The sequence below is a fragment of the Falco biarmicus genome, chromosome 6, assembly GCF_023638135.1.
Source record: "Falco biarmicus isolate bFalBia1 chromosome 6, bFalBia1.pri, whole genome shotgun sequence".
Taxonomy (NCBI): Eukaryota; Metazoa; Chordata; class Aves; order Falconiformes; family Falconidae; genus Falco; species Falco biarmicus.
The window spans coordinates 80,323,975-80,456,140 of record NC_079293.1 but is presented as its reverse complement, the minus strand read 5'-3'; the positions used below and the strand labels follow the sequence as shown (position 1 = coordinate 80,456,140).

Here is a 132,166-nt window from a genome sequence, read left to right as displayed (position 1 = left end):
CCTCCTGCGCTGGGCACCGGTGAGGCCGCCCCTGGACCCCTGTGTTCAGCTTTGGGCCCCCCACTGCAGGGGGACGTGGAGGGGCTGGAGCGTGTCCAGAGCCGGGCAGGGGGCTGGGGCAGGGGCTGGGGCACCAGCCTTGTGAGGGGCGGCTGAGGGACCTGGGGGGGTTGGCCTGAGAGGAGGGGGCTCAGGGGGGGCCTGATCGCTCTCCGCAGCCACCTGACAGGGGCCGTAGGCAGCGGGGGTCGGTCTCTTCTCCCGGATAACGAGCGACAGGACGAGAGGAAACGGCCTCACGTTGCGCCGGGGGAGGTTTAGGTTGGGTATCGGGAAAATTTCTTCACGGGAAGGGTGGTGAAGCGTTGGGACAGGCTGCCCAGGGAGGTGGTGCCGTCGCCATCCCTGGAGGTGTTTAGAGCCCACGTGGATGCGGTGCTGAGGGCTGTGGGTTAGTGCTGGGCTTGGCAGGGCTGGGGTAGCGGCCGGACCTGATGAGCTCAAAGGGCTTTTCCAAACAGAATGATTCTGTGATTCTATGACTTTCCACAGTCTGGGCCCACAGAAAGTGACTGTCATGTCACCTTCCCCTCACCCTCCTCCCTTCCCTCTCAGGCCCTCTACCCACTCTCTGCCTCCTTACAGCCTCTTTCTTCCCTGGCATATCAGGACCATGGTGCTTTCCTTCTACATGAGGTGAACAGGAGCACGTCAATGGCCCAGAGTAGCCACACCAAGGGACATGCTATTCCCCTTAGTGCTCAGTATGGAGAGAGCCCCACAGCACCCGGCTATAAGGTGTACCAGGTGAAGGAGGCCAGAGAGGATGCTAACTGACAGCAAGACAGGGCCTGGAAACTGGAGACGCTAACTGTATACCAAAAAGGTCTGATAGTGAAGCCACCTGATACTTGGAAAAGAAATCTGAGAAGCAGCTGATGTAGCTGCTTCCACAGGGGAGGCAGCAGCCACAGAGCCAGAGAATAGAGGTCCCTGGCCTGCAGGCAGAGAGAGAGGGGCTGTGGATTACTAATCTGACCTGGTTTGGGACTGTTACTTCCTGAACGCAGGTTATTTGCATCCTGTATTTTGTCAGGCCTGGTAAAAATTCCTGTGCTAGAGATGTAGTGTGAGTGTTCATAGGAGACATCACAGGATTGAGCACAAGGGAGATGGATGCACACTGTAAATACATATCCCTCCAACCAGGGCACATGATGACACTTCAGTTCTTATGGTGATAAATACAAAAATCTTGCCCCACTGGACTATTCGTGCTTCTCTTTCCTACACTGCATCCTGATAATGTTCCTCTAACATGTTTAAAAAAGGCATGGGTGTCGCAAATCCCAAAACCAAAAGGTTTGCAAATCATCAGTCTTGTCGCTCTGCTGCTAGACAGCTGTTGCCTGTTTTAGTAGCTGGATTCCCAAGGAAACAGCTCACATGAGCACAAAGGCGGAGCGCTTGCAGCTTTTGTGTGTGGGTGTGCGTGTGTGTCAGTCCTTCCTCCCCACCCTTAATAATTTTTTAATCTGTTGGTCAATTGGTCGATTCAATTTGACAGAGGGAAAGAGCCTCCAGGAGTGATTATAAACATCCTGACTAGGGAAAAAAATTTGGGTGGAACTTGCACCTTACTAGAAACCAGATAAGCCCAGCTGTGAGATGGGAATGCTTCAGAGGCCAATGTTAGTAGAGCCCGGCCTTTGGTAGTTCTAGCACAGCAGGGACACTAGCCCTGGCTCAAGCCTTTGTGTTTAACAAATAAACAAATACAGCTAATAGCAAACTTGAATACCAGATGAATCTGTGGACAGATTTAGGAGGACAATAAATCACCTAAGTCAGATAGTGGAGGAGTTAAGCTTTGACAAGGAGCTTTAAACAGTCTCTAGACAGCCAAGCAGGAGTTGCTAAAACCTGGTATTTCCAAATATCTAGAACATATGACTCTGTTGTGCAGTGTTCAAAATTTTTCAGAAGCATAACAAATCCTCTCTCCAATTTCCTAATCTAAGAAAACAGATATTAATCACGTTTGAAAAACAGTACAGAGGATCCTGGCAGAACTTCCTCAGGCCTGATCTGCATACTGAGTTGTGCAACAGCTTGATTGTTGCCCTACCAGCTGCGCAGGAGCTTTCTGCTTTCTATGTAGCAAGATCAGGACGTGAAATTATTTGTGTCAGTGTTATCATTGCACACATTTAAGCATAGCCTTTTGTTTAGAAGAGGTACAAAACTGCTTTTCTACATATACTTTTTTTTTTTTAATACTGTGCTATTTCCCTGTTTTCAGCAGCAATTTGGACAAAAAGTAGAGTAGATTTGATTATGTCAGTGTCACAGGATGGTGGAAAGAGCACTAGCATTTGAATGTTTCCCAGCAGTGGAGACTTCTCGGCCAATTGTGGGGAGTGGAGGCTTGGTCTTCCACTGATTTCTGTTTTACTCAGGGACACTTTGCACATGCCCAGAGATATTCAGCAACTTGCTTGACATCCCTAAGATGTTGTCGTGAACAAAAACTGGGGTGTTTTTTTTTTTCTGAGGCAGTCCATTTAAATGTGGCAGTGATAAACTTCTTTGGCAACAGGTTATTTGCAGTATCTTTCTTCTAGCGGATAATTATACCTTTCCCCCTCCCAGTTATGTTTTCTTTATTCCTGAAGAGAATGGCAGCTGCACAAGTGTGAAGGAGGAATAACAACATTTTGAGGAAGAAAATAGTAAGAGAAAGGAGGTGCCAGGATTTAGGGTAGGGCAAAAACCCCAAACAAACTAACAAACCAACAAGGTTTCCTCAGAGACTTAAGGTCACGCTGAGATGTTGCATATGAGTTGCATACAACTGTGCTCCAGATCCTAAGACAAGGCCAGTAACTCAGCTTTCATATGGAAAAAAAATGTTTTTTAAGTTGTGAGGGCAGAGCATGAGTAGGTGGACAAGATATCATCTGTGCCTTTATGAGTGGGCAAGCCAACTGAAAACAACCACCATCGGGGGTAGGAACTTCTTAATTCATTTTATCCCTGAAGTCTGCCGCTTTGGGCAATGACCTACTTTAGTAACACTCCTACACAATATTCTTCAGTGAGGCTTTTGCTCTGCTGCAGTGTTGTCAGCAGAGACTACCTTGAAATGATGCTCAAGGGAGTGGAGAATGAATCTTTCCTTCTCTGGAAAAGCCCAAGTTTAATATCGACTCGGTTGAACACCGTAAAGGGCAGACATAGGAGTGGTGGTGGGTCCAACTCAAGGACCACACTAGTGGAGCTGCTGTAACACCGACAGCTTCAAGTAATGAAGTTGTACAGAGGTAGGGCCCAAGTGATTTTGCAGACACATGAAATTACCATATCTTTATGCCCTCAATCATTTCTGTGTAGCTCTTTGGAAGCTCTTCAAGGAGCCTGGGTTTACTGGCAGAGCTCACAGTGTACTCTTCCTGGACCTGTATGGCTTGTAGAGCTTTAGAGACAAATGCTGTCTTTGCGATGCCCTCCTATGTTTAAATAACCAGCCTGAAAATGTCTCCTAAAGTCTCTATAAAGCAGTAGCATTATGGATAGTTAGAGCTGCAATTATCTCTGTGTAACCTTTTGGTTTTCCTTTTATCTCATGATATGACGTAGTCTTTAGAGCAAGGTTGTGAGGTTGCCTTGGGGATGGAGGGCTTAACCATAGGGTTATCTGTCATACTGAAATGTTCACGTTAGCCAATGTAACTGTGAATGCTTTTAACAAACAATTGAGTGAAGTGACAAAAAGCTTACGAAACAGTCACAGGGGAATTGCATAAACTGGGGTCAGATGTTCAATTTGAGACTGTTACATGACCAAGGAGTTTTGCAGCTGGTTGACAAAAGGAAGTGGGAGGTCAGCTGGTCTCGAGTTGTTGTAACAACAACCTGTTATGTTTCTCAGACAACGGAGATGCCCTTAGTCTTGGCAGGATGGATCAGGAGGATGATTTCCTCTTTTCCTGGAATAATGTTTGAAAGCTGCAAATGTTTTTCAGCCAGTAGCATTTGGGATTTCTCTTGGAAGAGGCAGCAAAGACACCAACTGCTAGTACACCATGGTGCAGCCTTTGAGTGGATCTGCAGGAAGACTTTAGGAATGCCCTGTTGATTTAGCTGACTTGTAAATGAGCAAGTGGAAAAGAGAGGGACAGAGAGAACCTAAAGGTTTGCTACAACATCCAGCTGTGTGTGTGTGTGTGTGGAAAGAGACCCAACTGTGCATTGCCTTTATTCCTAACGTTTAGTTTGTATCTTGCAAGGGAAAACTGGCAAGTGACCGGCTATGAATAATGAACCCATGGGGAAAGTTTGTTTCTAAACATGAACAGTTAGTGCCTGGTTTATGTCTGGGTGGGTGTGCTGGCTATTTCATAAAGATTTCATTCTACTGAGGCAACCACATGAAAGAATTACTTTGGAGGAATTCAAGGTGAGAATATCTTTATTCTGCATCTACATCAACACCAACACCCTTGATTCAGTAGAAGCGAAGTGCAGAGACTAACTTCTCTGCCTTGTCTCTTCCATGCCCCTCTCCATGCCTGAGTCCTTTGCAAATTCTAACTGAAGTGATACGGTATTTCTAGCTGCTTCAGTTTGGTCCACTCGATGAAATGCTGTGATTTTCTGCAATAGTGGCAGGACAAAGAAAATGTATGGGCTGAAGTTGCTAGCTGCAGTTTAGGAAGAGATGCTGGTGGAGTAAGAACAGCAAACAAATCAAAACAAAAACATTCCCTTCAGCTATGGGAGTAACAAAAGTGAGGGAGCCTGAAGGTGCAATTCTCATCAGAAATAGTAAAGCCGATGGTGTAATAGCAGAACTTGCTTTTTGCTTTTTTTTTTTTTTTTTTTTTGTACGCACACCTAAGTCTCTTCTCTGAACCCTACCAACCTTGAAGAGTCTCAGATGCTCTTCAGTACCTGTGACCCTCAGTACCGCCTGGGTAAGCAGTGCCAAATACATATTCTCCTTCACCCTCTTGGTCCTCTTTAGTGCTGCGGTTTGGTGACAATGGCTCTTAGCAAAAGGGTTAATCTGGTTCATCAGCAGTTAACCCTCTATAAGAAAGAGTCTGAGAATACTGTTGGTGTCTACATCTGAGAGAGGCAAAATATTACATTATATATGGAAAACCCTCATTCATGCCAATGTAAAACAGGAATAATGCTGTTTAAATTGGGTGCTATTGAGATGACTATCAAGTCTTGAGAATTCCCAATGTACAGAATATTTTATGCTGCGGTATAGGTAGGGCCAAAAAAACACAGCAAGGCTTAGGCAGTTAGAGAAATGCTTTCCTAACAATTCCCACCAAAAAGTTCTGTTAAAAAGCAGTTAAGGTTGCTCCAGGGCAAAACACACCCACACAAGAAATGACAGGTTAGGGGAACCTTCTTCGTGTAAGCTATGGTGCACACCTCATATTAACCACTCCCAGTGACAGACTCCAAACCCCAACAAGAAGCTTCCCTTGTTCTGCAGGGTAAAGAACCAAACTAAACACCCATCCCTCCTACACGCTTCAGTGCAAACCCCTCTGGCTTCTGCAAGGCTAACATTAGGGGCTGGTGCATGCCTAGAGGCTACGGTGATTATGGGGAAAAAACGAGGATTAACAAGTGCCCCCCTGAGCACGCACTCTGCTGGTACTGCTGGTCTCAGGGACCTTCTTTGACTTTGTCAGACTGTTTTTCTCTGTGGTTGACCACTCTGCTTAGTAGACCCCCTCCACAATGCAGGGCTGAAGAGCCATATGTTGTTTTTTATTAGATTGGAGAATGAGCTATTTGATATATTTACACCAGAGTAAAGCTGGTTCCCTTGCTGCAAAAATAGCTACGCCTGCACGAGGTATCTGTATGGGACTTCTAGAGGATTTATTCCCAGCTGGGCCAGGAGAGATTTTACGTGAAATGGGTTTTGTCGCCCAGCATTATGGGGATCCTGTGCAGAATGATGACTGCACTAAGCTGTAGTTACAAATAAAGCTAATTTGTAACACAATTTTATGATCAGCATAGCATATGATTTTATGACCAGAATAGCACAGGATTTTTGTGATCAGTCAGTGTAGTACAGGTTACCTTATCATTCCTAATCACCTGGACCCTCTGCAGATTGGTCTTAATATTTGCCTTGCAGTATCAATATAAAAATCATCATATAGACTCAAAACATGTAAAAGAATGCAAGTCATTCACTCAGTTCTTGGCAGAAGCAGATGACGGTGAAGGCATCCCTGACCATTTGGGGATCATGAGTTTTGCTGTTCAGCAGCAGTTGTGGTCCAAGCCCTACTCAGGACTTGTAACTGCTTGATTTTATAGACAGTGCTCTGTGTGCTGCTACACTTCCCTGTTCTGTGATGGGGTCATCACAGCCTGTTTGGCCAGGTGTCTGGAACCTTAAAAGCTGGTAAGGCAGGGAGTAGTTGGGAACCTTGTCAGGAACTTTGAGGCTGGCTGATAGGGAGGGGGAGAGGAAATCTGCCTGGTGTGCAGGACCTTCCAGGCCTGATGAGGAAGGTAAAAGGGACTGATACATGACTGGCTTGGTCACAGAGAATGGCCATTTGCCTTATAAAATTACATTACTTATGCCAACCATATTACAAGGGGTCAGGAGCAGGGGGTGCCGCTTACAGATCTGCACTGAAGAAGCCGTTGCTGAAGTTGAAGTGTATTGGTGGTCTTCCATCTACCTTCCCACATAGCTTTATACCTCCCACACCTAACTGCTACTTTTATCCAAGTTTCTTCTGCTCCACGGAATCACAGTGATCAGTACTGACCAGGTTTCACCTTGTGGCTTAAATGCTAATACAGAGTTAGTCCTGCCTTTTTGTACCCAGGGGCTCTACGAACAACGTTTTGCCATGCCACTAACACACTTTAACTGCTTCATCTGTGCCACAGGGGGCTCATGAGCCTTCTCATACTCTTCAAAAGGATAAAGATGTTTGGTCCAGTCACAGAAACCAGAATGTTTATCCTGGGCCTCAGGGGAAGGGTTTGAGGCAGCTCTGCATAGCAGCTGCACAAAGCATTAAAGACAAGTAGATGGAGTACAGTAGTGCTGCGGACCTTTGTCCATTGAAAATGTGCTGGAGAAGATTTTGTCAGGAGGTATTAGTTTAAGAATGTAATTTTATGTCATGGGTAATGACCTTGAAGATGCTGGGGGTGATAAGACTGAAAACCTCCTCGCTGAATCTACCGTACACATGCCAATGCTGTGACCTGGCCATAGTCTGTTACTTGACCAGGTGTCTCCAAAATTCTGGCCCTGCTCTCCCTGACTGCTGTGCTGTGTGATCAGCTTCAGTCTGGAAAACTGAAATCATCATCAGGGAAGAGTGACTGTTGTCATCTACCTGGACTTGTGCAAAGCTTTTGACACTGTCCCACACAGCATCCTTGTCTCTAAACTGGAGAGACATGGATTTGACGGGTGGACCACTTTGGTGGTTAAGGAACTGGCTGTATGGTCACACTCATTCTAGTCAGTGGCTCAATGTCCAAGTGGAGACTGGTGATAAGTGGCATTTCTCAGGGGTCTGTACTGGGACCAGTACTGTTCAACATTGTTGCTGGTGACATGGACAGCAGGATCGACTGCACCACTCAGCAAGTTTGCTGATGACACCAAGCTGTGTGGTGTGGTTGACACGCTGAAGGGAAGGAGTCCCATCCAGAGGGACCTTGACAGGTTTGAGAGGTGGGCCCAAGCAAGCATCGCAAAGTTCAACAAGGCCAAGTGCAAGGTCCTGGGCCAGAGCAACCCCCAGTATCAATACAGGCTGGGCAGAGAGCAGATTGAGAGCAGCCCTGAGGAGAAGGATTAGAGAATGCTGGTGGACAAAAAAATCAAGGTGTGCTTGCAGCCCAGAAAGCCAACCAAATCCTGGGCTGCATCAAAAGAAGCGTGGCCAACAGGTCAAGGGAGGTGATTCTCCCCCTCTGCTCTACGCCACCCCACCTGGAGCACTGCATCCAGCTCTGGGGACCCCAACATAAGAGGAGGGCCACGAAGATGATCAGAGGGCTGGAATGCCTCTCCTATGAAGACAGCCTGAGAGACTTGGGGTTGTTCAGCCTGGAGAAGAGAAGGCTCTGGGGAGACCTTATAGCAGCCTGTCGGTACCTAACAGGGCCCTGCAGGTTGGAGGGGGACTTTTTACAAGGGCCTGTAGCAATAGGGCAAGGGGGAACGGCTTTCAACTGAAAGAGGGTAGGATTTACAGCAGATATTAGGAAGAAACTCTTCACTGTGAGGGTGGTGAGGCACTGGAACAGGTTGCCCAGAGAAGCTGTGGATGCCCCATCCCTGGAAGTGCTCAAGGCCAGGCTGGATGGGGCTTTGAGCAACCTGCTCTAGTGGAAGGTGTCCCTGCCCATGTCAGGGGGGTTGGAAATGGGTGATCTTTAAGGTCCCTTCCAACCCAAAGCGTTCTATGATTCTGTGATAATACAACTGTGCTCATTACAGACTGAACATTTTGTAGTTCTGTCACAGTGCAAAGGCCCCAGAAAGCAAACTAATAAAGGTTTGATGTGCATTTATAACCTCATCTTTAAAAAGTCAGCATGACGTTTTTATTTTCCTGTCCTCCAGGAAAATCTGTATCAACAAATCCCAGAAAATCAATATTTGTTTAGAAAACTGTAACAACTAAAACATTAATCTTAATGCCTTTTTAATGCTAAATGCCTTTATCAATGGTCTCTAATTTCACCACAGGCTATGTAAGAGTAATACACAACATAGAGTAAGCTCGGAGCAGGGGTCTTTTGCAAATACCTATACATGACCACGCACTGGTCTAAGAATATGATATCAAAATGGGTGGAATCTTTGTTTCTATGACAAGACTATGTCCCTTATGGAAGTCACCAGCATCAATGCTAAGCTTCCCTGTAAGCTCTTTTGAGCCACCATTATTAAAAATACATTACACATACACCTGTACAAGTTGAAGTCTTAGAAGAACATGTCTATTCCTCAGAAATCAAAGCGCTTTCAATGTGGATGCCTGCGGGGGACAGTGATCATAAAGCAGCCAGAGAGCAAAAGGAATGCTGAGGGTTCAGAGCCTGCGTGATTACCCACAGCTGTACAAACAGCACAGTGGAGAAAACAGATTGACCTTGGCCATGTTTTGAGAGTGCCAGATAACCAGGTCCTTCAACAAGCCCTGTTTCAACATGGAGAGGAAAGAAGAGACAGATCCTGAGGAACGTGAGGAAACAGAATAATGACTAAAGCAACTACATCGCCAGTCAGCAATTTGAACATCTTCAAGGGACTGATGTGGGGCAGAACTGGTTGGTGATGACAGACATCTGCCTTATATTCCTGGCAGAATGAGAAGTGGATTAGACTGGATATGTAACAATAATATCTCAAGTACAAGTAGACAGCACCTTTCAAAATATGAATTATTGTGCCTTAACCATCCCATAAGTAGCCATAGCAGTGAAATTTTAGTGTGTTTGCAGGGAATTTGAAATGGAATTTAAAAGGCAGAAGGCACCTTTTGGTGTATTTCTAAATCCATAGCTATCTTTTTCCAGTTTATTAGTGCCTTTGTCCTCCTGTATAGAGAGCACTGGGGGGCCCCATACCAGCAAGTAATTGCAATGCTCATGTCACTGACCTCCCCTTCACCCTTGCAAATAGGTATTTTCTTTGCTGTTTCCTCACATGACTGGGGAACACACCCTCCAACACCAGGATCACTTGCAAAATTGCAAACACTATCACTAGGCTGGCCATCAGCATCCCCTCTAACTCTTATCTTGGGCTGTGCCCCACTAGGGTTGTTAAGTTAGATGCTTGACCTCGGGGCAGGGGGGAATCTCTCCAACCCCCATACCCTCCCTGTGGTGAATGAAACACAGTGGATCAGTTAACTGGTAGAGCGCTCACTGGATGTTACGCCCATGAACTACGGAGGCTTGATGCAGGATGAAAGCTAGGAATTAACTTCCTCCAGAATCTCCTGTAACTCAGAGCAGGCTGCGGAGGTGATCCTTAGAACAGTTGTGGGAAACAAGCTTGAGGACTGAAGGAAACCTTATCTTTGCTGTCCCGGAAAACTGAGCGTTACACAATACTTGTTTTTCTCACCTTGTGAATTCTGCATTTGCAATGTGCAAAATCCTCAGGTGTACATGTGTTCACTGCCATCCAGCATCTTGGTAACTGGAGAATAAAGATGAGATGTTTGGAGAGCTTCTGAAGAACATTACTGTGAAGAACATTACTGTAGTTCCAAACAGACAAGAGTTCCCTAAACAAGGCGGGGTGGGGGTGGGGGTGGGGTGAAGATGACAGAGGGGAGATGGAAAGGGAACAGAAGGTGAAGGTCAGTATTCTGTCAGTCACTGATGGAGGACTCCTCTCCTAGCACAGGGACTATGAAAGTGCTTCCCTGGTAAGGCTTCACCTACAGCTGCTGCCAGCTTGGCAGGGAAAGCATCTCTCTGATGAAAACAAATTCCTGTGCTCCCCTGACACAGAGTTGCTCCTGCAGCACTGCAGCTCTCAGAGAACCTGAGTGACTCCAAGGAGAAACACTGCATTTACCCTGGCTGTTTTGCTCTCCCCTTTCAAACACTAATTTTATATTCTTCAGTCGACCAAGCAACTCTGCAAATTTTACAACCTGTTCTCCCCAGAGCCTGAAGGCATAAAGCACTCACACAGTGCACAACCTGAGAGCTAAAGTATAAAATACAGGAAAACACATAAAACCTCTACAAAAGGATCGGAATAAGGTCAGTGAATCTGCCTACACCTTCAGGAGCAAGCACTCACCTGACTGATAAATCAAGATATAAAAACAGACCATGTTATAAGCTGATGAAAGCACAAGTAGGCATAGCATATTATTTAGATCTGTCACACAGAAATCCCATACCTGATTTATGAGAAAGTGTAAGGAACATGTCCTCACCAGATACCTGCCAACTGCATATTGAGACCTTTAGAACAAATTTAGAAGAATGAATAATTACAAATTGCATGTAATAAGTAGCTGGGAAACAGGGTAAGATGCAAGATGGGTCTTTCAAAACCAGATCATGTCAAACTAAGCAATTATCTTTCCTAGATGTGATAACTCAATCTTTTTGGCAGAGGAAGCATGGTAGGTCTTACTTGTTGGATTTCAGTAAAGCATTTGATACAGTGCCACTACTTATGTGATTAAAAGGCAAACTGGAGAAGATGGAGATTAGTAGGCAAATTGTACATGGGTGAGGAACTGCCTGAAGGGAAGAAGATAAGTAACCTTGGAAAGGTGCTATGCTGGAATGAGAGGGTTCCACAAGGTTCCACAAAGACCGGTCTTAGGGCTTTCAATATTTTTACTGAGAGTTTAGATATTAAAAAAACAGGAGTGTTGTGAAACGTGACTGATGTGTGATGAAATCTGTCAACATCAGAAAGCTGGATGGTGTTGCTGGTACTCAAGAAGTTATGGATATCACAGGCGGAGATCACTGAGAGATGAGGTTACATAAATAGAGTCAAACGCTGTAGTAAAAATTGGACGGAAAAGAGGTGGAAATTATGCTAATGGCATTGTAAAAAAGGCACCAAGAAACTTCATCTGGAATACTGTATACAATTCCAGTTAGCTCTGTGTTCAGAAAGCCCTCAAACTGAAATAGGTGCTGTGAAGAGATGTCCAGGAAAATTATGGGGAACAGACAGCCTGTCCTGTAAGACATGGGAAGAATTTCAGCAAAGCAAAGAATGAGAGACCTTATAATTTCTCTCCATAAACACCGTGGGAGGACAGGAAGGTAAAAGAGAAACTATTCCACTTGAAGGACAATGTGACCCAAAAATATTTGAGTGCAAAGTGGGCATCAACAGACTGAGTCCTGAAATTAGAGGAAAGTTCCTTGTTACTAGAGGCATGACCAAATAGGCTTTCCACAGCGGAAGACAGCAGCAAATGTTGCTGGTTTTCAGCGTGAGGTGTACTTAGTTTCCAAAGAGCCTGTACCACACGGCTGCCTGCCGTGACCCAGGCCAGGCTCAGAGCTCCAAGGAAACAGCTTCCACCTCTGTCCCCACTCCCGTCCTCGGAGCAGCTGCCAGTGGTGTCCCAGGAAGGTGTTCCTGGAGTCTGGTCTTACAACAGCCGGTCTCTCACCGGTTGCACAGACTGGGAGACAAATCTTTAAACGTCTGTCTCCCAGCCCTCAAGGAAGGTCGCTCCCTTTTCTCACAGTGCTGTGCAAAACATCTATTTCTCCAGCTGCCCCGGGCATTGCTTAATACTTGCCGGTTTTCCAAAGGCATTCTTCATTTTGATCTTAGGCAGTAGCTAAATGGCTCATTTCTCCAGCCCAGGTGCTTCCTCCACCAAGGCAACGGGGAAAAAAGCAGGCTCCGTGGCAGGCAGGTTGCTGAGTCCCTCTGTGGCATTTCTGCTGCTGCCACTTCACTGCTGTCTGCCCCTGCCCTGGGGCTGCAGCATGCCATGCTCTTGGCTGTGGCAGCACAGGTGGCTGTGGTGACCTACCAGAGCAAGTGCCAGGTCTGGCCAAAACACACCACCAGTGCAGTTGCCAGGAAGGTGCATACAGGCTTATGGAGAGGAGACGGAAGAGGAGGCATGCAGCTACTGTTTATTATCTATGATATGGCTACATTACCGTAGTGGGCCAGCCACCTTGCTCACTGGGTGAAAGAAACCTGGACTTTGAAAAGTTTAATATGACCTTTCCCAGACCCATCTGCTTTAAAAACAGTATGTTGACCATGGTGGATGGCCAAGTGCTAAAGCACATCAGAGAAGTGCTCTTTGGTATTTGTGAACTCCAAAGCCTGGTTCTTGGAAGAAGGGGCAGAGGAGACTGTGGATCAGGCAGTAGGACCGTGAGCTGTCAATTGCATCGACACATCTGGAGCACCTCGGACATTGATCATGTCCTGGGGACCAGTTTTCTACATGTGTTCATAGCAACGCACACTTTCCTCTCCACTCCTTTGCCATGCAGCTGCACACACACACACCCCCAAGCTCAAGGCTAACCGCCAGGAAAATGCCCTCTGTCACCCTGGCACTGCTGGCCATGCCAGGTTTACTGAACCACCCGCCTTTTTTCTTCAGCATGGTACTGGCTTTGCAATAACTGGAACTTTTCCAAATCCTCCTTGAAGCCGCCTCCTCTTTGCTCACCCACCTCCTTGCTGGCAGCAGCTTTCTGTGGCAGAGGAGTGGGTACCTGCATGGTGTCCCCCTGCCCCACCGGGAAGCGGCATCTGCTCGGAAAGTAAAAGCTGACTTTTCCTTTGCGCATGCTGGCATCAAGGAGGTGCACTGAACTTGTCCATCTGTGCAGCTCACGTGGATGCAAGGTCTGCTGGCACCGAGGAGTCCCATGGGTTTTGATAAGGGGATCTGGCCGGTTTTCATGGAAAGTGTTAGCAGGGAACACGCTGTGAGCAAGCTCATGTGAGGCAGGGGATATGGGACAGGGCTGTATTTTAATCTCCGTTAGCACAGTACAATCCTGGCCAGAGCCCAGGGCTCCTCAAAACCGTCCAATACCTATTCTAATGGTGACAGCATTTCAGAGGTAAACCTGTTCCTAGGCAGAGGGCACGCACAATTGTCCCAATAAATAGTTCAGGAGTCTATCTTTAAAGCAGAGCTCCAGTGCATAGGGAGAAAAGTTGCTATTTCACCCACTCCTTTATATGTTGGCCCTGCTGTCCCCGTCTGGCTGACCTTTCGCTAGTGTAAAACCTCCGAGGGCTATTTTCATCCTAGTGTAAATCAGTGTAGCTTCAGGGTTGGCATCACAGGAGGTTCTTATCTCATGGGGACTGTCCCAGCACAACCTCCCTCCTGAGCACACCTCTGGGCTGGAGAAAACAGGATCTGCTGTACACACTGCTGCTGGCTGTGGCTCTGCCCCCACCAGAGGAATCCTGAGCCAATCCTTTTGAAATTCCCCCTTCCCTTCCTTAAGAGTGACCCCAAACAACTACCAGTATCTTCCCTTCGGGCAGTGTTTCTGCCACCCTGCAGCTGGACTCCTCCAAGGTGAGGGGAGCTTGTCTGCTGTGGTGGAGAGAGGGAAGTGCCTGCAGAAAGCAATTCATCCCTCCTAAAATCTGAACTGCATCTCTCTCTGAGGAGGTGCCCAGGACGACTGTGTTGCTGACACCAATGCTTCATTTAGACACCTAAAATGAGGTGGGGATAAATTCACAGCCTTCTGCTTCTCAGGCATGATGTTTCACAAGCAGAAATGTCCTAATTCTCCTGCGTGTTGCTCTCAGCCACTACAAGTTAGGTAGGATGTTAGATAACGTGTGTCCTCCCACGTTCTGGCAGAGCTCTTTTCCCCAAGTGGCATAAATGATAACTTTCATCTTGCTACACTAGATAATCAACATTGCTTCGTGTAAAGGATGCATAATTTTATATCTGGCTGTTATCAATAAACAGTTCCTATCTATGGCAACAATTGCCTGCAACATTTTGTCATGTAATGGTTGTTGAAATGGCTATCTTTTGTAATCAATAGCCTGAGAGTCTTTCTCAGGAAGATTTGCATTGCATGATCAACAGGAACAGTAGTCCAAGCCAACTTGATGAAAGGGACAGCTAATCCCAAAGACCCAAGCAACTGGAATGTGCCCTGCTCTGGGGGGGGCGTCACTCAGCTAAGTGCACACAGCTGGGTATGGCTTGTGTAGCTGAAGCTCGTAGGTAGCTAGAGGTTTGGGGGTTGGTTGGTGGCAGGAGGGTTGTTGTTTCTTTTAAAGTAAGAAAAACATCCACAGTTGTTCCACAGGAAAAGAACAAGTAATCTACCCACATGGAATATATGCAGTTGTCCTTGTTTCCTCCGTGCTTACTTTCACCTTGTGCTAATATAATTTGGGTGACAAGATTTTTCCAAACGCTGAATTAGGATAAACAGCAGTTGGGTGCTACAGATGAAGGGCAATAACTGGCAGGCTTTTAACAAATGAGTAATACATGCATTGGGCAGATAGTGAGATGCACAAACCTTGCAGTATTTTACAAAAGCGGGCAAAGGCGGTTAACTCATCCGCACAGGCCGAGTCCTTTAGCATAGGGTGTCCGTGCCTCACTGCCCACTCTCCCCTTCCTCAGGATGCTGAGATGGGACAGCTGAGCTGCATGTGAAGCAGCTCCTAAAACACCCAAGTTTTCAACCTGACCTGTTAAAACAAACTCCCCTTCACCCAAGCAGGGGAGTGAAAAGAAACCCAAGGCATGATTCTCCATGGGAGTAAAACACTCCAGATGACACAGCCTCTGATACCGGAGCAGGGTCGTTTGCACATATGGTGGCAGTTTGTACAGATGCATGGGCCTAGGCAGTGCCCAGTGCAGTGAGGGACAGATTCCGAGTCATGTTCAATGCAAAGTCGGGTCCAAGCTGACCATGTGTGAAACACCTGCCAGAAGCCAGCCTGTGAAGCAGGCTCTCCTTGTCATTCATCCTGCGGAGCTGCACACCCCCTGGCAACAGAGCAACATCTCTAAAAGGCGTCCCAAACCTAAGAGGGAGCAGCGATGATGGTCAAAGCTAGAGCCCTCTAGCTCTGTCCGTCCCTCAACCATAAAAAAACATGAAACTGCATAGGTAGGCAATGCTGCCTATGCTGTCTGAGCACCATTCGGCTGCATGCAAAGCATCTGATTGACAAGTGCAAAGGCCTGGATTAAATGAGTTTTAGTATGTTACCATCCTCTTAGGTGAGGTCCAGTCACTGCTGCTGCAATATGAAGTAAAATGGGTTGGCGTAGATCATGTGAAGGTACCAACACATGCCAAGCCCGTGAGTAGCGCTTGGTAGAGCTGATCCAGGGACGACTGCACTCCAGGGCACCTGGCTGGGTCTGTCTGGCCAAAGCCGTTTCTCTGGGCTCCTCAGCTGAGCTGGCAAAGCTGACTTTTGCCACTCCAAGGATGAAAGGCCAGGACTGGGGCTGGCTCACACCACTCAAGGGAAGATGGAAATTGCTGAGCTGGAACAGGGAGCTGGCAGAACACCTAGGAGAGCTGGGAATGCTGTCTTCCTACCATGGCAGGAGGGAGTAATGGCAGAGGGGGGAGCAGGGACAGTAGTTTTGTACCATCCCATTCCAGCTTCCCAAGTTCTGCTGTAGCTAAAATACGTAGCAAAGCTCCCACCCTTCCAGCTGCTTACTTTGCCAATGGTGAGAGCCAAATGTGACTCACGTTAGCGTTCCCTGGGTCTTGCTGCCTCAGTGCCCTGAACCAGCTCCATCTCTCCTGATGAAAGAAGGATGGTGCTTTTATTTCTCTGTCAGGCTCAGCAAAGTCACAAGACAGCAGAGCAGATAGCAAGAGAGCTCAGATAAGCCTCATGAAGTGGGGAGTGCCCAGGCTGAGCGTGGGGCCAGGTGCCCGGGATGTCCCCAAGCTGTCCATTCGCAGGTAACCTAGCATGCCCCTCACAAGGCTACCAGAGCTCTGGTGGAAACCAGAGCATGGGGCTGGGATATGGCGTAGCTGAGCGGGATTAACACTGCCGTGCCCTACGTGCTGTAAGTTTGCACCGCTGACGTGCTGAGGAGGGAGCGAGCTCCTCCTGCCCGGTGTGCCTCAGCCCTGGGCTGTGCACTGCCTGGCCCGCACCTTGGCCACGCTTGGATTCACATGTGCCACGCAATGCCTTCATGCAGATATATTTATCAAGCTAAAAAAAGGTGCTGGTTAACTGTTGTGTTGACTGTGAGGCCCAGCTGTGCTATCTAGGAGGGAAAAAGAGGCCACCTGGAGCTGCAAAAATCTCACAAGTCTGCAAAATAAGGAAGGCAGCGTGCTGGTGGGATGTTGGATACTTACTGGAGTGGCGGAATTCCTGCAGCAATACAGAAATTACTCATTTTCACTCCATGGTCCCTCCCCCAACCACAAAAAAATATTTTTTTTTTACTTTTTACATATTTCCTGGAATAGGTGATTTTACTAGGAGTGCACTTTGTGCTCTTGTTATGAAAGGGAATCCAGTCCAGTGGGACAAAGTCATTCTTGGAATAACTTTCAATGAAATCAAGAGTCACAACTGGACTCCCTTTGGCGCAACAAGTCCTCAGGATATTGGTGGCTGCTGCAGCCATGTTTTTGTAGGCAGTCTGGATCTACTAGTTTTCCTAGTACAATAATTGCAGTAAGAACTGTGATGTTTTGTAACCAAACTAGTTTATACTGGCAAAAGCCCTACTTTGGATGATAGAGAGGTGACTTATACCACTAAAATTCCCCCAGTTTTTATTTGGGAATTGCTGTTCTATTATAAAATGTCTTTATGCTGTCTGCACAATAGGTGGGGAAGATTACTTCTGCATTGTTATAACAGTACCATTTTCTAGCATAGACAAGCTAAAATGTCTAAATTTTTGTATTTTGTAAAATACTAACATTAGAATATGGTTTGGGGAATAAAGAAACTACTGTCTTTAAACAAAATAAAGTAGGTTGATGCCCTAGATTAGCCTGCAAGGCAAACTCTGTATGACAGTAAGAGAATATAATTCACAAAAAGATTTAGAACATTTTCTTTCATTATTTTTGTCACGCTTGGGCTCCTTATTTCCTAAGCTCTCTGTATAACCATCTGCATGAACCCAGAGCCTCTATATGTCTATTTAAATTTCTAAGATCCAAGTTAAACTTGTTAGCAGTATGCAGAGAAATTGAGCAGTGTTCTGTGTGGGATGCCACTCAGTGTCATACCTATTTGTAAATGCAGCAGCATTGCGGTATCACTGCCTGGCCAGCCCGAGGGGCACTGGGACACTAGCAGCCTTGCCATGGCCAGTTTGGCTGTGGACGGGTCTAAGGAGCTTTTGGGAAGCAGAGGTTCATTGGGAGCAGCTCCTGAAAGTGAAAGGCAGCGTGACAGGGAGCACAAAGGTGCAGGGATAAAATCTAAGTATGAGGCAGTATGGGGCATCTTCTTGAAGGTGGGATTTCACCTTGTATTTTGTCGCAGAGAGGACCGAGATGGGCTTGGAAGGCTTTGAAAGCAAAGACAAGCAGCTGTGTTTGATGGTTTAAAATTAGAGGAAACTCAATCTGTGCTTGTTGAGAGCAGCTTTACAGTATTTCCTTACGTATAGCATGTACCTTAGAAAAACTGCAGATCAGTGCTGTACTGTTCCTTAAATAAGCCCCCAGATAACTTGCACAACATCTCAGCAGAGGCAGGAGAGCTGGTGAAGGAAAAAGGGTCTGTGTAGGATCCTAGCAGGTGACCTACCAGGGAAGAAGGGGCTCTGGGCTATCTGAATGTGCAGATTGCTTCCGAGTGGCCCACTACAGATCTTACAAACGAAAATCGGGTCCTTTGGCCTAAAGCCTCCCCTTGACAACCTGTTTCTTGAGGCAACTTGGAGCTCACAGCAATTAGGCTGTGGGCAGGGGAATTTGCTCTGGGGGTGGCAGAGCTATTCTGGCACCCTGCAGCCACCTTTCCCCAGGGCTCCTCACTCTTGCACACGCTTGGGAGTGGTGCATATCCTCGATGCACCCGCGCTGAGGCCTTGGGACACCAGGAAAGGTGGTGTTAGAAACAAACAGCTGCTGGTGGTGATTCAGTGACCTTTTAGCTCATTCGTGGTGGGCCCTGAGGGGTGTGCGGTGCTCAGGGCTGCCGCAGCACCAGGACGCCTTTGGCTCCCGCTCCTTCCTGCAGCAACCTGGGGCACAGCAAAATCGTTCCACCCGCGGTGTGTGTGCAAATAACTCCATCTGCACGTACAGATTAATGCCATCAGCCAACATATAAATGGGCATCTATAAATTGGGTTGAGTACTTCTGCTGAGTGAGATAAGGTCAGTGGAAGGGGGTGACAAAATGGCAAGCAAAGAGAACAACTTTTGCAGCAGCCCTGTGAATAAATAAATGCAGGGCAAACGTGTATAGGTCTCACAACCAGAGAAAGGATGTTGCAGCAACCAAGGTATAAGAGAAGGAGAGTCTGGCACAGTTTTGGCTGTGAGGCTAGCTAAAAAAAGACCATGTCTTGTAGATATTATCCAAAAATAGCCTGCAAATCTGAAAATAGCAAGGCTGTATCAAGGTTTAAAAAGAGACCAGAACTGAAGCTTGCGAAGATTGAGAAAGTTGTATGAGATACAGAAAATTACCATGAACTTCACAGCTTATAAAAGACAGAGAAATGGAAATTAAATTATACTAACTCACACTACCATGTCTCAGTCTCCAGTCACCTGAGCCAAAACAAGCAGACAGTTTTATTTACTGGTTTTTAAATTTTTCCTGGGATGTACAACCTGAAGGTGCTGCGTGCCAGACCTCCCATGCTTCTCGTGTACAGACCATGTTTCTTGCTTGCACAAGCCTCGCTCTTCTGCCAGCACCTCAAACATGTGCTTTGGTGGCCACCTCAGAAATTGCCTGGAGGACTGAAAAGGGCAGAAGCAAGAAACTAGCTGTGTCTGGAGCAGAAGGCTGTGTGAATCCCACTGCTTGCTGCAGGTCAGATACCTTCCTCAGGTTTGCAGGGTTTTGCAAAGTATTTTGTGTGCTACTTACTCCTGCTGGTGCGTTAGGATGCCCACCAAATTGAGACTGGTGTCCTGAACAGGCAGGTGCCAATCTGCCCAGAGAGCAGCAGCTCTGGCTATGAACAGGGACGGGCATCTCAAACGGGCAGCTACCTAGCAAGTCTTGGCACCACCAGGGATGTAGCCAGCTAACTGGGGAACTTTGGGACTTTATTTTTAGTCTCAGGACCCTTAGTCAAGCATGTATCCCGCTCAGGTACCCTAATCTTTCATCTGATTTAACTCTCCAACCCTGCCCAGGGGTATTAAGGGTTTAATTCAGCATTTGCAACAGAACCCAGATAGATTAAAAGCTTAAGGTAAAAGGGCAAGGTAAGTAGAGGGGCTGCAGCAGAGGCTGATTCTTGTCCCATCTGGGGGACAGCACAGAGCCCTGTCATTCATGCTGTGTGCTGCTGCAAGCACCAGACGCACCAGCTCAGCATGCTTTGGCTAGCCCCTGCGTGAGGACGCAGTGCTTAGTCCTGGGAGAGGCAAGGGCAGCCGCGGGAGGAGCAGGCAGGCTTGCTGGGGCAGCTGCAGCACCTTCTGGAGTGGCACGGGGAGAGGAAGGGAAGGAACAGCCCTTCTGAAAGCCCTGCTTGGGCAGCCAGAGCCTGTGTGCAGCTGCATGGCCACAACCAGGCTGGAGACCCAAGCCTTCTTCCAGCTGTAGTGGAAGGGTTAATGCCCCAGTCTACCCCACCCCGGCTCCTCACCATTCTCCTGTTAACCAGCACTGCTTTCCCAGGTTTGTCAGCAAAACTGCTCCTATGTGCTTCCTCCAGCTCTCGGGAGCTGAAGCGAGCCGTGCTAGCTCAAGCAGTTGAAACGCAAGGTCTGCTTACATCTAGTTCATTGCTAGTAAATGGGTCAAGGAAAGCAGGCGCGGGGTGCGTGTGCCTGAGTGCAGGGAGAGCAGTATCTCTTCAGCCGACAGAGCTGGACTTCCAAGATGGGCTTATACACCTCTGTGGCGACTTCCCCATGCACCCAGAAGCTAAGGCAGCTGACGTTTGCTTTCCATGGCTCGTTGTGTTCGGTGTGAGCTATACCAAGACGGCGAGTCTGGTCAGAGAAGCTCCAATTGTGCCCAACCTTTTCTCATCCCCACACGCTCCTTAGCCTCTTCCCTGCCCTGGCAATTCTCTACAGCAAGCACGTAGGTCCAGCCAGGGGGCAAGCAAAGCCACAGGACCCTGTGCACATGGCTGGGGGCACAGTCCCTCCCTGCTGAAACAAGGTGTGAAAGCAGGGGGGTGTGGATGGTCCCAGTGATGCATGGCATGCATGCCCATGCCTCAGCAGGGCTCTAAGAGAGTGGTGCCACTGAGCTGCCTTCTTACACCAGTGATTTTCATGCATCTAGTCGCTTGCAGCTAGGGAGAAATTGTTTCAGTGCTGCTTTAAACCTTCGGGTCTTGGCTTCTGGGCCCTGGCAATGAAAAGGAGAGGGACATGCTCTCCTCATACATGTAATACGTGTCCTGTGGTATAGATGGGTTTGGGGTTGAGCTTATATAAGGGCGCAGAATTTGCAAGTTCTCACCTCTTCCTTCTCAAGCACTCTCAAACCAATATGCCACAGACTCAAAATAAACCACTTCCTTGCAGGCGGCCGTACTACCAAGTTTTATGTAATTCAGAACTGCAAAATCACTTTCTCTGGGTACCTTAGTGAGCATCCATGTGAGATACTCTGCCGAGGGATCCGAGGAGACCTGGCGTTCGCTTCTCTGGATAAGTGAGAATCTTACTCTCTCTAAATAAGATGATTATCAACGGGGTGTTTGTGCCCATTCTTGTTTTTGGGGACTCTCCTTTCCCGTTGCTGCCATGACTCATAAAACTCGTTAAACCAGAGTATGCCTAGCAGGAGAACATTTAATTACATAGCAGTTGCAGGGTAGTGATGGAATTTATGTTTGACAGGCTGACGGCAAGATGGCTTTATCTACAAAGCTGTTTAGGTGTCAGTATAGCCAATTCCATCCATAAGGCTGGGCAAGCCATACCAGGCATCAAACCAGCAAGGAAGGTAAAATACGTGCCAGGAGCAGGTTCGGGACACTGGTGGTTTGCATAAACAGCCTGAAAACGTGCCTGTCATCACCATGTCTGGGTCAACGTGTGGAAACATTATCTGGTAAACCAACAGCCTCGCACAGCACAGTGACCTAGATAGGAAATATGATGCAGCGAGGGAGAAAGTGAGACTGAGCACTGTTGTAACACATGCGTCAAGTTATTTGCTGTTGCTTTTATCGGGCTATAAGAGTTTAATAGTCAATAAACCACTTGGAAACAGGTTCTGGCCTCTCCCTTCCTTCTCAGACACTCTCACACCAGACAGCATGCAGCCAGGCCAATTTACAAACAATGTATTTCAGTACTTAGCAAAATATTAAGAAAACATTCTGCAAACCACTGTACACATCTCAGCGACGTGTGCATCACTTCAAGAGTACAGCCTTAAGGCTCCTGTGAAGCTGCTGAGAGGGATTACACCAACATTGGAGTGGCTACTCTTCACATGTTTGTGTAAACAGGTTTGTTTACATGAAGAGAACTCTTTCCACTCTGGCCTTTGAGATTGCAGTAGACCATTCGGTTGAAGCAGGCCTAGGATAGGTTAGGATGATTTTACTCAGTGTAATAAAAAAGCAAAGGGAAGTGTTTGGGAGCTAATGCATGCTACTGTTTGAAATCCCTTCCCATTTGTACATGTTTTCTCACAGTGTACTTAAAAGCCATACATATGACCAAGTAATTTGTCATCAGTTTCAGGTTTGGGTTTTTTTCCTTGTAATTTACCTTACAATTAGCACATTGTATCATACATTCTAGCCCATTGAAGATCATATTGTTCTGATTTTAAAACTCTACTATAAAAATTTTGCGTGCTGAAAGAAGTACTGTTCTGGCATGGAAAGCACATCTCCCTCAACTTTAAAGAAATTGTTATCTACGTGCCACTTTCAGGAAGGCAGAGGGATGATAATCTTGTAGGGCAATGGCTCAGTGTTCCTATATTATCATTTCCATATTATTTTTTGTAACAACAAAATAAAGGTCTTTCTTAACTCTGAAACTCATCTGGCAGGAAAAAAAACATTTAAAGATTACATATCAAAGGTCTTTGAGATCAAATAATAACTTATCTATAGCCCAGTGTGTTCAATATGCAGTCTGTGAACAGGAAAAAGGTTTGCTTTCATTTTTCATTCTCCTGTAAACAGACTGTTCTCCCAAATTAGCCTTGTTGGCTCCAAATTACTGTGCTTAGTCAAAATTCAGCCTCTTTTTTGTATTTACAGATTTTTTCCCCAGAATAATCAAACAGCTAATTAAGTATTCCTCTTTCAAATGTATAATAACTGAGATTTTGATATTAACCATGAGGCTGAGCTATCAGAAGTCAGAGTGCGTAAAATTTTCCTTTTTCAATCCCATTTTTTAAGTTATCTCTTTTGAAAATAATACATGAAGCTTGACCCCTGACAAAATTTTTGCCCCACATGTAAACTGTAGATAAATCTTGGAAAATACACTGTAGCCAAAATTTGGAAGACAACACTTTTTAACTTGCTGTCACAATCAAGGAACCTACGTTCATGAAAATGGAGAGTGCTAGGACAGACTTTTCTAGCTTCTGTAGTAGTCAGCTGGTTTTCTTCTATATTTACATGTTTTTTAGAACCAAAGTTCCAAGTGTTTTGCTCTTGAGACTTACTCGAGAGTTATATTTGTGATTACTCTGTAGCGTTATTATCTCACTCACGACAGTCCATCAGAACAATTTAAAAATTTCTATGTGGTAAACTACAGTAATTTTTAACACATTTATTGCAATTTTCACTGATACCAGTGAAACCATTTCTCCATTCACCCGGGGGAGTGACATATCTCTTCAGGAGTGTCTCTTGACTGATCGGGGAAATATCAGGTATCTTTGTCATTTGCAGCTCACGGTCGCTGTGGCTGCATTTTCCACTCTGCCAGCAGTACTTTCTGTGTAGGATTTAATGGACACACATTTTTGCGAAGAGCCTGCCATCTCAACTATTCTCCTCGCAACCTGTCCACAGACCTTATCTCACGTTCAAGCAGATCCCAGTCCCCTTCCCGGTCCCCTTCCTGGTCCCACCATGTACCTCTCCTTCCACTGCCTCCATCAGAGCTCAGCACTCCCTTGCAGAACAGCATTGCAAAACCTCCTCGGGGATGCAGACCTCCTCTATTTATAGAGGGCTGAGGCTGGATGCAAGTTTCCAGAGAGCTTTCTGGAAGGGCTCTCATCTAGCTGCTCTGAAGGCTTACAAAAAGAAATGAGCTTGCTACCTTGGCTTCATAGCTTTGACCTGCATATAGCATTCAGTAAACCACTGCAGTAAAACATATAGTGCACCAGGCAAGCATTTGATGTTACACGTTGGCATTTATGAACCTTTGAAGAAGTTTTCTTCCTGACATGCCCCATCCATATCTGGATTACAAATGCAAAAGCAGAGGTTTAAGGCAGATTCTCCAACATGAATCCACGTTCCCAGTTGATTTTTATCCTAGATTTGCAATTCAGTGCTATCTTAAGATAACAGAGAGGGAGAAATCTTCTTAGCTTCATGCTGTATTTTTTTCTTAAAAGATTCGGTCTCTTGAGGCTGATATTTTTAAATCAAAAATAAGGCTCCGCTAACAAATGCACTGCTGAGTGTTGCTCCGCAAAGATATGATTCAGCATTTCTTTTACTCGTCACAAATGAAATGCAGAATATTTCTTAAAATAGGGGAGAAATGGTCACCCTAGCTAAAATAAGGTAGGAGCCAGGCTGGGCACACGTAGTGGGCATATCCACAAACACACAAGCCTTTGTGTGTATATGAGCTAGCCGTGTTTGGCCTCTCACATTATAAATTGCTGTTTATTTTTTTAAAAAAAAAAAAAAAGGAGGGGGGCCAGCAAGCCCTTAACTACTTTTGCTACAGCACATGGCTTTTATTGGAGGATATGTTTGCACAAGTGAGGAGCGTTGCCTCCCACCCAAATTTCAACAACGCGTAAATAGGTGTCTATCTATTCTCTGCCTATACCTTCCAGTTCAAGCTCTATCTATATCACACAGTGAGGAAACTGTAATCTGAGGAACTCTTCTAGGAATTTTTTTAATGAAAACTCCCGAACATGGTCCTAGCATTAGACACAGTCTGAGGTTAACCCCCCCAAAATCAACCAACCAACAAAAAAGCCTCAACCAACAGCAACAAAAAAGAGAGAATAATGCCAGGGAGAAAATGTAAGCCCAACGAAACAGTAAGGAAAAAAGTGAAATCCACCTCCTGACAAGATAAGCATTATCATCTTCCATTGCACTGTGGGTGGATGAAGAATGTGTAAATTGCTTGCTGACCTGTTTTTCGCTTCTGCATAAAAATGAAAGGCCATTTCTCCTAGTACCAATAAATGCCAACTTATCTCTAGGTCACTAATTAGCTAGCTGGGTGAGAAAGGAACAGGTTCAGGGGTAGCAATTCTAGCAGTGACAAACTGATGCAGCATGATAGTGAGACTCAACCCAGCCCTAATTACAGCTCGGTAGCACATACTATCACTCTGAGAACACACCAAAGATTTTAATAATTCATATTCAGCTGTGTGCCTGCATGAACTCCTTGTAAGTTTAATTTTCCAGGACCTAATATTTAGGTACTGCTTTGTAAAAGCTCTCCAGTGTACAATTCCAGCCTTCTGTTTTACTGGATTCATTAACAGCATTGTGCCATCTGAACGTCCACGGAAAGAGACAAAATGAATAGTGTCAATTAAGATCATGCAGGGAGACGACAAAATTTTTCTCATACTAATACAGGAATTTAAATTACTATATATCCACTACTAGCATTCCTGGTTTAGTAAATATCTGCCCTTGGTATAAGTTGCTTGGGAAGTGCTTTAAAACATGCTGAAATATCTCACTCTGGTATTAGACTGAAAGTATTTGCACAGAGGGTTGTGCTTGTTGGCATAGGAAACAGGAAGACACAGGACACAATCATGAGTGTGCACCAATATCACAGTCTTTAATACCGCATTTGTTCAGTTCTAAAATCTCAGGAACTATTTTAATGAACAGACAGAACCCTTCAACTACTAAAACCTGAAAAATAAAAACGCCAACAAAAACCCCAACACAAAAACCAGCTTACAAAATGTCAGTCCCTGGCATGCTGTTCACAGAATCAATAGCCTGAAACGCCTCTCCCTGAATCCTCAGATACCAGCATCAGCTGATGCTAGCCCTTACCGTCTTGGTATAGAATATCCTGCACTTTGGATTTGCTGATTCTCTCAACAGTTTCAAAAGGAAAGGTGTCTCTCTCCATTCGGGAGAACGTAGAAATGGGTCAAGTTATATAATATGGAGTAAAAAAGGGTAAAGTTACATGACATGACTGAGTTAGTTTACCGTTCTGACTTGGGTGGTCCTGCTTTTCGCTCCCTGACTCCTGGCTCTGCTGGTCCACACCCTCTCTTGCACCACATCAAACCACTGGGTAAGCAGATCCAACTTGTTAATCCAACAGAAAACTATTCTCTTGAACTGACTCACCAAAGGGCTTGACAAGCGTGGTGCTGAGAAGCATGCTGCTGGAGGAAGCAGAACCACCTCTTTTGGTGGGCAGCAAGTCAACACCATGACTTAAATGGACTGCAGCCAAAGAAAGCTCTGCAGAAGGGCACAAGAGAAGCACTGAAGGCAAACAGAAGGGCATGGCGTAAAAGCCTGGGTCTTTGGGAAGGACGGAAATGCACAAAAAGACATCACAAAGCCATTGGGATGCGGGAGACGCTGAGTAGGACAATGGCAGGAGAGCAGCAGGACATTGCATCCCAATACGCATCGGAGCGGTGTGTGGGGACAGGCACCATCCTAGCAGAAGGGGGAACGAGCAGTGCAGGAGAACATGGTGCTGAGTTGTACTGAGTCCATCCAGATTGCAACGGCTCTTCAGGGCTCAGGCTCACAATGCTTGTGTGCGTGTCTGTAGGCAGCCCTGGCAAAGGTGTGCTCTTCAGGACAGATGTGATATCTTGATAGTTTAACAAAACATGAGCTATAATATTGTATCCCCATTGTTCAAGAAAAGGGGGAGGACACTATTGTTCTACTTGGAAAGCAAACAAAAATGAAGCCTGCCCCCATTCTTCTCCAGAAATTGCCTCATTAAAAAAAAAAATAAAAAAATCAAACCCCTAAATCTTATTGAGGAATAACACCTAGTCACTCTTATCAGCTCAAAACCTCCCTCACTATTACCTTTTCCTTCCTCTCTTAAATTACTGAGACAGGTTTCTCCTTTCGTAGCAGCAAATGTTTTAAGCTCACTGTTTTCTTAGAATCTCTCCTACTGGTTCAACTGCCTGAATAAGAAAAAGAACTTAAGAGATACCAGGAATTGTGCTAGCCAGCTGGAGAAAGGGAAAAGAAACTGCATCTTTACCCAAAGATAAGATGTCCAAATGTCCAGTCTTTTAACAAATACATCTTTATGGCTTCAGGAACAGTTCCCGAGTTCCACTCTTGATCTCTGGGTAATAGTTTCTAGGGAATCAGGGAAAAAAAAAAAAAAAAGCTGACACTGTAATTCATTAAATAGCAGGATATATTGTAATGCATGGGCTGAGGTGCTCTCAAGCTTCTCAAACCAAGGGGCACAGAGTGACCTGTCCTTCTTGCCCATACCCCAGGGCATCCCTGTTTTTTCCAAATACAAGGCCAGGCACTGGCAGAAAAGAGAACTACGTGCCTGGCAGCTGGAAGACGAGGAAAGAGAAAATACGATGTGCAGTAGATCAGGTACACACAAAATAATCACGGCAGGCCACATCATCGTAACACTGCTCGGCATTGTTTCCACCTTGATGGTCTTTCAGCATGTCATGATGCTGAATCATGATGACACAGGGGCAGGAAGCACATACCAGATGCAAAGTGAAAAGGTCATGTTATGATTGTGGCCCTACGAAGCACTGGAGACACTTTCTTTATGTTGGGGTCCCTGTCTTTACATTGGAGTCTCCTTGTTCTCATGCTGGAAGACTCATCTGCACCAAAATAAAGAAAAGCTTCTGGAGCAGTTCAGATATATTTGACCTACATACAGATAAAACAAGAATCTTGGGGGGGGGGGGGGGGTGTCCCCTCCAAAACTGCTTATCGCTGTATCAGTGAGTGGATTTCACATAGCGTTTAAAAAATGTACTTTAAAAGTAACTTTCTGTTCATAACTGCACTTTAGGCACCCCGAGGGCCTGCTGGCTTGCTTAAGTTACAGGCTAAAAATGTACATAATTGTCAATCTTTAGCAAGACGGGGAATTCTTTTCTAACCAAAGCCTGAAATACTCCCTCTGGAGAAACCTCACAAACAATGTGGAAAAAGCTTTTGAACTTTCCATGGTACAAAGTTTGAAATGAGGACAAAACTGGAGTGAGTATTGCGCATTTTCTAAGCTCCACTGCATTTAGCTTTACAGATACAGACATCTAGTAGCAGCATTTTCAGTTTAAAAAAAAAAAAAAAAAAGACACACTCTTGTACTTCACTAGCATAATTAATTTTTCTTTAAATATGACTACAATTATTAAACTAGTCAAATATTAAAACACACATAAATCTCTCTAGATCTACACTAACCATATTTTTGGTGTAATAAAAATAGGCAATATTCCCACAGAAGCAAACGCATATAATTTCAGACAGATTCAGGGACTGCAAAAACAATTTTAGTTGAAGAGCCTGGAGGTATCCCACAATATTAAACACAAGTTTTTACAAAGTAATTGAGAATACTTCTCCTTATAATTTAGCCCAACCCTTATAATCCCAGATTATAATGAAAGGCTTTTCCTTTAAACATTACACCATTATGATATTCAGTGATAAACAACTACATTATTCTGTTACTTGAATTTCAGCAAAACCTTTTAGGGAAACTACAATGTCATCAACAGGCACTAAACGGGATGGGAGCTGGTCCAGGGTAACTGCTGATTATTTTCAGGGCTCTGAGCCTGATTTTCTGAGCCATTGTCCCAAAAGCTGTGTGCCACTTCATACTGTGACAGGAGCATACCAAGCTCTTGGCACATCAGAGTGCCCATGCCTGGACCTTGAAAGTGCTCCTCCGTAACGGCTGGGACTAGCACAGCTAGTCAATAACCCTACACCTTCCTGATCACCTCTAGTGAGCGATCCTTTCCTCACTTTGCAGAAACAGGGAGCAGGGGAGGTATTTGGGAGTTGAATAAACCACACTAACCCTTTGAGTACCTCAGGAAAAGAGCACGTATTCAATAGAGGAGCACTTGCATAGCCTTGTGGATATAGAGTTTGTACAGTTTGTCCCGATTAGAAAGGAAGTGAGTTTAACAGAGGATCCAACTCAGACAAACAGTTCTCTAGTTTTATTTGGAAAAGCTGCAAACCTGTTACAGTTCACTTGCTAGTATGAAAAGCAAGCCTGAAAAATGCTGCTGTAGAGATCAGTGAATAATGGTTTAAGTGGAATAAGAGCAGTCAGGCTGAAGAACATGGTGGAGTGGTCGGAGGAAAAAGAGCAAATGCTACAAGCCCCCAAGTTCTAAATTTTAATCATGACACTGTCATGGACACGTATCTGCCTGATTGATGCCTTACACTACCACCACCGTAAGGAGCATGTGTAGCTTCCAAGTGGCCTTCTGGCAGCAGCGAAAAACTTAGCCTGGAGTCCCAGGGACTTTTTCCTGTTCACAGCAAAACTATCTGAAGATGAGATTACTTTTTATTTAAACTTCATTTTTAAGCTGATTTTGTTCTGTGAATGAAACTTCTCTACTCTTGTTATGCTGCATTCCCCCCTCTCCCTGGGCTTCAAAGATTCTTTTTTGGTTGCTCATACAACCTTACCACTGTAGTACTCAAGATACATAAAGCATATTATAAATGCTGCTATTATTACTACTTAATGAAAACATAAAAGTTATTCATTGGCCAACTCCCTCCCCCCCCCTTTTTTTTTTTCACTTCTAATAAACGTATCAAATCCTTATCTCAGTGGTGACAAAAAACTATGACCTTGCATTAAGTTTACCCTCATCGTGACTGGTATCACTTTAAAGACTTTTCATCTGCATTCTCTGCAAAGCAGTATATGTCATCATTACCTAGTCACCAGCCAAGTTCTTGTCCGATGTTCACTGACACAGACAAGAAATTAGCCATCTTGGGTACGCCACATTAGGGAGCAAATGAAGAGTAACCAGCAGAAAAATAAGAGGAGGAAGTCCCATCCCCCCTCAGTTTTAGCAACCACCGTGTTGGTCCTTTTGCTTTGTATACCCTACGTTGCTTTTTATCGTGCTTTGTCCTTGTGCTGTCTTTTAAGGAACAAGCCTTTTGGAAATGAATAGAGTCTTTATATACTTGGAAAACATTTCTAGCATGTTGTAGACACCATTGTAATATAAATACTCATTGTCTTCCAGAGTTTCCTTACCACCACCACCACTCTTTTCTGCAGCTTTGTCACTGGACAACAGCCATCATTAAATTGTTTTGTGCTGCTGTGAAGCGCTGTAATCATAAAATATGGCAAATGCTCCATACATCCGAAGATAAATTTTGTTGAACTCTGTATTTCTGTTGACCATGCAGGGGAACAGTATGTCAACACAACCTGAAGTAGCTCAGCACATTAGCAAATGTAAAAACTAAGACCAAGACCTGTAATTGCATCCCAAAAGACATGTGGTAAGGAGAGGGAAAGAACAAATGACTTTTGAAGACAAATTAGCCCATGAATTGATAATTATCATGAGGTTTTAGCCAGGCACTGTATTTGTACCTTGGTCCTTTTCTTATTTGTTTCATAACTGGACTACTGAGTTTCAAACCTGTGACTTTCATCTCTGCTGTTTGCTGAAGGAGTATGCAACAAATGCAAAAGGTCTTAACTCTTCAGTTTCTTTCTAGCACAATATCATTGTTTGCATTTCCAAAGTTTTTGGAAATAACAGCCTCGACTCTCTTCTCATTTAGCCTGGTTTAACAATGCTGCGAGTCCAACAAATTCAGTTGCATTAATTTCAGTTTAAAGCAAGCTAGAGGAATACCTAGCCTAGTGTTGCTGACATACCTCATATACCTGTAGGTAAAGTAGTAAAACTGTCATTAAACGTAGATTAAAAATCTGTACACTTTATGCTCTGGATTTAAAACCTGTTTTTAACCCACTTCCTTCTGCCTCTACCACTGTATTTTCCTCCCTGTAAGAGCAATGAACAAAGAAATTACTAACCTGCAACCCCATCTGTTTTTAGTTCCCAGCTTTTCCAGTTCATTTGGTTCATTTCTATTTTTTTTTAAATTCACCATGGAGCTTGCTGATCACATTCACCTTGAAATCTCATCCTTTGGGCTTTCATGAGCTTGTCCTCTCGCTACTCCTTTTGCCCTTCTAAAAATTCATCCTGTTTCTCCTCATCTTCTGTAGATGCACCACAGGCGTTTGTATCCTTGGCACACTTTGTTTCTCCTTTTAACACCCTTCACATAGTACACACAGTGCCTAACATTCCTCCAAGTCCTACTGCTATGTCGGTTAATTTTAAATCCAGTTCTATGTGGAGACATGGCAAGAACTAAACCATTTCAATTGTGTATATAAAGCCATCTCACTATAATACAAGTATATCACAGTCTTAAGCCTCCCCAACAGCCTGCGAGGAGCAAAAGCACTACTATTGCCCTCCCACAGTGGCAAAGAGAAAATAGTTTATGCAAAATCACGTGAAAGCCTGCGGCAGCCTATGGGTTACCAACCAAGAGGATTCACTTCACCTTCCTACCTCCAGATCTGTATATTGGCTCATGTATTTGACACTTCTTGGATTCTTGGACACTTCAGAATGGATTTGCTTAACTTACGGGCAGCGCACAGCAACTGCAGGCGCTACCTCTCACCTGCCCTGCTCTCGGAGCAAACACATGCTGGCAGTTCACCGAATGGCTCTGGGAGCGGGTGTGCAGGAGACCCCCGGCCTGGGAGGAGGCCTTGCTCCAGCGTACCACGAGGCTCTGAGGCTCCAGCCTCCATGTTGGGCTGTATCGCAGGAACCTGCAGAATACACTCCACTGTCCTAGCGTCTCCCACAAGCAAGCGAAGCCACGGTTAAGCCGGACCGACTGGAGCTTACACATCACCTCGGAGGAGTCCAGGTCCTCATGCGGCTTCTGACAGCCGACGTGACTGTGTGTGGACCTTTGTCCCTGCACCGGTGCTGCTCTGCCATACCCGCTTCCTTTTTCCTGTCAGGGGCTGCGTGCCATGTTCATCACAGCACTGGCCCCGGCTCCAGGCCTCGTTTGCCGGCCACATCACTTGCTCCTTCTTCCTGCTTTTTGCCCTTCTAACCCGCTGGACTCCGGCCTTTTTTACCGGCGACTTCGGTGGCACACAAGCCACAGGTTATTTAAGAGGGAGCCAGCGCACACCCCGCCCCGCCAGCCACCCGGCTGGGGTATTCAGGGGCCTACGAGAGCGACGACACCCGGCCCTCCACTGCGGCACGGCGCTGCCGCCACCCTCCCCGTCACTCATGGCCACAGCGCCCGGCTTCTATGCCGGGCCGGGCCCCTCGGTGCCGCCGCCGCCGCCCCCCCCGCGGCGGCCGCTCGCCGCTGGCGACAGCGCAAGGCCGCCCGCGGAGCAGCGGCCCACCGTCCGCCCGGGGTGTCGCGGGCAGCGCCGCCAGCACCGTCTGTGCGTGCCCGCCGCCCCTGGCAGCGCGGCTCCGCGCTCCCCGGCGGGCCCCTCCCGCCCGCCCTCCCGCCGCCGCGGGGGCGCCCCGGCCGAGGCCCATCGCTACTCCCAGCGCCGGGGCCCGGCCCTGCGGGCGCGGCGGGGCCGTTCGGCTCCTCGGCCCGGCCTGCCCCGGTCCGGCCCCGCCCGCCTGCCGGCGCGGCCCCGCCCGCCTGACGCGCCGGCGGCGCTGGCGGGCTGGAAGTGGCGTACGTGCAGAGCGAGCCGCGAGAGTGGCGCCTCCTCCTCGCCCCGACACAGCGGCGGAGGCGCGGCGGGGAGAGGCGGCGGCCGCGCCGGCCCGCGCACTGGGCAGAGGCCGGCGGGGAGCGGAAGGCAGCGCCCCCCCCTCCCCGCTCCGCGCCAGCCGGCTGCCCCCGCCGCCGCTCTGCCCCTCGGCCGCGCCGCCGCCGGCGGGGCGGCGATGAGGTGGTGCTAGCGGCGTTAGCGGCGCAGGGAGGGAGGCGCGGGCCCCCGCGGCAGCTCCGCGCCCGGCTGCCACGAAGGAGGCCGCGGGCCGGCGGAGGCGGAGGGCGGCGGGGGCCGCGGAGGAGCCGGGCGGCCATGATGCAGTGAGCGCTCCCTCCCCGCGCGGCCGGGCGGGGGCCCGCGTTAGCGCCGCTCCCGCCCGCCTCCTTACATAACCCTTCGGCGGCGGAGCGGGGCTGCGGCGGCACCACCGGCGCCATGGCGAATGACAGCGGCGGCGGGGCCGGCCAGGGCGGCGGCGAGAGCAGCGGCGGCGGGAGCGGCAGCAGCGGCTGCAGCAGCGAGCGGGACCGGCAGTACTGCGAGCTGTGCGGGAAGATGGAGAACCTGCTGCGGTGCGGGCGCTGCCGCAGCTCCTTCTACTGCAGCAAGGAGCACCAGCGCCAGGACTGGAAGAAGCACAAGCTCATCTGCCGCGGCGGCGGCGCGACGGCGGCGGCGGCGACGGTCGCGGCAGGGGGCGCTGCCGAGCCCCGCGGCGGGCACCCCACGCCGACCCGCGCCCACAGCGCCGGGGCCGCGGCCGGAGGGGGCAGCCGGGCGGCGGGGTGGGCTGCGGCGGGGAAGGGCGCAGCGCCGCCGTCCCCGGAGGCCTCCGCCAAGGCCGCCCCTCTGACCAACAACTACATCGCCGCCGCGGCCGCCGGTGCTGAGGCGGAGGCTCCGGCCGCGGCCCAGTCCCCGTCGCCGTCCGGGGAGGCGGTGCTGCTGTACCGGGACAAGTCGAACCTGTCCCCTGGCGGCGTGCAGGCGGGGCCCGGCGGGGCCGCGCTGCGCCCCAACGGGCAGACCAAGTCGCTGGTGCCGCAGCGGCTGGCGCTGGAGTACATCGTGCCCTGCATGAACAAGCACGGCATCTGCGTGGTGGACGACTTCCTCGGCAAGGAGCTGGGCGGGCTGGTGGCTCAGGAGGTGCGGGCCCTCCACCACACCGGCCGCTTCACCGACGGGCAGCTCGTCAGCCAGAAGAGCGACTCGTCCAAGGACATCCGCGGCGACAAGATCACCTGGGTGGAGGGCAAGGAGCCGGGCTGCCAGACCATCCGGCTCCTCATGAACAGCATGGACGATCTCATCCGACACTGCAACGGCAAGCTGGGCAACTACAAAATCAACGGCAGGACGAAAGTGAGTGCGAGAGCCGGGACCCCCGGTGCCCGCCGCTGCCGCCGGGGGGTGGGGGGGAGCGGGGCGGCGGGGCCGTGTGCGCTGCCTGCGGGTGTGCGTGCGGGTGCGCACGTCCCTGCGTGTGCCTGGGCGTGTGGCCCGGGGCCGGCCGCGCTCAGCATCCGGGGGTCGCTCCCCACCTCGGCGGTGTGACAGGGTTTGTTTGCTGGGGAGGGGGAGCCACCTCATTTATATCCCGGCGTTTCGTTAAAACACTTGACCTGGAAGCTCATGCGCTAGGCGGTGAATACTGGAACGCACGTTCCGCCAAAAAAAAAAAAATAAAAAATGAAAGCGGTATACTTGTTGTCCCCAGAAAGCGGGGGGTACCGTGTGCTGGGCACCGGCTGCAAGGCGGCCTCGGGGCAGCGGCAGCCCGCACGAGTGGGTCCGGGGTTGCTGGGTGACGGCTCCGGGGACGCCTGCCGGGTGCGGGGCTTGAGTGGGAGCGGCGTGGGCAGTGCCGCGGCGGGCAGCGCTGCTGCGGGGAGGCACCGGGGGGTTTACTACCGTCCTGTCTCTTTTCTGCAAAAATCACACTCTTTGAGTCCAGAGAACCGAGGCAAAATTCCCTGGTGTCTTTGCCTAGTTTGAAGTTCTCTTCCAGTTCTTTAAATAATATCCTCCCCCTTGATAAAGGACTAGTAATGAATATTCATCAGTATTCTTCCAGTTAAAAAAGAAAAAGGGGGGGGGTAACACCCTTCACAGTTTGCTACCTCTATTAAAACATAAGGAAGCCAGTGAGCTGGTAGCATCCATCGCGCCGGGACGGTTGCACGGTCACAGACGGGCTGTTGTTGCTGCAGCTGCAGCTCTCAGCTGGTGGGAAGCTGCGGGAGGGAGGAGGGGAGAAACTGGAGGGCAAAAAACAGCCTTGGATTTGTTTGGGGCACGGGAAACTCCCGTGATAAGGAAAAGTGGGTGGGAATCAGTTTTTTGCAAATGTGATCTTTACATACCTGTAGTTGAACCAGTACTGCACTAAAGTCTTTGTAACGGGGATGTGGTCTAGGTTCCCCCTAGATCCCTGTTAGCTTGGACTTTCTAAGCCAATTTATGTTTCAGACAGTCCTAAATCTCTTCAAGGCTCCAAGTGCTTCGAACTTACACTCTAAATGTATCAGTGGCTTTGCTGGGCTTCAGTTTTATGCAGCGAAGAGGAATACAGCTTCTGGTTTTATGTGCAGCGGTATGCTTCTGTAAATAATACTTACCAGGGCTTTAGAAAGGACTTTTGGAATTGTAATCCCAAATCACGCATCTTACTACTCTTATCTTACATTTCTAAGTAGTTACCGATACATTTGCTAACTGTGAAAGAGAGAGAAAAATCTTATCTCTCTTCATGTTTTGCTCTTTTGTGGAGCAACAGCAAAGCAATGGTTTGTTTAGCCCCACTCGTTTTTCAGCCACTGCTGAAATTTCTCAGTATTTAGGGCATCAGGGCAGGTGCAGGGATCAGGTCAGTAAAAGTGCAGTGCTTTACTCCTTGGTGGTACAGAAATGCATTACTTTCTGTCTTCTCACCTTCCCTTGCTTTTATCTCCCCACAAAAGTCCGTGCTTGTAGAGATACAGGGAAGCTCAGTTCCCTGAAGTTTCCGCAGGAGCAGAATGGAGCTGACAGTCACTCTCACAGATTCACCCCTGAGTTGAATAAACAGAAGCAGTTGGTGAGAAGAGATGAACAAGTCAGTGGAAGAGTTTGATCTGTTGAAACATGGGATTTATCAGTGTTTGGGCATGCTTATTTGTAAAGTCAGCAGCGATAGGAGTGATGTGACTTTCACCTTTTCTCTTTTGCACCTATAGAGAACTGCACCTTTGCCATTAATGCCACAGTAAGTTGAATCGAAGGGCTGGGAGGGGAGGTGTTGGGGAGAGAGAGCAGTCCGGCAGTGGAAACTTAAGTACATCCCTTCAGGGCTCCTGGCTGTTTAGGGGGGGGGGAAAGGAAGATGTAAAATAAACACACAGACACCTCTTCGTTGTCTGAAGGGATTTTTTTTCGGTACATCTTGCCCTTGCTTTTTCTGACTTCTGATTTTCTGATTTTGATTGTGTTGCTGCCGGAGTCCCGGCATACTTTCATTCTTGGCAGTATAGAGGGGTGTGCAGTGCAGACATTGTAATAGCTATAACAGGCTGTCCTGGAGCTTTTCTGTTAGTGCACTTTCAGGGTGACCACTGCTTAGTTATTTTAGTCAAATACAGTGTACTTTCAAATCTTCATGGGTATGTTGGGTTTGCTTTCACAGCAAAGACTTTTGAAAATGAACGATCTACATGTAATATTTATTCTTATTTGTTTCATTTCAAGTAATAGGACCAAAATGGGCAAAATGGTAGCACATGTGACCGACTGAGCTCTTACTGAATAACTTTAATACTCCTGACTATGCATGTTTATGTTGCAATACTGTGGTTTGTGTAGTTGATGTGCGGAGAACACAGTGTACCATTTTACTGAAGGTGCTAAATAAACCAATTTGCAGCGTCACTGGTGAGACTTTAATTCCCCAGCATCTGAACCTGCAAAAGAATTCCAGGCCTTGGGAATCCCCCTGCCCTTTCTAAAAAGCTACCGGTACTAGCTGCACGAGGTGATGGGTTGGTACGGTATTAAATGATTGCAGTCTGGTACAGCACTTCTGCAACAGGGGACATGCTAGAATTGGGCTGTGCTCATAGATGTCAGGGATGTAGCTGTGCTGAGGAGAGCTGAGGTGGTGAAGTTTTAAGAGTTTGTTTCCTCAAAATCAGATGTGCAGTGTTGTAGATTTGAAAAGAAGGTGGTTTTGTATTAACAGTTCTAAAGGTGTGGTGTTTTGTTTGTTTTAAGCCTAACTTCAAATTATTTTTTTTTTATTAGACTTTTTAAATGAAACCCAAGCAAAAAATCCAAACCACTTGCAGCCAGTCATTTAAAATACTGTTGTTGGGTTCACTGCAGCGTCTTGTTAGAAAACTGACTTTATTTTTGAATGTTGTGCAAGGGCTGGCATTATGTCACAGGAGTCACAGGAGCTTTTCTTGAATCTTTAACCTTTACCAGATCTACTTCAAGCTCTGTAAACAAGCATATCCTATTAGAGGGGATGAATCATAAATAAATCCGCTTCACAGTGTGCTGAAATTCCCACCCTCCATTACTGGATCTTAAAAATAACTGAATACACGTATAGAGTCTTAGCATTTTATTCTGTGTGATTTAACTAGCAGCTGGGTACTTCTACAGAAATAAATGAATTATTGATCAAAGGTTTTAATGATGCTGTTGATCAAGGCTAATTGTTTTTGGTGTTGGGGAAAAAAAGCCATAGATAAAATGGAAGAGATGATACGTAGATTATCACTTCAAATTTAGTTAAGGCTGAACTTGTATACCTGTTGGTGGTGTTGGCATTGAACTTGCCATCACTACGAAGTGTCTAGAAGCAGTGCATGAAAACAGGAAAAGAAATGGGTCTTGAGATGTAAACCCTGCATCTCTTAGCCTGTAAAACTATGGACCACGGAAAAAGCTACATTGTTTTAATGGAATCTGGTTTAAACTGATTTACATTCTCCGGTGTCTTAAGGTAGAGGAAATGAAATAAGGTAAAATGTTGTGTGAGAAACCTGAGGTTTTACATTTGAAAGTCTCTGTTAGGGGTTTTCTCTAGACTAACCAGGCTACCTAGAACTCATCTGCTTAAACTGATGTGGTTCTGCTTAGGTCTGACCATTAGCAGATTACTCTCCAGCCTGAAAGGTATCTGTATAGCAGTAGGTATAAACTAGCCGACCTCTTCTGAGGTGTGTGGTCAGTACACCAGCAGGTGTAAGAGAATGGCTAACTATTTGCTCATCTCAGAAGTCCTGATTTACTGCATTCCTTGTTTTTGTTCTTTTAGTCTCTTTCTTTCCAGACCCTGCTTCCTTCTTTTCTCTGGGTGATGGTGGCACATACTTGCATACATGAGCTGCAGTGTCTTTTCTCCTTCCTTTTATTTTCTAGATATGTCTTCTTCCATCTCTTCTCAAAAATGTTAACGCTCCCCACCCCCCTTTTCTCTTATCAGTTACCATACTTGTACATGCATGTGTTTCTGTTCCCTGGCTGTCCTGTTTTAGATAGCCAGTGGAGGTATAAACCTGCTCATCAAAGCCAGGGAATTAAATCATCCTGAATCTCACCTAGGTGAGGTTTTTTCTTATCTCCTTCATGGAGGCTGAGAAGGGGTTAAGGGAGGGGGCAGTTTTATGATTTTTTTGCTAGGTTTCTCTTTCCCCAGTTCTGGACTCCGCTGATCATCTAAATCTGATTCATATAAATCTGAAGTTTGCTTCCTTTACTGGTATTGCAAAAACATTGGGACATCCCTGTTGTGGACTGGGTTCCTAATAATCACTGTATAAACAGACATCTGATCTGTCAGCTATTCCTTCTGCTTCCATCACACCCAGCTCCACCCAGCTTCTAAGCCTACCCTGTGCCTTTTATTGGTAGGAAACTGAATAGACAGTTTGACAGTCATTGTTAAATCCCTTTTTTTGCTTCATTCCCACTTCTTGTGATAGCTAGAAAAGACCTACAGTTCAAATTGATGCATTTTAATGCTCTCCTGTCTCTTCCAGTAGGCCACTGGCGCCCACTGCTTCTCAGCCACCAGTGGATTAAAAATATGATTGATTAGCTGCACATTGTGCAAGCCTGTTTTACTGCTTTTCTTGGAATTGTTGAATTGCATAATTGCGCATCTCTTACTTTCTCCCAGCCTCCCATCTCAAAATAAACTGGCCTGGTTGTGAGTACTTTAACCGCTGCTTATAATTCCCTGGATGCTCATCAGTTTTCAATATGATGCTGCGCACTAGAGCATCCTCGAGTTCTCTGAAGACCTAGAGGTCTCCGGATTCAAACTAGTCCAGGTGTACCCTATTATATTAGCTTCTTTCAAAGTTAGTAAAGCTGCTTTAGAGAATAATCTTCGAAGAGTGAGTGGATACCCTGCTGTTAGCTTTTCTATAAGCTGGAAAGAAAAGGCTCTCTGCTCTGGCCATTTATTTATGTTGCGGTTTTCCTGCAAACACATCAGATAAATCTTTCCAAGGGAAGAGAAATGGCACCAAGAAGCAGTAATCAGCTGATACAGCTGAAGCTGTTGGCAGCTGTGTAGCACTGAGAAGGGAATATGGGAGGAGGATAGGTTAAAGTCTTGAGTTTTGCAGATGCTGTTTAAAAATAGCATACAGGAGACCCGAGCAAGTTTTCTGAATGTTCTTTCCACTGTATCTTACTCTGCAAAATATAACCATGAGCGTGTGTGGCCATAAGAAGACAGATGAAAATAAGAGAGAGAGAATAAGGACTCAGCAACCAAGCAGGTAGTGTGGGAAGTGATGATGGTGACAAAATGCTGTTAGGACAGTGAGCACAGGGGCGAGTGAGGGACTCTGCTGCCGCTGGTGTGAGTCTCCCACTGATCAGAGGACTCCAGAGGTGTAGCTGGTGATCTGAGCTGAGGAATGTTTGTGAAGTGGGGTAAAATGTCTGTAAAGCATGTCAAATTGCTTGTGACATGCCCAGTTACAGAGAACCTTCTGTATCATTCTGGGGATTTGTTTCGCTATCATGCCTTGAATTTCTTTCTTGGTAGAAAAACTTACCGATCTGATCGGTTCCTAATGGATGATGGTATAGGGTTGAAGTTGTCACTGAGTCATGGGAAAGTGTGGCTCAGTCTCCCAATAAGGATTTGAGTTGCTTGACCTTGATACAGAATATGACCAATGCTCATCCTTGTCAGTTATTTTCCTTACAGTGATGTTTCTGTTGATGACGGTGTTTTCTTCTAGACGAGCGTGCTGGTCATTGAAGGATTCTATGGTGGTTCATGGATACTCAGCAGCCCACAGTTCTTACATCCCTGTTGGGGGTAGAGCCCTGATGTGTAATGAGCACAGTTTCATTTGTTACCACAGAGTGGTTTGGGTTGGAAGGGACCTTAAAGGTCACCTCATTCCATCCACCCTGCCATGGGGCAGGGGCACCTTCCACTAGACCAGGTTGCTCAGAGCCCCGTCCAGCCTGGCCTTGAGCACTTCCAGGGATGGGGAATCCGCAACTTCTCTGGCAAGCTGTTCCAGTTCCTTATATACAGGCATTTTCGGTCCCAAATGGAACAGAAGATCAAAAGACTGTCTGTTGTCTCCAGTGCAAATGATCTTTTGATCGAGAAGCACAACATCCAGAAAAGATACTCGTTTATGGCCAGTGAAAATGAAAATGTGAACGTTGCTGAGATTCTGGCAGATTCCCCTACTGGTTTCTGAGGGGCGTCTGTGTGGTAACTCTTAACTTTGAAGTGTGGTATGAATATAGCGTGTGTGAGGGTGCAGAGCACCACTTGTGACTGCTAGAAATTTCTCCGTAGCCCTGTATCTTCTGTATCTGTGTCTTGTAGTGCTCCGGCGCTGCTGGAGAAGTAGTCGCTCTTCTTTGCCAGTGGTTGTATTTACATGGCCATCTTGTGAACTGGTTTGGGGAACTGATCCATCTGAAAAATAAACTGGCAAAAGAAGTGCTCCTGGTTCAGTGTTCGGATGTTTGTGCTGGCACAAGGGACTGGCAGATGGTGAGACTTTCTTTCAGCAGCAATGCAAATTTATGCCAACTTAAAGTGTTTGCCAAACTACAGCCTTAGTTTAACACTTAGGGACTGATTATCCCAAAATTTTGCTCATGAAAATTTGAACACCGTTTAAGAAATCTTTACTAGCTATGGTGTTGGGTTTTTTTTTTTTTTTCCTTAACCTTTCTTTTCTTTGTTCTTCCGTGTTCAGCGTGAGACCAGTTCTTGCCATCAGAAATGGCATTCTTCTGTCCTTCAGGGTTCTTCCCCGTGACAGTTTTATACAGAAGCTTTGCTGGTCTGCCTACCATGTGATCCCATGTAGCATGCACAGGGAAAACCACATTTTCTCTGAATGAAAACTGGTTATTTCTTGGTTCCTTCCCCCCCCAACTTGATTTCTTATGCATGTTGGCTGTCCCTATCCATTATTCTAGAGATTTATCGGCACCAAGGACATTCTTGCTTTCTCTTTTCAAGGCAGAGCTGGTCTGGCATCCTCTGCAGTGAGTGCTGTGGTGCAGCTTGCTGTTTGTTGCTGGCTGCTGCTGGTAAGGAAGGTCCCTGTTCTGCCACATCCCCTTGTGCCGCATCCAGCGCTCATTCTGCTTCAGGGGCTCCATCTGAAATGGGCAATTTCAGTACTATTTCACTTTTCCTGTCCTGTTTCCTCTCTGTTCCCTGGTGCATTAGGATAGCTCTATGGAATTCTGGTTTGATTCGTTGCTTGGTTTTTCCCAGCTGTTTTTTACTATGCAACTGCAGTTCTTGAGTTGTTGCTGTTCTGGAGATTAGGAACCTGTAGCCTTGAGGTTTGCGCACATCAGTGATTTCAGTGCACTGTGGGTAATTAATTTGTTTTTTTCCTGTCAGGTGTATCAATGATTTTCTGATTGTGTTGCTGCCTTCATGTGCTATGCACTCTCCTGTGCAGAATGGGCTCAATTCAGTACCACCCAAAAATCAAGCAGGCAGCTTCTCATCATAGCTGTACAGCTTGAGAGGAAGAGCTGCCTTCCCTTGCCAGTGGCCTCTTGGACTGAAATTCCTTGGAAGTGATGTCCTGCCAAGTCATAGGACTGTCTGAACAGCAGTTCTCAAATCTCTGGGCTAGTTATATCAGTAACCTTGACTGGGTGTTTGAGAGGTGTTTTCCCTTTTTCTAGATGATGTTTAATTTTTTAATAGGTTAATGCTGCAAATAACTGGTAGCATATTATTCTCTTTTGTGATACTTACCAGCTTTCATGATGTTTGTAATTCAGTTTTGGTGCTTAGACCATCCTGGATAGTACCTGGCACCTTTTGGCTTGAACAGGCTGGGTTGCTACTGGAATTTTCCAAAATGCTGTCTTTCTAGTTGTTACCATGTTGTCTTGTACTGGGTGCTGTTAGGTATGTATGCACACAGTATACTTGTAGCTAGTAAGCTACATTTAGCTTAGTAGCTGAAATGAAGGCTTTCTGCTGCAGCAGAAAGGAAGCTTATTTTATAAAAAGGAAACGGATACTGTCTAGAGCAAAAATTTTTTGCCCATCCAGAAACTAAATTGGTTTTCTTTAGGCTCCTTGGAGAGCTCTTGTACAAAGGCAACACAGTTTTTCGCTTCAGAATTCAGTTTGGGACTGTTGTGAGTGGATTGGTTAATTAATGCTTCAGTGGGATGCTTGTGGGGCTCCCTGTCTCTTGTGCTGCTATATTTTGTTACTTCACAGTAGGGGAGTGACTGCGGACAATCCAAGGACTGTGCAAGTGTTTTTTGGAAATAAACTGATTCAGAATATTATCAATTATCAATAATATATCAAGATCTTCATTGGCATGTTTTTTACACTACACTAAGGATATAATATTTTGAAAGCAATATTTTCAGTGAACAGAACAGTAAAGTTATTTGACTTTGCAGCTACTACTGAATGGAGTAGTTATTATTTCTGATACCCTTTTTGTCTTTCAGATCTGTGACTTGCTACTTAGATCCTTCAAAAGGAGAACTAATGCTGGCTTTGTGGCCTTTTGAAAAAGTCATTTGGTGCTCATTAAATCCTTGTAAACTCCTTCCAGTTTTTGAAGGTTGTTGGTTAACGATAGCTGATCAAGCATATTTTCAGGGCAGGCTTGTGCCAGAATTAGCTGGTAAGTGGCAGTCATAAACTTCAAGTCAAAAGTGAATTCACTCCCTGTTCCAGGGCAGTGTCTGTCAAAAATAGAGCAATGCTTTTATGCACGTAACAGCTGCTTACACTTGAAGACTTTCTTGTTCTTTGGTATTTAACTTAAAACTACTTGAGAGTTTTGTTGTTGGTTTGTGGTTTGTTTTTTTTTTTAATGTTCTAAATAGAACAGGTGGAAATGTGCGTGCCTGCATATGTCTATGGACATTGTGTGCGAAGGTAGGGCAGGTACGTGTATATTATGAGCTTAGTGCTCTAACGAAGAGATGAAGACTGTACTTGAAGGGTAATTAACGGGGCCTAATGAAAAAGACTATTTTATACCCAAGGATTAATTTTACATGTTAATTTAGGGTCAGACCAGCTCAGAGCACGTAGTTTGACCATGAAGGTGCTCTGGACTGTAGGAATGCTGTACAGCTCTGAGGAGGTGCTGCTGTGTGGCCCCAGCGTGCTGCTGTGAGAGCAGAGCCGGAGACTGCCTTGCCTTGTTTCTGCAAAAACACGCATTATATTGAAAATGATACAAAGGTGAACGCAGTGAGGGATTTCAGGAAGCAGTTCTCTCTTTTGGTCCCAACAGGGTGGAGGAATTGTTGCGTTGGTTGTCAGATGAATGTAAGAAGTTTTAAAATGCCATAAACTGGCTGAAGAGTTGAGGGGTTTATATGCATTTGCTTCGTTTGGGGTTGGGTTTTTTCTCTCTTTATATCAAAATATTTTAAACGTGGTTACAGGAGGAGGTTGGATTGTCAATTCACATCACTTTGTTCTATTGATAGCTTTACATTCTTGGTGAAGTGGCCGGGGCTGTAGGTTTCTCTGCTGGGTGTACTCTTGCAGTGGCTTGCTGGCCTTCTGGTGTGCCAGGGTCTGTTACCTTCCTGTTTGCGTAGTTCAGAGGGCTGCAGCTATACAGTTGGAACAGTCCTGAAGTTCCTAGTCAAATTGAAACAAAAAGTTACAATAACAGCCTAACCTGACTGTTGGTTAATAAGATACCTTTCTCATTGCTGCTCTCTTGTCCTGTTCAAGCATTTGTTAAAGCAGTTCACCCTCGCCATGGATGCCAAGCGCCCTCAACAGCTTCGGCTGTATTCTGGTAGCATGTGGTCTGCGCTGGGCTGGAGGCATCAGCCCCTTGCAGTTCCAGCGACTGCTGCATTGTTGCTCAGGCAGCTGGCACACAGCCTCGCTGCTGTGAGAAGGGAAACTGTGGGCGGTTGATAAGGGCATCTTAAACTGACTCAGTTTCAGCTGGCATATTATGTGATGCCCAGTGAAATAACGTTGGCTAATTGTACCTCTGTTTGGCGTAACCTTATTTGTGTCTCCTGTAGCCCGTATGTGACAGAGCATCAGACAATCAGTAGAATTCTTTGTAACAGTGGATTTGCTTTTTCAGGTCGTACAGGGAGAGGCTGAGAGAGCTGGGGCTGTTATGTTGGAGAAGAGAAGGTGTGGGGGGACTGTACCAGTGCTTACAGATACTTGATAGGGGGAGTAAAGACGAGGGAGCCAGCCTCTTCTCAGTGGTGCCCAGTGATGAGACAGTGGCTACACTGAAATGCAAGAAATTCCGTTTAAACATAAGAAGTGCTTTTTTCATTTTGGGGGTGATCAAACGGAGGAGCAGGTTGCCAGAGTGGTTTTGGAGTCTCCATCCTTGGAGATACTTGAAACTCAGCTGCAGGTCCCCCAACCTGCTGTGGCTGGCCCAGCTGGAGCAGGGGGCTGGACCAGATGATCTCCAGAGGTGCCTGCCCACCTCAGCCCTCCTGTGGAGAAAGACATACTGCAGTTTGGAGTGGCGGAGGTAAAGAACAAGCCAGTTTTTGCAGTCTGTTAAAGTAGTAGGTTTTTTTTTCTAGCAAAGGCACAGTCAGTAGTCTGAGTCCTCCTAATTGTTTCTCTGGGTGAAGTGACCAGAAGTCTGTCCTCCTACTAGCGGTCATTTGCTTCTTAAAGGAACATTGTGGTCAGATATGTAATGCATGTAAGTAATGTACAGTTTGAAACATTCCTGGCTTGGATCCATTTTGGTCATCCACATGATCACTTGCACTACCGTCTGTGCTGCTGCCTCTTCACTGTTGTCTCCCGTGTTGCCTGTTCTACAGTTTGTATGTGCGTATGTCCGTTACGCAGTACTGTCCTAGGGTAGCTGCTGATCTAAAGCATGTGTACGCTTCAGAAGACTGATTTAAGCCAGATTTTAATCCAAAACAATTATTTATCTGTGGGGGGGCTCATACTTCCTCTCCAAAATTATTTTAAGGTTATATATGATTTTGGGATGTCTTCTATAGTGAGAGGGCATAGTACATCAGGGATAGCTATCCTTTCTTTGCTAGATGGACAGAAAAGTGAAATACGCTGTTTCAAAGCTACAAACTACCAAAAAGTGCTTTACTTTAATATTTCCCATATTTTTACTTTATGTAGCAATTTTTTAACAAACATCTGGACAAGATTATTTTCAGTATGTTGTAGATATATTTTACTTTTAAAAAAATGCCACCCACTCTAACATTAAAAACAGTTCCAGAGAAGTGTGAGGAGGGAACCTTTGAACAGGTAATAGTCAGGTTCATATCTTTTGCCAGGCTGTGGTATAAATCAAAAGCCTGCAGCTCTTCAGTTACAATCCCTACTCCCCATTTAACTTCTAGCTGTTTTTCTTTCATCTACATTCTCCACATGTACTTGGTGCTGCTGCTCGCTTTCCTCTTGCCTGTACTCCCTTGGAGTCCTCGGGTTCCAGGGGTGCAGAGGACTAGGCTTGCCTCAGTTGCTGCTCTCTGCCGTGTATTCGGCAGTTGCAGGCACCCTGTTGATGGGCTATCCTCTGCATGACTGCTTTTGAGAGATAAAGAGCCGCATGCCTCCTGGAAGATGCCAGGTTGACCATCCATGCCCTATATCTAGTTGCAAATTGAAGCCAGATGGAGTTGTGCTCATCTGAAGTGGCCTTCTGTATGAACTAGATGCTAGACCATCCCTGAATTGTAGGCTACAGCTATGTATTTTTGAGGTGTATCCAGTCTTACAGGGAAAAAAAAAAAAAGTAATTAAAACTTCTGCCTTCTCATGTTTGGTAGGTGAGAGTTCTTCCTTATCGGATGTCTCCATTTCATACAAGTATTTGTCATCTGTGTTTATACCATTAAGTATTTATTGTAACTAATCGATAATTGGTGTCTGTATGAAGCTTCAAAATGTACATAAACTGATGTTCCTATATACCATCCACCTTCCGGCAGTTCAGGAACTCTCTGAGCTAGCAGTTGTATCTGGACCACTGCATTCATTTATGTAATCCTGTTTTAGAAGCCATTTGTACTTTTGGCCTCTGCAACATCCTGTAACAGCGAATCCTGCAGTTTGATTAGATGGAAGAGGAACTTTCCTTTGTTTAAGACCTACTGCCTGGTGATTTCAGTGTCTCCTAGACTCTGTATTGTGAAAACTCATTTCCCAGTAGTTTTACTTTCCATGGTTTTAAAAGTCTGGCATTTGCTTCCATACATTTTTCAGCTGGCACTCTTTCCTTCCTGAACTGAAGAATTACAGTCTTTTTAGTATTTCTGCAGATCAGTGCTGTTCCACACCCCTGGTCATTCCTGCTGCCCTTCTCTGCAGCTTTTCTGTTTCTGCTAACCCTTCTGTTTCTGCTAACCCCACTTTAAGCTAAGGCAGCCAGAAGCACAGTATTTAATGTATATCATGAATTTGTATGCTGGCATAGTGATGTACTCTGTTACCTTTCCCTGCCTAGTGATTTATGACACTTCAGTTGCCTCTGCTGCAGTGCTGAGAACAACCTGTATTTACTACAGCTTTTTCTGAAGTGATGCTGTCCAGTTTAGAAGCCATCACTGTGTATAAGGACATTTTTTTTTTTTTTTTTTTTTTGAGCAAGGTATTCCTTTGCACTTACTCTTTCCTGAATTTCACCTGCCGTTTTGTTATACAGGCACTTGGTATCATTTTACCTTTCTGTGCACCTTTCTGCAGTCAGGGCCAGGATGGATTACGCAACATATTTCAGTATTGCATGTAAACACTGTCACTCTGCTGCTCGCCCCCTTTTCCCAGGTCACGTATGAAAAGTACAGGTCCTGTGGGGATCCTGCTGGTAACTCCTAATTTTTCATTGAAAGGAGTTGAGTTGTCCGTAGTGAAATTCTTATTGCAGTTTACTATTTTATTGCTTTTTGCTTTGCCTGTTCCAGTACTCTGGAATGCCTTGGAAGTAAGATTCATGCTTAAAATGCTTTATACGTCAAACTTTCTAACTTTTGCATTAAAATTAATGTCTTGACTAAATTTTTATTAAACCTCCATTATAGATTGGAGAAAATGACATGTAGTTGCTCCCCAAGGCCTCCTAACACCTGGCACAGACTCAGGAACAACACAGGAGTTCCTAGACTGGAGTCCTGACTTTGTCATTTTCCTTAGTGGAAATAGAAAACGGGAGTGGTCTCTCTCATGAGCCAAAGGCTATGCCAAAATTATATTGTAAGCTATATAGGTAATAAGATAAACATACATTATTTTTACCTATTTAGTCCTATAACTTTATAAAGAGCCTTGTAAACATGGAAAGTAATACTCCTGTGCAGCACAGGAAATGTAGGTGAAGACACCATCGACTAGCTTCGAGTTTAGGCTTTGCATGTAGCAACAGGAATGTTGCAGAGGTGTGTTTGACTTTCACTTTTTACTGTGCCTTTTGCTCTTTCTACGCTCACACCCTGCTACTTCGAAGGTACATACCTATTAAAAGACAAAGCTAGTAACAAATGATCCTTCCTCACCACTGAGGCTTCAGCTTCTGCAGTTCAACTAGTAATAGCCCCATAGTATCCGTAGAGAAAAATCGCCTTTGAATGAGGGAAAATTCCAAATTTCTCCCCTACCCCCCCTGTTTGGGTACGTCTTTCTAGAGGGAGCAATAGAATTTTTCAGGGGCTCTGTGGGGAACAGAATTTCCCAGTGGTGTGAAGGTGGAATCCCTTTGTTTTCTCCCTTTGAGAAATCTCTTACACTTTATTTTATTATCTGCCCTTCATTTGCCAGGAAGGGTTATGTTGGCTTGGGAACCCCTAATTAAGGGTTTACAGAAGAAATAAATTTTGTTTTCTGGAGTAACTTTCAGTTGTCTTGCTGGTAGTTGCATAGGATTGCTTATGTTGACCCTGGGAATAAAATATATTACAGTCTTTTTACTACTGGCGCTTCAGGGTTTCTGTGTGTGCCAAGCTGGGGGACCAGTTGATACGCTTGAGAGCAGAGCTGCTATCGGATACAGACAACCCAGAGGTAGTTAGCTTTTTGCAAGGCCACTCTATGTGAACATTTTTTCTGGGAGACATATTATGCGAGCAACCTTCTGCACGCAGCGGGTGGATGTGAGCACACGCTACCGTGCTGTGTGTGAAGCGGTGGCATTTTTCTTGTTTTCGGTTGCGATTCTGTGCGCTGAGAGCAACCTCCAGTGTCAGAGGGGTTTTGTAGTGCGGTTGGTTAAGGGACTGGAGGCCACAGAAAAGCAATTGCAGCTGAGGCCTGATGAGGTATCTCGGTCATTAGTGCTTGCAGCTTGATTTCATGGGGTTAGTAGCAGGGCAGTCTTAATTAAAACCTGCGCTGTGGAACCTGCTCCCTTCGTTACCACAGTGTATGGTTGGCAGGCGCCTCTGCCATCCACGGGTGCTTACCCACTCCTCTTCTTCCTCCCTGTTCTTCTCTGCAGCCTTTCTCCAGCATCAGAATTGGTTTTCCTCTTCTTTGGTTGCACATCTCGGATCAAGTGAAGACAACATACAGACTTAAGACATAAAGAGTTCTGGGACCTGTAGTATCTTTAGGGTCATCTACTACATGTAATAGAAGTTAGTAAATCAGCTGGCTGCCCACGGAAAGTTTCCTGAAATGCAGTTTCCTCTTCAGAAACTATTACCCACTGTTAGTGTACAATACTAGATCCATGTTTTCAAAGCTCTGTTGTTTACTTTCAGTAATGATGTAGAAATTTCATTTTAAAATACGGTCTGTGGCTGAACAATACGCTTCTGCCAACCCTGAAATCTGCAGTGATTGCCTGCTGACTTGAAGGGGGAGTTGATTTCTTGTACAGGATTCTGGAATCTAGCATTTTGCAGAATTGCTTGTTGTTCCATTTGTTCCTTCGTTCTCATGGTGCTCAGCATTATTTTCCCCCTTCCACTAATGCAGACTTATGTCAGTGCTGCTGTTCCTTCTGGTGTCTGCTTCTCTTCCTTCATCTTCCTTTCATTTTGCTCTCCATCATCTGTCCGTCTGTACTTTCCACTGCTGTTACGCTTTGCAGATCTCGTGTGCAGGTTGCATAAACATGTCTTACGGAACAGTCCTCATGGTCTAACCTGACACCTCTGATCTAGGTGACTATTGCTAATCCCTGCAATCTCTCCCCAGTGAGTACAGTGGATTGTAAAACCCTAACTGTCCTTCAGTTCTCCGGAAAAGTTCCTGCTGATTGGACTTTTAGGGACATACAGGAAAACCTTTCTGCAGAAACATGAGAGAATGAGGTATACGTGTCCTGTCTTGAAATCCGTCATTTCTGCGTGGGGTGTGCTTCCTCTTTTTACTAAATGCAACGCGTTTAAGAGTATGTAAGTACTGGCAGCATGCTAACTGAGCCGGTGTTAGGATTTCTGACTTTTCTGTGTGAGCAGCTGGGGAGAGATTTCCTGGTTCTGTGCTCTTCTGAATACTTGGAAAGGGGAAAAATCTCAGTGATAAGTTGATTCAGAAAGGCTTTCTTTCTGTCATGTTTTGTACTGTCACGGCATTTCTGCTTACACCATCACTTTGTGTGGAGTTTGGCTTCTACTACCTTTTGATTTTTAGACTGGGGGATGCGGAATTTGAGGTTAGCATCCTGCTTCTAACACTGATACTTGTCAAGTTACAGTCAGTCAACAATGTTGATTGACAAGGACCTTGACATACAGCATGAACAGGTTTAATTATTCACAGAAAAGGGCCAATCTGTAGAGAAACCTACTTGCCTTTTAGGAAGGGTGAATGATTTGATGGAATATATAAAATACTATCTTTGTTATTGAAATGGTGGCAAGGCGGTAGGTAACTTTTTTGCCTGGATGGGTTGTTTTCGTAGCAGTTTCCTAATGCCAAGTATAAATAGACTTGGAACAAACCAGGTGAGTTCCTTTTAATCAATTGGTAGTTGGTAATGCGGCACATCTTATTTTTCCCAAGGCATGAGGGTGGTGGTGGGTATTTCCAATCATGCTGGTCTCTTGGGGCGTAAGTGGCTGTGACTGATGAAGAGTGTGGGAAAAAGCCTGTAGGAGCAGCACCGGGGAGCTCTCTGTTCTCTGCAAGTGGTCCTAACCTAACGATGATCTTGTTGCTGTCAGGCTGTGGAGCCAGATGAATTGGTGTTTGAGGAGGAGATGGGGCTTTTGTATCAGCTAGGAGAGGGTGGGCAGTTTCCTCAGGTGTTTCTCACTGCCTGGAGTCGGCGTTGGGTACATTCAGATCTTTCTTGTGCTCATGTGGCCACATACTCTTGGAGTAAATAGACGGCATTCCTGAGCCACCCTCCTCCAGGAGTGTCACCAAGCTGGCACAGCCGCCTCATTGCAGCAGAATGCCTCCCCTCCCTAACCTGAAATGCTGGGACATACGTGGAAGGGGTGGGTTTTCCAGTCACTTTTCTGACTTGCGTGCTGGTGTCAGCAGTCTGTTCCCAGTGTTTATGGTCAGCCTTTAGCTCTGCATGGCCACAGCTGTTCCTCAAGGCTTTCCCCCGGCACTGGTGGTAGCCTGACACAGCTGGAACACCAGTAGATTTGTATAATGCCTACTTACATTTGAACTGGATACACTGGGTGATCTGGTTAAAACCAAAAAACCCTAAGTGTTATTTATACTAGCTGGGAGAGAGGCCCTATTACAGTGTGATGGTGGGATTGTAAGGAAGTTTTATGTGTGAAAACCCATAAAAACCAGTATGGGCAGAGTCAGCATTTCTTGGATTTAAATGGTAGGTGAGTTGAAAGCATGTTACAGGCTGTTCCTTGCTATTTAGCTTTAAACCTTAGTCAGACTTTGGTGCAGTGTTAATATAAATTAAAGCAGCACTTTGTCTATTAGCATTTCAGTGCATAGTTACTTGGGTTTTTAATTTATAAATAATTCCAAAGAATTGTCTGGACTCTTAATAGTAGGAGTGAATGCTATAGCGTACGTTGTCAAGTTTGGAAAGCTGTGGGCAGGCTGAATTGTGTATGTCCCTTTGCAAATACCATTAGAAACTACTTTAAAAATAATTTTCCTCAACATACTGTTTATGGCAGTAGATCTGTAAACAGTAAACTGGTTAAAATCTAGAGGTGCTAGCTGAGACCTTGACTTTGACTTCAGTAAATGTTCATGTAGATGGCAGTAAGCTTAAGATACTTAGAGTACACAAGTACCTGGCTAACCGTAGTGCTAAACAGGCAGTCCTATTACTGTGTCGTTGCACAACATTCAGATTTATATAAAGATATCTTTCCTGCAAGTTAAATGTCACTTTATGGTTATTTTGCTCCTTAATGCAGAAACAACATTACAGTGTTAAATAAGTAATGAAATAACTTTATATATATATATATACACATAATCTAGTATTTAGCAAAACCGTCATATACAGTTTCTTGTCTTCTATAGGGAAGAAGTTCGAGGCTTCTCAGTATCTGTAGTTTTGCAGGAGAATGGTAGTGGTGATGAGTGATATTCTTTAAATGGCAAATCTTTTAGCCATTCACTTTCACAGGTATTACAGTAAGGTTTTGTTTAAAAACAAAAAACAACTACCCCTTGCCCATCTTTAATCCTTAGGGTTTCTTCCTCCCCAGTCTCTTGTGGTATTAAGAGGTATAAAAAGTCTCCAGCTTTGAAGTTTGAGCTAATGTGCATGCTTTATTTTTTAAGGTAATGTAAGTTCAGTTTATCCAGTAGATCTCACGCAGCTAAACAAATTCAGTGATCGTGTGTAATGATCTTAAAATAGGTAACCACGCTTTTTCATGTGTCATCCGTCAGTGTGCCTGATGTCATGTGGCTGGCTCTGGAAATCTGGTGTGCACAAACTGCTGTCAGAATATATTTTAAGTGATGTAGCTGAATGAGCTTTAGCTTCTTACTATTTTAGCAAGCCACTGTAAGTTGGTTTTAGTGTTGTATTATTCTTAGTTTTTAAAGATGTTGCTTCTCTCTGGCCTTTCTGAATGGTTGGTTAGTGATGAAACTAGTAAGTTGACTAGTCTAATGTGAGAGCAGAATGTTCTGCCTCATCTTGCGGGGGAAATAGTTTCAAGGTACTTACTTTCTAAATGGTATTATTAATTTCAAAGCATTTATGACATTAAATTAAAAATAGACTCTTAAAATTTGTGTTGATTGACTTACTTTTTGTAAGTCAAATTTTTGTACAGCGCCAAACCAGTGAGTCACCGGTCTGCTTGTCTTGGAGGGAATGGGGAGTTATCCATGGAGGCCAGCCAGTTCTGCAAACACATTTTATATTATTCAACAGTTGTTTGAATCTGAAGTGTACTGGCCAACTTATTTAATCATAATGTAGACAGATTTAGGCTGACACGAATCAAAATATGCTTTAAAACTTTGTCAGCTACCAAGTCAAGTGTTGTGTTTGTTCCTAGGCTTTTGAGAGAGAACTTTCTGCCCTTGGTGGCAGAGCTTTTCATCTAGCTACTGTCTTTGGGAAGCCTCTATTAGGTATATCAGGGGGATTTTGTTTGTTTGTTTGTTCTAGGTTGTTGCCTTTTTTTTAAGTTTGTAGTAGACTTTGAGATCAAAACTATCAGAATGTGTCATGTTGAACCTTTGGGGAGCTATTAGTGCTTTGAAGCACTAGCATGGCTTGGATGTGCTGTTTGTTTGTTTGTTTGGTTTTCTTTCTAATACCCTGTTTAAGCCAGTGCACAATTTTCTGCAGACTTTTTAGGTTTGAGCCCAGTTTTATTTTCCTAATAAGCAGTTAGATTAAGTTAGTGGAAGCTAGGCATTCGTAGGATTAAATGACTGCAAGGGTACCTGCGCTAGTTTCACTGATTCAGTTTTAAACCAGCACCTTTTGGTTAAACTGGCACAATTTTGAGAATAGGCATGCCCTACCTAGCTTGGCTAGCAGCCTGGAAAATGCCACTGTGTTAAATATTAAAGAAGATACAGTCTTTATTTTTTCCCCTTGAAGCTTGTAAGCTGACTTGGCAGTCTCTTCTCTTTGCCTTTGGAGATTTGAGACTTCCCAAGTGAGGTCCAGGAGAGCAGAGAGAACCTTGTTAATGTTTAAATGTCGTTATCTCAGTTTAGTAGTGGTGGGGGCTGCAGGACTTCAGCTGGGAGTTAGGAAGTGTATTTTAGGTCTTCCTGTTATGTCTGCCTGCAACTGGTTTCAGTTGCTCGGTGGCTCACCTTTTGAGATGCATTTCTGTGATGCCCTAAGCTGCTTTCCTCAGGGCTCGGTCAAAGCCTCCATGTAGGGTTCTGTCCCCAGCCCACGGCGAGAATCTCCACCATCCCCCCCCATGTTAATGCCTCTTGCTTGATCGTTTCGAGGGAGCTTCTCTATCTTATGTTCTCTATCCTATCTAAGGTTGCTGTTTATTAGATGTACTCATCAAAGTGTGAGCACATCGCAGGTTCACAGTCATTTCCTGAATATCAGGCTTGGGCAACTGCGGTTCTGGGTTTTTTCCTCTGCCATTTAAAAGAATTGATGAAATATCCAAACTTACATGCACGTTTCTTCAGCGATCCAAGAGCTCATGAACATTTCTTAGAGCCTGTGTGCATGCATGAACGAAAGGAATGATACGGTGAAATCAGCTTCTTGTGATCTTGCTGTCGAGTGCAATTAGAATTGAATGGTGAAGGGGGAGTACCAAACTTGGTGTAGCTCCAGTGAAAAATGCCAGCGCTTGTTTGCTGGTGGCACCCTGGTTACGTTCAGGCTCTTTGGATCCAAACTCCAGTGCTGGGCTGGACATGGCCACTGAACCAGCGTGAAAGAAAGTTTCCGCCTTCTGATTTGTGTCAGTTTGTTAGAATGTGTGAAGTGAAGGTTGTAAGCAGGTAAATGTCATGTAAAACTGAAAACAAGAGTCAAGCAGTGTATTAATTTGAAGAGAAGTTGGAAGAGCCTGCCACTGAACTGCTAGGTTGGCAAAGGTTTCTCTGAACTTCAGTCTGAGAAGTCAGCACCTGGTGGGCAAGTTAGAAATAAGCAATGTAGTAAAAGTATTAATCTGTTGTGTCGAACTTCTGATGGCATGGTATGGTGCTTGATTTTCTGTGCTTATGGAATGCGGTTCTATCGAAGCAGGTAGAAATCTTGTACTGGCCATGTCATTGAAAGCCCTGGGAAGGGGTGAGGGAGGTCACATTACCGTTAGTTTCTGAACTCCCTGGAAGCCCACGAAGATGTAACCCATGTACGGAGCCGCGTGCTGATGCTATTTATAGCATAAGCAGCTATGTCAACTCTCAGTTTTTCCCCTTTGCTTTCCTATCTTGAGTGCATTTTTCATCTCTGTCCTCAGTTTGGTTTGCCTTCCCTCTGGCAGCTCAAGAGCTGGCGGCTTTGCCAAGCCTGCTTCCCTGTTAGAGGAGCTGCTGCTGCTCCGCTCTGCCAGCAGCCACAGGAGAGGGGTGACGCACGCTCGTCTTCCCTGCCCTCTGTTGTGTATTCCTAGAAGAGCAGCTTACCCTGCGCTTGCCAGAAGATGACCCACATAGCTGGTATTTGAAGTAGATGAGGTTTTGGGGGTTGTTTGTTTTTTTCTTTTAATCTGCAGCTAAGTGTTTTACTATATCTGCAGAGAAAAACGCAGCAGAAAATGATAGCTCCTAACTCCTTGGCTAATAGGCAAATTGAATGGCTGTAGTGGTCATATAGTAGTAGGGGAGAGGGGCTAGAGAGAAATGATTCAAAGCTGCTTCAATGTGTCAGTCTCGTCTTTAGGTTAGCTTCTAACTAAAATTTGCAGATTCCTGTTCTCTCCTGGGGACATCTCAACTACTGCGTTGTTTAATTTTTAAGCCCATTAAGTAGTAGTTTGCTTTCCTCTTGCAGGTTCTCCAGTTCACGATGATTGCAAGGCATGGATTTTTTTTATCAGGGAATCTTTTTAGGAGGTGATGTTTCTCTCCAGCTTCGCTAGTTTCAGCGTCGACTCATGTGAAAGCTTGGTTCTCTGGCCTTGCTTACTAGATCATGGGGGTATCAGCATAAAGTTTTACTGAGATGGAAGTTAGTATGGAAATACTGGGATTAGCCCAGTCCCAAAGAGTTTGTTTTGCCCCTTCCAGCTTCCTCTGTTTTGGGTAAGGCTGACAGGAGTTTCCCCCTGTTGGTATTTTCTTTCTGTTGTAAGTTTCTGCAAATTCTTCACAAGCAGAGACAGAAGAGTTAGGAATCCAGGACAAGCCGTACCACATTTGCATGTTTAAGTCAGTAATCTTGATGCTGCTCACACAAAGTAGTATCAATACAAGTCTTTTTTTCTTCCCATTTGATTGTTACTTTGTGTACACCTGGTGAAAAATCTTAGGCTGATGTGCTTAAACTGAAATGTGTTTCCTCAGGACTGTCCTTTGTTAGGGATGAACAAATTCTTGAGCTATATATACATCACAGATGGACCAAACAGCGATGGGTCACATTTTTTTCCCCTCTTCTTTTCTTTGGGGTGTGGCTTTTTCCCTTCTTTGAATAATCTGTCAGATGACCCACGCCAAGGATTTTCAATGAAGTCTTTGTGAGAGCATCTGATAAATTTTGGTAGGAAGTCATTGGTCTTGCATTTAGACATTTTGTTTTGCTCACAGAGATTTGCAGTTCCTTCAGCAAACAGCAAAAGTGACATCTCCTTGACTGATGCAGCTTTCTTTGAGCTAAACAATAAAGTTCTTTTATATTAATAAATTAATATGACAACACATGTCCTCTTTCAGTTTTATGTTTGTGGTTTGGGGCTTCCCCCCCACTTAACGAATTGGACATTTTCATGTAACTTTTATTTTCCCCTCTTTCCTAAGAGTTTGCTATTATTCCTTCCTTTTTTTTTTTCTTTTTTTTTTCTTTTTTAAGGAGCAGTACCTAAACTTGCAGGTGTCCAGCTGTGAGAGGGATGGAGAGGATGGAAGGAGAAGCTTCAGTCTGTTTACCTGCAAGTCTTCTTCCTTCTTTATGTATGGGCGAGGCTGTCATACTTCTCTGAAAGGAGGTCGAGGCTACTCCCAAATGAAATCACGTTTTCGGCTGCACTGATGTGCTGGTGCCTCCCAGGGCTGAGCGTCTTAGCTGATGCCTCTTTACATAGTGAACAAAACCATATGGACTGTGGGTTATTCCCTCTGATATCACCTGCGTGCATTTAATTGTTAAGTTAGAAAGTTAATTAATTAGCTGACATGCTAAGGGTGCCGATGCTTAGCGAAAGATCTGTGGTTGCAGTTAGTTCTTCCGTTAACAACTTAAAGTTGCTCGTTTGGGCTGATGGCCTAAAGTAAATTTTCCAGAGTTAAACATTTGCAGGTAGAACATCTGTATGTGGATGAGTGATCAGCAGCTTCCTAAGCCTGTGAGTACATGGGTTTGATAGATGCAGGTGGGCGGATTGCGGAGTGGGGAGGGCGCTTTCATGCTTTCTCGGTTACTCATAAATTCCAGAGGGTATCTCAGGACAGCGCTCATGTGCTAGGCATGAGTGCTCAGGCTAAAAGAGAGTGCTCTGGAGTTGGAGGAGGTTAATAGTAAAAGTGTTTGCGAAGGAATCCAGTGGGTGAACAAATCCAGTGTGTGACTTAAATACATTCTTTGCAGAAATTAAGATTACTGAACGCTTAAAAATTGTAATGCCTAAGAAGCACAAAAGGGGAGACCTCCTTGTCTGTCAAGAAAATACAAGTAATTTTGTTTTTGTAATAATAACTATGTAATGCCTTGAGTTGAATTCATCAATTACTTTTATGGGAAGACTGATGCGACAGGTAGCTCTTTGGTTTTTGAGAGCCAACAACTTTATTGTTCGTAATCTAAAATGTTAAGGAATCTTGGATGTTCTGGTCTCAAATGCCTGGCTCTCTTGACTGCTGTGAACAGTGTTTTAAAAAAACCAAACAACCTGCAACCCTAGAATTTTCTCTCTGCTTGGCACACTCCTATTTGCTTGCTTATTTACACTGTAAAACTTTAAAACAAGAAAAGTATGGGCTTTCATTATTTACCTGGGTCACTTTTTTTCCCTTTCTGAATGGGTGGGTGGTCTTACAGTATCTGACAGTTGGACACAAAGTCACTTCATATTGTTTCACAAAGCCATGTATTTCACATGGCCCATAAATTGTTTTGTGACTTTCCTTATCGTAGTTCCGCTGGGGAGGGAGAATTGGCACACTAACTGGCAAAAGCAACATACATTATGCTACACGAGCTGATCTGCAAATTTGTTTGCTTTCCAATTTGCCGCTAAAGGCTGAGTCATTCATACTGTTATAACAAATACGTATTAGGTAAGTTACCGCAGCAAAACTGTTTTTCGTCTCTTGCCGTTGATAGCAGACTGTGAAGTCAAAAACAAGGGCTTTTTTTAAACTTTGACAGTATTTTAGACTCAAGTGATTGTATGAAATGCTTTTGACCTTGAATATCACTGCTCTTTATATGAAGTTGATGGCAGCTGGTGTTTCCCCAGGCTTTCCAAAAAGTGTGACTGGTCCTCTTTTTCTTCAGCAGTGTTGATGCTAAAGATTGCTTTCTTGATTTCCCTTCAGCAAAGAGAACAGGCACCCATTTCAGTACCTTATAAAGGAAACTATAGCAATAGGTTGCAGATTTATGCTTCTCTAATCACAATACTATCTTTTTGACGAACAGACGGCAACCAAGCATGCCCTTGAAAAAAAACCTGTGTTGGCCAGAGAGACCTGGGAACTGTCCTAAACTTTTAACACTAAGTGTTTTAGCTGAGTGAAAGATACTTAGGTCATTTATATGCCCGAAGACTTTTTCATATCTGAGACTACCTCCTTGTGATGTCAGCGAGAAGTGACATGGCTCTAGTTACCAGGTCTCAATGTTTTCTTCATTCTGAATGAGCTTTAGCAGCTGTTTCACACAGATGCTGAGCGACAATTAATGTCAGGGTTTAATTTACATGATACTTCTCAGCAAAACCCCCTAAATTAAAACTTCCCTGTTATTAGGAATGCTGTTGCAGGGCTGGACCTGGATCTCCTTTCAGCACTGTTTATGCTCCATGAGAGCTTGGATGGGGTGTACGTGGGACTTTTTTCAAGAGGGCTGGCTTTCAGTGGAAACCAAATATCTTCCTCTTCAGCCCAGCTTCGCTTTTGTTTTGTTCCTTTTTTCTCCCTAAGAAAGGAAATTACAGAACCCTTATTACATTATTTGGTCTCTAACTCACTGTTTTGATTTTTGTGGGTTTTTCTTCCTGCAGCAAAACTCGTAAGTAATGACTCTGCCAAATATTAGGTCACATTACTTGATACATGTAGTATGTTTACATAATGTGAGACCTATAAGGATGACTACGCTATGATTACAGTACAGGCACTGAGAAGCTGAAGTGCCTAATCTCAAAAATATAAGTATAGTTGAATTTTGTAGCTTTGAGTACTTTCCATACAGTGTAGTTGTTTCCATCTCATGTGAATGAAGTTTGGCTTAACTTTTAGGGGTTTTTTTAATGACCTTTTGGTCGTTAATGCAACTTCTGGCAAATACTGTGTTCTGATTTCTGCCTAGAACGAGCTACCAAAGAATTGTGGCTTCCTTTAGTAGACTATATATGGAAATAAAGATTTTTGAAACAAAAGATAGCTGTCTGTGAACTTGAGTCTGGAAAACAAGTATTCTTACCATAAGGAGAAGCGCGTGCTACTTAATTATGCACAAGACGTTTTTCTTCTCATGTGTTTCATTCAAGGGAGGGAAATCTGAATGATTAGTCACAACATGGGAGCAGCCCCACCTTCCATACTTTAATTAACAGTGTTCCTGTCGGTGTGTCTTATGCTTTTGTTGTAGACATCTGGGATCTAAACCACTTTTTCTGGGATCAAAACCACTTTTTAACTATAAAGGAAACACAGATAAAATTATTTTCCCCTTATTTCTATCTTAATTTTTCTGTTGCTTATATATGAATTACTTAGCAATTAATACAGATAAACCATAGACTTCTTCCCACACACAGAGATAAAATTAATTATCGTGTTTGATTCTTTGACTCTAGGCTATGGTGGCTTGTTATCCAGGCAATGGAACAGGATATGTGCGCCATGTTGATAACCCAAATGGAGACGGAAGATGTGTTACGTGTATATATTATCTTAATAAAGACTGGGATGCCAAGGTATGCAATAATTTCTTCCTATATAACTTTTTTTTTTAAAACCTGTACTTCCTAGTGCACCTTTGCTACAGGTCTTTGTGTCCTTATTTCTGTGCCTTAGTTGCATTCTTACATTACGTTAACTGTGAGGTTGAAGGAAAGTTGCATGTTTTTTGTGTACGTTTCTTACAAGTATCTGCTATTGTCCAAAGCTTCATAAATACCTAATTAGTCAACTTTGCGTACATTATTTGTATGGTGAACACCCATATACATACACAAAGAGTAAATAAAGATTATCTGAAAGATAGCTGCTTTTAGTTTATTTCTCCTTTTATTCATGTTGAATCTTGAGTTTACTGTTTGTGCACCTAGATTACTTAAGTTGCTTCTAAAGAGAAAGATGCTGTAGCTTGGGAGCAGTTTCAAATAAGCCAAGTGTTACAGTTACTGCTGTATCAGTATAGTTCAAGGCAGCACAAGTCTCTGTATCGTTGTAGATACAGGGTGTAAAATAGTTAAGGATTTATAACACAGTTCAAGTGGTCTAAGAATTTACTACCAGTGACGTGAAATTCTCCATAGATGTAGTGACTATGATAAAGTAACTTTTAAATAAGAATTTTTCTAACGGTTCAGTGGCATTAGCTAGATTTAAAGAATGGACCTAGCTAACTGGCTGTATTGAAAGCATGAGAGAGTAATGCAAAGATAGCTTTGTTTATTTCTTGATTGCTGTGCAGCTAGCTATGGAGAAGTTTATTCTCATTGTATATGAAAAAGAAAAGATAAAACTACTGATACTTCTGTTGTAGTTGGGAAGTTGCGTGTGAATTGAGTGCACCAGATACAGATAACGCAAGTTGTAGCTTGAGGGCTTTTTTCCTTGGGTTTTTTTTTAATTTCTTTTCTTTTCTTGAGTGCTGTCTGTTTCTTCTGAGAGCTGGATGAGGCAAGGAAACTGATAACATACTCAAAATTGGTAGATTGGAAAGCTGAGTCAGAAATTGATGCAGTTCAAGCTCTCTGTTTCTGACTTGCTTTTTGAAATGTCAAATTTGATCCTTCAATTAGGAAATAAATTACTAGCCTTATTTGCCATGATAGCATCTTTGTATATAAGTGCGCTAGATGGGCAGAACATCTTAAAAGGTACCTTTGGGGCATTTTTGGATTATTTATGGTTTCTCTCCTGGAAAAAAAAGAATACATACCAGAGTGTCAAAGTCAAGCAAATTGCATTTTTGCAATAGCTGAAAAATTTACTAGCTGAATATTTGATTTATGAACAAAGGTATTGCATTTCCTGCAAAATCTATTTTAAATTACAAATTAATATGTTACCAGGTGTATTGGTTAGCAAAGAAAGAAGCTCAGACTTTCTTTAGGAAAACAAGTTGATTTGAATTACCGCTTCTCGTTCGCTGATTTAGATCACAATTAAAAAACCCAGTCATTTATATCAACTTACCTTGTTAGTACTTGCACAGTTACGACTTTCCCATGAAGGCCTACAGTGGCTATCTATAGTTAAATCTAACTACATCAATGCCATCACTAGGAAGAAGGTTATATGACTTAAAAATAATTAACCCCACCTACTTGTGCTGTTCTCTAGGCATGCATATTCAAAGCCTGGAAGAGATCTACATTGACCAACAGTAATAAAAATTCAAACTTTAGTTTGAAGCTTCCTAGTCTTTCCTAATCTTCATTACAGAAACATGATAAACCTGTGCTGCTGTTAAATAAAACAATCTCGTTAATGGGGAAGGGTGAAACTTGGATGTGAAATACAATGTTTTATTATGCTAGCGTATTTTTAGCCACCTGGGTAACATCAGTCGGTCTTGTCTGTTTTTTCAAGTAGGTAATGCAGCTAAAAAACCAACCGATCTAAACCCACAGCTGTTTACTTAAATGTGAATGGAGGTTTAATATTTGGAAGCAGTCAGAAATTACTTATTGAAAAATGTGTGAAACACTTTGTTAAATGTATCAACAGAAAAGCCGTAGATTCATAATTTCTGTAGTATCTGATAAAGGCTTTTGTTTTGGTTCCAAGTGTCTGAAATATTTTCAAATGCTATATTTGCCGAGACATTGTTTTCAAGCACTGGTTTTAAATACTTAATTTGTAGGTAAGTGGAGGCATCCTTCGGATATTTCCAGAAGGTAAAGCCCAATTCGCTGATATTGAACCCAAATTCGATAGACTGCTATTCTTCTGGTCTGATCGCCGCAACCCTCATGAAGTACAGCCAGCATTTGCTACAAGGTAGGACTAATGGACTCCATATATTGCATGATGCTTTTTTTTATCAAGACATGAGCAAATCTTAATGAGAAATAAGTGAAACTGTGGATTATGACCTGATCCCAGGTCTTTCCATATACACTTTGAGTTGCATTGTGACAAGACTGGTTTTTTCTGCTGATTCATTAGGCTTTCGCTGTGCTTCTGAGTCGGTACTAATGTCTGATCCCTTATTTAGGAGAAGACATCCTCTTGGGTAGGCAGGAGGGGGGACTGGAAACGCCAGAAGTTTCTGATAGTGTACTTGGCAGAACTGGGTAGCAGCACAGAGAGCCATAAGCAGACCCCACCTTAGCCAAGGGGCGCTGTCTTCATTACTTCTCTGTAATGACTTTACACTCTCCTCCTTTCCCTTTGTCCTGACACCTCCCTGTGTTACTGGAAGATTGACTAGGTACTGCAGCCTTTACCTCCCCTCTTGTTGGGAGGGAGGTGTTAGAAAATAGTGGTATTCAAACTTGCGGTAAACCACAATTTAGTTTGGGAATTGGGAGAGGTCTGTGGGGCAGAAACCACCAATGATGGACCAATCTTTTCTTTCTCTCGGGTGGTAGAGGAGTTGCCCCCAGTCTGAGTCACAGGGGGAATTTGGTGTCTCCTTTGTCCCTCAGTGTAGGGCAGTGGATGATGCTAAAGGTACTCGCATTCATTGCCCCCACATCTTGAGTGGCGTTTCCACACAGAGTTAATAGGTAAATGGTTGAGTTGTTGATCCAGATTTCCTGTTGCCCATGTCGCAACAGGTTTGGATGGCAGGAGCACTGAACATTGACTGGAGCTGTGAGATAACACAAGTACTTTTGCAAGAAGTAACTTGAAACTGCCATTGGCGCATCCTCTTGGAGCCTTTCGAGAGGCTGTACCGCTCTCCCCTCCCCCTTTATGCTCCAAGCAGGGTCAGGGAGCGAAATGCCATTTACTGAAGTTCCTTAAAGTCTTCTCTTAGTATCTGGCATTTCATATGTAAATCCTCTACGGGCAGTGGAAAACCAGAGGAGCTGTGTAAGAAGGGGTGGTTAACTTTCCCTTATGGCGAACGTCCAAATGAAGAGGTTCTTGCAGCGTGACTCAGTTGTAGGCTTAAGTAAAGTAAAAGATGAGGTCACAGGGCAAGGTGATGCAGACAGCGTTACAGGTTCTTGGCAAGAACCCTAGTAGCAGCTCATTGGGGAAAAAGAAGGGTAAACTTACAGCATCAATGTCACTCTCTCAGTGACTGTTCAGACAATACCTACTAATGAAAGAAAAAAAAAAGACGTGCTTGCTTTGTGCTTCATGAAATCTTTCTTCTGTCAGACTGCAGAAGTACCACCTCGTTTAGGTTGTGTTTTATGTCAAGTGCCTCACTGTCTTGTTTTCTTCGTAGTTCAGGAGTTCTTTTTCCATCCGTTTCCCTAGGTACGCAATAACAGTGTGGTATTTTGATGCAGATGAAAGAGCACGAGCTAAAGTAAAATATCTAACAGGTAATCTCTTGTTAGTATCTTCTGTGTTCTTTTTTTTCTGAAAAAATAGCTAAGCCATCCAGCCTCGTTTCCTTGGCCCACCCTGTGCACAAAAAGCGGGAGAAAAGCGGAGTCAGGTTTTATAGGGAAGGTGACCCACTGATTTTGATGCTAGACAGTGACTTGGGAAATCCAGGTCAGTGCCTTGTCCTGCTGACGCTTCCTCTGAGACCTGAGGCTGCTCAGTATTTTTATATGGGGGATGCAGCTTCTCCCTAGTCTTGTCTCCCTAATAGGTGTCGGAGGGTAAACGCACCAGAGACTGGGGCACTGCAGAACCGAGAGCCCTGGAAATAGTTTTGATTAAATATAGTGATTCAGCAAGTGAATACAACTTAACTTGATCAGAGTCTCTATATTGGAAAAACAGAAGTCTAAAATTAAAATCTGGCATCGGAGAATGGAGTTACTTCCTCCATTTCCAATTCCACATATCTAGCATCTGTTTTCCTTTACTGGCTTCTCCCTCAAGAGGAAGTTGATCTAATTTTCCTGTTCAAATTAGCATTATGAGGAGAAATAGCCTAGGACTTCTGTCATGCTTGTAATTGCCATCACGATTTTGTGTTTGTTACAGCAGTTTAAAAATAAACCAAAATCGGGTATACCACTAAGCACACACATCCACAGGGCCAGTTTATCCACAGTTTTGTCCAGAGCTCTGAAACCGATGATGCTGAAGACGTGTGCCGGTCATTTACGAATGAGGTTTCCATTCATTTGCTGTTCATCGTCTGAAGCTCATAACTCGCCCCAGAGCTATCCCGTGGCTGCCAGAGCTGCAGTCCAGTTCAGCCCCCCTTGGTGCAGCCGGGGACTTGATGCATTTCGGGAGCAGTAAGAGCAGCGGCTCTGGCCGGGCTCGCAGAGAAACAGTCAGTCCGTCAGTCCGCCCGGGCTGTCCCGCTGCTGGCTTCGCCGGCAGTGGGAATGCGGGATAACGCCCGCCTGGTCCCGCAGGAAGCCTGTGTCTGTCTGTAAGCCGGGATTCGTGTCCCACGCGTGGGACTGCGCAGCCCCTGCAGCCAGCCTGGCCGGACCAGAGCTGTTCCGCTGGGCTCTGCGCAGCTGCTGCCCTCAGAGTGCAGGGAAGTGAGTGGGTGGGCTTGTGTGCTGCTCCCCCCCAGCCCCCCTCCCTCTCCAGGGTCCCCCTAAACTGCAGGTACTTAAGGAAGGAAAGAAGGCTGAGTTGGAGGGGTTGTTTAAATTTCAGTATCAGTTTGCCCTGTTACTTATTTTCATTATTGTACTGTTGTGATTTCATTTTCATTTGCACTTAAAATTGCGTTATTCCTTGCTCTGTATCTGCAGCAAGAACTGTGCAAGATGCTCTTTATTTTCTACTGACAATAAAATGTAAGATTTTAGAATAAAGTGTCATAAAATAGGAAACTATTAATTTTTTGCTCAGTGTCAGTCTAACTAAAGCCATGCAGAGTATGTGTGAATTTGTCTTGAATATGAGGTACCACATCTGTTAATATTTTGATGGTCAAACTTTTATTCGAGGGTTCCTGAGGTTATGTAGGTAAATTTTTAGAAAAAAGGATAGAAGAGGTTGGTTGGTGGCTTTGTTTACTTTTTAGCAGTGAGTCAAATGGAATGTTGCATTTTAAAACTCCCTCAGAGTTTCTTTACAGAGGTAAATACCCAGAAATTCTGGATATTCCGATACAGCATAATGGGCAATATTCTCAGATTCTCAGTTGATCATTCTTAAAGCTTACCTTTATAAAGGCTGAGATGATGAGCTTCAGAACTGCACGCGTGATGTGAAGCATGCGGTCATCTACTTGGGCAGCCAAATACATGCCTGTTTTTGCAGATGATCAGTAACCACAGCTCGTTAATCTTACTCAGCACAGGATACAGAGCATGCATACAAAAATATCTATACTGCTAGATCATACGTACTAGACAATCTCTGAAGTACTCTCTTAGAACTAATCTGAAAAGCAGCATAGCAATTCTGTGGATTGTACTTTGATAAATACTGAAAAATAATTCTGACTTCCTTTTCGTATTTCTGCAGGTGAAAAAGGTGTGAGGGTTGAACTTAATAAACCTTCTGACTCAGTTGGGAAAGACGTTTTATAAGCCTTTATAAGCAACTCCCCTTGCTGTTCTCCCTGATAAATCTTGATGCTATCTATTAACTTTTGAATGTGAATAACAAGATAAAGGAAAATCAACAACAAACCAACATTTTAATAAAGAAGCAAACAGTGTTTCAATGTTGCATCAAATAGAAGGTTCTTTGACTGCTGAAGCATTGTACTATGTGATTGTGACTCCAGGCCTGTGACTGCTTATGTGAAGAAGATAAGCAATCAGTAAGAAACAGCATATGCATCTGGACATAAATAAGTGCCCTACATAGAATTTGCCCATCCTTATATTTTGCCAGACCTGTCATCCAGCTGAATCCAGTTCATCTCTCCCTTTTTTTATATGGTAAAAGTTTGAATTTTGGGTAATTTTTGTATGACCAGGTACAGTTTATCAAAATTGAGTCTTAAAAAAAAAAAAAAAAAAAAAAGAAAAACTGAAAAAAAAAGAAAAAAGAAAAAAATTTACAGTATTCTCCAAAATAACATGGATCTATTTTTGTAAAACTGTTCATACTGTTCTCCTCTGCCATGAAAGACCTAATTTAAAGTAAGGGTTGCCAGTAACTGATAATCACTTTAATTTCTTTACACCTTAAGTCAGAAAAGGAGCACTTTAATTACCAGCTAAAGACCTGATTGTTTTATATCATATCTCACACTAATCTTAACTTTTAAAGATTGCTGCTGTATTGTTTTTTTGACTATGTCCTCTTGAACCTTATTAACAGAAGCAAATCAGTATCTCGCTATTAGTAACATTCATTTGTGGTTTTGTATGTTGAGTCCACAGAGGGGAAGTTTCTGTCTCTTCTTTGGTTTTTTTCTTTGTTTGGTTTTTTGTTTTAGGGGTTTTTTGTCTGTTTGTTTTTTTGGTTTGTTTTTTTTAAGTGACTGGCACTAAGTGAACTTGACACTATCGGTTGCTATCATTGGCTTTGGGGACCTGGTAAATACCATCAAGTTACAAGAATATACAAGGGCTTTCCTAGGCTATTAGAGGTACCCAGAACCTCCTTACGTACTTGACAGAAATTTTTGAGCATTCTCCCTTTTCTAAAGAATACTTGCCACCCCCCTTTCCTTTGTGTGTAAGTTAATAGAATATCTAAAATTAACTTTTTTTTTATTATTTTCAAATGTTGATGTCCCATGCAGTCTGTAAGTTGACGCCTTGATCTGTTATATAGTATCAAGGAGATGGTCAGCACACTGAAGCTGAAGTGCATCACTGTAGGCTCCTTGTGCAACACATCTTTAGGTTTTCACTGTGCTGAAGGATTTCCCCAAAGAGGCACTGCCCTTTGATCAGTACTGAGGTATATATTTAGTAAGAAATCATTTACTTTCTTTTACATTGTTTTCATTTTATCACGGAGAGGGGACATCACAGAATAAAAGTGAGATGTGCAGAAACTTTGATATTCTTATTTTTAAGAAATTGATGTTTCGGACAGTGATTTTTTTCTTCTTTTTTTTTTTTTTTTTCCCCCTGAGCTTTAAAAGCTTAAGAAAACAAAAGCAAACTATGTTCATATTTACAGGAGTTTGAGTGTTGATCAGCTTCCCTGCTGCAGTTTTCTATCTGTCCCTTACTTCCTTACTTAGCCAAAACAATGTGAGTGTACAGAAATATTTCTGTATGTATTACAACTTGTGACAATTTTAACATCTGTATAGTTTGTATTCAATTAGAGACCTTTTCTATGGAAAGCTCAGTAATTTTTTATTAAAAAGATTACTATTGTTCATGTAAAACATGAAAAAGCTAATTGTTTAGTAACAAACTGACAGAAGAGGGAAAAATTCAGTATTGGTATATCATTTAGGAGAACCAACAGAATTCCCAGTTTTGTTTTGATTTTGCTTTTCCTTTTTTTTTTTTACTAAGTTCTTGCCCTTTACAGTTCTCTTCCTCTTTCCTCTTTTCTTCCCAGAAAAACAGACAGGATACCTTTACTGTAAGTGCCTCTGCCAACCTGGCCAAGGAGTGCAAATCTTCATTACTGTCTGGTCTGCAGTGCATTTAGGCTACCAGTGAAACAAGCAAAAAAGCCACCTCTTCTACTTCATCTTCTTTAGTACTGCTTTAACGGAGGTTTGGTTGGTTTTGTTCTAGAAATGTAAGCATAAGCCTTTAAACTCATCTTAGCCCCTGTGTAATTCAAACTTTTGCAGTTCCATGGCGTATCAAATTCTAATCACACTGTAGGTTTGTGCTTGCCAGACAGGTTTAAAAAGTGCTTATTTTTTCACTCCATGTAAGTCATTACAATAGGGTCAACAAATCAGGTCAGCCATTTCTTCCATGTCCTTTAGGAACCATTCATTTCACATCAGTTGAATATTCAGTCTTGAGCATCACCAAGCAGGTCCTTGTTTTAAAACTATTTTTTAAACTGTCTTATGATCTGTATGTGTCTAGTCCTGGTTAAAGATAAAGCTTCATAATGCTATTTTTATTCATGATGTTAGCTGGCTGTGAAATATGAGACCTTTATCTATAGCAGGCAAAGAAATTCAGGATTCGTTTACAGGTTGCCTATAAAGTTGTGTAATTTGAAAAGCAGTGTTCATTATGAAAGAGCTCTCAAGTTGCTTGTAAAGCTAATCTAATTAAAAAAGATGATGTATAAAGGTTCTTGAAAACGATGTGGTTGTTTGTAATCTTTGTAACTTTTAAAACTGCTCTGTAGCCAACTAATTTATAAATGCCCCCTGATAAAAGGGGCATGTGGTTTGTGTGGGTGGGGTGGATTTTTTTGGATTTGGGTTTTTTTTTTATCAGAGCTATTTCTGCTCTGAGTAGGATCTGGTTTGGGTTTGGTTTTGGGCTTTTTTGTGTCTTTTTTTTTTTTTTAAATTGAGACTCCCTACAGTTGCCTGGGTGTGATCATTTTCCTGATTACTTTCTCCCTCAAAAACATCACCAAGTTTAGGCTGGCTGAAGAGTGATGATGGACATAGAGGCAGCTCTGGTTTTTTCACCACTGTGACAGGTATGTGAGGTGGAAAATGAAAGTCTTTTTCAAACAGAATTTGTAAAGTCTAACAGTAGCTCTTCAGTTTTACATGGGTCCCAATGAATTATGAGCCCTTTGAAGATGGCAGAAAAATGGTAGAGTCTACAGATGCCAACCCATACAAGGTGCCACACAATTTCCATAATCTTTTTGATGAGCTTGGTAATGGCTGTATGGTTATCAAGGGAACATCTGGCTGGCTGTGCTCCTGTCATTGCTATAACTCTTGTGAAGCTCCTGCTGCGTTGCTTGCTGTCTTGTGCTGGTTCAGGAGGAATTACCTGGATCTCCGGATTAGTCTGCCAGCCTTAGTGCACCTTTCATGGAGCTTGGGTACTTGTCGTGCTCAGTTCTGCTCTGAGGTGATGGTTCTTGCCACTGTGTGAGGCTGAAACCTAAGTGCAGCAGCACTGAGCTGATCCCAAAGTGCTTTGAGGCTTTTTCCCTGCTTCTTACGTGTTCTCTTGAAATAGCCTCTTCCCTGTCTTTGTTTTACATGGAACAAGGAAGCAGCCTTTCTAGCACTTGTAACCCTCCTGTGTAGACCTGATTTTTTTTTTTTTTTTTTTTTAATTATCACATTGTTGAGCGCGATATGCAGGGGGATTGTTTTGCATAGTAAAGGCAAATACTGCACCAGGGAAAGATGAAGTCTGTCTTGGGTGTTTCTCGAAAGAAAGAGGCTTGCAAATCTGAGGGGAAGCTGGCTGACAGCCTCTGTCTTAAATAAAACATCTGGTTGTGCTGACCATTTGAAGGTCAGGAGTGGAAAGATCACGTTGCTAAGTCATCCTGCTAAGTATAATCAGACTGGAAAGTACCATTTCTGTGCTTGCTGAATGCTTTAAAGAGGAAGGGAGGAAAAAAAAAAATGTGCTGTGACAATAGCAAGCTTAGAGTCTCGAAACCCTGGAAGCCTAGCGTGTGTACCCTGCCTGCAGGCATGCAGATACACAGCTGCACATGCTTGCAAATACCTAGTGGGAATTTATGAGTACCGAGCAGCAAAGACTTTGAAGAAGTTCATGGGACTTAACTGGATTTGGATGTCATCAGCTTTTTTTTTTTTTTTTTTTTTAATTGATGTGGTGGTGGTGTATGGAGCTGCAGAAACTTGGGTCTCCCATCATCAGCTTTCATACAAAATACCCAGCTTTTCTGTGAATGTAAAGTAAAGCTTGAATGTAAAGCAATTACTGCAAATGCATTGAAGTCTGTTTGTGCTGTTACACTGCTGCAGGAGCTGTGTTCACTTTGGAACGTCTGCTAAATCCAAGTTGCCTGACCCTGTCTGGTGGGTGTGGACAGCAGCTGACAGAAGCAGGTTCAAGGTCCTCTGTCCTGCCAGACAAAACCAGTTCCAGCGAATTTGCTCTCTTGACTTTTGCTACCACTTAGTGCCATCAATCTTTTCCCCAAATCTTCGAAGTTGAGTGAATATACAGCACATTTATCCCTTTCCGAAATGGGGAGGGGAAAGCCCACAGCTTCCAAACGGATGAGCCAGGGCCTGAGTTGGCCCTAAAACTGAAAGGGCAGGGCAGATGAGATGCAAGACACCGACCCAGTGGGGATAGACTCAAGTCCTTAGCAGGACAGGGAGGAGTTGAACAGAAGCGGTGAAGTAGGATGGGAAGAGGCTGATGGCCAAGAGACCAAGATAAAACACGTATGGGGTGTGTATAAGACACACAGGATGTGCCAAGTAAAAATCCACTGTAGGTGTCTGCTTTGGGGAGGAACACAAAGTGTGAGGAGGAAGAATACACAATGTGTTTGCCTCAGGAAAGACAGTTGATGCATCCTGCCCATCCTTTCTCTTCATGGATGCGTGTTGCAAAATAGCCTATTTTTACCTCCTGAAGATGAGACGTTCCTAACTTTTTGCTTCAACGAGGAGCTGGTTTCCTTGTCTGTCTTCCAGCTGTAATTTGTTGGACTTTGGGGATTTTTTTCCCCCCTTCTTAATAAATATGCAGCTTGGGATTAAACTTATCTTGGCAATGGTTTATGGGTTCTTCTGGGGAATTTACTGTAACTACCTTACATATAACATGGTGATAAATGCTGGAAAAGGTGACTGGCTCTTTTAGCCTATAAACCCAGTACCAGCACCTTCACATGGCTAAAAGTTTGCAGGGCATGCCTGGCATCAGGGTGGGGAGGGATGTAAAGCACACGGATGGACCAACAACCTGTCAGTGTCACACACAGCTGACAGGCTATTTCAGGGCAGTGTCTAAACCAGAAACCCATTATTTCTTTCAAATGCTGTTGGAGATGGGAAGTAAAATTTCATCTCTATAAATATTTGCCGTGTGGATCCAGTGCTCCTTGTGGGCCTGTCAGTGTGGTTTGCTAGGGTGGAACCGGTTCCTGACCTGGGCTCATTTGAAGGACTGGTGTGGTTCAATTTTATTTTTGCTTTTAAATAAAAGAAGAAACTGGAATAACTAAAACGCAGAGATTTGACTCCTACTCCCAATCAGGAAGCTTAGTATCTAAATACTGTATTGGGTTGTGAGCTAGTATTTCACTGCCTGAAGAAAGCAAGGGTCAAACAAAAAGTCAAGCAAAGAAACGAGCAGAACTATCTTAAGGCAGGTATCCTGCTTACATTATTGTATGTAAGCAAGATTTATAAAGCTATTAATAAAGATTGCATTATAGCAGAAGACATGGTTGCAGCTCTGTCCTGGTTTCATCTGGGATAGAGTTAATTTTCTTTTTAGTAGCTGGTGCAGTGTTGTTAGAACAAGGAAACTAGAATTTTGGAGCTTGATTAATTGCTGTTGCAATCTTGGAAAGTTTTTCTATACAGTGATGATGGGAATGAACGTGTCAAAAAACCCCACCAAACCACTAGCTAGCAACAAACTAGCTACCACCACCCCTAAACCTGAAAAGGAGAGTCTTGGCTGTTGGTGAGTGCAGCATTCAGTTACTGGAACTGAAAGATATTTCAGAAGAACTCTTTTTTTATTTGAGCACTTGGCAGCCTCTTTGGACATCAATGAGAAAATATTTCTCTAAGGAAAATGTGACTGTGAACACTAATGTTTGGCAATCAGGACCATGGGTAATAACAGAATCTGTTTTCTGAGATTAGAGTCCAGTTGATGATGTTCCTGAAGCAAAGAGCAAGGTTTGAGCTGTCACACTGGGCATGTTTATTTTCCCTTCGCTTCCCCTTCCCCAGCCACGACATAACAGTAAGTGATATGGTGCGGGGCATGTGTTCTGCAGTCATATTTTAATGAACAAGCAAAAGCTGTGTTAACTCTGTGGTCCTAAATTTTTGTTATATGTTAAACTTTTCAATGGGATGTAGGTAGCAACTTCTGAACTACTTTGCTTACTTTTATTTTTCCCCACCTGCACTATGACAAGTTTAGGTGTTTTTTTTTTAAAAAAAAACACCTTTAAAATAGCACAAATAGGAAACGCGTATAGTTAACAGTTGCTGCAACTTTATAACCATGCAGTGTTATGCAATGACATAACCAGGGAGAGCATGTATTTATTTTACGGTAAAAATTAGGCTTCTGAAGCCAGGAAAACAGTAGGATGCAGGGGGTGCTGTGTGGTCCTTGTTGTGGGAGAGGCAGGGATGCGGGAGCACTGCAGGCACAGGGATGCGGAAGCGCTGCCAGCCTGCTTCCAGGGCCAGCGGGGAGCAAGGGCGAGTGGCTGGGTCCCCCTGGTGCCATCACCAGGATAAGACGTCTGTCCGGGCAGAAAAACGTCGTTGGTGTCCCGGAGATGACAAAGAGACAAATCGCTCTATTTTAGGTGGAGGATGTTGTGCTGCACAAAGAAGTTATTTGAACTCGTAGCTATCAAAGGATGTGTGTTTTGGTTGGTTGGGAGGCTTTTTTTGCTGTTGAGTACGATGGTGTAAGCTCTTGTTTAGATGCTCGGGAGGCAGGTTTATGTATGATTAAACACCTACCAGTGCAGGGATGGAGCAGGTGAGGTGAGAGGTGGTTGGGTACACCTCCAGGGCTTGCCATGGGTTTTCAAATTTTCTCTTTTCCTTGTGCGAGAATGCACTGAGAGAGACAGCTCTGCTACTGCCCTGCCTGACACTTCCCCTGCCATTCCTGTTCCTCTCCTGCCCCTTGCTAACCCCACGCGTTCGTGCCCTGCCAGGCTGCCTTGGCTCCCCCAGTGCTGTCAGCCCGCTTTGGTGCTATACCCTGGTGTGAGCATTGGATTAAATTATAAAATACTTGGCTCAAGAAAATGTTTGGAATTCTTGCTCCGAGGCAAAGGCTGGCAGCAGCCGCCCGGTGCCTGCCTTTCCAGGTGGGATGCTGCTACCTGAGCCCTTGGCTGAGAGTTGCAAGAAATGCCTGGAGGGGAGCAGCCAAGCAAGCCATGGCCAGCGTGGTGGCCTCTGGCTGCTGCCGCCTGCCCTGAGCTGGTGCTGCTTGGCAGAAGCTCAGTGTGACAAGCTGCTGACTGTCTCGGGGAAGCAAACTGATCTTGAATTGCTGAGGGTGCTCCTCCTCTTTTGGCAGGGGTGACGGGATTATACATGACACAGCTGAACCGTGGCAGCTCATGGGACGTGCCCTTCAGCTGGCCCAGAGTCAGTGTAACTAACCACGCTGGCACCACCCAGGAGCAGCTTCACGCCAGGCTTGGGTAGTTTTTCTGTTGAAGAAAGAAAAGGGAAAGATGCAAGGAGACTGGAAACCAGTGCAGGATTCACAAACACGACACCTCCTTGTCAGTCTCCTGAAAATGGTATCACTTTGACACAAATCCACAGCCACAGGTGAAAATACGCTCGGGGCTGGGCCGGACCCGTCATTTAATAACTCGTAGCTGGGTGAGGATGCTTGTCCAACAGCAGAGGCCTCCAACCCCTCTCCCTGAAGAAGTTAAGGCAGTGTTGCCCTCAGGACCTGCTGCAGGGTGGGCACGGGCTGGCTGTGACCCAATGCGTGGCTCTGGTGCTGAGGGTGCAGAGCGGTGCTGTGCTGCGGGGGTGCCCCGCTGCAGGAGGGACGTGGGAAAGGGAACAGCCCTGGGGCCTGTAAAGGGATTAAGAGGAAGGCTGCATCAAGGCAACTTGTCAGTGTTTTCCTCCAAACTGAGGTCTCATTCCTTCAGGGGACGCTTGTGTCCATAGTGCCTTGCAAACAGCTCCACAGGTGTGGCACCACTTGAGATGGGTGTCTGCTTTGGCAAAACTGCCAGATTTCAACAGCAGAAAATAAGGATATAGGATATGACGACAAAGATAACTTCATGTTGCTTCCTGTGCCTCCAGCAAGGCTGCTGCTTTGAGTTGGCTTAACAAATTTCGAGACCCGAGCACCAGCCCAGACGTTAGCAGGAACACCTCTTAGGTCGTGTCCCCTTAACTCTGCCAGATCCCCTGGGAAACGTTGCCAGCTAGCTTGAGTAGTCTCTTAGGGTTTTGCAGTGCCTGAAATACCTCCCCTTTCCTGTCATCAGATGCTTTTCCTGCCTTCTAGGTTTCTTGTAGGTACATTCAGAGTTAATTACGTCTGAGCTTTAATTCATGCCATCTGCAGGGCTGATAATCCCGCCCCCCCCTGCCCCCACTGTGGCTTGGCAAGGAAGCAGCAGTTAAAACCTGCCTTTCCAGGGCAGGCTGGAGGAGGTGGTGACCCAGCTACCTGCTCCTCCGGCCATCGTGGCAGGACATCCTCCTGCCTGTCTTCTCCCTTTGTACTGTAGCATGGCCCTAGCTCCTGCCCGAAGTCCCCCAGTCTCTGATGCATGGGATGGGGAACACACCCCTCAAGGACACGGTCTGGGTGGTGGCAGTGATGAGAGCTGCCCTTGCCAAACCTTCCAGGGTGAGGAAGAAATGCACAGCTGGAAATAAGTTGATGGTAAGAGGTGGTGCGAGCACTCCTGGGCTGGGCCAGCGCAAGGGGAGGCAGATGGATCTTAACTGCCCTCTGCTGTAATTTCACTCTGTCCTGATGTGTTCGTGGGGTTGTTAGGCAGAAACCCATGGTGGTGGGAAGGGGTTCCCGGAGGTGGTCTGGTCCAGCTTCCCTGCCCTTGAGCAAGGTCACCCAGAGATGGCTGCCCAGGACCTTTGGGGTTTGAGTGTCTTCAAGGATGGAGGCTCCACAACATCTCCAGGCAACCTGTTCCTGTGTTCGACCACCCTCACTGTAATGAAGTTATTTCTTAGAGGTATTGCTAAATACAAATCAAAGGAATAACTCGATTCTTAGCAACATATCCTGCAGAAGACAGCAGATTTAAGACTGAAGTCCCTTACTCGCAGCTTTCCATACCCCACCTGGTGCAGGTGCCATCTTCTCTGAAGTCCCTGGGGTGTTTATCCTCAGGATGACTCTTCCCTTTGGATGCGTTTGTTTGCCATCTGCCAGAACAGCCCTGATTTTGTATCGTATCCTTCTACCACTGCGTTATCTGGAGCAGCCTGTACCAAATTGCGTGGTTCTGTCACATCAGGAAGTTCGCCTTGCTGTTGGTTGAAAAACAGCCAGTGTAAGATGTGCTGTGCTCTATGGATAGCACAGCCCCTGGGTCTTGGGAGTAATGCCTGTAAAATAGAAAGTGTGTGCTGGGTTACACGTTAAACAGGCCAAAACCACTGGACTTGGTATGCAGTGCTCAAAACGAAGGGGCATTTGAATTGGTAAAAAAACCAAACTGCTCTGGTTGAATTATTTCTTGCTTCTGAGAAGTGCTGCCCTTGAACAAAGCGGCCAGTGCTTCCTCAGGGCAGCCTGCGTCTCACCGTGCACTGGCTGTGGGCAAGTGCTGCAGGGGCTGCACCAGCGTCTGCAGGTGGGCACCTCCCCCCCAGAAAGCATGTGCCTGGCTTTTTTTGCTTCATGCCTTTCTCAAAACGCAACACACGCTCTCCTGGTCAATCAAAACCCACTTACAAATGGGTGGCAGCACACCCACCGAGCGGAGCCTCCTGGGAAGAAAGCAGGTAATTACTGGGATGCCTCTGGGGAGAGACCAGGGTGGTCAGTGGGAAGGCAAAGGCAGGGGAGCAAAGCCGTGGGGAGGAAGCAGAGTAAGAGCAGAGAGGCTCCATGGCTGTTCCTCCCGTCAGTAAGTTGCCAAATGAAGCTACTAGAATTACAAACCCCAACTAAACCATATTCCTACAGCTCAGACACGGGGACTTCACTGAGCTCTAGCCCACAGCTCACCCCAGACCTTCTGTGCAACCAGTGACAGCTCCCTGAAGGGAAAGCACTTGCAGCCAACACAGAAATTATGGTCCAAAGGTTGATGTCATTTAAAGAAAAAGATAAAGTATTTGCCACTTCTAAATTAAGCAATAGGGGAGCCAAATATTTGGCTTGTTGGTTTTTGCTCCTCCAAACATTGTTATGCGGTTTATGAGACGTCAGGTCTAAGATTTATTAAGCCAAAAGAGCAGATGCAGCGATGCAAACGATAGGGGATGGATGGGCCTGAGACAGGGCGAGCTATTCAGGCCAAGGTGCTGCACCTTCTTAATCCAGTCTTAAAGCAGCCTGGCCTGGCAGCAGCTAAAAGGGAACGGAGGGATTAAGGCCATGGCCATCTCCCTTTTAGCTGTCACACCGAGAGCAGCTATCCATCCCTCGGCCTGTCACACCGCTCCCGCTCCCCAGCTTAGCCGAGGCGCAGGAGTGAAGTTTTGCAGTTTACAGCCCACTCTGACTTCCTACAGCTCTGTCCTGCCTCTCTTGCAGAGCTGGGCTGATGCCAAGCAGTGACAGAAAAACAATTTTTCACACAATGGATGCAAGCGGTGCGGTAGGTGTAGATGACAAAACGATACCTTTTGGGTTATTCACTGAGCCTTGGTCTAGAAAAAGGAACTACTGCCGCCTCTTCTAAGTCCCTCTTGCCGCAAAGCTGAAAGAAACACAGAAAACCCCGTTAGTTCCTTGTAAACTGACTTTGCATCCCAGCTAGTGGCAGCCCTGCCCCCGCACCCCTCCACTCCCCCTCCTTTACCCTGCCTGTGGTCCATCAGTGTTCCCGCTGATCCACCTTCAGCCCGGAGCGCGGCCCTGGGGGGGATACCAGCCGACTAATTCTGGACTTTCTGTTCCTTCCCTGCACAGGTTGGGAAGAGGAAGAAATAAGTATTCCTTAAGTGCAAGCATTGCCACCTAATGGCCTGTGGGAGAATCCCAAAGCTCCACCCCGCCTGGTGCCTTGGTATTTTTTTTCCATATACACAAGTACAGGAAAACGCACAGAGTGTATTTTCACGCATACCGAAACACAAACCTCTTTCACGGCCTCTGTACCCATAAACCACATTTGAAGGGTAATTTAACGTAGAGTCTTTATGGTCATATGCGAACAGTTGTTTCTTTAAACTCAAGACTCCAACAGCGGCAATAATCCAGATGCAAGTAAGAACTTGGGTATTTTAGTTTGGAGTGTGAAATTCACGGATGCTGGTGAGCAGGTAAGGCGCAGGCGCTGGAGAGTGGCTGTCTCACTGCTGTCACGGCTGGGTCTGGCAGCAACAATCACATGCTCGTAGGGGAAGAGAGGTCAGATGTAACCACAGAAGGTGGGAACTTTTAGTGGCCTTTCCATTCAAGGTGGCGAAATGCGACAGCTGATGCACAGACACCGCGTTCGAGGCCAAGCGGATCGAGCAGTGCTGAAGCAAACAGCTGTAGGGGCAGTTTCCTGGCATTCTCCAGCCAGAGCAGTCTGCACCATCCCATCATCGCCACGAATTGCTCCAGCTGCTTCAGAAGAGATGTCCGTCTCACCTTTTCTCAGAAACTCACCCTTCCTTCTTTCTCGCTGTTACCCTTCAGTACAGTGGAACTTGCTTTACTTTAAGGATGTATAGGGATGCTGTGTGCACGGAAAATACCACAGAACCGAGGGACTCTAGAAGAACACGAGGAAGAAGTAAACCCTTACAAGCCATTTACTCCATAGCACATCCTACTGCTGCAGCAAGAGAAGCTTCAACAGCTACTTTGCATTTCAGGAATTATTCACGAGTTACCCAGTTACAACTAAGCCCTCTCTAGCTTTTGATTTCATGAAATATTATTACCTCGTATGCTTTATTACTAACACCGATCCAGTGGCAGATAGAACAGCCTGTTCCAAATGAACATGTAGTTGTTCTCTTGCGAAACGTTCCTAGAAAGGCGGCTCAGGTAACTAATTCCTACAGTCCGAGCAGCAGCACCTGCCCTGCCTCAGTAATGTACTTCCACGGAGACATAAATAGCCTGCTCTCAGCTTAGGCACAGGCATTAGGGTTGGACTTGCTGTAAGAATACATTTCCCACACGACCTAGATATCCCAAGTGAAAACAAACAGTGGTTGGACTACTGGAGATGGTAAAGGAATGCACATTATCACTTTTAAAACATGTTATAAAGCACACTGCTACTACGTATCTTCTTGCAAGACAAACTCATTTTTCTTAGCCCAAAGGAAAACTCTACTTTCCACTCTTTCATCAGAACTCATCAAGTATTACAAAACCTTCTTAGATAAATATTTTCAAGTTGGTTTTTTTTTTACTTTATGGAAATGTTTATCTTCAAGATTCCTTGCCTGATAACAGTTTCAAGGCAATCAAAGAGCAGCCTTTTATTATAATGATGAAACAGCCAAGTAACCCTCACTTCTATAGGTTAAACTACCTAAATATCACCCGAATCATTCTGAGCAATTCCAGTAGGTCACCACAGAATGGGATTGGTTTTGCCCTCAGTTTGCACAACAATCTGGTCACAAACAGCACGCGCACATTTGACCTTGCCCATATCCCATTTGTCTCAGAAATGAGGTATATTATCCTGTTTCTTACGTTCTCGATCAGGCAACTTATTTCACAGATCAGTGAATCACGTCTGTTTGTGTTGTCACAGACAGTACCTAAACTCACTCAGGACAAAGTCAACTGATAGAGAAGACAAAATTTCTCACCTGTCACCCAAATGTACTGGTCCATTTTAAAAATATACTGGTAGTCATTGTTGTAACTGTGGGAAGGACACTATTCAAGAACAAAAACTTACAGAAACAGCATTCACAGTAACATACCTCAAAAAACAAGGCCATGACCTGTTAATAATAGCCTGCAATAGGTAACAACCGCAAAGCCTGTCCACCCTGCTCTTTGTCACATTTATCTCTGTATAAAATAGATCTTGGCACCATACTACTTCATTGTAAAAACACGCATGGGCAGAGGTGATGTTTTTCCACAGCTGGTCCAGAACTGCTCAATTGTTTTGGAAACAGATCTATTTTAGGCCATTTGTATATTTGAGACAGGACTTGCCTATAGCTTAAGTTCCCCGACCTGCCTGCCCCGACAGGCTGTACTATTCACTGAATTCTACAGGTCAATTCCCCCATTTGTTTTCTATTTGTTGTTCAAATGAACACTATTGATGTAAAAGAAGACATTAGGAAAAAAAAAAATAATTCATTTAACAATACCCACAATCCTCCCTTCTCCATTACTCTTATTGGTTACAGTGGGAAAGACAAGTGAGGAAACTGATGAGAACAATAGTAAAGGAAATAGCTCTCAAAAAATTGCTTCACAATGTGAGACCATTCATGATGTGAATCCAGTCCTCATCTTAAAAACATATGACAGTACAAATACCTCCGAGTCACACCGTCCTTGTAAATGTCATGTTTCACTGGGAACATTGCCAGATACTGCCATTTTTAGAAGGAAGTATGGAAAATTAACTTGTCAAATTAAGTTTTAGAATCAGTACTTGTAAAGTCTTCCACAGAAATGCAACAAAAGTGAAACTACTAAAAATATGATGGAGAAGGCAGAGGTTGACGCAGTCAACCAACACCTGTTTTTACAGGGAAATCTAAGAAGGAACATTGTTAATAAAGGAAGGATCTATTAAACCAGACTTATTAGATATACAGGTGAGCCCACTGGTGAGTAACACAAGACAGTGACAACTGCCATGTGAAAATTTAAACTTATAACTGCTTAATGAAAATTTAAAATTAAGTACCAATTTATTCAGAATATACAAGAACAAACATTAATTATCTGCAGCATCAGTGTTCACAAAACACCTTAACTCTTTTTAAACACTGGTGTATCATTTGCCAAATTTGCACAGCAGTTTATTTCCCAATTTTAAAAGGAAGCAGCAATTAACGGATTATACAGAGGCAAATACATGTGCATCCCAGGCTAATACAGCCATTTTCAGTTGTAGCAACAATATTGGAATTTATATTTTCTGGTAACAAAAATACTTATGATTAGTTTTACAAGTACGGAAACAAGCTGTTAACTGTTTAACCAGTTAATACTTTCAGTGCAACTAGAGAATTGTTAACATTTCAGAAGGTTTATACAGAATAACGTTTCACAGCATAATGGTTTTTAGCACTCAACTGAGCAGCTTGCTGGATACTAACCACCGAGCTGGCTGGCTTCCAGAAGAAGCCAAATAAAGGCTGTCAGCTAACGTCAATTTAAACTTCCAGTGCTTTACAGGTTAAAACAGCATCAAGTGAAAAAATCACAAAGGCTTTTATGACATGGCCAAGAACAGTCTTTACCAGTATTGCTACCAATACTCCTCACAACTTTTACTTACTAGTGTCAGGATATGGGGGTCAGTTACTCGTAGGCACATAATACCTATACGCTAGAAAACGAGAGAACTTTCAACAGTTTGTGCAAGCCATCAAAAAAAGCGGGTGGAGAACCCAGCTGGGACCCTGGACCAAAAAGACACACAAAACGGAAGTTCATCAGCTTCCAGTTGACCACTCCAACTTTTAACAGTGTACCTGATTTCTAAATCCTTTTTGAAAAAAACTCCTCAAAATGATTTATTTTTTTTAATTGAGCCCTTAAGTGTACAGCCTTCTCATCTGCCAAGCATCTTACGCTTCATTTCCTAGCACTTCATCACCCTTCCGGATTTTCTCTCTTCCTGCAACAATCTACCCATTAATCCTAAACGGATGCTTTGCTATGTTTTTGATGACTGTCCATCTCCCATTTTTGACAAAAACTCGTATTGGAGATTCTCACTCACCCATCTTTTCAAAAAGGTCACAGGTGAGAAGAACCACCCGAGTGTAATTGTGGCTTATGCAAAATATTTACTATTCTAAAAATACATGCCACTTAATTACACTGCAGTAAACAGAAGAATTCTTATCTATTATAGGTGGTTAACTTTAAGAATTGTCAAAGACACTTAAAAAAAACCCCACAACACAAAGGGGTCCTGAAAACAAAGACAAATTAGCAGGATTAAAAATGTCTTAGTTTTAAGAACTGCCTCAAAACTACACAGTTCAGCAAGTATCCACCTTCTTATTACCCAGATAATGCAGCAACAATGTTGGCACAACCATCCACCAACTAAAACTTGAGTATTTGATTCTTTGGAACACAAGTAGCAGCTAGCTTCCCAGTCAGCACAACTTGATGTTCAGCGTGCTGACAGTATTTTAAATTCCAGTTTGCAAACCTTAAGCAAAGCAGTTTTCAAGCCATGTTTTCAGCCCTGGTTCATCTTTTTGAGACAGCTTTCTGAAAGTTTTTATGCAAGACAAGAATCAAGGTGTTCATTTATTTCAGACTCGAAAACCTCAGTCTGGCAAACAGGACAACTGACTTTTTCATTCTGCCTTACAGCAGTGCTGGAACTTGCAGAGGACACTGTAGATGCAGCTTTGGTTTTCACAGGAGCATTTACACTTAAGGTGACATCAGTACTCCCTTTTTTAATGAAATAGTTTTCAAAGGCAGTTTTGTCTTCCATTTTTGGCCATTGCTGTAGTGCATTAGTACATTCTGAGCGTTTTTTCTCAGGTACAACCTGAGCTGTTGCTGTCTGCTCAAGACAAATTTGTTTCGATGGCCTGTTAGAAAAAGGCATAACCCTCTTGCCATTTGCAGAACGTTGGTTTGATTTTTCTTCCACAACATGAGCAATTTTAACAGGCGATCCACTAACATTCTTGTAAGCTTTTGCATTAGCGACAGAGGGTTTGGGAAACTCATGCTTTGAGGCTAAGTTGATTTTCTCACAGGCGTCATCAGTGTAAAGTGGAAAGAAGATGCCATTACGGGGTGATTTTTCAAATTTTATCTCGTTTTTAGGGATTGGTATCGTCCTTACTGCTGAACGATGCTGTGAACTAACATTGCTGCTGAAATCTATGCTTTTTTCTGAGAGTTCACCGTCTCCCCCAAGCCGATAACCCTTTCCACTAAAAGGCATCAGATCTTGTGTATCACGCATTGGGGTCTTGCCTGCAAAATGAGAGAAGAAAATAAGAAAAGTTAGTAAGTTTTTCATATATAAATCAAGGGCTTAGTATTTACGTACTTCACCTGAAAAATCTGCTGCTTGGAAGTAGTGCAGCAAACTAAACTTTTTGCAAACAATTGAGAAGAAGCCTAGAAATGCACAAATACAAATGGGCCCTGTTCTTTGCCTACATCACAGTAATGGCTAAGCAAAGCTTAGTGGTTGATCTGTATTTGTTCAAGGAAGTGTTTGGAAAAGAAAAAAAGAATTATTTTACATACCTTTGTTAGTTGACTTGGACTTCGGAAGTTTTGCTGCCCCAGTTTGCTCCTTGGATTTCTTTGAGAAGTTCTCTGGCTCCTTTACTTTTGTGAACGTACCTCCACACGTCTCTTGATGCTTAACCCACCAAAAGTCTCGTGCCGAGGGTGCTCTATTTGTTGAACGTTTCACATATCCAAAGTACGGTTTTCTGTTTTGACAGGGGCCATTGCATCGCCACCAGTGCTGGCGGTACAAATCCACCTCATCGTGAAAAGTATGGTAAATCTAGGTTTAAAAAAAAAAAACAAACAAGCAGTAATTCAGAAAGTTTCTAATTTTATGTGAATAGCTCTACGATTTATTTTTTTTTTAAATGTATTACCATTTAATTCCTTCCATTACTGCTGTGATTTTTACAATACCAGTTAAAAGAGCTGAATCTGGGTATAACTTGATCAACGTTTAGCTACCATTAAAATAAAGCCTTAAAAAAAGACAGGATGTGTAGGAATATGGCTTATCTTGTTTGAACTGTAATAAAATCACTTTCAAAATCTCTCTACACTTTCACCCCAAATGACATACTGTTTAGAATGCATTGTAAATACCGGTATTGTAATCTCCCGCCAGTTATTATCTCAGTTGATGGTATCAGACACATCATATCGTCAACCCATTAGCCTCTACTCACATAAATCTTAACTAAAAGAGACTGCTCCCAAATATTATTCTGAACACGGAGCTATTCTGTCCTTAAGATGTTTCAAATTCAAACAAAAGTTTAAAGGAAAGTAGTTACAGAGAATATACTTGAAAACTGTATGACTTAACAATTCACCACATCTTCCTCAACCTGTTTGCACCACCATCCCCAACAAAATTAACCATGGCACTGGCATACACTTGGATGCAAATTTGTATTGGTACCAACTGTGGAGTGTCCAACAGGAGTAAGTTTATTACTCACACCACGCCAGGCATACTAAAAAAAAGATCAGGAAGAAATCTTTATTAAATTAGGTTAAGTGGATTATGCTTACTGTGACATTGGCTCCAGTCAAGCGATTAATGCGACGCATGTGTTTGCAGAACTCTGGTCCGTGAGATTCACGATCTTTGTCATTATTAGTAACAAAAAGCAGGGCATGGATCATTTCATGCAACAGCGTCTGAAACGATGCAAATCATTACCTATTTACTGAAAAGCATTACATACAGTTTCAAGATTAAGCTGGGAGTATTTCACTCCTCTGCATTTATCTGGGTACTGATCTTATCTTCAGGCATTCGTATGTTCAGTCTGGGTCATAAAAACATAATACTTATTCTACCTGTCAAATCAAATTACCTCTATTCCCATACCAGCAAACCATGCTGGAGAATATTACAATGACAATCCAAAAAGGAGAAATAATCCTCAAACTTAGAGTCAGACCTTTGAAGAGACCATCCCCTCTGCCACTGGGGGGGGGGGGGGGGGGGGGAAGACACTTGTGGGAAAGTTGAAACTGTACAACATTTTGTTCATTAAGAAAATCCAAATGTTAAGCCAACTCAAAGCAGCAGCCCCAACAGAGGCACAAAGTTATGTTTATTGTCATATCCTATATTCTTATTTTCTGTTGTTGGCCTTTTGACCTAGAAGATGAAACTACAGCCATTTTCTGATTTCAGCAAATGTTTGGCTTAATATTAAGAGGATAATTTAGGAATAAAAAAGTTGGGTTTTTTCTTTATAAAGTCAGTAAAATAAACAAATTACTTTAGACTCCTACTCAGAGTTGCCCATTTGGAAACATAAACCAAATATTACCATGATACTGCAACACAAGCAACACAAATGTAATAATAAAGCTACTGCTATTTTACAAGCTGTTTTACAAGCTATTTTACAAGAATCCCACTATGAAATGTAAAATGTTTGTACAAAGTGGTAGGGTAGATGCAATACATTTTATGTGGAGATTCACGAACAGTCTTCAAATACCTCAACGAGATCCTTCCTCGGCCTTAACTTTAGGAGTGGCTCACTTAGACGAATGGAACACATTCCACCTTTTCCTTCATATCTACACACTCCAGCACAACTGAAAGAGACACAGGAAAAAACAAGTATGAAAAGCTACTTCCGTAGTACATGAAGAAAGTTGAAAATTGAAGTTAAACCACCATCCCTTTCCAACACACGCTCGGTAACTCACATGAAAGAACACTTTGAGCAGTTACTTGAAAAACTCAACAGGATTAGCAAAAGTGAAACTATGATTTATTCAATTTCTTGCAATCACTTAATTCAAAGATAGCAATCCTGGGGGAAAAAAATGAAAAAAAATAAATCACAGTGGACTGTTCCAAGATGATTTGTTTAGGAGGCAGAGGACTGTTTTCATTAGAACTCCTGATGGAGCACACAATACGTAAAACAGAGGCTGGAGATTCACAACAGCTAACACCAACTTAACCACTGGTTGCTGCAATTTCACTCCTCACCCTACCCCCAACTTCTGGCTCTTACTAAACCTTCACATATCATCACTTCTGCATGCTAATCCAGCAGAAAGCAGTTGTGTTGTTTTGGGTTTTTTTGGTTACCGAATTAGTCCTCTACCAGTTCAGTATCCAAATATTTTCAAGTGCCTCAGGAACACTGCAACCATTGGAGGACAAGAGGGGGGCAGGACTCCAGCAGGCAGCAATTGCATCAGCTGTGTGCGGCAGCACTGCAGCCTGTGCTTCAAAGCTGTTTTTTTTCTTTCATCTCAGATTTCCTGTATAGTCCCCTTCCTGGTTTATTCTAAGTCTTGTTAATATAACATTGTAATTTCATACCTGCCTCTCTGCCATGCTGCAAAACTATCATAAAGACCAAGAACAAGAAAAACGACAGCACTATGAGTGTGTTCTTTTAAGGTTCGACAGACACAGTTCAAGACCAAGTTACTTATTCCAAGCCAACATCTCTCCAGTTTTGCCTGCATCATGCAAAAAGCCATTTACGGCTGCCAAGGGCGACAAACGAAGGGCAACACAGTGACAGTGATCAACCCACGACCTGGGGTATGAACTATGTCAGAAAAGCAGGACATCCAGATATCTGGAAGAGAAGCTGTGCCACTGCTATCCCGCGCTACGAAGCCAGAGCTGGGAGCAGCCCCGAGGGACAAATGACAGACTTTCCTCCCCCTCCCCGAAACCCGCTGGACGATGGACCCAGTTGCTGCTTATGGGACGGCTCACAGCCTGTCCCGTAGCTCTGGCCCAGCACCGGGGGCCGCTCAGCGCCAGGCGGCTCCTGAAACCCGCCGCCCCCCCCGCTCCCGGCGCCTCCCGGCTCCAGCTGGGCCGGGCCGCCCCCGCTCCCCTGCCGCCCCCCGCCCCGGCCGGGTCACGCCCGCAGGGAGGCCGCCCCCCGGCCCGCTCCCCCGCGCAGGGCTGCCCTGCGAGCCCACCCGGCGCCGCTCCCCGCCCCGGTAGCGTACAGGGTCATGCGCGGGCTCCACGACACCTCGACGGCCGCCAGGCGCCCCCAGAAGAGCGTCTCGTTGAACTGCAGGAAGAGGCCGTGCACGTCGGGGCTGGGGTCCAGCAGCTCCCAGGCCTCGTCCACCACCGACAGCGGGCGGAGGAGCGAAGGGTCCGGCGAGGCCTCGGGGCACGCAGAAGCCGCCGCCTCCTTATCCTCCGCTTCCCACAGCGCCTGAAGCTGGAGCGCCAGCACGAAGTCCTCCTCCTCCGCCGCCGCCATCCCGCGCAGCGCCGCTGCGGGCCCGCCCCGGCGGCCAGGCCCTAAACCCGCCCGAACGGCCGGCGGGGCCCACGGCGCATGCGCGCTGCCCCTCCCAGCCCGGCGCACGCGCGCGGCGCGGCCATGCGTGACCCCGCCCCGCCGGCGCCGGCAGCCTCCGCCTGCGCATGCGCGGCCGGCGGGCGATGCTGGCGCAGGCGGCGTACGGGCCGCTGTGCGCAGGCGCGGCCGCGGTGTCCGCGGCGGCGGCGGCGGCGGTGGGGCGGGCGCCCGGCGGCGGGGCGGGCGGGGGCGCGGGGATGGCGCTGTCGCTGGGCGAAGGCGGCGGGAGCCGGCTGCGGCGGCAGCTGGAGTCGGGGGGCTTCGCGGCGGGGGAGTACGTGAAGCAGCTGTCGCAGCAGTCGGACGGCGACCGGGACCTGCAGGAGCACCGGCAGCGCATCCAGGCGCTGAGCGAGGAGACGGCCCAGAGCCTGAAGCGCAACGTCTACCAGAACTACCGGCAGTTCATCGAGACGGCGCGGGAGATCAGCTACCTGGAGAGCGAGATGTACCAGCTCAGCCACATCCTCACCGAGCAGAAGGGCATCATGGAGGCCGTCACCCAGGCCCTGCTCCTGCAGGCCGACCGCGACGACCCCGCGCTGGGCGCCCGCCGCGCCGCCTCCACCGACCCCTTCCTGCCGCTGTCGGCCAAGGAGGCAGCGGCCAGCGAGGAGGGCCGGCAGCGCACCCTCACCACCCTCCTGGAGAAGGTGGAGGGCTGCCGCGACCTCCTGCCCGAGAGCCCCGGCAAGTACCTGGTCTACAACGGCGACCTGGTGGAGTATGACGCCGACCACATGGCGCAGATCCAGCGGGTGCACGCCTTCCTCATGAACGACTGCCTGCTGGTGGCCACCGCCCTGCCCAACCGCCGTGGCGCCTACCGCTACGACGCACTGTACCCCCTCGACGGGCTGGCCGTGGTCAACGTCAAGGACAACCCACCCATGAAGGACATGTTCAAGCTGCTCATGTTCCCCGAGAGCCGCATCTTCCAGGCCGAGAACGCCAAGATCAAGAAGGAGTGGCTGGAGGTGCTGGAGGAGACCAAGCGCAACCGGGCCCTCAGCGAGAAGCGACGCCTGGAGCAGGAGGCTCTGCCCCGGCCTGCCCCGACACCCCCCGAGTCCACCAACCCCTTTGAGGAGGAGGAGGAGGAGGAGGAGGAGGAAGAGGAGCACTCTGAGGAGGAGGAGGTGGTCGACCTCTCTCTGGAGTGGATCCAGGAGCTGCCTGAGGACCTGGACGTCTGCATTGCTCAGCGGGACTTCGAGGGGGCGGTGGACCTCTTGGATAAACTCAACGAGTACCTGGGGGACAAGCCCGTGAGCCAGCCCGTGAAGGAGCTGCGGGCCAAGGTGGATGAGCGGGTCCGGCAGCTTACAGACGTGCTGGTGTTTGAGCTGTCTCCAGACCGCTCGCTGCGGGGAGGGCCACGGGCCACCCGCAGGGCCGTGTCCCAGCTCATTCGCTTGGGCCAGTCCACCAAGGCGTGTGAGCTCTTCTTGAAGAACCGGGCGGCCGCGGTGCAGACAGCCATCCGACAGCTGCGCATCGAGGGCGCCACGCTGCTCTACATCCACAAGCTCTGCCATGTCTTCTTCACCAGCCTTCTAGAGACAGCAAGAGAGTTTGAGACGGACTTCGCTGGCAACAATGGCTGCTACTCGGCCTTTGTTGTCTGGGCCCGCTCCTCCATGAGGATGTTTGTAGATGCCTTCAGTAAGCAAGTATTTGATAGTAAAGAGAGCTTGTCAACTGCGGCAGAGTGCGTCAAGGTAAGAGGGTCTGAAGAGAGGGTGGTGTGACATGATAACCAAAGTAAAGGCTGCAAAGCTTATAAAATCCTCTTTTCTAACCCTAGTTCAGTTGTTGTGGGTCTCCAGAGAGGTTTCCTTAGCTGAAAGGTTAATACTCATTTGGGATTGGTTTGGGTGTTTTCATTTTAACAGAGGAAAACATTGAGATGAAAATACACAGCAAGAAAAACCCTGCCCTTAGATTTACGTAAGCTCCATCTGAATGATGAATATTTGAAGACTTTCTGTTTGTTTTCCAAGCCTGTCCTGGACTACATTTCCATAATTTTTTTCAAGACTAACTTTCTCAGGTTATGGTTTCTTTCAGCTGCTAATAAGGGAGGTGGGGGGTGCGGGTGGAAACAAGTGGGTGGGTGCATGGGTGGGGTTGTAATGTCATTGTCCAGCGTATTTTTGACAGGCAGGGTTTATCTTTCAGTTATGGATTTCTCATTAATAAGGAATTTCTTCAAGCAGGAGAAATAACTGACTAAGACTTCCCCGTTTTGTGAGAATGACAAATTTGTTAAGTGTTTAAGATGTAAAGGGGGCCTGCACACTAGTAACACCTTTCACTTTTTGTTAATTCCCAAGGTAGCTAAAGAGCACTGCAAGCAGCTTAGCGAGATCGGGCTGGATCTCACCTTCATCATTCATGCCCTTCTGGTGAAAGATATCAAAGGTGCTTTACAGAGCTACAAGGATATCATCATTGAGGCCACCAAGCACCGCAATTCTGAGGAGATGTGGAGAAGGATGAACCTAATGACTCCGGAGGCGCTGGGAAAACTCAGGGAGGAGATGAGGAGCTGTGGGGTAGGCAATTTTGATCAATACACGGGTGATGACTGCTGGGTCAACCTTAGCTATACTGTGGTAGCTTTCACTAAGCAGACTATGGCCTTCTTGGAGGAGGCGTTAAAGCTTTACTTTCCGGAGTTGCATATGGTTCTTTTGGAGAGTCTTGTGGAAATCATCCTAGTGGCTGTCCAGCATGTTGATTACAGTTTACGGTGTGAACAGGACCCTGAGAAAAAAGCATTCATTAGGCAGAATGCATCCTTCCTGTATGAAACTGTCCTTCCTGTTGTGGAAAAAAGATTTGAGGAAGGAGTTGGAAAGCCAGCCAAGCAGCTACAGGATCTGAGAAATGCTTCAAGACTGATGCGTGTAAATCCAGAAAGTACCACCTCTGTGGTGTGAAGTGACCTAACTGTTCTGATGAACAGAGTGTGAAAGCACTTAATGAAAATGTTGTACATTGAATATATGAACTAAGGGGAGTGGGGTGGGGGGGTGCTGAGTCGCTGAAAAATGCAGAAGTCTTAACTGCTGCATTCCAGAAGCTGGAGATTTACAACCAAAGCCTGCAAGGATGCAATGCTTTTCTTGGTGGATTGGGGGTAGGGGAGTGAGAATTAAGGTCGAGGTCACACTTCCTTAGGCAGAATATCCTGTAAGAATGGCTTGTGTAGTGTTTGTGACTTGGGAAATACTATAATATACAATTTTTGGCCAAATGTTTGCGGAAGTCTTAAATATACGTACACCGTATGGCAGGAAATGATCACTTCTCGTGACATCACTGTAGGGATTCTTTTTTAAGGCAGCGTTCTGGTAGGAGGGAAGTGCTGAAACCCTCCCAGGGTGTGGTATTCGGTGAGGCACATCCACCATCGAGATGTGACTCAGCACTGCAGATAAACAACATGGATTTGCACAGTCTGATTTGTTTGGTAGCAATGCAGACTCTTCAGTTTCTCCAGCGTTCAAATTCTCTTCATTCACTTCAGAGGCAGATCTAAAATAAAAAAAGATTTTTGTACAGAGTTTTTATGTTTGGGTGAAGGGGCTGCTTCTGTTTAATAACCTGTCAGCTTAAATTACAGCTCTCTGGAAACAAACCTTCTGCTGTCAGAAACATTTGTTCCCTTCAGAGAAGAAGTGAGAATAACTTTCTTCCCTTCCCTTTTATGCTCACCTTCCTGGTTTTCCTTGTTTTCTCCTGGACTTCATTAGGGTCAAATTCATTTGATGAAGTGTGCACCCTTGCTTGAGGTGCTGTCATAAATGCATTATGGGCCATTACCTACTGGTAAGAACCATAGTGAAGAGGCATAAATGGTCTTGCAATGGGCAGGGCAGGGAGAGGGTCTGAAGGTACTTTCAGTTTGGAAGAAACAGAATGTAAGTTTTGCTGTACAGAAGCAGCTCAGGATGAAGAGACTGGGTGTGTGGCTTTTTGTAAATGATGTGATCTTCAAAACACATGCTCTGTCTCTCCTGCAAATATTAGTATCATTCCCTGTAATACAGCAATAACCAAGAAGAACTATATTTTTTGCAGAAAACACAAGGGCTGTGTTTGATTGGGAACTCTGATGTAGATGAGGGAAGGTTACACAAATGCCTGTACGTTTGGATTGAATGATGATGGCTATCTCGTTCAGTGTGTGGCTTTGAAAATAAAGTAAGCTAAGTCCTGTATAAAGGCTAGCTGAAAGAAGGCTGTCAGCATCATCTTCTAACCTGTGTAAACTTCTTCCCCTTTGGTGCAGACTTCATTAGTTGTGAGAAAATCATGTTACAGCTAAGTAATCTTGTATTAGGCTCTCAATAAGTGTTCTTAACTGGAATAATTGAGTGTCTTAGTCCTCTCGCACTTTCAAATGAAAGCTTTTGCATTTTGTATCGTGGTAATGAATGCCTTGTGACTGCCTGAACAAACAAAAGATACCGCTAGTAAAACATCCTGCGTAACTGCTGCTTACACTGGAGCTTCTTCATGTCTGCTTACTTTCACAGTGCTAGTTCAGTGCAGTTTTCACCGTAGTGGCCAGTTTTTATTGTCTTGCTCTTTGGATGCCTTTTGAACTGACAGATTTTGGAAAGCATCCTGCTGTCTCTGCTCACTTGCTTTCCAGCGTTTGGACCCTGTGCTAGCAAATCACAGGAAAAAAACATACAAAATGGTTTTAAAGGGTAACTCATTACTCTTAACTAAAACTGATTGAAAACCACTGAAATAGCTATAGTTCTATTTAAAGGCACAGGGACAGTGAGAATTAGAACTTGTGTGAACATGTTATGTCCATAGAGAGCCACACAGGCTTTTTTTCACTAGTTAACTATTTTTAATACCAGAACCTAGTGAAGTATATCGAAGTAATATATTCTCTGTCATCCGTTGAAAGTGGGCGAAGGTAGCAACCTGGCCTTACTTAATCTGAGAAATACTTTCAAGTGGATTACAAGTGAGAGCTCTCCATAATGACGGGTATTTTGGAGGAGAGGAAGAAGGGAGGGCATTTTTCCTCTGAAGACAGATATATTTTATTGTTTTCTTTACAGCAGAAGAAAGCAGTGTATTAAATATGGATGAGCCTTATGTAATTTATTTATTTTTTTTTGCCTGTGCAAGAGAACGGTAAGCTATGGAACTGCAGCTCAATGCTCTTGATTGTTGTGATGCTTGAGGATTTTGTGTAAGCTGAATTGTAGTTTTGTGATTCCCAGCTCTGGGATAAGATTGAATAGGAAAAGAGCCCTCGTCACGCTTCTGCTGCAGGCTGGTGTAGCGCATTTTATACTAATCAGAGGATGAAATACAGAATGTCATTCTGCCATGTGCTCTGTTACACCTCTGTCACCGCTCCTTTCATCGATCTATTTACAGCATGCAGGGCCTACTGATTTTGTCTCTGCCATCATCGATGGAGCAGGGGACTTTTGTGGATGTTGGTTTTAAAGGATCAGGGAATGTGGCCTTTCATTTGGGTGATCTAATACCGTGTTTGTGTGCCTGTCACAATTCAGACACAGGTGTGGATTTATATAAACTGCTGTAGGTAGCATTGGTATTTTGTAACTTGTGAATCTATTCAAGTCATAATAAAAGACAGTAACTTAAGGGAAATGGTGTGCAATTAAATTGATCATGCTTTGTGTGTTAATTCAGTTAACAGGAAAACTCAACATATGCTGAGAGTCATCGTTCAATAAATTTCAGATTTGCAGATGGTAATTTGGAATGGCACTTTTCTTTTCCTGGGCTGTATACTTGTGGGGATAGTGTTCAAGTTGGAATTTGCAGTAACTACTGATAGTACAATAGCAGTTTTCTTGTGAGGAAAGACTAGTGGGTTGGTTTTTTTCGTTTTCTTCTGAGACAATTGCATATAAAATCTGGTTTTCTTTAGCTGCTGTGACAAAATTGTAATGTGTAAAATGAAGGTGGGTTGTTTTTTTTTTTCTAATTCAGATGAATTTATGTATTAGAATTTAATGCAATAACTTCTCTGAACAGTGAGGATCATGTATTAAAACTTTTGGACATACAACACTAGTGATGTATTTCTGTTTTTATTACATCATCATCAGGAAGAGGACGTTGGTTCAAAGTTCAAGTCCACTAATAAAGCTTCAGGTCAGTCGTTTGTGGGGGAAAGGTAAGAGGCAGCCAGGTGATGTCACTTCTGTTACATTCTTACAAAGTCGGTATGTGGCTGAATAAGTTGAAGCTGGAAGCAAATGTTTCTCAACATTGTATCTGAGTCAAATGGAGCAGAGGCCGTACTCTAAGGGGACTTGGGGTAGGTAGGTGAGGCTGTATCAACACCGGGGCAGTGTAGCTATAGGGTTTGTTACATTGCGGAGATTATTTTGTCACTGGCTTCCATTCACACTTCCCTTGGATGCTGAGTGTGCAGTAGAGCCCATCTCATCACTAGGTGGAGTTTTGTCCGATGAAACTTAAGTATGCCATGGGCAGGCACACGCGTTAAAGCTGTGCTGCCTTGCAGTGTGGCTCAGGATGTTTTTGTAGCGTGCTGGGGAACGAAGATGCTGCACCAAATAATTCAGATGTTAGGGTCAACTCTTTTTCTTCCTTGGTAGTGCTTATTTTCTATGTTTTCTAATTTTAGTATAGTTAATTTCTTAATTCTTCATGTTTTCCTTTCCTGCTGTGTTTCTGTACCCTCTGCAGGATGCCTGCAGAGGATCTCAGCTTTCTACTTTTTCTAAAGGTACGTACCAACATGTGATTTCTGTTCTGCCTGAGAGACATGCTGCTAGACTGCAAGCCCCTGCAGGGATGTGAAAAGTCGCTTGTCCCAGCTTCAAGTGTCTTGTGTAAAGTGTGCAGCTTAATGACTTCTTAAAGTCAAGCTTGTGTGACCTCTCGTCATTTTACTTCAATATTGGCCTGAAATTCCAATGAGAGCTCATGGTCGTAACGCAGCTTTGCACACCAGTACAGTAATGCAGAAGGTCCCCACCACCAATCCTCATAACTTAATTGCTCTTTACATTCCCTTTGCTGCACAGATGATAGTATGGTGGTGGTGATGATGATGATTATTATTATGGTTACTTTCACTTAAAAATATTCATCGTTCTGCAAACTCTCCGTTTGTTTTCTCTGAAGAAAATCACACCCAGAAGGGGGCTTGTCTATCGAGGAGCTTTGTGAGCATAGCCTGTAGACACATCTTTTTCCCCAGAGGTTCAAGAGCTGTGATATGCATTCACATCTCTACAACCTCTGAAAGGTGGTAGAGGGAGAAACACTGGGAACTGTGGTGAAAATAGATTTACACCCTTTATAATTACAAGGGATGCTGACTAGAGTAATAGATCAGAATTTGAGTCATCTCGGACACAGAGTAATTGCCTCTGGAGTATTTAGGAAACTTTGCTAATACAACTTCAGTGGCTTCAATGTGCCCTGTGATACAGGTCTTAACTTCAGGGTTACAGGTTGAACTAGATTCTGTTCTACAGATGTGCTCTGTTTGCTGCAGCAGAGAGAAATTACTAGGAAGAGGCCTGGTCTGTGCAGGCTCCTGAGCAGTATTCCGCTTCCCAATGGTTTATGTGACTGGTCAGGACAGCTTTCAGGCAATTTTAGATCACCTTTCTGTGACCCCGTAGTATTTACCCTCTCTCCCTCCCCATACAGTAGCTGGATCACAGGTGCACTCTGTTCCATGGCCTGAGCAACCCATGTCTCGCCCAAACAGAAGATAATATGGGAGGATGGAGAGAACCTTGCTCCCCAAATGACGAAGAGAGCTGTGGTGGCACATGGTTACCAGCGGAGGTCCCACAAGAGCTTTGCTTTGGTGAGCATCACCTCAGCGCAGGGAAAACAGGCATCCCCTAGCGTGTGCAAGCAGATACGATTGCGTTCAATTGGTTCTCATAGAGCAGTACAAGAGCGAAAAGCATGTATGAAACTCTTCATGTTATGGCAGGAGCTGGACTCTCGGGCATTGGCTTAGATTACCCAAAACATAATTTGGCCTTGCGGCTGTTGGGAACCTTGTTCAGATGTGCAAGTGATTATTGAATGTATTGCACTAGGGAGGTAGACCAGGGAGACGAGCAGGTAGCGTTAACTTCACTGCTGCTTGGGAAGTCCTTGGAGATGCTTGGATTAATGATCGTTTCAAGTGAATTTAAAAAAATCAGTCATGCAGCTCTTCGGCTAGTTGCACCAACATACTCAGTTCTTTCTTTGTCCTCCCAGAAAGCTGATCCAGACAAAATCAAAATTATCATGAAAGTGAGAGAGAGTTAGCCAAATCCTTTGTGATACAAGGCATTCTGAACACCTGCAGACTTGGGCAAAATTGGGATCCGGGCTTCAGACACTCCCCAGCCTGACTGTGGGCTGAGGGAAGACTTTGCCTCAAACACTTCCAGATTTCAAGTTCTCTGGGCTTTGAGTCATTCCTACTGTTTCTAAAATCACAATTCATAGACAACTGTCTGTGTGCCAGTCAGATTTGTTAACTAACCTGTTTTGGGTTTTTTTAATCGCAGCTTTACAGCACTGCTGCAGCCTGGGGACTCCTGTTGTTATGGCCGTTTTCAGTTCTCCAGACGCAGTTTTCACAATAGGAAGGGGCCCAGCTCCCTGCCCCAGCTCCTGCAGGATGGGATTGTCAGAAAAGTACTTGGAGCTCTGCAGAGAATCCTTCCTTCCTCGGGATCCAGGGAATTTTTCTCTCAAAATGCAGGTCTCTGATAAGCAGCTTCTGGTTTGCTTTTTCCCCCCTCCCCGTGACTAACAATTGGCAGGATTGATTTTTTTCCCACTCCACAATGTAACTGCTCCAGCAGAGGTGCCAGATCGGCTTTGTGGAGGAAGGAGGCCAAACTGCATGTTAAATTACAGTCTGTGCATCTGTCTTAACGTAATTCAGGCCATATACCTCCCTGCTGCCATCGCTAATGACAATGTATGTGGGGAGGAGAGGGGCTGAGAGGCTTGCAAGGAAAGGTCTCTAATCTTTGTCTCTCCGACTTCCACCCAGCAAGGTGCTTAAGCACACAGTGAAGGGCATAATGTTGCCCTGAATTTGAGAGGCCCACTTCTATACTCAGAGCTAATTAGATGTTAAAGTGGTTTTGATGTGTGGAGCATCAGTAAACTTCTGAATTTCGAAAAACCAACTGGCAAAGAAGCAATAGGGGGGTGATGCTAAAGCAACAGCAGCACATGAGCTAACAAAGCGTGTGTTTCTGTGACGCCTCAACTCTACTGTGACAAATCATGGCCCAAAACAAAGCCTTCCCCTTCTTCAGCAGGAGCAGTAGGCTCCATAAATCACCAGTGTTGCATCTTCCCAGGAGGCAGCCATGATGGAGTTGGACGTGCTGAAATAAAGTTGCTTCATCTGACCAGGTGTGATACCTGGCACCGCATCACATCACAAGGAAACGCCCTTGGGAAAACTGTGATGCTAAGGAGCGGTGCACAGTGAGGCTGGATCAGATGCTGTTCCAGGATGTGGTTCCACCTGAGCCTGACAATGGTGCTGGCTGGCACCAGGAGCAGCAGTCCCAGCCTCCTGCTGCACCCTGTCCTGCCTCCTGTGGCTAATCTAGAGCCCCCCACCCTGCACGCTCCTCTCCTGCTGCCCACCGGGCCTGAATAGGTCTCCTCCTTCCTGGTGGGTTTGAACCCCGTCTTGTTTGCTGGGCGCCCAGTGATGTGCGCAGCAGGCAGAAGGCCCCTGCCTGGCATCTTCACACCAAATAGCCCCTCTCCCGGTGTGCCTGTAATCAGTCACCATTTTTTGTTTTCCCCCGAAGTTTATTACCATTTAAATAGCCTTCCAGCCTGAGACCTCCTGTGGGGTTTCTGACTCTGCTGCCTCACACTGTGAAATTAATTCCTGTAAGATCGTGTCCTCACAGGAAAATGGTACGGGTTCAACTAAACTGGTTTAGAAACTGTTTCAAACCCACGCAGGACCTTCTGTGGCCCTTTAGTTTTGACTGGAATACTTTCTACGTACTTGGCTTGGGGTATAATACGCTTAGACAGGGGAGTGTTTATTCCCAACCAAAATTACAGCGCTGAATCCTGCTGTCTGGGGCAATGTTTTTGACTACTGTGGGCAAATTCTGTATTTAACTCAGTCTGTGTTTTTAGGCTTGAAGGTTTAAGGGCCAGACTGCAAATGCCTTTAATCAGGAAGCAATTAATTGCACAAATTTCCTCCTTGCAGTCAGCATAGCGCCCAACCAGGTAATACACCCTGCGAGGCGATGGCTCATGCCTGTGCACTACTTTTATTACTGTATATCTCTGCTAATTAGTTCCTGTTAGATGGTAGGCCAGGTTGCTAGAGGGGGTTTAGATAAAAGGTACAATCAGTTAAGACAATCTAAAGATGAGCTTTAAGGAGAAAAGCGAATGGTTTGTTTTCCTGCTGAGCTCTTTTTTTTTTTTTTTTTTTTTTTTTGCTATTATTATTCTTATTTCTGAAGAAAACTTGCAAGCAGGATTCATGCTTTTGATGGAAGTCAGGACCAGGTTTGCAAGGGTTGTTCCAGTACCTTGATGTCGAGCACGCTGGACTGGAGCTTTTTCCAGAGTGTCCTGGTACTCATCCCAGACAAAGCCCAAGCAGGAAACACCTCATTTGTCTGTTTTGCACCCAACTCCATGCAAAGGGTCACAGTCCTGGTTCTCTCTCAAAAACAATGCTCAGCTTCACTTTGAGAGAGGTGTATGTGTAGCAGGGCCGGGAAAGCTGGGGAGATGTTTAGCCTTCACGGACAGCCCCTGGGGCAGCGTGTACACGATGTCTCACAGGAGGGGAAGGCTTCAGCTGCCTCTCTGCCCCTCGTTCAGGTCAGGGCCGTTCCCCTCCCCCGCTAATGCTGACACCAACCTTGTTTGCTTTTTCAAACACAAGCCACACATCCTTCCTGTCCCACATGCTGGCTAGAAATGACAAACTCCCTCATTATGCTATTATAATAATCTACTAGCAGAAACCTTCCTCTCTGCACACACAGCTCTTCATGTTTGACTATTATAATTGTATTTTCGAAGTCATAAATAACACATTAGTCTGGTTTATGTGTTCATGCAAGTCAAGCTATAAACTGGCAGATGAAGAAATTAACTGTCTCCAGAATTCACATTCCTGTCACTTATTCAATTATTTGATCAACATAATTGCTTAGAGCAAGAGCTAATTGGAAAATGACATGCATTTACCCTCTCTATAGAGGAGGAGAGGTTTATCGGGTATTTTACTGCAGGCACTTTCATTACTTCCAATATTCTAGAAGAAACAAGGTTTTTAAATGAGCCAGGCCCAAACACACAAAGCTTGTTTGCTAGCCAGATGCTTTCCCACCCTTAAAACAGTTCCAGCGTTTTGCAGTGCAAGGGTTTGAACACGTCCATACTGCAGTGGATATGAGTACCTTGGCACATGCGTATGGGAGCCGCAAGCCAAGCTTGCCTCCAGGAGTCTACAGCACTAAATGTGTCCTTGCTTCTCTCTATCTGTATTCTTGCTGGTGCTGCAGCTATACGTGTTTGGTTCTGCCTGTGACGGGCTCCCATCCCTGAGAGCTGATACGGGGGATAGCGGTTGACTGAGGCAGAAGAGCCTCTCAGGAGTAGGAAAGGCAGAAAGTGACTTTTTTTGTTGCTGATGTAAAGGAGACTAATTCCCCACCTTGACAGCTCAAACCCTGCATCAAGGCCACAGTTTGAAACACTGATGCCTTTGGAATGATTTTTTTTGTCCCACGGCTCGCTCCGAAGTTCTGGTTAACATTGTGAGCCTGCACGCACACACACATCCACATGTCTGTGCACTTTGTTAGTAAATGCAAATCTAAGAATCGGGTGCCGGAGCAGAGGGGTGGGGATGGAAAGGATCAGGAGGTAGGAGCCTCAAGTCCTAAAGTGGTCCCTGTTTCCGTTGTTAGCTCTAGCATTGTTTGGGGTTGGAATATTTGATTTGTTTAAGGAAGAGACAAGCAAGCACTTTTCCAGGCTGTGTGGAAGAGGAGGAAGCTCATCTATCAATGCCAACAGTTTGCAACCTATTGTCTGCAGGCCCTGCAGGGATCTGTGGGTTATCTGTAGAGAAAAGGGAGCTAAGAAAATCAACCCTGTTGTCTGTTGCTTTAAATTCATGACAGATGGTCTGCACCTCCGCTGGAAAATATTAGGGTCTGCAAATCAAAATTGGATAAAAACCGGTGTGTTTTCCTCCTGCTGTTCGTGATCAGTTCAAGCATCAGGTTTTGCTTGCTTAAAAAGACTCCCAAAGTGGTCCACAGAGCATGTGAGGGCTGTGAAACATGCTGTACTGGATCTTGCCCCTAGAGCTCTAGCTGTGCCGCTAACACCGCCAAAGTGGTACAGGACAACTCTGCGAAACTTGCTGTACTGCACGCAGTGTCCTAGGGGCTGGCACTGTCTATATTTGATGAGAAGTAGTTAACCAGGTGAGTAATTATTTAGTTCACCCAAGAGGAGATGAAGAAATGAGTGCAGCATGGCCTGTTTGTACTTACACCAGGACATTTCTGATGGTGGAGGTTTTATAGGGTAGGAAGCAAAAATGGACAATAGGTAAATAAACCCCATCCCCATGGTGGGGGGCTGGGGAAGTTTGAGGTGCTTGTATAAATGTCCCGGTGGTCCCCGAGGGGGGGAAAAGTCAGATCCATCCACAACTTCATTGTGCTGCTTAATGGGGATGCCCTGCAGCTCGGAAAAGAGGGGTGCTGAGAGCACCGGGTGCCATTCCTGCCGGCAGCTCTGCCACGCACAGGGCCGCAGCGTGCTAGGAGCGAGGGTGATGCCAAGGTTTGGTGTCCTGTGAGTGACGCCAGCGGGTGGACAAATACCCCCGAGCGTGGTGCTGTGATCTCTAAGCAGTGACTGACGGTGTAAGTCAGTAACCTGCTGACACCACGGGACACCTCACACGGAACAGGCAGGCTCCTTTGTCGCCAGCTGTAGGCGCAAAGGCGGGGGAAATAACCGCGATACGTCGGGATTTTGCACTTTCAGGCCGCTGCTAGGGCCGGAGCGGGGGGCAGGGGAGGTGCGGGAGCTACGGGCAGAGGGGGCCGCTGCCGGGGCCGGGGGAGCGGGCGGCCCCGTAGCCTGCCGGGCCGCACGGCCAAGGGGCGGCGCGGGGCCCCGCCCCGGCAGCGGGCAGCTCCCCGGGGAGCGCGGCGGCCGCCGCACTTCGCACCGGCTCCACACCGGCGTGCGGCCGGGAGAGGCTCCCCCGGGGTCCAGGCTGGCACCGGCACGGGCAGCGGCGCGGGCAGCGGCACCGGCACCGGCACCGACACGGGCACGGGCACCGCCCCGTCCGGCCCCCGGGCCGTGGCCGGGCGCCGCGGCGGCACCGACAGCAGGGGGCGCCATCCGCTGCGGCAACCCGCACGCCGGCCCGCACGGCACTCCGCACCGCACCCAGGCGCGCACACAGCCCCGCACCCTGCTCCGCACCCAGCCCCCACCCCGCCGGCCGGCACCCAGCCCCGCACCCCCTCCCACCTTCAGCCCAGCAGCCTCACAGCCCCGCACCCAGCGCCGCAGCCCCCCGCCCAGCACCCTGCAGCCTCGGAGCCAGCCCGCAGCCCTCCAGCGCATCGCTCCTATGTGCCCACCACCCAGCAGCCTCACATTGCCCCAGCTCAGTGCCCCAGCAGTCCCACAGCCAAGTCACCAGCAGACCTGCATCCACATGTCCAGTTCTGCAGCCCTGCAGACCCACAGCCTAGCACCCAGCCCCAAATCCCCGAATCCCTGAATCCCAGCATCCCACCATCCCAGCATCCCTGCAGCCCTATGGCCCGGGAGTCCTGCAGTCCCGCAGCCCTACCGCCCAGCATCCCCACAGCACACCAGCCACAGCGACAGCCAAGCTGCAGCGGAGCCCCAAAGCTTCACAGCTCAGCACCCCTGCAGCCCCACACCCAGCAGCTCAGCATCCCGAGCAGCTCCGCATCCCAGCCGAGGACATGCAGCAAGCATGGCTGGCACAGTGCTGCTGCTCGTGGGTCTACGTTTTATTGTGATTTCAGTCCTCAGGGTGAAGGACAACTGTGACTGTGGAGGTGGCTGGAGTTATACTGTGGCATTTTGCCTGAAGCCCTGTTATAACCCATACTGGCAGAGGTGCTATTTCATTCCTGGGAGCTGGAAAAGTCTTTCTAGTGTGGGCTTGCCGCAGCTTTACAAACGTGCAGGATGCAGCCCAAGTTACCAGTGCACTCCCGGTCCCACTGCTGTGCAGGGCTGGAGGCAGGCATGCAACGTGAGTAAAGGAAGGCAGAGCTGCCTCTGCTGCTTCTTGGGGTGTTACAGCCTGGTACTTCACTGTGAGCTTTGTCCCCATCAGGAACAGTCCCTCCCTATGCACAATAACAGATTTTTCTGCAAGATTTTAGCATTAGAAATGAATGCTGGAAACCTGGCGCTTTTGTTACGCTAGGACATTCATCCTGCTGACTGTGAATCGAAGTGATTGCATTTCTGCAACTGGAAAATTCAATAAATATTTGCAGAAAAAGGATTCTTTCCCAGTTTATGGATTGTTCCTATCCACTTTCTTGTCCTGCTGAGCCTCACACTCCTTGCAGGAGGCCAGTAGGATGTTTGACCTGATGGAGCGCTCGTCTCCTGCCTGACTTACAGCAGAGCCTCGCTGTATACCCGAAGCAATGGCACAGGTGTGCTGATCCTCTGTGAACATGTTCCAAAGGCACGTTGGCTGCCTTAGCTGGAACTTCATCCTAATTTTTTATTCAGGCACAACATATCTGGTTACTATTTCCGGCGGAGAGAAGGTACTTGAAATGGAAAAAGTCCCTCAAGTCACAAAATAGGATAGAAAATCAAGCCATGGAAAATATGTGCAGGCAAACAATAAAAATGCAGTTCAAGTCAATGGAAACATTTCATTTCAGTACTTTCAAGCTGATTTTTTTGATCACTTAAAAGTAAAATCATTTAAATTGTAGAAGGCATTTGAATAAAGAAAACACTAATCTAAATGTCAACAATGGAAAACCGTGATGCTTTGATATTTGTAATTTCTTTTTCTTCTTACTTTTATTTGAGAAACATATTGGGCATGTTTTCTTTTGTAGCTCCCACAAGAAAAATAATAGTTTTAAGAAATCGGTATCTTTCAATTAGAAAATATTTTGCTGAAAACTCCTATCTGGAAAAAAGCTGGAAATAGTTAGTGTGGAAAGTCTAGCTGGAAGCTTTTAGTTCCAGATGTGTTGTTCTGCTTCCCCTGGTACGACAGAGGTACTTACAATTAAAGTTCAAAGATGCAGCACCAGTGGAACTAACTACATATTTCCTGGCATTTGTGCCTGTCAGCACAGGGGTGGTTAGTCAGCTATTTACAAATCCAAACTGAATTCATTCTCATACCAGAAGGAGCAATCAAAACCTCGGTGATTCCCAGAGAGAAATCAGGGCCAGCGTGCGGAGGTTTTCTCCCATCTTATTTCTGGCTGTGCGGTGTTCGGAAGGAAGATGCACATAGCAGAAACAGTCCAATCCCAGCCCTTCTGCAGTGAGTCAGAGTCAGCTTCTTAGGTCTTACGGATCTTAAGTCAGGAGGAAAGGATGGTCTTGTGGCTTAGAATAAGGACTGTGAGTCAGAAGAGTTTATTCACGAAAGAAATTTGCTCTTTTCATTTATTAGCAGATGTTTAGACCAGCCTAAGCAAGTCGCCACTAGAAAATTTTCAGCTGTAGGCATTTTAAAGCTGGAGGGGGTAAAAAATACCAAATCCAATTGACATTTGATCATTTATGCAGCAACACTACATTTATCCATAACCAGTTGTCCTGGTAGGAAAAGGACAAGCACCAGGGTAAACACCAAAAATATCCTGATTTGCATTTCAGGCCAGCTAAACTCCTGTTGATTAAGCTGGGAATGTTGATTAAAGACCTCAAGCTGTGACCCCCAACAATTCAGTCAGGTTACTCCTGCTGCTTAGCCAGGCTTGAGTTAGATTGCAAAGCAGAATAGAGCCTCAGTGAGTTTATCAGCTCTGAGCAATGTGTTTCTAGGCAGATAACCTGCAAGTACGTCCCTGCTCAGCCCTGGAGTTTTACAGGGGATTCAATAGGTTGTCTGTGTGCTGGTGGGAGATATTAAAGTCCTTCAGAAAAAAAAAAATCAAAAACCAACCCAGCTTTGGACCAATCCTCTGGAAATCAGTCATTCAGTCTGTATAGTTAATGATCAGTTGGTGGGTTAATAGCCAAACATGAAGTCAAGGGTGATTAAAGCTTAAAATAAAATTAACTGCTCAGTGACTATAGTCAAAGACAGCATTTGGGTATTTTTTGGTTGTTACTTTTCTGTCTAGGCTCCCATGCAGGCTGACAAGGGATATTTTAACTTGTCAAGGCAACAGCACCATAGCAACAAAACCCTAAGCAGCCCATCAGTTTGGTGCACAGGACCTGTTTTGCATACCAGGCTTTTGATCTTTAAGTGTATTTAGTATTGCCATTTTTTTATGAGTGTAGTGAAAAGGTGAAATAGGTCCCTTGTTTGCGTAGGACAATTTATTATTGTCATTTGGCTTTTGAAGGACAAGCCATGCAGAAGAACTCCAGTCAGGGGAGAGAGGCCTTGAACACCAGAATATTTACGCTTGGGTTAACAGGGAAGCAAGCTGCACGAGGGTTTGCAGAATCCAGTCCTTACTGCATTGGAAAAAAAATGAGATTTTTATTAGTCCATCTTCAATTCATGTTTCCTCAGTTTACTGACAAAAAAAATAAAATTAGTTATTTGCACTACAAAAACTAAAGCAGTAAAGATAGGGCTGCTCCCTTATGCTTTGTGCCATGGCAACAAGATTGTTGGCCAAACTTTGACTGAATAACCTATGATGCTGTGAAAAGCAGAAGGAAATCAGACCAGTTTTGAGGGTACCAGTTGAGTCTGTTGATCCAGCAGGGAAGGAAAGAGGAATCACTGCAAACCAAATGGGGACGCTTCCAGCCAGACCATACAGAGATGGTGTGATACATGTAAACTATGTAATGTAACTAAGAACAACTGCTGCTTCCAAACACTAAACTGTAAGAGGCAAGTGCCATTTCTGCTTCCTGTGATCTTTCTCTGATAGAAAGCAACCCCAGATCCAGGACAGACAGCACTTAACAGAATCTAGCTGTACTCCTGACAGCTCTTGACTATGTCTTCTCGCAGGGTCTTGGGCAGCAGCCGGTGCACGAGCGGGGCAGGGCTCTGCTCAGCACCAGCACCGGTGTGTGCCTCGCTCATCGAGACGAGCAGCCCCCTGGCCACAGGCAGTGCCTGGTGCTGGGCAGCCGACCGCGCTTGCACAGGGAAGGGACCCAAAAGGGCTCCCATGAGGATGTCCAGTCCTGTGGTTTTGAGGCTGTGCTTCAGGGGCACACTGGTCATCCACAGGACAAGAGGAGGTGGTCAGTGAAATTCATGGAGAAAAAGTGAATGTACCAAGGAGCATCTACTTCCACACCTGTAAACAAATGTTATGGAGAGGGAGCAAGACCACTGAAATGTATCCCAGGCTTTGTCTGGTTTCCTTTCTGTTGTCAGAGAAAATCACCGTGGAGCACTGCTCAGTCCTTGGATCATTTTCCAAAAGTGAGGTTGGAAGAGCAACTGTCAGGAAACACCTTAAAGATCATCTACTTCCAACCCCGCTTCCATGGGACAGGGACACTTTCCACTAGACCAGGTTTCTCAAAGCCCCATCCAGCCTGGCCTTGAATTCCCTTTCTCTTCAGTGTGGCGAAGCCGAATTGTGCCCAGCTCCAGCTGTTGGTACGGCCCTTCGGCAGGGGCAGCCCACCCCTCCTCCGCCTCGCTGCCTGCCCAACAGCCGGCACTGACCATTCGCCCCAGTACAGCACAGCAGTGGCAGTCTCCGCACCTTTCCTTTTCTGGTGCATTGGTTTTATTCAGTGCTGCCTTTCCAACCTTAACCACCCGCTGGATTTGCCTCTAGTTTTCAGTCCCTCTCAAGTGCTCATTCCCACCACTGAGCTGTGTTATCCAGGAGCAGCCAAAGCACATTCCTGTTTCCTCTGCACCCGCTTTACTCCTTTGCTTCCCTTCCGCAGGGCTGCCCTTCCCTGCAAACCGATGGGGACCACCCCCCACCCCCACCCCCCTGACATGCAACCAGCTCCACATTAACCAAGACCTAAGATAACCCAAAGCAAGAGAGAAAAAAAAAAAAAAAAAAAGAAAAAGAAAAAAAAAAGAGCTCTGTGTATAATCAGTACCTGGAGCTAAACAGAGATATTCTACCCCTCATATTTTTTTGTTAATTGTTGCTCTGGACATTTTTGTTTTATCAGATGGGGAATGACACTTGAGATGTAACTAATTTGTGCCTCTTGTCAATGGCTCTTTGTTTTCTTTTAGCTTTTTTTTTCTCCTTATTTTTCCCTGACCCTATAATCATTTCTTTGTTGCCTTCAGTAAGCTGGCCGCTCGGAGCATTACATCCCTGCAAGGCAGGCTTGTCTTAAGCCTGGCCGTATTATTATCCGTAACAGCAGCAGCATCTGCTGGGATGGCAGCGATGCATGGCAGCCACGGCTCCCTCTGCTAGGCACCGCACACAAAATCACACTACCTGCATCAACCAAACCCAGCCCTGCAGTGACCAGGACAAAAGAGGTTGAATCCCAGATGAGAAAGCACCTTTTTCTTATAAAACCAGGTGAAATGCTTTGGACTTTTCCCTCTTAGGCACTTTATTGCCCTTGTTAATGGCCAGCGCTCTGTCTCTACTCGTGTAGGCTAGCAGCAAGGTACTAATAAACTAATAAACAAAGTGGAGGCAGGGCACAGGCCCAGGCGGCTACCCGTACAGTTAAATGGTTGGCATTGTCCTCGCAGGATTTTGTCCCAGACCAAGCAAATACTCCCACAGCTGATGCCCAGGCATGTTTCAGGAGCCGGGGTGGGCCAGGGAGGGTTCCCAGCAGGTGGTTTGGGCACAGCTCTCCTGTGCCGGGGAGACAAGAGCTTGTTCCTCTGGGGATGGCTGGGCATGCTGATGGGTCTCGGGGGCAGAAAACATTCCCTGGCTTGTCCTATTAATTTCTATAACTGTAGCCTTGGTGTCTCGGCACTGCACAGCTTTTAATGGGTTTACTCATCCCAGTGTCCCTGTGGGGCAGGGAAGTGCTGCTCAGCCTCTGGGTCTGGGGAAAACCAGACCCATGGGGACAGCGAAAGGGCAAGCCTTCAGGTCCCGCAGCCTGCTTGTTTCCCAGCCCCCTTGCCCCATCCCCAGGGCCTGAAGCCCCTTGGGCTGGTGAGGATGAGCCAGCCAAGGAGACCTGCCTCAGGTCTGGTGGGGATGCTGAGCTGCCTGAGACCACATGGGGCAAGACAGGGCCACCTCCTCTGAGCTCTGCAGCTGAGGTGAAACTCAGCCTGGTGAGACTGGGCAGCTTAAAGCACACACCGGGCAAGTCTGGTCCTGAGAACAGGGTCAGGCTTACGCTTAACTTGACCCTTAGGGACCTGCAGAAGCTTAGGCAGGGACCTGGCTCCTCTACCCTGTATACTTTGACTTACTGGGACGTACAAGGCCTTGGGGCCACTCAGAGACCATGTATCAAATCCATACACGTCGTTTGCGTAGAGGAAATTGGTAGGGTCAGGAAGAGCAGAGGGTGCTCAGCGCTTTAACAGCCATGTTGCCTGAAGTTCCTCTGCTGAGAAAAAGAGAGGAGTTCAGCATCATGAATTTTCCATGGTCATTTTCCCCATGCCTGTGTTAACAGGGAGGTGATCAGTCTTTTAGCTACTGGGTCATCTGTCTCTGCTCTTGGATCACACCCATCACCATGGTGTCAGGGACTTCAAATACAGATAATTGCTCATTAATTAAGGCATTATATGAAAATGCACTGGTTTATCTACAATCCCATTTTGAGATATTTTTATTTTGTAAGCAATACCATTATTTTGGTACCTGAACAGTCACAACCAGACCTTTTGACAGAGCGCCTTCAGGTTTCCACGGCCAGCTGCCAGGCACAAGCCTAACATCCCTGCAGAGCCCTGCGTGCCTGGGGTGAGGATTTGTGGCAGGAGGGAGGTGTCAGGAGCTGCAGGTCCCCCCGGCAGCGTGATGGGCAGCCCTGCCCCAAGCCACCCACCTGCAGCGAGCCCACGCCTGGCCACAACCCGGCAAGGAGCTTTGCTCTGGCCAGTAGCCAGCCTGAGGCTCTGTGGGGCAGGGATGGATCCAGGGGCCATATGGGTCCAGGCTGTTCAGCTGTATTTATCCCAGCCTTTTGCTCTCCCCGGCTCACCTCACACTGACACCTGCACACCTCCAGCGTGGTGGGAATATTTGTGCCTTTCCCTGCTTCAGTGCACGGACAGCAGAGGTGCAGCGAGGGCCCCTTGCCCACACAGGGTGGGGTTGCAAAATTGGACTCCACCGAGGAGGTGAGACCTGCTCATGGCCTTTGCTTAATTACTGTTCTCCTTGCTGAGTCTTCTCCTTGCTTGGTACTGCCTCTGGTAGGAATGATGTTTTTCTTGTATTATCAAAACAGCTTAAAAGCAAAAAGAAAACTCAGCAAAATGAAAAGTACCACCAACAAAAACCAATTCACACAAGAAATCTGGGCCTCATCCACCCTTCTGTTAATTACTTTTAAAGAAAACAATAAAACCAGAAAGCAAAGCAAAAGCTGACAGAGGTAATCGGGCTGGGCTGCTGGAGAAGCAGGAGCTGTGGGAAATGGGGAGATGGCTGTGGAGAGCATCACCTTGCAGAGAGTCCCAGATTTCTGAGGTCTGCCTCTCCCCCGAGTCCCATTTCATGGCAAATCAGGGTAGATGGGGTAATTATCGCAGCTGTGTTTTGGGCTGGTTTAAGTGGTCATACTTTCCCTGCCTTTGGAGTGCAGCAGCAGTGGCAGACAGCATTCCTGCCAGCACAGCCCGGCTAAAGCCTCTGAAAAAAGCAACCAACCAGCCTTCTGGAAGGAGTCGCTGGGTGATTGTTGCCTGCTCATTTTCAATGACAAGTTTCTAAGGAAAACAGTAGCATTTTAAAACCCACATGTACAGCCAAAATAGCTTGTGGACTTTTTCCTCCTCCTCTCCAGCAAATACTGCGCTGCCTCTTTTACGATGCCATTTCTATTGACGTAAAGCAAAGATAAGAAATGTTTGCCTGTGCTGCCTTGCTCAGTTTTCCATGTGTGGCTTCTGGCTAATTTGCCATGTGTCCCTGCTGAGGTCTCAATCCACTTTTGACTGAAAGCGTCTGGGTCCTTGCTTGGCTTATCATGCCGATACAGCTGGCAACCTATTAATCTCCTGCTCCCGATGCCTTTACTCCAGTGGGAAAGCTCTGGTGCCTTTTAGTGGTTTGTATTTACAGCTAACAGAGGCTGGTGCTCAGAGCCCCTAGGTCACTTCTCCGTGAAAACCCCTCTCCTGAACTGCTGGAGCTGGGGAGGTTCAGCATTTTCATCTTTCTTGCTCTAGCACTCCCTTTCAAACATATGGAGAACTGTACAGCTGCAGGAGAAGTAGGGTCTAAGCTAGGAACACATCTTCTACCAGTAATGCTTTGCCCTTGTTCACATCTTTAACCTGAGGACTTCAAGACATCTAAGAAGTATCTTCTCATATACTGATAAACTGAGGCTCATTTTCCACTCAACAGAAGTTTTCCTGTAGAGTGATGTTTTTAGGCACATGAGCTTTGCCTACTTTCTCCCCAGCTAAGAGGGGACACTAGTCTGGCAAGGTTACCCAGCAAAGGACCCCTTGGAATCTTAACTTTGTTTAGAAAATGGTTTTAAGCCAGGCTGGTAAAAACACATTTGCATGAAAATAAACCGCCCTGAAAGGGTTTGCCTTGTAGAGCTGTGTTAGTAGTACTGTTCTGGCATCTCTTTCTTTCTAAATCCAGCCCTATCCTCAGGCAGAGGGCAGTTTGTGAGCAGGAAAGCGGGGACTAGAATGGCAGCTTCCTGAGCCGGGCCTTGTACACTGACCAGGCGACACTCTGGCTGCTAACAAAATAGTTAGCAAGGGACTCACAGGTAGAGACGGGATGTTTGAAAGGGAGAAAATAACTTACATTGTGGCTGGCTTCTATGTCTGATTATGTATACCTATTGTGGCTGAAAAGTTCTGGCCTGAAAACCTGGGAACTGAAGGTTTTCATCCTGTCTCTGAAAAAGAAGAGAAGCATCATGCCTGGGTAATTGCTTTCCAGTATCCCAAACCTGCTTACAGCTCCTCTCCCAAAGCAGATTTCTGGTGGGGTGAAGCACAGTGTGCTGAGATGTACCTGCTCCTGCCCAGCTACGGCTGCCAGCTCCAGGGTGGTGGGCTGGACTCAGCGCTGAGCTGGCTCAGCCAGGCTGGGGATCAGGGAGCACGTACAAACACCTGAGCCAGGACAGTGCAGATTAGGACAGCAAGTTTTGCTCTGCACCAAGAATATCATGTTCCTTGCTTTCCAGCCTTTGTGTTACCATGCAGCACAGAAAAAGCTGTGGCTTCCCCCCCTCTGCTAAGCTGCCCCAGAACCAGCCTTGGATGCTGTCCTGCGACGTCCACCCTCGGAGTCAGGCAGCTATCAGGGAAGAACAGCCTGCTCACTTTCAATAAAACTGACACTTGTGCTGACTCGTTCCAAGCTTTTTAATCCCCACCAAAAAGATCCCAGCAACTACCTTCAGAAAAGATCTTTAAATGTGGAAAGGGAAAAGCCTTTTCAGCAGTGGCCATGGGGTTTTTCCAAGTTTGATACCAAGAGGAAGTGGTCGGCTCCGAGATTAGGAATAAAGAGAATAGGACTAATCATTGTTTTTCAGATTTTAAGAGTAACCAACTAAAAATGCACAGGCCAGACTGTCCAAGGGGGCAGGTCAGCACAGATCCACTGACTGGGGCAAGCTTCACTGGGGAGGGTGAGTGCAGAAGCAAGCGTCAGCACGTACCTACAGAGCAGACAGGTCTCTCTGCCCCACTCACCTCCCAGCACTGTTGACAGAAGTCCCCTCTTAGGAAGCTACTCTCACCCCCTCCCCCCAGGGAATGTGAGCTCATGCAAGGACATGTATGGCCCAGGGAGAGGTGTCCCTGGGGACATCCCATGGTGGTGGGGAGGCAGCAGAGTTCTCCAGGGAGTACTGATCTCTGTTCACCCTGGCTAGTGACAATTGCAGCTCTATCTGGGCATATTTTACAAGCACCGTTCAGCATTATGAGGTTATTCAGTGTCCTGGTTCTCTATGCCTAGGGGAGACACGGACTGTCCACTGCCTTGCATTCCCTCTCCTCTCGCAATGTTTGAATTTGGGTTTAAGGCATGCAAAACCTGCCTCCTTCCACCTGCTTCATTGCTGACCGTCTCCCTCTGTGCTCTGTCCCATCAGCCTGGGCTCTGGCTGCCTTTTCCCAGTCCTCCAGCCAGGTCTGATCGCATTATCCTCTGTCACAACTCATTTGTAAACTGGGACCTTATTTTTTAATACAGCCCCGCATCCAAAATGCAGAGATATCCCTGCATTTACCTTATCTATATGTAAAAGCATCAGCATTTTTAGGTCTGGCCACTGAGGACTCCCTGGTCCAGACACAAGCTGTGCATCTCCCATTGTGCAGCTGGTGTCCCCCTGGCACCTCCCAGCTCCCCCTCTCCGGGTCTGGGAGATCAGGCTCCTTACATCTGTCATGCCACTATTTCGGGGAGGAAACCCCAGGTCTGATAGGCTGCTTTGGAACTTGGCTCCCCTTTGAAGCTGCCCAGAGGCCTGAAACTCTGGCGAAATGAGGGGCTCAGGTACAGCCTGCCGGTGGGGTGCACAGAGTGTGGTGATGCACTTCGGTGCACACAGACTGCTGGGGTTCCCCATTCAAAAAGACACTGGGTGTCTAACCATTGTGAAAACAAAACAGATGCCTGGCATAATCCTGAGAGGAAAACTATTATTGAGGTCTTTTAGCTTGCTGAGAAGTGAAAATGTATCTGCTCTACAGAAAATACCTCTGAGATACAGATGACTTCAGGAACACGGATTACGATGCGGAAGACTGGAGTAGGAGTGTACACAGGAGATGATGGATTGCAGTCTAGGCTTGGGCATGAAGGCCATGAAGATCTATCTGTGGGGTCATGCAAAGATGCCCATGAATGCAGGTCACCTCAGCTCAAGCATGGGAGAAGAGAGTGCTCACAGCAGGCATGAGAGCAGGGCTGGAGCAGGAACTGGCAGAGGCAGCCAGGACGGTTCTTCCTAGGGTTCAGGGTTTCTTCTTTTTAGGTTCAACAAGAAGTGCTGGGTCCTGCACTTGGGTCACAACAATCCCATCCTACAGTCTTGGGGAAGAGCGGCTGGGAAGCTGCCTGCTGGGCAAGAACTTGGAGAAGGCTAAGAACATCCTGGCTTGTAGCAGACACAGCGTGGCCAGCAGGACCAGGGCAGTGCCCGTCCCCCTGCGCTGGGCACCGGTGAGGCCGCCCCTGGACCCCTGTGTTCAGCTTTGGGCCCCTCACTGCAGGGGGACGTGGAGGGGCTGGAGCGTGTCCAGAGCCGGGCAGGGGGCTGGGGCAGGGGCTGGGGCACCAGCCTTGTGAGGGGCGGCTGAGGGACCTGGGGGGGTTGGCCTGGAGAGGAGGGGGCTCAGGGGGGACCTGATCGCTCTCCGCAGCCACCTGACAGGGGCCGTAGGCAGCGGGGGTCGGTCTCTTCTCCCGGATAACGAGCGACAGGACGAGAGGAAACGGCCTCACGTTGCGCCGGGGGAGGTTTAGGTTGGGTATCGGGAAAATTTCTTCACGGGAAGGGTGGTGAAGCGTTGGGACAGGCTGCCCAGGGAGGTGGTGCCGTCGCCATCCCTGGAGGTGTTAAGAGCCCGCGTGGATGCGGTGCTGAGGGCCGTGGGTTAGTGCTGGGCTTGGCAGGGCTGGGGTAGCGGCCGGACCTGATGAGCTCAAAGGGCTTTTCCCACCTAAACGATTCTGTGATTCCACGATTCCCAGGGGTGCTACAAATGTCAGGAAAGCTGTGGCAGAAAAGTTACCCAGTAGTCTGTCCTGACAGGGAGGGGGTTATGTAGTAGGAAGCAGAGTTTTTCCCAGCTGCTAGAAAGAGCCCCTAGAGATCAGGAGCGTGGCGCAGACCAGGATTTTGACAGCTGTTTTGGGAATCCACCTGGGGAACTGGTGGGGTTGTGGGAGCTAAGGAGAACTAGTAAGGGGATTCACATGTGGGCTGATGGGCAGTGTGGCAAAGAGCATCTGAGCTGCAGATACTGTGCCTGTTTTGAATGCTAGCTTCTCGGCCCCTGGCTCCTCAGAGGCAAGCTGTCCTTTCCCTGCTCAGCTCTCTCCTTTGCCACTCTCACCAGCCCTACCAATGTGCAGCATATTGCCCAACCATATTTTCTTCTCCTCCAGCTTCGTCCTTGATTTACCTCCTTCTCTCCAGATTGTCTCTGTAATCTGGGGCTCCTGGGGCAGAAATGGCATGGCAGGTTATAAATCCTAGCAAGCAGGAGGGCAATGAAATGTGGTATGTCACAGGGCATGGGCAGTTCCTTCGTCCAGTTTGTCAAAACTAGTATCTTTGCTATTTTTCTTACCAACCTGGATCTCACCCAGCCTGTCCCCAGCAGTGCCCAGGTGACCTGCTGGGGTCCCCACTCAGGGCTGGCAGGGAGAGCCCTGGGAAGAGCTCCTGCCCCCAGTGCACCCGGAGGGGTGTGGGGCAGCCCTAGGGCAGTGAGAGGCTTTACAGGACAAGCAGGCAAATTGGTGACCATCACACAAAATACAGGACATGCAGCACTTCTCAGCAGCTGTGACCCCAGATCAGCTGAAAAGGATTTTGAAAGCGAGATAAAGGGCTCACCTCCCACCGTGATTCCCCTGCAGAGGCAATGCAGATAGGAGGTTAGGGTTAATTTGTTTTCTGAATGAACTAGGAATTTGGGAGGCTGGAAGCAATTGTGCTTTGTTTTGGGGTTTGGTTTTTTTTCAGGTTTATCTCAATAATCCTTTTTGCCTGTGAGTTTTTGGGAGCCTCTTCTCAATCAGAACTTAGCTGGAGGGGTGGTGAGAGTTTATTGTGTTAATAATGTGTGCCGCTCACTGACGCCTTTCCCCAGGTAGTGAAAACTTCCCTGAGATCGATATCTTGGGCCATGAAAATGTTCTTTAAAAAAAGCCCTGGCAAATGTGTATATATATATATATGTTAATTACAGATCAAATATATAATAAAAGCAGCAATATTTTGTACTTCTTTAGCCCTTTTCCTTCCTAGTTTTCAAAGAACAGCCTCAAAAGCATTTCTCTGGAGTCAGAGCAGGTCAGAGGCATCCTTTATACAAGCTGCCTCTTCTTTCCCAGGTTGTTGCCCTTTCTTTGCTCCCTCTAACTTCCTCTTTCTTTTCTCCCTGCCTCCCCTGCCGCTGGCCAGCTCAGCCGTGTCGCTGCAATTCTGTCCTTTGGAGAATGAAGGGGTGCATCACAGATGGGTTATTTCTAGACCTTGGGGTTGGTCTCCTTGACAAAGAACAGGATCTCGGCGACAGCCTTGCAGAGCAGGCTGTACCCTTCCCTTGAACAAGCAGCAGCGTATCACGTCATGCTTGGGGTGTGCTGCCTCACTCCCTCGCCTCTCTCCGTGTCAGGCTTTTCAAGTTTCTACAACTGAGAAAAAGAAGAAAGCTTTCATTCTACAAGGCCAGCATCCAGTTTGTATTTTTTATATCGTAGGGAAAATGATAAGCCAGGATATAACAATGACCTACTTCACGTCTTGATAAAATAATTTCCTCTCTCTGTCATTTTTCTTGAAGAATAATATTTGACTAACACGAGCATGTAAGATAGAGCGAGAGCTTTTCTGTGAACTGGTTGATAATGTGCCAAATTCAGCCCCGAGACAGACAACTGCCACCCTGTTGACCTACGTGGAGTTAAGCCTGTTTATCCCCCAGCTCAGAGCTCTGAAAACAATTGGGTTCAAACCTGTAAGATGTGTGCGTGTGATAGGGTTGAGGCTGAAAGCTTCTCGGCTATCTGTGACAGCATCCCTCCATCAATGCACCTTCACCCCACCGCCAGCACGGCTGCCCAGGAGCTGCTCTGACTTGCTGCTGTGGTGCAAACCGCTTCCCCCCCCCCCCCCCCCCCCCCCCCCCCCCCCGCAAAACAACCAGTTAGCTCATCCTCTCACACAAAAGGCTACTGTATTTGGTAGGGTACATTACAGTATAGGGCAACCATGCAGCTCTGAATCCACTCACGCCCCCCTCCCCGAGCACAGAAACAATGCAGCCCGTTATAGCTATCTCACTGGAGCCTACTTAGCTCAATGCATTGACTGTATTTGTCTGCTGAAGGTGTTTAAAAATGTGCATGTGGCATTTTTTGCTTGCAGCATTTGCATGAAGAGCTTTCTCACATCATCTTTCAACGCCGTTCAAATGGGTTGTCACCCAGTGCATATTGCCCGCCCTCTCATCTCCCACCTCCATCAGTCTTCCTTGTGGTTGTGCATCTCTTCTCTTAATGAGCTCTTATTGCAGCATTGATACGGGCCATGGATTTGCCATTTGTCACTACAGATAAGAGGTGACATTGCTCAGGTATTCTTGTGCCCTCAGCTGGGTCATATTCCATCCTGGCGTCAGAGACTGCAGTACATCTGCTTCATTCACTTGGCACACTGCCCAAAACGGACAGAAATTCATCTGCTGTCATGATTTCAGCATGCTGTGAGACGCTGCCCAAGGTGGCCAAAGCCAACCAGCACACAGTACTTACCCTATTTACCGTCAGTGTATTTACTGTATGCCGACTTCCAGCATCACATGCCATTCCACAGTACTAACACGGTACCTAATTTATGGGATGCTGCTGAGGGTAAAATACAGTTAAAACTTAATTACAGTATTCCTTTTTTTTATTTCCTTGCATAAATGTGGTATGAACCTAGACTGGTCTATTGACTTTTCTCCAGTTTCTTGTTCCCCCAGGTGGAAAGTTCCTCTGGATTTCTAGAGATGGAAAACTACTGACTGCTGGGCTCTGGCAGGAGAAGACTAACAACCATCTGGGCATGGAGGTGGAGACTCCTCTTGACAGCTCTGCTCCTCAGGCACAACACGCCTTTCTATCAAAGCTCATGTGTGTGGGAGACAACTTTCTTGGGCACTGCTCAGAGCCTGAAGAATAAATTCTCAGAAGGAAACAGCCTTAAAAGCCATACCTTTTCCCATCGTACATGCCTTTCATTCGCATTGCCCTGTCTTGTGTAGAGATGCAGCTATGTATACATTCAGAACCATACAGAATAAAAATGAGACAGTGGACTGAAAACATGGCTCTGCGCCCTGCACAGAGTAGTAGGGAGCTAATGCATCAGACATAACAGCATCTAGTGTCCATGCTCCGTGCAGTTCTTCAGAAACGACTGAAGATGTTCTTCCTTGTCTTGCATAGATCCTGACTACCTTCCCAGTTTCACTGAAGTGATCTGTTTTTCATTCAGAAGAAGGGACACATGTCTCTGCAATTTATCTGTTTTCTTCTTGGCTCAATTGAAGGAAAAGAAGGACCTAGAACAATTTTTGGTACAGGGATCAGTACCTGATTTTGATCAGGTGTGTGATTTGTCATCTGTATCACTCCTACTGTTCACTGTTGAAAAAGCATCGCTGCTCAAGATGTTACCACACTACAGGGAGCTCTGAGGCCCCTCAACCATTACAGTAGAGCAGCCTCACAAAGGCTTCTCAGCCCTTTCAGAGACACGTCTGCTGGGCTGAAGCTGCCTAATACTGGATCAAACGCTGTGACTTTGCAGCCAGGTGGCTGTGAAGCACATAGGCTTTAGGGCTCTGCTATGGAGGGAGCAACTCCAGGAACCAGTGTGGCAACAGGTTACCATGGTGGTAACCTTTCAAACAGCCACAGCTGTTTTATAAAGCGAGCCTGCCCCTACACACATGATGTTTTTCCCTTTCCTGACAAAAATTAAACATATTAGCATTATCCTGGCACAACTGCATCCATACTGTGGGGACAGTTGTAACAGTATTGTTAAAGCAATTCAGCTTTTCTAGGTAGACAGCCTATAATTACACTAAATTAAAATAGAACACTTTTGTTCTAACCTAGGCATCCCCATGAGGACTTGCACCAAAATAACCAAAGGTACGTATTAAGCCATTTCTGTTATTGCAGTACATGCCTGAGCACAGGCAGGCTCCCACTCCAGTCCTTCTGGCAGTGGATCCTGGCAAAGCTCAGCTGCCTGGGTGATCTCCTCTTCTCAGGCTTCAGCACAGGGAGATTAATATGTGAAAGCACCTGATGGGGAAATGCGTCTTGGTTGTAGCTGGGTGCCCTGTAATGTCTCTCTCTGGCGCTCACTCCATACAGCACTGGCTTTGTTCATTTATTCCCATAAATTCTGCAGAACGAGGGAGTCCCACGGAAGGGTCACTGGCCCCTGTGGGTCTTGAGCACGAGGGTCACCACTGAGCCCCTGTGCTCTGCTGGCTCCTGTGCTCCGTCCCTGCCTGGCTGTGCTCCTTGCAGGGACTGGAAGAGTGCTGCCGCCCTGGGGCAGGGGTCCAGGGGGCTGTTTCTTTCGCCCCCACCCCACGTCAGCTGCATGCACAGGGCATCCCACCTGGGGTCTCGCCAGCTGCCCTGGCTCTGGCCCTGCTTTGGGGTGCCCAACATCTTGTCTAAGTGCAGGTGTGTCACGGCCCCATGGAGAGCCACGGCAGCTGTTCCTATGGAAGAGGCCAGGGCACGTAGGAAAGCAAGATCAGCTGTACCAAGTGCTGATTTCCGTGAGGCACAAGCCCTGGCAGGGCCTCTGGTGCTCAGACCACGCGGCTCCAGGGTTCGTAGAGGCAGGAAGATGACAGCCCCATAGGCCTGACATTTCCAGCTCCTCCAGTGAGCGTGGGCCAGGCAGCCGGGGCACCAGGGGCAGCTGCAGCGTGCACGAAACCAGCTGCATCGTGTGGGTTTCCATTTCAGGGAGGGAAACGGGAAAAGAGCGCTAGGGACTCAGAGGTGCTGAAAATGGTGAACTGAAATCCCGACTCCACCACAGGCTCGGCAGCACTGATCTGGGCAAGTTGTTGAGGGCACCTGCACTTGCTGTCTGCAAAACGAGGATACGGACACCTGTATCCCAGATTCTCCGGGTGGCACCGCCGGTGTCAGTGCGGTGCTGCCAAGCTCACCGGAAGAAACGTCTTAATAATGATCCCCGTTAGGGCAGAGCCAAACTGTTCAGCAGCCCCTCGTTGTCTGTGCTCAACGGCAAAACTTCCCACGGCGCTAAAAACGTTATCCTCCCTCTCCCAGGGCACGTGGCCCAGTTAGCCCCCCGCCCCTCCCCCCCTGGGCCTGCAGGTGCGCCCGCCGCTTCCACGGCAAACACGACCCGTCGCCACGGCTGCGCGCTCCCGCGCCGGTGACCCCCGGCTCCCCGGTGCCGAGGCGGGCGGCGGGCCCGGCCGGGAAAGCGCCGCTGCCGGGGGGCGGGGCCCCGACAGGGCGGGCGGTGCGCCCCCGCCGCGCCAGCCAATGGCGAGCCGCGGCTCGTCGCCGCACTGCGCGGCGGGGCGAGCTGGCCAATGAGGGGCGCGCCCGCGCGGCGGCGGCGGCGCGCCCCCTGCCCGCCTGCCCGCGGCCGTCGGGGCGGGCGGTGGGAGCGCTGTGGCGCCGCCTGCCGTGCCGTGCCGGGCCGTGCCGGGCCGGGCCGGGCCGGGCCGTGCCGGCTCCTCCCCGCGCGGCGCTATGTCACGCGGAGGCGCGGGGCCGGCGGTCGGGACTCGGTAGCGCGGGGCGAGGCGAGCGCAGCGCAGCCGGGATCCCGCCGCCGCCCGCTCCGGGAGCCGCCGCCACCCGCGCCCGGGAAGAGTCAGCGGCGCCGGGGCTGGCTTCGCGGCGGTCGCGCCGCGCCTGCCGGCCCGCCGGGTCCCCGCACCGCCCGCCCGCCGCCGCCGCCGCGCCCCGCCGCTCCCCGGCCGGCGGCCCCGGGCCGCGCACCGCCCCCCGGCCGGCGGGGCTCTGCGTGGCCGCGCGGATGCCGCCGCAGCAGGAGGGCGAGGCGGGCTACATCAGCAAGCCGGTGCCGGGCGGTTGCGAGGTGCCGCCGGTGCCCCCGCGCAGGGTGCGCAGCGGCCGGGCGGCGGCGGCGCTGGGGGCGGCGCTGGGCGGCCGCTGCCGGGCGGCGGGGGCCGGGGCTGCGGCGGGGGCCGGAGCCGGGGCCGGAGCGGGGAGCGAGCCGCGGCGCAGCATCAAGTGCGTGCTGGTGGGGGACGGCGCCGTGGGGAAGACCAGCCTGGTGGTGAGCTACACCACCAACGGGTACCCCACCGAGTACATCCCCACCGCCTTCGACAACTTCTCCGGTAAGGGCCGGCGGCGGGGACCGGGGCGGCGGGAGGGGGTGCCGCCGCCGCGGGGAGCGGCGCGTCCCGCCGGTGCTGCTCCCCGGGGCCGTTACCGCGTCCTGTGTCTGCGTGGGGCAGAACCCGGGTCGGGCGGCACCGGGGCTGGCTCGGCTCCGACGGCAGCCGGCGGCACCGGCCGATCTCCCGTGTAACGGAGGCAGGCTGGCGGCTGGTGCCGCGCCCGGCCGGGCAACCAACGCCGAGCTTTAACCGTGCGCGCCCCGGTGTAAAGCGCGCGGCTCCGGGCCGGCAGGGCGCCGCCCGAAAGGGAACCTTCAGCCCTCGCCTTGCCTCACCGGCGCGGAGCGGGAGGTGCTGGCGTTTCGCCGGGGTTCGGCGGGGGCTTTTTGTGTCCCGGCCGTGCTGGAGGCGGCCGGGGGGATGACGGTCTGGGGCCCTGGCGGCTGGAGTGGGAGCCGGCCGCCTTGGCTGCCCCCCCCGCTGCCGGCCGGGGGTGTGAGCGCGGTCGCTGCCCGCCCCGTCGCTGCGGGTCGGAGGGGCCGCGGGGGCTTGTGTGTGCCCGAGTGTTAGCGGTGGGTTCCCCGCCAGCGCTGTTAAGCTGTGAACTCTAAACTAATTGAAGGGAAGACGATAAGAGAACTGAGGGATAGAAAATCTTATTTCCTTTTTTTTTTTCTGTCTTTTTTTTTTTTTTAATGGAAAACGTGTAAAGTTGGTCTCACCACGCTTTTTCCCCCTCCCTCCTCCTTTCCCTCCAAAGCTGTCGTGTCTGTCGATGGCAAGCCGGTGAGACTTCAGCTCTGCGACACAGCTGGTCAGGTCAGTGAAGCCACTTATTTAAGTGACAGCGGGAGGGGAGAAGTTGTTCGGCAAAGTAGTCCTGCTAATGACTTCATGGATTTGAAAGGATTCCCAGTGTTTGATCATCTTATTAAACTGCTATAATTTTCACTGCTACTTAACCCGCTGCTTTGCCCGCTGTCTGTGGAAGGGTGGGGGATGTTCTGTGTAGGGGCTGGGCACGGGCTGCTGCTCTGCTGGCTCAAGCTGCTGTTTCCCTGAGCCCGACTAGAAGGGCTGAACATATTGGGGATTCAAGGGCCACCTGGTTTTCTCTTTGAGTGGATGTCACTGTCTTTATTTTTGCTAAAGAACTGCGGGCTTAAGAATTACAGTGTTTGGGATGTACTCATGCAAAGCATCCACAGCTGTAGGTGTCGGGAGACAGAGACCGTGTTTTTGAAAGGGGCAGAAGCTTGAGGGAGAAAAAAGTCCTATTGGGAGTTGCCTGTGAACGCTTCGTATTTGCCGTTCCCACCCCCTTAAAAAGTGCTGCCGCCCCAAAGTCGAGGTTTGCAGTAATCTTAAGTCCTGAAGCGTTGAGGGTGGCAGATGCCTCTCAGCTCCTAGTTTGCCTGGTACATAAAAAAAGCACATTTCTTACCGCCTTATATTTTCTGCAAGCCCCTGGCTTCTACCACCCTGAGCAGCATGCAGCGCTGCTTGCCAGGGGTTGAGGTTGAGTCTGGATAGCCAAAAGCAGCTAAAAGTATTTTGTTACCTTGCTGGCATTTGAAGGCACTGGGAGTTCGGTTCCTGCTCAGCTTTGTGGATCTGGGTCCACGCCTTCAGCAAAACCACGCTGAAAAATCTCAGTAGCCTTAACATACAAACCTATTTAGATGAGTTGTAGCTGGGCGCCCTACTTAGGAAAGGGGTTTGAAGGGCTGTGCAACCCTAGACAGCAGTGTAGGGCTCCTGTGTGCCCTAAAAAACGAAGCTAAAATCCTTCAAGCGGCCTTCTGTGGGTAACAATACGAGGTGAAACAGCCAGAATTTTCCCATGATTTTGTGCCCTGCTGAAGAGGCCAGGTTGCACCGCAACAGCCTTGGCTGTGCGCATTCATATGCAGAGCGTGGCAGGTGGAATTGCCATCGGGTGACAGCCTGTGGATAGGCAGCGCCTGTGGAAACGCTGCTGCGAGCTGCAGGGGAGGGATGGGCAAGTCACCTCTTACCTTCGCTGCCACTAACGGTTAAGATGTTTGCTCTGGCTGCTGGAGTGCAGCTGGAATGGGTGGTAGTGTCGCTGCCTTAAAAATGAAGGGGTTATCTAAACTGACAGAAGTCATCCTGAATAAAAAGATACCTAGCTGGATGCTTTGGTAAAACTGCTGCTGTGAGATGGCTGCTGAAATCTGCAGCTAAAAAAGCATGCCAGGCAGAGGGAAGTTGTATTTCAGCATCACTAGCCCAAAGAGGTGCAGAGTCCCTGCAGGTCACGCACCTATCGTTGAAACTGCAGGAGGGTACTTGGGATATAAAGGGCACTGTTTCATCTCGGCAGAAACCCTTAAGATCTGGGTTTGGCTTTCAAACCCATTGAATCGAGCCCTTTTGAGGTTTCTCACTTAGCAAGAAGAGGCAATTACATGGCAAGGTGCCTTTCTGTGAACGGCCCTGTCCTTCAGAGCAGCATCTCTCAGTAAATGCGGGGTTTCTCTTGAGCCACGCGGTGAGAGCCTGGCTTCCTCTGAGGCTTAATCTGAGAATCAAGAGAGCTAATGAAGCTTGCTTTCTTGACTCGTGTTTTATAAATCGCTGTCTCTCTTGGAGATACTGCTGGAAGAAATGCATTTGAGCAGAACAAGACTTCTGAGGCTTCCAGGGGGCTTTAAACTGCATATCCTGGGCCTCCAGAGGCTTTAAAGCAAAATTTCACATCTGGAAAATTAACGTGGAACTTGCAATTCAGCAGTAAACTGCTGGTACCAGAGAGATGTTTTCAGCTGTGTGTGTTCTTTGCACTTTCAGAACACGGTCCGTTTTAATTAAAATGTCACTGCCGCTGAGGCAAATCCTACCTGTTCAGGCTGCTAGTGTTACTCTGCTTTTATCCTGCTGTCAGCATAAAAGCAGCCTGCCTGGAGTTAACCCTTGCTTCTTGCTGCATTCTTTGCTGAGGATCAGCACGCCTTTGTTACCATGAGGTGTTTGGCTTTCTTGTGGCTAGTTCCTGAAGCTGCAAAAGAGCCTTGCTTTGCTGGAGTGTGCACTAAAAGGAGGAGGGGGGGGGTAAGAGGTAGCACTGGGAGGGCTGTTTGCAGTTTGTTTGATGTGGCATGGGTGGGAGGGGAAGGTAAAGCTCTCACTCTGTGCCATTGGCATGTTAAGCCTGCACATTGTGAGTCATTATTGCTGCCATCAGATTTAAATCCCTGGGCACAATGGCAGGGAAATTATTCCCAGTTCCTGTAGGATGTTGTTAAGTAGTCAGGGATTCCGGGAAAGGTGAGGTTGCTGCTTCTTGTCTGCTTCGCTCTTGCCCTATCTGGAGGTAGGGGTGTTCACAGAGCAGCTTTGAGGTACGCAGCTGCTCCTCATCGGAGCAGCTCACTGACTCACCCCTGGATGAGGTGGACCTGTAGAAAGTACTTTCTCCCTCCCACACTTTGATTTTTGGCTTCGTTGCTCATGTGCCGTAACCTGCTTCCCGCAGCATCGCTCCTTTGCTGAAATAGAGCAGAAGGCCTGTGTATAAAGAGCGAAGGAAATATTTAGGCACTCGAAACAAGCTGTGGTGTTAGTCAGAAAACCATCAGCTACTGAGGAAAGCCACCACCTTTGCCCTGTGTGCTTGACAGTGGCAGGGTGCCCGCTGGCTAGCAGCCCTGAGACCTCAGGCTGGGTATGGGCAACTTCTGCTCATAACACATCTGGTTGGGTGGTCTGGGTGCTTGTGTTGAGGTGCTTCATGAGATGGTGATCCTCAGCTTCTCCAAAGGTCAGTGGCAGGCTGGAGCTGGGAGCATACCAGTCCTCCAGGGCCGATGTGCTCTTCCGTGGGGTGCTAACGTGGTTTCGTTCTGTGCAGGATGAATTCGACAAGCTCAGGCCTCTGTGCTACACCAATACGGACATCTTCTTGCTGTGCTTCAGCGTGGTGAGCCCCTCGTCCTTCCAGAACGTGAGTGAGAAGTGGGTTCCCGAAATCCGATGCCACTGCCCCAAGGCTCCCATTATCCTGGTTGGGACGCAGTCGGACCTCCGGGAGGATGTCAAAGTTCTCATCGAGCTGGACAAGTGCAAAGAAAAGCCGGTCTCGGAGGAGGCTGCGAAGCTCTGTGCCGAGGAAATAAAAGCTGCGTCCTACATCGAGTGCTCTGCTTTGACTCAGAAAAACCTCAAGGAGGTCTTTGATGCGGCCATCGTGGCTGGTATTCAGTACTCAGATACCCAGCAGCAACCAAAGAAATCCAAGTGTAGGACTCCAGATAAGATGAAAAACCTCTCCAAATCCTGGTGGAAAAAATACTGCTGTTTTGTATAGGGGTTGCAAGGACCTGAGTGCTGCTCTGAGGAAATCAAATAGAGGCTATATTAGCTGAAATCTCATTCTGTGTCGTCCCGAGTGTATAGTGTAGATCTGTATGTATGTGTATATGTTGCTACTGGATATCTCGGTTGCCCTTTCGAGGGTGGCGGAAGGATTCTTAGTTAAATAATTGCTATAAATCAGGTTTGGCATCCAGTTCCGTGACTAAAACCTCTTGTTAAGGAAGAAAAGCACCACATGTCTGTGAGGCTGGAAGGATTTGTCCAAAGGATTCAGCTTCTTGCGTTGCAAGGTGTATGTGACAGGGAGGGGCACACCAGAGGCCTTTGTTGCCAGGGCTTCACAGGAGGAACACATGAGCAGCGGTGGAGACGTAGAGCTCTGAACATGGACGATCAAAGGGAAAAATAACACTGTGCCTCCTAACTGACATTTGTAGCTTTAAAAACCCACTCCTGCTCTCTCCTCTGTGTCTTCCCAAGCCGTTGCTCTTAGGGATCGCTTTAAAAAGGGTATGCAAGAGGTGTAAACTATACGCAAATGCCATGGCTGGAAAGGTCATTAATATACCTTCAGCATGTGGTGAGGGAACCTAATCCCTTATGGAGCTGACATCTCGTTTGTCACCTCCTGACTTCGTGAAAGTCCTTTCTGTCCTCCTTCCCCTGCCCTTCCCAGGAAGCCGAGTGGAAGCCTGAGAACACGACCGAGTTTTACCTCGCTACCTCGAGCAGTGGCGATTTCCTCTGTATTTTTGCAGACATGACGACAGTTCATCTGTTTCAGCTGAAAGGAATGTACATGCTGTTGTGTTGGAGGATTATTTTTTTTTTAATTTTTAATTTTTTTACAGAGATGTAACAAATACCCCTGCAGCAGCATATAAACCACATCTGGGTTTAAGTCTACAGCCAAGAATTTCAGGATGCCCCTCCTTACCTTTTAAGGCTGCTAAACAAATAACAAATCAGGCAGATCAAGATTTATAACAAACCGGACTCTAGAAACTGAGGCTGCTGTGTCCTCTTCACAATGCTGTTTTCAACCGAGTTAATGTTTCCTTTCCAAAGGCAACAGTCACTTGTGGTTAAATCTTCTCCAAGCTCGTAGTTGTGAAATTGGCTGAGTCCACCCCAGAAAATTACCTGATAATTTTTTTCCCCCCAGATCAGTCCAACAGATAAACTGAAATGTGCCTAAAATGTAGCTGAGTGATGAACATAGTGCAGACCTGAGTGTGACCTGTTCTCTGACTAAATCTGGTTCCTACTAAACTAAGCCTAGTCCCAGGCCTGGCGAATTCCAGAGACTGGAGGGATAACATGACTTTCTGCAAGAATCAGTATTTTAACTTATTCTGCAGAGGATATTTAGTTTGTGCTGTCTGTCTGTCTGCCTTTTTATGGCCCTGACTACTTTTTTTTTTTTCTCTCTAGATATTTCAAGATCGGATTATATTTTATTTTTTGCCCCTTTGGCCATAGCCTTGAAGTGACCTTTTTCGTAGTCTTAAACTAAACTGCAGTGACAGAAATTTCGGAACCTTTTTTTCATCAGAAATGAATCAATGCCTGATAGAAAGAACTGTGGAAGCCATTTGAGTTGATAAAGCTGACCACAGTTTACCTCCTGGCCCATAAAAGAAAATGACACTATGTAAATGGATTCTGGGCTGTATTGGCATAGGCTCCACAAGCAGTATTTTTTCCTCCTCTGCAGCAAAAGGAGTGCAGAATGGGTAATGTTCCATCATTGAAAACTCAAAAATGGGATGGAAACCTTTACCTAGGGCATAATTCAGTAAAAATGTGTTGGCTTCTGCACTGGAACAGCCTGGAAAAACAGTTTCCATAGCACAGAAGCTGGATGCATTTAACTTGATTGCATCTGGTTGGTAATGGTTTAATGTTTACTGGTTGTGAAGTTAACATCTGAGCCTTTATATTTCTTTCTCGAATGCTTTGACACGATTTCAGATATGCAGTCATACCATCATCTCAGAGAAAAACATAAAGCCACATTTCTCCTGGGTGCTTTGCTTCTCTGTAAAATGGTCTCAGTCAATCAAAAATGTGGGTTTGGGGAGGAGACAGGCTTGAATCTGTGCAGCTTCCATTTGCAAAAATAACAAAATTTCTTCTGCAAGGTCATATCGCTTTGCATCACGCCGTACGGGAAGCAGTAGGTTATATTTTATAAGCAGCCTGTTTCATAGTCTGGGGTAGCATTACTTTTAAATGTAGCCAGCTGTGACTGTTTCTGAAAATGTGATGTATATACAACTTGTTATAGCCCTTTACTAGGTGTGTGTAAACTGAGGTCTAATAACTTTACGAATACTGCTCTACACGGGGCTACACAGGGTCTAGGTTTTAGAAATATTACTTTTAAAATCACCAGTATTTTATGAGCGCAAGTGAGGGGGAGATGGCTCTATGTAGTCTATAATCTGATGTGCCTTATAAAAAAAAACAAAAACAATAACCTCTCTTCTGTTTTCTAAGTGTAGGCTATATTCTGAAAGAAATATTTCATGTGAGAATGATATAAATGAGGTATTTGGAAATAAATTCTGACCTGTGTATGTGTCTGCCTCTGCTGCCTGCTCGGGGAGGCTGGAGGGCAGTCCCTGGCTGTGCACCGTGCTGATACCCAGCATGGAGGAGGCAGCCGCACCACCAGCCCGGGGCTGCGCTCCCCGTGCCCCAGCAGAAGACCTTGCGTTAAAAAATACAGACTTTACTCTGCATTGCCCCATGCCCAGGGGGCTGGTCTGGATGGGAAAGGTGGGATGGGGGGGTTCTGCCTCCCTGGCAGCATGGCAGCCTCTTGCTGTGGCCCTGCAAGGTGTGGGCAGGCTGGTTGTGCCTGGCCCCCAAAAGCGGGGCGAGCAGCAGAGAAGCACAGCCTGGCAGGGGACAGCCGGGGGGACACTGAGACTGGTGGCGTTTCACCTGCCACACGTTGTGCCACACATGCCCTGGGGAGCCAGAGGACCTTTTTGGAATGTTTCCCTCTTGGCACCAAGGGTCTTGTCACCCGCTCTCTGGATCCTGTCCCTCATGCTAGGGCCCAGGCATGCGAGGCTTGAAGTTGTTTGTGCCCAGGGCAGCCCATGGGTGGCCATGGCACGGGGGCCTTCTGCCCTTTGGTGCCATGATGGTAGCCCTGGGGGAGTGGCGCTGAATGGGGAGCATCGAGATGCCTGGGCATCCGTGCAGAGCCAGTGGTCCTGCTATGAAACCGCTCCAGAGAAGGAGCTTTGCTCTGGACCAAGGTTTGTAAACTGTCACCATTGCATTTGTTTTTCTGGGACGCGAGAGGAGCAGGCACACTGGGGTGGCATACTGGGATGCCCTCCTGTGCCACCTGTCTCCCAAGTCGTACGGCCGATGCATTTTGAACCATTGAAATGCATGCTGCCTGCACGAAGCAGAGGAAGGAGACTGATGTCTGTTCCTTTTCCCCCTTGGTCGATTCCTCACTGAAGCAAGATCTTGGCTTCTCTTCTGCTTTGTTAACCAACACACTGGGGACTGGGGGGAGGCTTGCTCCCCTAGGCGTGCCTGTGGCACAGCAGCATTGCCCATGTGCCCGAGCTGCCCGCGGGCTCCGTTCTGGGCAGTGCCGGGGTGAATCAGCATGGCCATCGCTGATGCCTTTGAAAAATCGCTTCCACTGGGTCTGTGCACTGGGCAGCGGGAGCTCTGGGTGCGCTCGCTGGAGACTGAGTCACCCCACCTTCGCCCACCGACTTTGCAGGAAAAGGGGCTGCACTAGGTGAGAGCCCAGAGTCTGCCATTGCCAAATCCCAGCAAAAAAGTCCTTCTGCTACTTGTGGGGTGTTGCTTTTCTACTGAGGCGGGCTGCTGTCCTACACATCCCGACATCTGGAGAGGGCTAAGGCCGTTCAGGTCATCTTTATGCCAGGGTAACTTTGTGGATGTGTGCGCTGCTATGATCAAAAGGCTCCTTCGGCTGCCCTGCTTCAGACACTGGATGGGCTGGCAGCTGAGGCTGATAAGAGCGTACTGAAGTAAGCTCTGCTGTACGTAAGGTTTTCCAGGAATGCTGAAATCACTGCTGCTTTGTGATGGATGGGAGTTCCCAAGAGAGGATTTTGTTTTCTTTCATATCAAATTAAAGTACTCTGGGAAAAATTGATCTTTTTTCTTTATTTCATTGAACTTTACCATTTATCCCCCTGTATTTTGTGCATTGGACATACCTCTGAGGGTTGACTGGAGCTGAGACATTGACAGACGCAGCAGTTTTGAGAAAGGGTGTCTCTAAGGAAACTTCACACTCTTACTTTGCTTTTTATTTTCTTGCTAGACATCAGTTACTGACCACAGAAAGGGCAAGGCTGCTGCAGGAGATGGCCCTTTTGCACAACCACGTGCAGCTGACCTAATATTGTCATATGTATTATGCTTAAACACTGAACCTCACTGAAGCATGTGAGTGCCCTTACAATTGAGCAACCTTTCTGAGCTCTAGTAGGTAATCGACGTGCTCGGAGGTTTGTGCAGAAGAGACCTCTGTCAGCTCCTGCCTTTAGTGTTGCCCTGGCATATGGCAAGGTGGGGAGACGGGAAAACCAACTCGTCAGGAAAGAGTGAGACATAATAAGTCTCAGAAGAACTGGCAAAGGGACTCTTGGGCAATGGGGAGTGATAGAAACTCCTTTTACCTGCTTTGGGCATAAGCAGATGAAAAGTCAGCGAAAGCTGTGGGGAAAAGAACAGTCCCAAGGAGGGCTGTTAAATACCAAAATACAGCCTTTAGGGAGTCAAAGCTGCAGATAGCTGGAAGCTGGGGGAAGGATCACTGCACACTATAGGGAAATATCACAGCGTTTGCTCCGTTCTTGTACTCTCTCCCCAAGCATCTGTGCTGGCTAGGGGCAGGACGTGGGATGATGTGGACTTTTGGCATCAACCAGCACTACTGTCCTAACGTATGTGATGTTTTTGAAAGCAGGGTGGGTTTCAGGCCAACAGCGGGGCCCCAAGATCCAGTAGGACCTTCTGAAACTGGAGCTTCCCACATTGCTGGCAGCCAGTGGTAAGATGTAATGTGATGAGAGTTGTTTGTTACCCATTCAGTGCAGTCCTCTACGGTATAACCTGGGGAACAGGCAGTTGTGTAATTCAATGAATTTTACCATTTGACGCGGAGTATTCTTCAGCGTTCCTGATTTATTTCCCCTCCCAGTCTTTTAATGGGATGGATAAATCTGATGTGTATGAAAAAAAGCATAAAGCCCCAGCTTTTTTAATTCAGGCCAGTTGTTTTTTTAATTCGGCAAGGGAAATGTGTCTAGTGGAAGCCTGAGGAGCAGCCCTGCTGATCTGCAGGGGACTGCAGCAACCTCCTGAGGAGCTCCTCCAGCTCTTCGGCACAGAGCGAGGAGACCTGCAGCAGACACCGATTCAGACACTAGTGGTGGGTGCAAGAGTGTCCCCAGGTGTCTGTTGCTCTTTAGGTCTTTACATTTATGTTGGATCCTGATCTTATTATTTGGAAGCAAAAGAGGGATCATTTCACCAAGGTCAGCAGAGTTGCAGACCTGTAAAGCTTTATCTAGCCTGACAAAGGCTCGAGCAGGGATCCCTGTTAAGCTTTTGGAGTTGCAGGTGTGCTTGCAATGACATTGCCTCTGCATGGCTTTTACCCCCAGCTTCACTGGGAGGGGCGAATATTGATCCTCTACTGCTGCTCAAAGTCTTGCTCATCTTGATGGTCCCCTGGGTCCAGCCCACCTCCTTCAAGCCCCCTGTATATTTTAGCCTGCCATTTCTGTGCATAACCATTCATTACCCAAGGGAGCTAGTTTCGGTGTCTGCCTCACAGTCGTGTAGGAGTCCTTTGGTTATCGTTCATCAGAGGACAGGCTTAATCACTTGGCTTATGCAATCCCAGCCCAACACCTCTTGCAAATTATTTTGCTCACCCTTTCTAAAAAGTGTGTTGTCGTCACCCATCTCCCTGTGTACCTAGCTGATTTTTCTGACTCCTGGTCCACAATTGATTTGGTTAACTCCAAACATCTCTTTAAAATCCTTCTCTGGGATAGTAATTTTAGCAGCAGTGGCCTGATGGAGTTAATATGGATGAGATAAATAAGACATAGGATAAAGCAGGCCCTTGTTCAGACAGCTGCTACTTTCCCTGTCACGGTGGGACCTCACCTGTGTCCCTAATGCCAGCCCCTGTGGTGATGCTACTTGTTAACAGCGGCAGAAAACAAGTTCCAGGCGGAAATGTGGCTTTTATGTTTTGCGTTTCCATTTTCAAGTTGCTGATGGAGTGAGAACTGCATGCGCGGAGTCCTGTCTTTTGTCCTGGCAGGCACTTGGTCTTCCGTGGTTCAGCGGGGGTGATAACACGTGGAACAGCTGCACCGCTTTCCTCTGCCTCACTGCACCTTGTGGTCTCTCAGTGGAGGAATGCCAAACAAGATTTATCTGAGGTGAGGACAGTGCTCAAACAATAGCCCCCCCCCCCCCCCCAGTCATTCTCTTTTTCCACAGCTGCCTTTCCCCCCGCGTTCCCCTCTCTATAGGCAATTTTCTCATTTATTTTTAATTCAAAACGGCGCATTGCCCAAAGCCTGGTGCTCAGCATTTTTCTGCTCCCTATGTCCCATTCTTCCATCTTTTGAGCTCTGTCATGGCCTTTCCACATTTTAATTACAAGCTCAGCAGGCTTCGGGCTTCCCCGTTCCTCAGGGCTGAGCAAAACCACTCCTTTTTCTTTCCCCTCATTTTTGTAATCTACCACAACCAAGCTGGGTGAATCCGGAGGGAAGACGGCCAGCGTATCGCGGAGCCAAGACAGAAGATGGGGTGGCGATAGCAAGGGGGTGAAGGCTCTCCTGCTGCTCCTTGTTGCGGTGCTGATAAGGCGGCACTGAACGCCTGCCGGTGCGGCCGCTGTTGGCTTCTGCTGGGCTACAGGCAGAGCCCTGGCCATTTTCAAAGGGCTTTGAAGTACCCTCTGACAATCTCCTCTGGGAGATAAGAGATTGCAAGGAGAGGAAGGTGTTCCTGGAAACAGTTTCGGCAGCACGTATGTTTGTCTAGGCTGGGCAACCCAGAAGGATGTCAAAACCTGGGCCACTGACACCCGAGAAGATACGCAGGGATTCAAGCAGAAAAATGCAAAGTAATGTGAAACCTCAGGTCTTTAAAGTTTAAATTAATCAGTTTTCTAGCATCTGACTCCGGCCTGTAGTTGTACAAGGCTGGCATTGGTGGGTACATCCCTGCCTGGTCTTTTCAGTATCTGCATGGAGCTCTTATTCATGAATTTGCCTTCTCCCTCACCGATGCATGCACCAGCCCCAGAGGTCCCACACCCACTGCGTAAAGAAGTATTTGTTTTTCTTTCTTTTAAACTGAGTTCCCGTTCATTCCATCACATGCTTCCTAGCTCCAGCATTGTAGGAGGTGGCAAAGAGCAGTTTACAGGTAAATAGGTGGCCAGATGACCAGCTAAACAGTGGTGCGACTTGTTCTACTGCCTTCTCTGGTTTGTAAACCACCCTCATACTTGCTTTTTTCTGCCCCAGCTGAAGAATCCCAGGTTTTTTTAGTATCTCCTCATAGGACAGTCACTCTATCCACTTGATCATTTCAGTTGCTGCCCCTCTGGGTCTCTGCTGACCTCACCATCCCACTCCTGAAGAACAGAGAGCAGAGCCACGGGCAAAGTCTAAGCCCCATGTTTTGTTCTTCAGCACCCTTCCTGGTAATGCCCAGCATTTTATTGGCAGTGTTTCAACAAGCTTTGGTCTTGAATATTGTAAAAAGCTTTCTGGAAATCCAGCCGTATTGTGTCCCTGGGACCCCCGCTATTCCCAAGCTTGCCTTCACCCCTTATAACAGCAGCAGCATTCCAGAAGGATTTCCCTTCAGAAAAGGCAGACTGGCACTTTCCCAGCAGACTGTGTTGTCCACGTGGTCCATTATGTTACTCTTTATTGTAGCATCTACCCTCCATGTGAACATAAGGGAAACTGTCTTTTTTTGTGAGAGCAGTACTGCTCTGGGAAGGAGAAACTGCCCAGCGGTTCCTCTGATCCAAATTTTTCTATGGATCTGTGATTTTACCAAGTATGAAAAGTCAAGCTATTGCTTTCTTCATCATCCCCTCCATCTAGAGGACATGGATAATGAAAATTCCTATTGGACTGGAGTACCATAAGGCTGCAGTACGCCAACCTTATTGTTCAACAGGTTTGCTGATCACCGACCCAGTGGAAAGCAAGTACCTTTATCATTTTATTCCAGGTCTGATTGCATAAATCCTCAGTTGTGTTTTGCTCTTAGGAGGGCACGAATCCTTGAGGTGCCTTAGGTGGGAGGCAGAGCAACAACCAAAATAATATTCTCCTGCCAAAGTACTTTGAGAAAGGGGTCTCCATGTCCTTCTTTAAAGCATAACTTAAAACTGATTTTGACTCACTGGACAAGTATTTTGTGCAGAATGTGTCATCTATGCAGTTAGAATGGAAACTCGGTAAATTTTATCAAGGTGACATTGAAAATGTTCCCATAATAAATTTGGTTGTGAAAGGCACTTGTGCACATGTAATGTTTGTAGTGGGATCACAGAGAGCAGATTTGGCCTAGTCATTTTAAAATATTCCTAATTTTCTGGGAGATTGTGATCCCGGGCTTTCAGCAATGTGTATCTGCTGTTGCTTGACTTCAGGCAACAGGGATGCTTGGTACACTGTTACTCCAGGTTAGAAAAAAATGGAGTATGACATTATTATAACTGCTACCTTTACCAGGAAAATGCAAAAGAAGCCAGCAGGTTGGACTCCAACCTGATTTTTAAAGAGGTGAAACTCCCACTTGTCACATTGGGAGCTTACTGTCAGGATGCAAGGTGCAGCCTGCAGAGATGGTCGCGTATTTTACCCCTGTGAATCCAGAGAAGCAACTGTGACACTCAATGCTTTTGGGGACAGCAGCATCAAAATAATGATGAGAAATGGACAGGAGGCACTTGGCAAGCCTGATGACAGAAGGAAGCCTTGATAAGCACCGTTACTCTTTGGGATCCAGTCCAGATTTTTGGAGTTCTTCATCTGAAGGGTCAGCTAAAGCAGTCACTAAACCCCTTTAAAGTGCCACAGATCAGTCCTAATTGGGACCAGGTTGTTCTGACTGGAGGCTGCGTTGGCTGGTTCAAGCTTTCTGGCGTGAACCAGGGCTGGCCGACCAGGAAGCAGCCCCAGATCCTCATCGATCTGCGACAGTTCAAAGGGAATCGACATGCCACAGCAGCTTCCTTATGGGTCCTTTGTGTCACACTGCTGCGCAGCTGAGAGTCTAAACATTTATGAGGCTTGAAATTTTGATCTACACTTTGGGCGCAGAAGACCGCAGAGGAGAGAGGGGCGCAGCGAGAGGAATGGATGTGGCAGCGGGCAGAGTCAAGGCTGCAGCCGAGCAGTGCCCTGGGGCTGCTGGGGCCCTTCACAGCCCTGACAATTGTCATTTCTGTCATAAACAGGAAAAAAGATGTTTGGGGCTGGGGCACGCTAGATTCTAGGGCCCAGGTTTAACGCAAGCCCCCATTTGCTTCATAGCCCAGTCTGTTGGTTTCGGAGGGGTGTTTCCACAGCGAGAACAGCAGTCGCTGAACAGATTCCCATTCTTTCTCCCCTGACACTTTGTAGTTCTCACCCAGGCACTTCTGTTTCTGATTAATTAGCAATCAAGGTGGCAAAAAGATAGCACAATCTGGTGTTTACAAATAGCTTTGTCTCAGTGGGTGGACCAGAGTGGAGGTTCTCAGGACACGTGGCCTGTAAAATCCCTGTGATGGAAGGGCTTGGTGTTGCTTTCCCCCTCCTCCTCCTCCTTTTCTCATCCTGGTTTGCAGAGTTACTCCCAAAAGCGATGTTGCCCATAATTTCCCCAGGTGCTGCAATCAGGCTGCGACTTCTGCTTCAAAGGCTATTCCATTGGCTTACCCAGGTCCCCACAATCAGCCCACGTTGCCTTTCCAAAGCGAACACTTGAGTGGGAAAATGCGTAATAAATGGAATAGCAGCACTGATGGTGCTCATTTGGAAAAGGAGATAATCTGCTTTGCGCTACCACATGTTAACGGGTGAAGCATCTGCGACTTTTGCTCAATAAAGCTGGTGCTGGATTTGTCTCCATTGCCTAAGAAATCCCCTTTAATCTTGTGAAACGCTATCACTGTAATGAGAAGTATATCATGACTTGCATCACTTTGCTTATTCCCCTCTATTGTCTTGAGCCAATTTGCAAATATTTAGTTAGATTAAAGCATTAGGCCTGTGTGAGGGGGAGAAACGTCATGAAATGGGTAGAGAAAGAGAGAGAATTGGTTGTGTAAATGTTCTTCCAAACACCTTTTACTCAATACTTGAGTCTTTTGGTTTTATTTCTCCTCCAGTAAGCTTTGCACCCCAGCAGTTCAAGCCTTTCCCCTCCACTTTTTATAGCTGCTGATAAAAATTAGGTGTTGTTTGGTCCTTTGGGGCTGCATGTTGCCACATTAGTTAAATAGAAAACCTCATTTATCTGT

General features: G+C 46.6%; 4 protein-coding genes and 1 long non-coding RNA gene across 8 annotated transcripts; 3 read left to right on the top strand and 2 right to left on the bottom strand.

Annotated features, from left to right (window-relative positions):
• The first annotated feature begins 32,734 nt into the window (after positions 1-32,734).
• EGLN1 (egl-9 family hypoxia inducible factor 1) lies at positions 32,735-67,961 on the top strand. Of its 4 annotated transcripts, none has more exons than XM_056344577.1 (5): positions 32,738-34,098; positions 59,281-59,400; positions 61,521-61,657; positions 63,095-63,162; positions 63,832-65,227. In XM_056344577.1, exons 1-5 carry the CDS (start codon positions 33,169-33,171, stop codon positions 63,864-63,866), a joined length of 1,290 nt encoding a protein of 429 aa, XP_056200552.1. In that variant the 5' UTR covers positions 32,738-33,168; the 3' UTR covers positions 63,867-65,227. The 4 variants fall into 4 exon arrangements, with proteins under 4 accessions (XP_056200553.1, XP_056200552.1, XP_056200550.1 ...); XM_056344575.1 differs by lacking the exon at positions 63,832-65,227 and adding an exon at positions 67,247-67,961 and having other exon boundaries at positions 32,742-34,098; XM_056344576.1 differs by lacking the exon at positions 63,832-65,227 and adding an exon at positions 65,234-67,961 and having other exon boundaries at positions 32,747-34,098.
• On the bottom strand, positions 66,124-80,778 carry LOC130151826 (uncharacterized). The gene is made up of 3 exons (XR_008822736.1): positions 76,319-80,778; positions 76,140-76,216; positions 66,124-74,894 (listed from the first exon to the last, which is right to left on the bottom strand). It is a non-coding gene; the product is annotated as an uncharacterized LOC130151826 (long non-coding RNA).
• A 5-nt stretch (positions 80,779-80,783) lies between these two features.
• On the bottom strand, positions 80,784-85,710 carry SPRTN (SprT-like N-terminal domain). The gene is made up of 5 exons (XM_056344574.1): positions 85,363-85,710; positions 83,871-83,970; positions 82,924-83,052; positions 81,901-82,168; positions 80,784-81,621 (listed from the first exon to the last, which is right to left on the bottom strand). The coding sequence occupies exons 1-5, from the start codon at positions 85,626-85,628 to the stop codon at positions 80,906-80,908; spliced, it is 1,479 nt and encodes a 492-aa protein (XP_056200549.1). The 5' UTR covers positions 85,629-85,710; the 3' UTR covers positions 80,784-80,905.
• Positions 85,711-85,842: 132 nt separating this feature from the next.
• EXOC8 (exocyst complex component 8) lies at positions 85,843-91,814 on the top strand. Its single transcript, XM_056344573.1, has 2 exons — positions 85,843-87,451; positions 88,067-91,814. The coding sequence occupies exons 1-2, from the start codon at positions 85,928-85,930 to the stop codon at positions 88,673-88,675; spliced, it is 2,133 nt and encodes a 710-aa protein (XP_056200548.1). The 5' UTR covers positions 85,843-85,927; the 3' UTR covers positions 88,676-91,814.
• Positions 91,815-116,611: 24,797 nt separating this feature from the next.
• Positions 116,612-124,170, top strand: RHOU (ras homolog family member U). The gene is made up of 3 exons (XM_056344404.1): positions 116,612-117,249; positions 118,013-118,071; positions 121,127-124,170. Exons 1-3 carry the CDS (start codon positions 116,922-116,924, stop codon positions 121,580-121,582), a joined length of 843 nt encoding a protein of 280 aa, XP_056200379.1. The 5' UTR covers positions 116,612-116,921; the 3' UTR covers positions 121,583-124,170.
• Positions 124,171-132,166: the final 7,996 nt, after the last annotated feature.

What these genes read in the sequence shown, in the direction of transcription:
- EXOC8 (XM_056344573.1), top strand. Translation starts at nt 85,928, where the DNA reads ATGGCGCTGTCGCTGGGCGAAGGCGGCGGGAGCCGGCTGCGGCGGCAG. An exon ending in CTGCGGCAGAGTGCGTCAAG is followed by an intron (nt 87,452 to 88,066) that starts GTAAGAGGGTCT and finishes TTAATTCCCAAG; the next exon opens with GTAGCTAAAGAGCACTGCAA.
- SPRTN (XM_056344574.1), bottom strand. Translation starts at nt 85,628, where the DNA reads ATGGCGGCGGCGGAGGAGGAGGACTTCGTGCTGGCGCTCCAGCTTCAG. An exon ending in CGAGGAAGGATCTCGTTGAG is followed by an intron (nt 83,053 to 83,870) that starts GTATTTGAAGAC and finishes GCATCGTTTCAG; the next exon opens with ACGCTGTTGCATGAAATGAT. An exon ending in TGACTGGAGCCAATGTCACA is followed by an intron (nt 82,169 to 82,923) that starts GTAAGCATAATC and finishes TTTTAAACCTAG; the next exon opens with ATTTACCATACTTTTCACGA.
- EGLN1 (XM_056344575.1), top strand. Translation starts at nt 33,169, where the DNA reads ATGGCGAATGACAGCGGCGGCGGGGCCGGCCAGGGCGGCGGCGAGAGC. An exon ending in ATAAAGACTGGGATGCCAAG is followed by an intron (nt 59,401 to 61,520) that starts GTATGCAATAAT and finishes CTTAATTTGTAG; the next exon opens with GTAAGTGGAGGCATCCTTCG. An exon ending in CAGCCAGCATTTGCTACAAG is followed by an intron (nt 61,658 to 63,094) that starts GTAGGACTAATG and finishes CCGTTTCCCTAG; the next exon opens with GTACGCAATAACAGTGTGGT.
- RHOU (XM_056344404.1), top strand. Translation starts at nt 116,922, where the DNA reads ATGCCGCCGCAGCAGGAGGGCGAGGCGGGCTACATCAGCAAGCCGGTG. An exon ending in CGCCTTCGACAACTTCTCCG is followed by an intron (nt 117,250 to 118,012) that starts GTAAGGGCCGGC and finishes TTCCCTCCAAAG; the next exon opens with CTGTCGTGTCTGTCGATGGC. An exon ending in TCTGCGACACAGCTGGTCAG is followed by an intron (nt 118,072 to 121,126) that starts GTCAGTGAAGCC and finishes CGTTCTGTGCAG; the next exon opens with GATGAATTCGACAAGCTCAG.